This window comes from Dicentrarchus labrax, unplaced genomic scaffold (assembly GCF_905237075.1).
Source record: "Dicentrarchus labrax unplaced genomic scaffold, dlabrax2021, whole genome shotgun sequence".
NCBI classification, from domain to species: Eukaryota; Metazoa; Chordata; class Actinopteri; family Moronidae; genus Dicentrarchus; species Dicentrarchus labrax.
In genome coordinates this window covers 13,784,692-13,924,076 of record NW_026136717.1, presented here as the reverse complement: position 1 = coordinate 13,924,076, position 139,385 = coordinate 13,784,692, and the positions used below count along the sequence as shown (strand labels likewise).

The 139,385-nt window shown below is 40.7% G+C and overlaps 13 protein-coding genes, 1 long non-coding RNA gene and 1 other non-coding gene across 33 annotated transcripts in view; 8 read left to right on the top strand and 7 right to left on the bottom strand.

The window, feature by feature from the left end:
• Window positions 1–5,871, top strand: part of oxa1l (OXA1L mitochondrial inner membrane protein) — a 10,562-nt gene extending 4,691 nt beyond the window's left edge. For 3 of the 5 annotated variants that reach the window (XM_051428639.1, XM_051428644.1, XM_051428643.1), the window contains 3 exons: window positions 1–8; window positions 635–777; window positions 2,411–2,767. The exon at window positions 1–8 is cut by the window's left edge and continues 73 nt beyond it. In XM_051428639.1, the coding sequence (XP_051284599.1) occupies window positions 1–8; window positions 635–753 (127 nt within the window). In that variant the 3' untranslated portion in view covers window positions 754–777; window positions 2,411–2,767. Of the gene's footprint in view, window positions 9–634; window positions 778–1,477; window positions 1,540–2,410; window positions 2,768–5,495 lie in introns of those variants that run through there. The other 2 variants (XM_051428642.1, XM_051428641.1) reach the window with 2 other exon arrangements.
• slc7a7 (solute carrier family 7 member 7) lies at window positions 963–11,592 on the bottom strand. 4 transcript variants are annotated; one of them, XM_051428638.1, is made up of 11 exons: window positions 11,358–11,591; window positions 10,620–10,680; window positions 8,884–9,517; window positions 6,176–6,301; window positions 5,907–6,051; window positions 4,218–4,341; window positions 3,287–3,390; window positions 3,048–3,144; window positions 2,763–2,912; window positions 2,446–2,629; window positions 963–1,672 (listed from the first exon to the last, which is right to left on the bottom strand). In XM_051428638.1, the coding sequence occupies exons 3-11, from the start codon at window positions 9,371–9,373 to the stop codon at window positions 1,602–1,604; spliced, it is 1,491 nt and encodes a 496-aa protein (XP_051284598.1). In that variant the 5' UTR covers window positions 9,374–9,517; window positions 10,620–10,680; window positions 11,358–11,591; the 3' UTR covers window positions 963–1,601. The 4 variants fall into 4 exon arrangements, with proteins under 4 accessions (XP_051284598.1, XP_051284595.1, XP_051284596.1 ...); XM_051428635.1 differs by lacking the exon at window positions 963–1,672 and having other exon boundaries at window positions 1,693–2,629; window positions 11,358–11,592; XM_051428636.1 differs by lacking the exon at window positions 963–1,672 and having other exon boundaries at window positions 1,693–2,629; window positions 11,431–11,592.
• Window positions 11,593–14,437: 2,845 nt separating this feature from the next.
• si:ch211-212k18.5 (sal-like protein 4) lies at window positions 14,438–21,296 on the bottom strand. Its single transcript, XM_051428632.1, has 3 exons — window positions 20,889–21,296; window positions 15,848–19,182; window positions 14,438–15,713 (listed from the first exon to the last, which is right to left on the bottom strand). Exons 1-3 carry the CDS (start codon window positions 20,962–20,964, stop codon window positions 15,483–15,485), a joined length of 3,642 nt encoding a protein of 1,213 aa, XP_051284592.1. The 5' UTR covers window positions 20,965–21,296; the 3' UTR covers window positions 14,438–15,482.
• A 1,520-nt stretch (window positions 21,297–22,816) lies between these two features.
• Window positions 22,817–26,466, top strand: LOC127379380 (E3 ubiquitin-protein ligase CCNB1IP1). The gene is made up of 5 exons (XM_051428882.1): window positions 22,817–22,860; window positions 23,820–24,124; window positions 24,238–24,384; window positions 24,813–24,981; window positions 26,026–26,466. The coding sequence occupies exons 2-5, from the start codon at window positions 23,828–23,830 to the stop codon at window positions 26,190–26,192; spliced, it is 780 nt and encodes a 259-aa protein (XP_051284842.1). The 5' UTR covers window positions 22,817–22,860; window positions 23,820–23,827; the 3' UTR covers window positions 26,193–26,466.
• ttc5 (tetratricopeptide repeat domain 5) lies at window positions 25,786–31,597 on the bottom strand. The gene is made up of 9 exons (XM_051428881.1): window positions 31,352–31,597; window positions 29,897–30,029; window positions 29,583–29,794; window positions 29,077–29,227; window positions 28,665–28,756; window positions 28,374–28,577; window positions 27,888–28,102; window positions 27,659–27,803; window positions 25,786–27,561 (listed from the first exon to the last, which is right to left on the bottom strand). The coding sequence occupies exons 1-9, from the start codon at window positions 31,412–31,414 to the stop codon at window positions 27,442–27,444; spliced, it is 1,335 nt and encodes a 444-aa protein (XP_051284841.1). The 5' UTR covers window positions 31,415–31,597; the 3' UTR covers window positions 25,786–27,441.
• A 123-nt stretch (window positions 31,598–31,720) lies between these two features.
• On the top strand, window positions 31,721–37,373 carry mettl3 (methyltransferase like 3). The gene is made up of 11 exons (XM_051428880.1): window positions 31,721–32,075; window positions 33,276–33,466; window positions 33,565–34,026; window positions 34,161–34,336; window positions 35,190–35,403; window positions 35,494–35,681; window positions 35,991–36,029; window positions 36,124–36,232; window positions 36,494–36,559; window positions 36,664–36,776; window positions 36,860–37,373. Exons 1-11 carry the CDS (start codon window positions 31,973–31,975, stop codon window positions 36,972–36,974), a joined length of 1,776 nt encoding a protein of 591 aa, XP_051284840.1. The 5' UTR covers window positions 31,721–31,972; the 3' UTR covers window positions 36,975–37,373.
• A 14,594-nt stretch (window positions 37,374–51,967) lies between these two features.
• On the bottom strand, window positions 51,968–58,648 carry tm4sf5 (transmembrane 4 L six family member 5). Its single transcript, XM_051429538.1, has 5 exons — window positions 58,293–58,648; window positions 56,845–56,925; window positions 56,038–56,177; window positions 53,859–54,051; window positions 51,968–52,479 (listed from the first exon to the last, which is right to left on the bottom strand). The coding sequence occupies exons 1-5, from the start codon at window positions 58,464–58,466 to the stop codon at window positions 52,462–52,464; spliced, it is 606 nt and encodes a 201-aa protein (XP_051285498.1). The 5' UTR covers window positions 58,467–58,648; the 3' UTR covers window positions 51,968–52,461.
• A 1,214-nt stretch (window positions 58,649–59,862) lies between these two features.
• zgc:103586 lies at window positions 59,863–69,268 on the top strand. 10 transcript variants are annotated; one of them, XM_051429170.1, is made up of 6 exons: window positions 59,863–59,981; window positions 61,235–61,327; window positions 67,083–67,199; window positions 68,043–68,154; window positions 68,243–68,300; window positions 69,030–69,268. In XM_051429170.1, the coding sequence occupies exons 1-6, from the start codon at window positions 59,975–59,977 to the stop codon at window positions 69,141–69,143; spliced, it is 501 nt and encodes a 166-aa protein (XP_051285130.1). In that variant the 5' UTR covers window positions 59,863–59,974; the 3' UTR covers window positions 69,144–69,268. The 10 variants fall into 10 exon arrangements, with proteins under 10 accessions (XP_051285130.1, XP_051285126.1, XP_051285124.1 ...); XM_051429171.1 differs by lacking the exons at window positions 59,863–59,981; window positions 61,235–61,327 and adding exons at window positions 63,135–63,259; window positions 64,379–64,471; XM_051429166.1 differs by lacking the exons at window positions 67,083–67,199; window positions 68,043–68,154; window positions 68,243–68,300; window positions 69,030–69,268 and adding exons at window positions 64,697–64,747; window positions 64,838–65,041; window positions 65,160–65,669.
• LOC127379512 (uncharacterized) lies at window positions 65,925–70,210 on the bottom strand. The gene is made up of 2 exons (XR_007888318.1): window positions 70,064–70,210; window positions 65,925–66,363 (listed from the first exon to the last, which is right to left on the bottom strand). It is a non-coding gene; the product is annotated as an uncharacterized LOC127379512 (long non-coding RNA).
• Window positions 69,647–72,695, top strand: fis1 (fission, mitochondrial 1). The gene is made up of 5 exons (XM_051429174.1): window positions 69,647–69,792; window positions 70,298–70,430; window positions 71,317–71,393; window positions 71,593–71,698; window positions 71,808–72,695. The coding sequence occupies exons 1-5, from the start codon at window positions 69,748–69,750 to the stop codon at window positions 71,909–71,911; spliced, it is 465 nt and encodes a 154-aa protein (XP_051285134.1). The 5' UTR covers window positions 69,647–69,747; the 3' UTR covers window positions 71,912–72,695.
• Window positions 72,696–77,910: 5,215 nt separating this feature from the next.
• cldn15a (claudin 15a) lies at window positions 77,911–81,263 on the top strand. The gene is made up of 5 exons (XM_051428963.1): window positions 77,911–78,311; window positions 78,639–78,803; window positions 79,125–79,206; window positions 79,282–79,389; window positions 80,586–81,263. The coding sequence occupies exons 1-5, from the start codon at window positions 78,095–78,097 to the stop codon at window positions 80,680–80,682; spliced, it is 669 nt and encodes a 222-aa protein (XP_051284923.1). The 5' UTR covers window positions 77,911–78,094; the 3' UTR covers window positions 80,683–81,263.
• A 917-nt stretch (window positions 81,264–82,180) lies between these two features.
• Window positions 82,181–89,567, top strand: dnajc3b (DnaJ (Hsp40) homolog, subfamily C, member 3b). Its single transcript, XM_051428962.1, has 12 exons — window positions 82,181–82,672; window positions 84,045–84,155; window positions 84,369–84,493; window positions 84,613–84,687; window positions 84,812–84,955; window positions 85,131–85,312; window positions 85,480–85,599; window positions 85,709–85,814; window positions 86,005–86,125; window positions 86,797–86,926; window positions 87,051–87,199; window positions 87,819–89,567. The coding sequence occupies exons 1-12, from the start codon at window positions 82,588–82,590 to the stop codon at window positions 87,956–87,958; spliced, it is 1,488 nt and encodes a 495-aa protein (XP_051284922.1). The 5' UTR covers window positions 82,181–82,587; the 3' UTR covers window positions 87,959–89,567.
• A 254-nt stretch (window positions 89,568–89,821) lies between these two features.
• Window positions 89,822–92,424, bottom strand: naa38 (N-alpha-acetyltransferase 38, NatC auxiliary subunit). The gene is made up of 3 exons (XM_051428964.1): window positions 92,252–92,424; window positions 91,652–91,826; window positions 89,822–90,536 (listed from the first exon to the last, which is right to left on the bottom strand). Exons 1-3 carry the CDS (start codon window positions 92,288–92,290, stop codon window positions 90,412–90,414), a joined length of 339 nt encoding a protein of 112 aa, XP_051284924.1. The 5' UTR covers window positions 92,291–92,424; the 3' UTR covers window positions 89,822–90,411.
• A 261-nt stretch (window positions 92,425–92,685) lies between these two features.
• trnan-guu (transfer RNA asparagine (anticodon GUU)) lies at window positions 92,686–92,759 on the bottom strand. The gene has a single exon. It is a non-coding gene; the product is annotated as a tRNA-Asn (tRNA).
• Window positions 92,760–98,193: 5,434 nt separating this feature from the next.
• chd3 (chromodomain helicase DNA binding protein 3) lies at window positions 98,194–137,192 on the top strand. Of its 3 annotated transcripts, none has more exons than XM_051428653.1 (40): window positions 98,194–99,086; window positions 101,711–101,838; window positions 101,925–102,113; window positions 102,200–102,327; window positions 104,015–104,253; window positions 104,368–104,501; window positions 104,632–104,764; window positions 104,960–105,135; window positions 106,315–106,584; window positions 106,735–106,938; window positions 107,390–107,613; window positions 107,727–107,858; window positions 108,036–108,132; window positions 108,217–108,408; window positions 108,498–108,698; window positions 109,198–109,335; window positions 109,557–109,678; window positions 109,958–110,131; window positions 110,898–111,039; window positions 111,290–111,421; window positions 111,666–111,783; window positions 112,644–112,768; window positions 112,854–113,085; window positions 113,402–113,586; window positions 114,107–114,284; window positions 114,662–114,727; window positions 115,103–115,188; window positions 115,690–115,823; window positions 115,913–116,057; window positions 116,712–116,874; window positions 117,084–117,241; window positions 117,978–118,164; window positions 118,260–118,364; window positions 118,459–118,590; window positions 119,680–119,788; window positions 120,732–120,864; window positions 123,231–123,426; window positions 124,318–124,481; window positions 124,859–124,985; window positions 128,466–133,785. In XM_051428653.1, exons 1-40 carry the CDS (start codon window positions 98,924–98,926, stop codon window positions 128,726–128,728), a joined length of 6,324 nt encoding a protein of 2,107 aa, XP_051284613.1. In that variant the 5' UTR covers window positions 98,194–98,923; the 3' UTR covers window positions 128,729–133,785. The 3 variants fall into 3 exon arrangements, with proteins under 3 accessions (XP_051284613.1, XP_051284612.1, XP_051284615.1); XM_051428652.1 differs by having other exon boundaries at window positions 114,641–114,727; XM_051428655.1 differs by lacking the exon at window positions 128,466–133,785 and adding an exon at window positions 135,052–137,192 and having other exon boundaries at window positions 98,196–99,086; window positions 114,641–114,727.
• Window positions 137,193–139,385: the final 2,193 nt, after the last annotated feature.

The following is a 139,385-nucleotide window of genomic DNA, read 5'->3' as shown; positions in this document are numbered from 1 at the left end:
AGATAACGGTCAGTCTCACCACTACATCATCAGCTTCACACAGACCTATTCCTTCTTTGGCTTTATTTCAGCTGTGTGCCACTGAGAAACAGCTGGCTGAGGTTGTTTCTACATGATGGCAAAAACATGTATTAATGTGCACAATAACTCCATGACTTCAGAAAATATTCTCTATTAATACTGACAGACGGGAATAAAGACAAGCTGTTGGATTTATAGTTCTAACAAACTAATGGACTGCTTATTCATAATTTAGGCAATTAAACGCCATTGAGTAATATTCTGGCCATAATGTGCACTGTAAATTTTATCCACAATACATACTTTGTAATGTCTTTATGTAGAAATTGGACATGTGCTCCACCTTGTGGCCAGAGCCAGTAATTGCAATATAAAAAGCTAATTGTAATCAGGTATTTAATGGGGGTTAGAGGGGTTTAGATGAAAAGCTCATCACTAAGCAAGTGGAATAGTACTACACATGCTGAAGGCTAGAGGGAGCCATTATCATGATTATCTCTGTGCGGTCAAGACTTTGATTTCTAATTGTACTGAAACTGTAAATGGGTTCAAAATTAACACTACACGAGATGTATGACTTTCAGTTTAGCACTTCTTTTCATCTTCTTTTCAGGTCCTTCTTCTTTTCAGACTTTTGACCACAATCCTCTCGAGCAGACCCCACCCGTACCGTCAGCTAAAGACAAAGAAGCTGGTGGCAAGGCGAGGCCATGGAAGGACACAATTGGATAGATCAGACTGGCTGACTGCTTGACAGTATGTACTTATTATTAATGTACATATTTATGGGTGGGACAGGGTTGTTATTATGTATTATTCTGTTTAAAATCTGCCTCAAAACAACCACTTTGGTGTATATATTTTAATTTCTGTGCGCACAACACATTAATCCACTTTCCCAGAAAGATCCCTGGAGCATAATGAAAGAAATAATCAATGTATGTTGTCAACAAGTAATTTTATTATAAATACATGTTTGCAGCAAAGTCATTTACTCAGAAACTGCAGAAACAAATTAGTTAAGTTGTGTAAAATAGCCCTTCACTTCACCACACCTTGCACCTGACAGTATAAAACCTTTTTATGAATGAAACTCCTTTACTGCTCGATTTCTATTTGTGCAAATATTAATATTAATAATAATAATACCAAAGTTTCTATGGTCAGCAGTGCTTTTAGTTTCAAAGATATTCTCCTGTCCACTTCAACAATTTAACCATAATAATTTGCCAACTTCCAGTACAATCAGAAAGGTATTACGGTTATGTAATTTCACACGAAATACTTGAAGGATCAATTAAATAATTCTCTACTAATACGTACAGTTCTGTAATAAAAACAGGTGTTCTTCAAGAGTGTATAAAAATGTTCAGCTAGAATGAAATCTTGCCAACAAGCACCCGGGGCGCCATCATTCGCGCATTCATTGACATTGTGACCGGGTGATGATTGACAGGTCTGAGAACTGCGGTCCAGCTCAAGCCCAAATGTTTGGTCCATCGAGGCCTCGTGGTAGCAGCGACTGGCCAGGATGAGTTCAGGTTCTACATTTGTGCATCATCAGTCTCCGGCACAGGGCTCTACTCCTCCTTGTCGTCCATTTCAGTCAGAACAGAGAAGCACACCTTCTGAATCAGCAAGCCGGATTTAGCTGAAAGAAGTGGAGACGGGAGAAACATTAGGGCAATCTGTTCATCTGTTATTGGCCTGAATCCAGCTGCAAACACTGACACCAAATTTAGTTTGAGCCAGTGTTGAGCTCAAGTGAATTGCTCTGTAGTTGTTTACAATCATTGGAAACAAATAATCATTAATTGTAAATGTATGATTTCCTATTAACAATTTACAAAAACTGTGTTGACACAGAATACAAAGTCTGGTTACAAACAGTTATCAGTGTGATAAATCTTTCACAGTATATTTATTGACATACAACATTTCTTTTTTGTTGCTGCCATTTTCAATAAAAAAAATACCCTCTTTAATCAAAAGAAAAAGAGGCTGTTGTTTTAATTTAAATGAATATCTATAATGTTTTCTTAGAAAAACAAACATTACCTTTGATCTTGTACAACGGTTTTCCCATTATAGGGTTCAATATATGACTTCACATTCTTTGCATTACATCCCAATTAAATGCAGTAAAATGCTCAATAATGAATTGATTAATTGATCCCTGTCAGATGGTAAAGCTGGCCTTTAAGTCAATATCATAAGTTCCCAAGCATGTTTAAGTTTATTTTTTTGTTACATCCATCCTGCCAATTATTAGTTTGTGTTATTGTTTTTCCTGTAATTAAAACATTTTATAGCAAGGCTGCAAAATATTAGCGTCAAAGTTGGATCTTTATTTCACAATCTGGTTTAAAACAAAATGTCTTTTCAATAGATGAAAACACTGAAGGATTCCTGGGGCTCTCTTACCGATGAGGCTTCGTAGCCGCAGTGGCCTCTTATGTGCCGGAGTGTAGCAGCAGAGGAAGTAGACGGGCACTCCTGACAGTGCGATGCCAATGCCGATCAGGGAGTTGATGGTGTCACTGTAGAGCGGCACCACCACGAGGAAGACGGTGAGGAGACAGAAAACGATGGGGAAAAAAAGACTGAGCTGAAGAAGAAAGAAAGAAGAGGTTGGATGATGGTTGGAATCAATTATGTAGTTCTATAGCACCTTTCAAAAACAAAATGTAAATAATATTCAGTAAAGTAAATTTTAAAAATGCAGTAAAAAAAAAAGTTACCTTTAGTGGTCTCTTTCTGTCCGGCTGCTTCCAGCGCAGATACAGTTGTCCCAGAATGGATAGACCGACAAAGAACCAGTAGCTGAAGCTGTAGTAGTTGATCAACCTGAACACGTCTTCTACACACAGGTATATGAGAGCCATGATGCCCTGCAGGAGACATGCAAGAAACATAAATCCGACTGCGAAATGTGGTGGTTATGGTTTTCCTAAAGGTGCAACACATAGCAGCTAAATGAAACCATGAGACAACAGGAAAATATAAGATGGCGAGGGTTGACTGACGTTGAAGAGCAGGGCGGGGACGGGAGTGTAGCGGTGGACATGGATCATGCACAGGTAGTCAGGCAGGTGGCCCTCTCTGGAGCCCACGAAGAACAGCCTTTAGAGACACAAAAAAATATGCAACAGAGCGGTGATGAGTGAGGGACACAATGGAGACAATGAATGAGTGAGTGGGTGCTGATAACGCGGGGGAGAAGTGATGGCAAAAAAAAAAAAGAAAATCCAATGTAATCCCTCACCTGGAGGAAGCCAGGATGGAGGCGTTGAGTCCTCCGAAACAGGAAAGAGCCACGGCGAAGGGAATTGTCCAGTTCATTACACCAAACACCTGGTCTGCAAAAGTCTGAAAAGAGGAGATTAAATGCTGTAAAACTGCACGTTATAGATAGCAACAAGTGTTGGGCAGTATGACCAAACTGTACTTTTTAAGATTCTGGTGGACTCACAGTATCTGTTCTCTATATAGGTTTATAGTGGCCTATTCTACTGTCAGGAGTACATAGAATATAAAAACATTTCAATGTCATGTTATATACTGAAGGAAACAATATATGAAGGGAACATTTGCAGAATGTTAATAATGTTACATAGTAAAAGCAGCACTTAAAAATAAAAAAGAAGCCGCCCGGTTAGCTCAGTGGGTAGAGCTGGCGACCCATGTACCGAGGCTGAGTCCTTGCTGCAGCGTCCCAGGGTTCGGGTCCGACTTGCGGACCTTTGCTGCATGTCATTCCCTCTCTCTGCCCCCCTTTCCTGTCTATCTTCAGCTATCTCTATCATAAAGGCAATAAAAACCCCAAAAAATACTTTAAAATAAATTGACAACAACTTCACCATTGCTGCCTTTTCAAAACAAAATACTTTAAAATATATGTATTAACACTATAAACTGACATAAAATACTCAAAGTATGTGAGTATTCATAGAGGTATTTCTCAAATATTCTACTGCACAAGTAAGAAAAATATTGTCACATATTGTGTGCCATTGGCATTTTGCTTTGTTATATAGTAAAAACAATGTTGCTCCCTATTGAAGAGTTACAGCAGTTATTTCAGTTATGCAACAGTGTGGCAGTATATGAAAAATTCCTATCATACAGGAAATTAAGACCAGCAGACAAGTTCATCCAGTACATGAGCCAGGTGATTGAGGATTATATGCACTTACCACAGCTACAGCATCACTGTCTAAGATGGCATTGATGGGGAGGATGGTGTAGTAAGCCACGTTGGTCAGAATGTAGATCACTGTTACTATGGGCATGGAAATAGCGATGGCCAGTGGCAGATTCCTGTAGTACACACAAACAAACAGCAGAGGGAAGCAAAAGAGGTGAGTCTGAAACAAGGTTCATGCTTCCTCAGGAGTCTGTGGGTCAAGAGCAAATCGACCTTCTGGGTGAGGGGAGGATGGGGATTGTGATAATCGGTCACTTAATCTGCCTGGGAACCCTGGGAGAGGCTTGTGATCCAATCACATGTGTAGTCTTCAGTGGTGGAATGTAATTGATTTACTTGAGTACATCTCCAAATTTGGTGATTCTGAATGATTGTGATAGACTGAAGGATTAAATGTTCCTTTATGGGTTGAGGAAATTCTCCCACTTATCAAGCTTAATAAACTCTTTAAAAACTGTCTTGGATTAGCTGGAAACGCATTGTCACGAAGCTGAAAACAGCGCTGTGTTTCTGAGGTCACGAAAAGTTATACGTGGCAGCGATGCTACAATGCATTGCTTTCGATTAAACTACCCAACAGTATATAAAGTAGTTAAAATGAGCTCAACCATAAACATCTACAGCTGTAAAATGCAACATACATTAATGTAGCTGTAATATTAATGCAAAAGCATCATATATACTCTACACTGACAGGAACCATTTTACTGCACAATGAGAATATTACAGGATAAGTCTGCATCTAAAAGCAATACATGCCCATATGTTGAAACACTGAAACAGTTTTTGCTCTTTGTGATCATTCCTCCTGTACACACTGGCCATTAAGAACTCCCCCTTTCTAATGTGCTTCCAGTGTTAGTGTTTGGACAGTTCCCATTCTTTGTAAAATATATATTCCAAAGTTTATCTGCAGCTAATAATATGAGGGTTCAGCAGAGTAGGAATCAAGTAAGTATCATAGATAAGTTATTTTTAGAACAAAATTCTTTCTTTGTTTTCCCAGTTTTTACTCGCTTAGTTACATTGGATACATCTAGAAAGATCATGTGATGTCCAGTATAAACAAGACAAATGATTACAACGAGCTAAAGTGTTCATTTTGGCATCTGCATCATCTTTAACATTTCTTTTAACCATTATTCAGGAGTCTCAACCAAGTTCCTGTGAAAACAATTAAATCTAAAAAAAAGATTTAAATGTTTTCGCTTGCATTATGTGGTTTATCTTATCTTAAAATGTTCTTTGATCTGATATTATGCCCAAGAAAAGAAACGGCTTCCACCATCCCTCGGACGATCCCTTGGAAAGGATGACCTTTACAGCACATCTCTACATTGGAATGCTCTGTCCATCATTGGTGACATTAAACACCCCCTCCATACTGTTTGGAGGTTAAGCTGCTCAACTCAGGGCGACGCTACAGTGTACCTCTGGCAAACAAAAGGATCTGTAAGGGATCTTTTATACCGAGTGCAATAAACTTTATGAACAAACTGCACTAATCTGAACCCAGAAGGTAGGCATTGTGTTTATGTTGTATTCATTGTTGTGATGAGATGAAATCTGCCACAAAGATGTAATGTGATTTATCTTATCTAATGACATTAAAGGTGATTTTCTGGCCTTGACCGGACAATAAATGTGTATTCTGTTTTATTCTACTTGACCTCCTTACCTCTCTGGGTTCTTGATCTCCTCTGTGACAAAGTTGAGGGTGTCCCATCCCGAGTAGGAGAACAGAGCGGAGTACAGAGCCAGAGCAATGTGTCCTGGATCCTGAGAGGAGCCTTCGAACATGTCCTCGAAGTTCTGTGTGTGACCTGGAAATTAATGCAAATGACATGAAGAACCAGTTTCTTTAAACCATCTGACCATAGGCTTTGATAATATTATATGATGTGGTGGTTTAGGATGAAAGAGAGGAGTTAGTGACGCCTTTAGCACCTTGTCCGATCTTCACCAGGCCAGTGATGATGACAGCGATGAGAGCGATGACTTTGGCGTAGGTGAAGAAGTCCTGGACCCTGGTTCCCCACTTTACATAGGCACAGTTCACAAAGGTCAGCAAACCTAAAGGGAGAGCAGCCAAAGCACATGTATAAAAATGTGTATATTACTCACACACACACACACACAAATCAAATCCATGAGCAGCCTCAGTGGGTGAGATTTGCTCTGTAAACTGTGAGTGTGTGCCAGCATGTTTCCGTGTGAGAGTACGGCTGGTTTAAGGAAACGCTGCTGCTGACTCAAGCAGACTGGCCTGTTGTTTTTCAAATGAGGAAACAGCTGAGTGCAGCACATACAACCTCACACAGAGACACACACACACACACACACACACACACACACAGGTACAGTCGTGAAAGTGAGGCAAATTTTAAAAGCTATAAAGGAGTGTTGTGAAATCACCACTGATCTGGTGACTTAAATTTCTGCTCGAGGTTGGTGAGTTGTTACCTGTTTCTACTTATTGACCAACAGTCCGAATGACTGACACTGATCAGTTTTTCCTCATTGCCCTCCTTCACTTTGAGCAGCATTGATGTTATTGGAAAACGTGTTTTCGTCCCTCACTCTGTGACTCATCTCTTAGGCCTCTTATCAGCATATGTTCATAAAAATGGAGATAGTAAGGCACCGTATGTCTGCTCATTTTAAATGATCTAGTAGTAAAGGAGGGTTCAGTGAAACAGTGAGTTTCACACAAATTGTCCTTCCTTTAATCATATCATTCATTATCTTGCTCATTTCAGTCAAAAACCTCTTTCAGATTAAAGCATTCCTTGTTGTGTTGATCTTCCTCCTGACTCTACAAGTCTTGTAAGCACTGATTAAACAAATTCACCTGCAAACCAGCTGAGTGGGCACATTTTATCTACAATAGCATTAAGTTCATTCGAGGCGCCCCCCCCGCTCACAGACTACATTTATCGCTCAACACTGACCTCCACATCACCCAGACATCTAAAGGAGAGGCCAAAACAGTATTACATCACCGCCCTCTCCTCCACATTGACCACGGAAGCGCCTTCAGCCACAGTGAGAGGACGAATCATAACACTATCACCTTCCAGCCCATTGATAGGAAGAGGATCATAACAGGTCCGTTCCCAACAGGGGGCACGATGCCCCGGACGGAGGTGAGCGGCGATGAGCAACGGAGACTTTGCCACACAGAAGTAGAGGCGTGGTGTGTTGACAGTGAAAGGTTAGAAGGGTGGGAGGTGTGAGATCAGGTTCAGGAGGCTGACCGACTGGTAGTGGAGGTCAAATATGGTCCAGATGTGAGGTGAAATGGAGATGTTTAGGACTGTGAACTCACATGCGGGTGGGATGCTTTGACACCCGGGGCTCCAGATGTCGACTGCTTAAAAGCGTTTAACTTACATGTTATTGAGTGAGGAGGTGATGTACAAGTCATAATTATGAGATAATAAACCATGACAAAGTAAATCTAAAGGTTGAGTTATTACATTAAACCTTTGAGATAGTAATTCAGAATTACAGAATTAAAGATTTCCCAAGTCAAAAAGGTTCCTTAGTGAATATTTTGAGATACAAAATTAAATTATAAAAAATAGTAAGTAAAGTTGACTTACTATCTCTTAAGTTCAACTTTTTAAACTTTGACATATTATCTTTGGACTTAATATCTAGTAGCAGTATTTTTATTTTATTTTATAATAGATAACTTTTAATCAATTTTTTTTTCTTTGCATAAATGGGCTTCTTATCATCATCTCCGAGCAGGAGGGGCACAATTTCCCAGTCTCAGTGTCCTAGAGTAAAAGTTTTCACTGACAGGAAGTGTGTTTAGTTTGGGGTTTAAGCTTCAGTCCTGTGCTGAGCTGTCAGTAGCCCGTTAGTCTCTCAGGTCAGAGTCTCACTGCGGGAAGGACTTTACCTCACAGCTATCAGCAGTCTCAGCCCTCCTCCGAGCACGGCTTATCAGAGCATGGCACGAGTGTGTGTGAGCATGCAAGCCTTTCAGGTGGGCGGTTGATGAATGAGTAATATTTATTGCAAAAGAGCACAATGTGTGTATTTTTTATCTTAAATATCAGGGCTTGCCTTTGATATATTACCTTCACCGGACCTCTCTCTGTCTTTATGCTTCTTCTCTCAGTGTCTGGTTGCCTGAGTGTTGGTATTTCTTCGCCTCTCAAGTTGTGCTCGGTTGCCTCGGTGAGCAGTTTTGAAGCGATCTTGTTAGTTTGATTAACTCAGTTTGTCAGCATTGCTCTTTCTCAGTGCCATTGTATTCTAGTTACCTCGGCAATCTGGGCCACATTTATTAACAAAGTTTAGCTCTATGTTTATGAATAATTTCTTGCTGTTGCTGACTCAAGTCCTCATGTGCAAGGATTTCTAAATCAGTGCTTTTTCCCTCTACTCTTCCTGATTGCCGCACACGTTTTAATGGGGTCGTTTAGTTCCTCTTTTGGAAGAGCTGCTGACTGCAGCAATGGTGTCACCATTTTTCACTTCTCTAGTCTACAAAGCTCACGTGATCTCTTTCAGATGGGAGACTAACCGTGGCTATGACAGGCCCTTTATATCGATTACTCACTTGTACACTGACTCACCTCCTCTCCCTCTCTCAATGCCATACTCACACATACTGACACACTCTCCACATGTGTACTTACATATACAAGCAGCAGCCAGCAGCCTGTTAGCCACGTATGGAGCTATACAGGTGGGGAAGATGGGCTGCACCATGTAGTTGGAGAACGTGATGGCTATGACGGCCTGGCTGGTCGGCTCGATGATCAGCAGCGACGTCCACAGGCGGATGAAGGCCATGAAACCCCCAAACGCCTCCAGGATGTAGGCATAGGATGCCCCCGACTTGGTGATGGTGGTCCCCAGCTCGGCGTAGCACAGAGCCCCAAACACGGAGAAGATCCCTCCGACTGTCCACACCACCAGAGAGAGGCCATAGGAGGCACTGTGGATGAGGACGCCCTTGGGCGAGACGAAGATCCCCGAGCCGATCATGTTCCCCACAATCAGGCAGACCCCATTCAGGAGGGAGATCTCCTTCTTCAGTTTCATGGACTCCTCGCTTTTAGACTTTACAGATGGGGGTCCGCCATTGGGTGCCTCTTGCGTCGGGGCAGGGCTATAGGATGCCATTGTTCGTGTTTTTGTGGTTTATTTATTTATTAGCAAAAAGCAAGAAACTGTTTTCTGATCAAGATTTCAGTCACAAATTTTTGCTTTGATGTTACTGAAGATTTAAAACGTTCCTCCCAATTATCTGTGATCATCTCCTGCCATCTGTGGAGAAAACACACAAGGTCATATCAGTGATGCTGTTACCATGGAGACCGATTTGGTCACGGCATACGTACAGCAAATACTTGTGTTGTTTCAATCCTGTCCCAATCTAGTCAAACAAAAACATATTTACATGCCATGGGCGCTAATGTGGGAACAAACATACACACAAAAAAAATCACGTAATACCACAGTAGCGTACACGGTGTCTGATTTCAGAGCAGTTTTGTGGATTGGAGAGCCATTAGGGCGCAAAGCAAATGGCCTTTTAAGGTTGAGTGTATTGACAGAGAGACAGGGAGAGGAGCAAACATGCCACATGTCTGAAAACACAGGCTCATTAGCAACCATACGTATGAGCTGAGGAAGAATTACCAACTGACACACGCATTTTGACTGATAGCTGCCCACCGATCCACCTACACGCACATGTAGTTGATGAGTTTAAGGGTGTCAGCACAGTGGCTGGTCACATGTTTTCCAAAGTTCATCATCCTCAGCATGAATGGAGTTTGATTGTGAGACAGACACTCATTGGGCAGCAATAAAATAATGGCAACTTGCCACAATCTAATGTACATACAAAAACTTAACAAATTAACTTCCTTTAATTGAATTAACTGTTAATGGAGTTTTGAATGAAAAAGGGTAAGCTATGTCAAGGTTTCGTAAAACAAAAAATACAGCCCAGTTTCAACCAAAAACACTGACTTTTTACCTTCACATCACCAACAAAGTCTCTAGGATTGTTCAAGCACTTCTTGATGAGCAGAGTCAGACAGATAAGACAACTAAGAACAGCAACTTAAGACTTTTGGAAAATGGACTCTAGCAGCACAGAATCTTTAGATTTAGAAAGAACAATGAGGTGTACAGATGTAACAATTGATCCAAAGATAGCGAACAGAAGACACTAAAGAAGGTAATTCATCTGAAGAGATATAGAGGAGAGTCAGGCAGAGAAAGGATCATCAGAGTAAGTGAGATAGCTTGATAGCATAAAGACATCATTTACTGCAGACTTAACCAGAGTCTAAGAATAATCATTAAAGACACGGAGCTTGTGAGGAGAAGGTAAGAGTGACCGTAAAAGTTCAGATACCTTGAGGCAGCAGCAGCAGCAGCAGCAGATCAGCAGCACGTGGGTTCCTATGAAGGAGTGACTGCGGAGGGAGAAGGACAGTGGATTGAGTGGCCCTGCATGTGATCAGATGCGTGCCACAGACACTGAGAGGCCAGGCTCTTAGAGGAAAAAGAGAGTGCAAGGTCCAAAAGCAGCTGATAAGTAGTCCTTCATGAGTTACTCAAGGTTACATCCTGGATCTAGAAAAAATCCTCTCAACTCAAGTGTTAGGGGAATTATTCAGCTCCCTTTTTTGGGGGGGGGGATTCATAAAGCAACCTTTTTATTATTGTGATGGTAAGGGTTTTTTTTTATGGGTTATATCAGAAAGATAGGAGGAATCACCTGTTTGCAGGATGTCCGGATCCTATAAAACATAAAACAGCTTACTTTGTTACAGATCTTCCTTTTGACATGATAATAAAATAATAAAATAAAAATAAAATCTAAGAGTCTCACTATAACCCTGAAAAGACTCTTCAGTCACAATATGAGTTTCTCAGAGCACTCACTTGATTTGATTTCAAAGGATGCGGTTTTACACGCAGTGCTGACAGACAACAAGGTACACGTGGAACGACGTTACAGGTTAATAAATGATCAATAGGCTCGAGCCTGACGTTGTAAACTTGACTGTCTTGTATGAGCGGCTCAGGAGGAGCCGTGTTGGTGAGATACAGTCAAGTAGAAGCAGCTGTTTTAGGGGGGGAGACTCACCTTCTCCAGACGGCTCCGTGTCAGCCTTCTCCTGGGTGTGCAAACTGCTCCCAAATAATGTGTTTTTATTCACCTCTCCTCGCCTGCTCGCCCTCTCATTCTCCTTTCCTCTCTAGTCCAGTCAACAAGGAGCCTCTTCGTGCGTCTTCCTCCGCTGTCTCTGCGCGTTTGCTGTGTTTGCTCTTCTTCTGAATGTGCGTCTGCGGTATTTTTCACCTCTGCGCTCCTCAGCTGATGCACTTGTGGCTTTTATATACTTCTGGTTTCCAACGTTTCACTAAGGAAACGAGTCAGAGGAGGGGAGGAGGGAGGGAGGCAGGATGGTGGGGGGGTGGGGGGTTTAATTGCCTCGCATTGTGTCTCCTGAGTGAGTTTCGCTGGGAAGGTATATGGTTTTAATTAAATTATCCCGCTCATCAAACAGGTGTTATCATCACAGGAACTGAACTATTACCGGTGGTCCTTTGATAAATGTGAACAGTGAAAATACTGCAACAGGCAGGGAGTTTAGGAATATATATATATTGATATATATTAATATATATCATAATAAATATAAAATGCGGGTTGTAAACTCACTTTAGGTACCAAAGACACACTTTGGGTCCACTGTTATTTTTAATAGGGTCTAAAAATGTATGAGTGGCTAACTAGACGTGTGGGTAAATTTATATATCTTCATAAAATGCGAACTTGCTTGCAGAAGTTTAATATATCTCTCTATAACCAAAACATTTATAAAGTAACAAAATGTTGATACTACTAATAGGCCTAGAATACATTAAGATTAAATTAAATGTTTATTATTTTTGTGCAGGATAAACAATAATAATGATAAAATAAAGTGAAAAATAATGCAAACTGAATATTATATATAGGCCTATTATATATGTGCAGTCAAATTTTAATTGTTTGATGGATGAGCCAAACTATGGACCATAGCTCCCTCTTGTGGATTTAAACAATACTGAAGGACAAAGAGTGTGTCTCTCAAGTGGAGTTTATTCTGACTCTAGCAGGCCTTTTTTAAGCACCCACTGAGGGTGATGTAACATCCCTACAATGTGGTCAAATTGGATTAAACGTGTAGTTTTAGTTTAGTCTAGTTTTATTTACTCAAGAAGTTTCATTGAGATCAAGCTGGCTTTTATAAGAGAGACCTGACAACAATACATGGACATCACAATAAGAGTTATAGCACACACACAGATTGACTGATAAATAAAACAGTAAACAAATGCTATTATTAACAAGCAGAATAATGTTGAGATGAGTGTTACTTTTGTTGAGATATTTGTGTGTCCCTTTAAAACTCATAATAGGAAAGTCTGGTTTGTCCCACCAGACTCAATACATTTTTTGGACTTATTAAGAAAACAAAATAACAATGTTTTTAAAGATCACCTAAAGCAAATTGAAAGACTTCATTAGCATTTTAAGCGGTATACAAATATATATATTATAACATACTATAATGTAGTTGTACCCAAAAAATGAGGACGTTTATAGGTTTATAAGTTACTAATGTCTCTTATGAAGACACAATGAGTAGCATTACACTTTTTTTTTGTATTTTACTACATTGTAATTAATTATCTGTTCATACAGCAGTTACCACTAATGGGTGCCCACAGGAAGATTTATAGTTGTTGACAAATACATTAATAAACACTACATTGTAAAGTGTTATAAAGCTTATTTATTAAATATTTCTATGCTGCTTATGAATGCTAAATAGGGGGACTAAAGTTAGGGTTTTCCGATACACCCATTTGTATGTTTTACTGATTTTGCTTTATAAACACATATTTAAAAAAGTATCTAATAGGCAAATTGTGGGAAAAATAGACTACAATTAACATGACACTTCTTTGTCTATTGCTGGTCTAGGGGTGGAGTTACATTGTACCTAAATGGCAGCTGTAATTACCAAAATCACCTTAATTAATGGTCATTGTGGGCTAAACCACGTCTTTGTCTCCCAAATAACTGTTGATTCTTTTTAAATTGTAGACCAAATATGCATATTACATGACCTTTAACACTTCGAAAACTTTTGTCCTTCCTGCTGAAGATGATTGATGCTCATTGATGAGTGAGAAATGTGTTACATGCGATTAAAGCCTGCAACCATCACCATCACACCTGTGGACTGTTGTATTCACTGCCACTCCCTGGGTCTTTCTTAAACTGAAAACTATTAAAACGACTTTTCTTTCTTCTTCGTCTTTCTTTTTTTTTTTTGATTGAGACATGTCCCTTGTCGCCCACGAACGCATGTGGACAAACTTCTCACACATGGCTCCTTTCACTTCTTTTGTCCCGCTCCCTGCCCTGAGCATTCTTTTCCTTGGTTACCGGTTGTCATGGTTTCAGGAGCCCCTGTAGGCTAAAAACTGGAGGGATTAAAGGCGGCCATTTTGGGGACAGCTGGGCCAGGTTGGTCCCTGTTGCCCCCTGTCCCGCTCCCAGTCACTCTGGGGGGAAGAGGGGTAGCATTGTGTGAGGATTAGAGCTTCCTGTGTGTCAGCTCATTACACGGGGTGGGAAGAGGAGGGGGGAGTACAGGGGTGAGGGGGTGAGCAGAAAGAGTGAGGGAGAGAAATGAAAGAGAAAATGAAAGAGAGTGCGTATGAAAGAGCGTATGACACAGAGAGGGGAGGGCAAGGCAGTGGGGAGGAGGGAGGGAGGTGGCGGCCTCTACAGCTGCACCCTCAATCACACTCATACAGGGTCTGATTATCCTTTTCACACATACATACGCACACACACACACGCACGGTACTGGGGAACTGAAACATATTAAAAGACACTGAGGGCAAAAAAAGGCAGAATTAGGAGACAGCTAGCCCAGCGCCCCAGACAAAGGACCCCCCGATCCAGACACACAGAGAGCTGGAACAAACAAGTGAAAACTGACCAACAGCGTACATGCAGGCGCACACAGAGTAAAAGCCATGCAAACAGAATACTTAAGCAGATAAATGAATTCACAGAGATGCAGGCTTAAACTGAACCCAGACAAAAAATACAAACCCCCCCTTAGTCTTGAAAAAACACAGACAAGCAACAAACAGGTCTCCTCTTCACATCGCCATTGTTTTATTTATCTTTTATACAACACATGGGAAGCATGGGAACATATTTTGTCATTGCTACAAAAAAGGGTTTACAAATGGTAAAGCAAAGCATACAAATACTAAAACTGGGCTAAGCAGGAATGCAGTGAGTGTAGACAAATTCTGCAGGAGCAGAAAACTCTCAAGTGCTTTGAGAGAGGAGAGCAGGGGGAAGAGGGGGGGAATGAAAGATAAAGGAGGGCGGGGGGGTTATAACGGACAGAGCTCATCCTTGTTGTCGATTTGAACCTGAAGATATCATCAACAGCAAGAAAAAACATTTACAATCATCAATTTGAGGGTAATTAAGGTAATTTGCCAAGTTTACAGCTATAAGTACAAGGACTGTTCACAAAAAAGTACTGATAATCTAACACAATCATCGTCATCATTATTATCAACATCATCATGGTTATCGTCATTGCTAACATGTGTTTATTTAAGTAGATGTTTCGGCAGCACAAGACACAGTGCAACTCACAGTGCAACTCAGCACATCAGAAACATGCTTTCAGCAGCATGGCATTAAAAAAAAGGAAGGAAGAATAAAAGAACAATAAAAAGGCATAAAATGTAACTGCAGCTCATATTTACAAACATTGGCCATTAATAATTTGGCCTGTTTTGGTATGGAGTTCATCTTCTGGAACTTCTGGACCTTCCTCTTATTCAAATCAGCTTATACAGTATGTGCTGAGATAGGTGTCAGCAAAAAAAGCGCAAACAATTAATTCTCATTGTGACAATGCTATGAAGTGTGTACGATAAGGCCTCACTGTGGTCTTTGAAATACAAAAATACATGGCTAAATTACTACATTCACAAATCTCTTGTAATGTTACCACAATGTAACTACAATACAAACTAGCTCTATCTGCCTAATGCAAAAGGTAAACGTGAATTAGAATTAATAACTCTACGAAACAAGTCATTCTATTAAAAAAATACATTCCCTTGTCAGGACCCTTTAAAGGCTGACTGCAGCCATTTAATGATACTAACTCTTCTACACAGAAGTGTCCATAGACTCGTCCGCCACACTAGGAACAACACTGATTGGTAGAGGATCTGTGCTGTCATCTTTCTCAGGGGATTTAGCCAATCCCTGCTTTTCTTCTTGCTGTCCTGGGTTCTTATTGGCTGAGTGTGAACTGCGATCCTCCACAATGTCATTTTCATTGGTTTGAGCCTTGGAGGGGGTATTGGTCAGTGATCCAGGGTGAGTTTTCATATGGCCCTGTCGATGGGAAACACAACACATTTGTAATTTACTCACAAGTCCAGTCCAAGTATTACTTCCTAAATATTTTCATATTACAACATCAAAATACTTGACTTTTAAACAGTGTCCACAACATCTTCAACCCTTACCTTAAGTCCGCTACGGCTGGCATATGCCTTTCCACACTGGGAGCAGCTGTATGGTTTGTCTGGGCGAGGAGGCTGGGTGGGCAGTGCTGGTGCTGGGACAGAGGGCTCTGGGTCCTCTGAAGGCTTTTCTGGGACACCCTCCTCCACTGGAGCGTCCTTCTCCGGCTCTTGATCCAACACTGGCAAAGGCTCTCTCAGTGTGGGAGTCTCACTCTTGCCTTTGCTTTGGGCAGCATCTTTATCTTCTGCCTCCTGTGGCACATTGTCATGTGCCTCATCTGCTTCAGGGATAGCTTTGGGGCTGGCAGGTGGGGTGAGTGCAGGTAAGGGATTTGCAGCTGGTGGTTTGGGGTTAGAATCAGGACTTGTGGTGGGTTTGTCTGTGGAACAGGTTTCATCATTATTAACCTCTTTATGCAACATATCATTTTCTACTCCAGGCTTTGAAACACAGAGGGAAAGAGGGGTGTCATCTGCCTCTTCGTCTCCATTCACTACAGCTGAAAGAGAACTAGCTAAGGGTGCTTTGAAAGGACTGGTGCTGCCCAGGTCAGCATGGGTCTCCTCCTCAGAGTTCATGGGGCTACCACCAGCTAGGGAGTTGTCTCCCAGACGCAGGGGGTCCTCAGCTCCCACTGGTGGGGGATTACGGGTCAGGGGTGGGCTAACACTGGGTGTTGAGCCCTCGGATTCCTCCGTCTTCACAGATGTAGCATCAGCAGCTGTGGATTGCTTAGAAGTGGACCCTGAGTTGAGAGCATCCTTTGTAGATTTGGAGCTTGTTGTTAAGGCCAGAGGAAGGAGTTGTTGGGCTTTAGATGGGGAGTCTATGGAGTCATTCTTGCCATCATCAAAGATGGCATTCTGTGTCTCTGCACCATCTTCAGTAGGCATATCTTCGTCAGGTGGTATTTGCCCTCCTAGATGCAAGCGGATATGATGCTGAAGAACCAAGGCATTGGTGAACTTGCGTGGGCACAACGGGCAGGAGTTCAAGGCACGAGAGTTGGCTGGTCTTGCACGGTGAGTGGCCAGGTGGGCCCTAAGGCTTCCCTTGGTGGAGAAGGAACGACCACACAGCTTACAAGGGAACGGGCGCTCTCCCAGATGTGTGGCCTGGTGCAAACGCAGAGCTCTGGGGCAACTGAGGACACGCAGACACACTCCACACTGATTAGCAGCCTGGCCAGTAGGCAGAGAAGCGGTAGCTGTGTTAGCGCCAGAACCTGAGACTCCCTGGCTGGTCATTAGTCCAGTAGCATTTGCACTTGGGCTCAGGCCGAGAGCAGCCAACATTTCCCTGCGATAGGCACTGGAGGTGGTGGTCAAATCATGGCCATGTGTGTCCCCATTTGCTTCAGCAGAGGTTTGTGAGGAGGAAGAAGAGGCACCTCCATGTGGCTGCTTTTCAAGCTTCTGTACCAAGCGCTGCAACTTGGAGGTGTCTGAGGTCTGGGTAGAGGTGGTGGGAGAGGAAGAAGAGGGGGAGGAGGTTGATGGTTTGGGGAAAGGTGGAAAAGGGAAGGGAAGCTGATGAGGCGAAGTGAGGTGGGAGGTGGATGGGTGGCCTGGGGCCCGGAGAAGTGCAAGGTGGTGAGGGGAGGTGCCTCCAGGGAAGAGAATCTTAGGGAGGTGGGCCAGTTGAGAGTATGGGGAGGTTGAATGGAGGCCAGAGTGAGGAGGTGTGTTTTCATCAAATCGCTGTTGCTTTACTCCTTTGAACTGGCTGCCCATGGAGGAGGAAGACGAGGATGAAGAGGAAGAAGGCAGTACAGTGCTGGATGCGCTGGCAGCAGCTGCAGCTGAGGCTCTGTTCAGCTGTAGCAGTGAATGGGCTGTGGACAGCAACGCCATGTCCACTGAGGGAGGCAGAGGTAGAGAGGAAGGAGAGGCCCGAGTGGATGCCCCAGACAGGAATCCTAAAGCCATGTTCTCTGTCATCCCAGGAATGCTTCCTTTTACTGCATTAAACGGCTCGTCGTCATCAGCCCGCCGTTTTCTTCTTCTCTGGATGGCACTAGGAGCAGGGGTACTCTGCATTTGCTCCGACAGTGCTGGGGGCAACAGGGAAAGGGACAGCTCTGGGTTCTGCTCTCTGTGTCGCAGGAAGTGGGCCTTTAGGTTCCCTCTGGTTGTAAAGCGGCTCAAGCAGACTGGACACTGGTAGGGCCTCTCACCTGTATGTGACCTAAGATGGATCTGGAGAGATGAATCACTGCTCAACACCTTCCCACAGAAACGGCACACATGCTGAGGGCGTCCTGCTGAGGAGGCGGAGCCCAGAGAGGAACTGGGCTGGAGATCCTGGGAATGGCTGACGGTAGGAAGGGGAGGAGTCACGAAACTGATACCATTGTTATGACCAAATGAGGAGGTGTTGGATGATTTCTCATTGAGGTAGCGCGGTGGTAGACCCAATGACAAGGACAAAGGGTGTAGGGAGGCAACAGAGGAGCTAATAGAGGATGAAATAGATGAGGAAGATAAAGAGGAAGAGGTAGAGGAAGATGGAGCTCTGCTGCCATTAACATGTGAAGCACCTGATTTGGAGACAGGTTGGGGGAAGAGGGAAGACGGAAGGCCAGTCAAAAGTGATGAGGCTGTGGTTACTGGCGTGGCCGTGGAGGGGTGTGTTGGTGATAAAGATGCTGCTCCTGTAGATTTCTGGTTGGTGTCAGAACCGATAGCCTGTGTGTTATTATCATGGCCAAAGACAGCCCCACCAAGCCTTAGAACATGCCTACAGATCTCCTCTGTTATCTGCATCTGGTGGATTTGCCTCTGCTGTAAAACCCTGAGCTCCTCTAGTAGTACTGCCAGGGTCGGCGGCACCTGGATCTGTCCCTGCTGCCCTGGAGAGCTGGAGGCCTGCTGCTGACCTGGACTGGAGCTGTCACGGTGAGGCTGCACACACTGAGAAGAGGAGGAGGAGGAAGAGGAGGAGGAGGTAGTGGTGGTGGCTGAGCTGCCCATTGGCGGGGATGTCATTGTGGAATGAGAGTTTCCTTGGTGGGACAGGCTGTGGGAACCTGAGGTTTGACCCAGGGGAGGAGGTGAGTGAGCCTGGGACGACAGTGAGGGATGAGGAAAGTCTGGGGAGAGGGAAGAATGGGTGTTGGGGAGGGAGGTGGTGAAGGGGGCAATGTGGCTGGGCCAGTGAGGAGGAGGCGAGCTCTCGCTGGGCAAGGAGGGCGCGTGGAGCCCACCAGGGGATGGGCGAGGGGCCAAAGGCGGCTGGCAATCTTGGAGAGAGGTGGGGGACGAGGAGGAGGACCCTGATGAGGTCACTTCTGAGCCAAGAGATGTGGACGGTGACTTCATGCCCAGGTGGTCATCTGGAAATTGACAGAAAAAAGGAGAATAAGAACTTTTTAAAAACTTTATTTACTTGTTTGCATTATTATGCAATCTCGTATATGAGCCCAGATATTGTATGTAAATTCATTACAACTTTCTTCAGTTTTGAAAAAGAGTGTTTATTTAGTTATTGTTCACAAGTTTTGTTTGCAAATGTGTGTGCATACCAAAAGATCCTATTACGACTTCAAAAGTAAATGCCTGCTAAGAAATGGCCTTGAACAAAAAAAATAAACAAGTGAAAGAAACTCGGCAGTCTATGAGTCTTTGTAATGTCTTGTCTCAATCTGTGCTCTCCGGAGCAAAACTCCTCAAACATCTTGCACACACAAAAAAGCTTACAGACCACCTTGCTGCTATGGCAACACATTTTAGAGGACAATGGGCATCACCAAGACAACCCATAACCCCTCTTAACCTACCCCCTCCCTACAGCAGTTACGTCTTTCATCTCCCTATTCACCCTTCCCCCCTTACGTCACAGTGGAGGTCAAGGGTCAGGCCACGCTAAGGGTTCTGGGCACTGTCCAGACACTCTGATTGGTCAACTAATCTGACCTCTGCTGCTCAGGGGTCAAATTCTTTCAGAATCTTGAGCACAGAGTGAGAAAGAGTAAAAAGAAAAAGAAGGGGGAGGGTAACAACAATGGAGAGACAAACTAACTATTCCCTCCTGGAGTGATATAGTGATGGCATGAAAGACTGTACCTCTGTGAAATTCCTTCCCAGTGACTTATAAACAAACCTGAACCTGCAGGAAACACTAAAATAACTCCCAGGCTAAACTTCCACTTTCATTTGTGGAAGTTTACCTGCAGAGCCTCGGGTGCATGCACTTGAAGATGTAACCCATTGCAACACAGAACAAGTGTGAGAGCAATGTCTCTATCCCCTCCTGAATCTTTTTTTCTCATCTATCTGAGCCCCCCCCCTCCCCCAAGTGTGTAGGGGTATACAGTCAATAGAGCTGGGGGGGAGAGAAAGAGGGAGAAAGAAAAGGGGAGGGAAGTATTGAGAAGGTGGAAAATGGGGGAAGTGGGGTGCATAAGAGAGAAAAGCATGGACGGAGCGCAAAAGAAGAAGAGAATAGAAGGGTGGAAGATTAATCTTTACCAAAAACACTGCCTTCCCTTCCCCCCACCCATGCACCTTATTGTTAACAAATAAGAGAGTGCTCTATACTAATCAAAGACCTCCAGCAGTCAGCCCTGAGCAGCCTGTTGGTTTCCTAGAGGACGAACAGCACATGAAAATGGCCACAGATGTATGTTAGTTAATCCTACTCTATTCACTTCACAGAGACAAGTTTATTGGCCCCGACCAAAGTGCCTAAGGCCTCCATTTAGTGGGGCCCATTACAGTGAATGACAAAGCAGGAGGGGTTTCTTTAGTTGACAAACTTAGATCTTAAACTTTTTTTTTTTGTCTCTTAAATCAGGTGCGTTTGTTGGAATGTGGCCATGCGTAAATAAACGTGTGAAAATGACAGCAATCATCGAGAAACCACGGAATAAATACACAATTCACATAAATCTAAACCCAAAGTGTTTGCTTTTGTTAAGTCATCTGAAGATTGTAAGACTCTCAGAGTGAATGAGCACCATTAGGGATGCAGAATGGTTGCCATCTTAAAAGAAATGACAAAAAAAAAAACGCATGCACACTCGTAAAGATGTTTTCTCACCGTGAGATAGCAGCCTTGGGCCCCCCGGATCCGCGTTAACGAGATGCTGGGGTCGCTTCTGCTTCCGGCGTGACATGATTCACGGCGAGTCAGACGGAGAGGGGGGCATCAGTCGGTTGAATGGCACTAGGCACGTTTTTGCGCACTTGGAAGCGCTCCTGAAACCATCCAAGCATCCAAAGTTCAAAAGTCGCGCAAAATCCCGCAAAGTCCTGAGATTAAAAGGAAATTTCAAAGGCAATGTGTAAGATCACCTCTAAATGCAAAAAGGAGCGTGTTTTTTTGTTTGGAAGAGTGTCAAAAAATAGGACATAGGTGTTTGGAAATCCGCAGGTCTGCACCGTGTCATAGGAAGCTGCCGCGAGTGCGTGTGTGTGGCTGTTTTCTAAAGTCTCTTCTCCCCCAAAAAACTTGTCCAATTTGCGCCCCTCCTCTCCCACTGCTGCCCCGCTGCATGCACATACAGGGAGCACACACACACACACACACACACACACACACACACACACTATACACACACACAGAACCACTCCTTGTTCTTCAATGATATTTGCATTTCAATGGCGTGTAACACACAGCCTCCCTGGTTCTCTCTTTCTCTTTCTCCACAGCTTTATTTTTTCTTTACACACTCACCCAGCAGCTATAAACTTTCAATAAAACATGACAATTAGGTGTCAAAGCCGTTGGAAGCCTAAAAAACAAATTTAAATAGGCTGCTAGAATTGGCTTTAACCCATTGCTAAAGATAAACGTTTAATCTTTCATGGAGGGAAATTAAATCATCATGGGTCAAATTAAGATACAATAACATGTCTAAAAGAAGTCCGGTGACTCATCAATTAGGTGTCATCTGTTTATGACCCCCCCTAGTGTACTGCGCCTAGTGTGTAGTTCTCAGCAAGGTGGATAAATAATGAAATCATAGCCATAATAAGTGGCTGGCAGGTGGTTTTCCAGAGTCAAAAATCCGTCTTCCCAGTGGTATTATTGTGCCTGATGAGGAGTGAACAGGCGATATTTCTACCCTTTGATTTCCATAGGGCCAATTATCCACAGTGGTGCAGTGAGTGGCTGTTGTGTGCAAGTGGGGCCACACAGCCATTCCACATGCATGCATGTATTTCGTGTGTTATCACCAAAGCGCATAATACCCCCACCCACCCCCCAAAAAAAGCATCTTACACTGGAGCTCTATTTAAAAGGCAGAGAATAGATGGGAATCTTTGACAATGGCGTGCTGGACACAGTTGAGTGAGCATCTCCCCTCTCTCACTATGAACCCCCGGATCCACTGCTGCACAGCACAATGCCCCTCTTTCACCCCCCGCCTTTACTCCTGTACCACGTGGAGAAATGGATAAAAGAGAGAGAGAGAGAGAGAGAGAGAAAAAGTGGGAGGAGGTGGAGGAGTAAAAGGGGGGTGGGGGGGCCATATTTAAGTAGGTGTCTCACATTATACATAAATCCACTCAGAGGCTGTGTAAGAAAAAAGAAGGGCATTATTTGATTTTGGGGGGGGATAGCTGCCATGTTTATCTAAAGGGTTACAGATAGGGCTGCGCAAGTGTAAACAGAACATGTAAAGTCAAAAGGCCAAGTTGCTTTAAGTGTCATATTTTTAGTGGAAGAAGTTCTTATAAAGTGAGTAGCACTAGCACAAAAATAAAATACTCCAGTCAGTAAAAATAGCGAATTTATGATGTATTAGTTTCAGGTAGTTGTAAATATAAAAATACTCACTATGCAGATATGAAGAAAAAATATATTAACTATATTTCTTATTCCTTACACAATAGGCAACATACATTTTGAGATTTTAAGACATGTCGTAGGTTGTTTTTTTATTTATATATTTAAAGTTAAAGTTTTGAGATTACACCGGTGAGATTCGGAGCTGCAGTCAACCAATCAGATTACAGCATTCAACAAGCGTCATCTGCTGCCACCGGCGGAGCGGGCAGACTAACCGGTAGGTTGCGTGTATCTACCGGAATTACCGGGAGAAGTAACGGCATTGTTCCCTTACGGTTGCGGTATAAGCTTAACAGTTTATAGTTGAAGGGAAAAGTCACAGTTGTGTATTTCTAAATCAACTATTGAACAGAAAGAAAGACAGTTTAGGTGCTAGCCTGCTAATGCTAATCTTTAATGGCAGTTGATGTAGCATTGAGCTAGTTATGTAGCTAACCTAAACTTAAGATACTTAACTAGCCTAACTACTATTTAGTAATATTTATATTTATATATTATATTATATTTATATATATATATCTCTTTGATAAAGTTTAGAGGCTACAATTATACAATAAGTTACATGAAATTGTTCTCAAAGTTAGAGGAGGTAGCTACAAATTAGGCTATAATATTACCTAATTGGCTGCCAGTAAACACAATAGAGCATTATTATTATTATTATTATTATTATTATTATTATTAGATGTGAGTTTACTAACTAAAGTATCTTAACTAGTTAACACTTACAGAAAATAAAACCTTCAATGTTTGTGTTTTCCTTATCCAAAAGTTGTTGAAAGTTAACAACAATAGAAGTTAAATGTGTCCAGCTCTCAGTTTTAGTATTAAAGAGGAGTGAAAGGCAGTTTGTCAATAAGTTTCTAATGGTTTCTTTGATAAGATTGGGAGTCAAAATGTTGCCTTTATGATGTCTGACAATGAAACTCTTTCAATGAATTAAATAGGAAAATTCATAAAATACAAAAATATTACAATTTTGAATGCCAAACCTGATTTAAAATCCCCAAATTCCCCACACAGGTTTCTTGAAACCTCTGAAAATGTTATGTCCAAAAGAAATGCTAATTTAAAAGCCTCTTGGTCAAATAGCTTTTTATTTGCCTTGATAGAGTTTCAAACTCAAAGTGATTGCTGTATAGACCCATTACTGAAACATTACTGTACTTTCCACAGTCACAACCATGTCTATCTGCGACGACACACTACTTTGTAACTTCTCAAAGTGTCGGACCAAGCTGAGCGGCTTCGCCTGGGTCACAGCTTGCTCACATGTTTTCTGTGATCAGCACGGGTCCGGTGAGTTCAGCCGCTCCCCCGCCATCTGCCCGGCCTGCTCCTCTGCCCTGTCTGGGAAGCTGGACATTGTGAGGACGGAGCTGTCACCCTCTGAGGAGTACAAAGCCATGGTGCTGGCTGGTCTGCGACCGGACATAGTTTTGGACATCAGTGCCCGTGCTTTGGCCTTCTGGAGCTATCAGGTCAAATATCATTCCTGTCTGTATGTATATGAACATAGTGTGCTGTCTGTGTCAATCTGGTTGTCTTCTCTTTTCCCACAAAACACCCAGCTTGTCGATATCTTTGTAAACAGGTCCACCAGGAGCATATGTATCAAGAGTACAGTCTGTCACGGGCAGAGGCACAGCTGAAGCAGATGGAGAAGGTGTTGACCCAGCAGAACCAGTCCAGAGAACTGGAGCTCACTGGCATGAGGGGGGAAATCGCCTCCCTGAAGAAAGTAAACCACAATTCTTAAACTCAAGTGCAGATTAATGAGCATAAGATTGTTTCCAAATACCAAAATGACTTGGTTTGTCCACTTTGGGTATAAATAGCTTAGGCATACCCTCTGACCTGCTAAGAAATACCGTTGCTGTACTATAATGTGTTACACTTGAGATAAGATTGTACAAAGGGCCCTGGGGGGGGCGACAGAGGAGCAGGTCCATGGTCACTATCTCTCCCTCTTTCTTGACTGTATGTGATGAAGAAATAGAAATAGAAGCTGTTAACCTCAGATATCTACAGTAAGTATGTAAAATTTTATCTGTACTCTCTTTGAAATCTTATCTTTTAGGCACACATGGTGATTCAGGTTAGGGCTTGAGGTAGAACATTAAAGACCTGAGTTTATATCAATATATGGAAATAAATTGTTTCCTTCAGGTGATGGAGGAGTATAAAAGGAAGTACAGCGAGGTGTCCGAGAGGCTGATGGAGAGGAACAGGCAGTACCAGAAACTACAGGGGTTGTACGATTCTCTGAGGCTGCGCAACATGGTGGTGGGTGTCGGGGACACGCTGCCACAACCAGGACATCACGACTTCAACACCGGTAAGAGCAACAGGTTGAAATGAAAGGCTTTACCGCTTTAAAGGTCACACTCTTTAATATACCTTTCATATGGATTTCACAATGAGAGATGTAGATTGTTGGAGTTTATGAATCATCAGGCCACAAATGCCATCCTTCTTTATACACCAACTTTTTGACAGTGTTTGAAACCATAAAAGGAAAATAACGAGTAGTAAGTATTACATACATAATTGTTCCCTGTTATCAATTATTATCGGTTTGAAAATGGGTAGGAAGATTTTCATATTTATTATTTATTTATATTTAATCATTCAATACCTGTCCTGTTTATTAAATAATATATGATTCAAATGTGAAAAACATTAGTCCCGAGACCATTAATAAACAAAAGGTTTAAAGTTCAAGTTTTTCACCAACGATTTTTAATAATCAGTTAATAGTTTAAGTTATTTATTAAGCAGAAATGTCAAATATTTGCTAGGTACTGTAAGTTAAGTACCTTTGGATTTTGGACTGTTGGTCATCGCCACATATCGCTGTAATGTACATTTTTTCACAATTATCTGACATTCTGTCGACTAAATGACAAATCGATACATTGATTAATGAGGCCACAGATTAATCGATAATGGAAGTAATCATTAGTTGCAGTACAAAACAGTATGTTTGCCAAGAAAGAAGTAAACTGTTATATAACACACTGATGGTGACAGGAGATCCGCAGGGCTGCTGGTGTTGGAGAATAGCAGCTTCTCATTAAAAAGCATTAACCTTTAATAAGCAGTTTAAGTTCTATTCAGTACAAACGAGAAAAGATTAATGTGTTTTTCTGTCTGAGAGTTTTATTAAATTAGTTGTACCCACAGTGATTAATGAGAATAGGAAGGAAGCACAGAGAATAATGTTGAATGACACAAAGGAAGACACAGCTGTAGGTGTTTTGTCAAGAAGAAGCGGTCATCAAGGAAGAACAGTAGGTGTAATGAGCTGATTGTCTATGTAAGGGAATTTTACTCCGTATAACAATGAGAGACATCCGACAACCCCCTACATGTCACCCAGGGATGGCTCGGCAGGCGACTCCCCAGAGAAGCCCTCAGTTCCTCTCCATGGGCTACGATGGGGACAGCAGATTCTTCTCCTGCCTTGAGGCTGATGGAGCCAAGACCTTCTTCCAGTTCAGCTCCCCCACCAGGGAGAGAGGCCAGCCCTTCATCAAGAAGCACTGAGACCGGGAACCAGGTGTCATAGTGACTGTTAAAACACTAACTTGACTACATTTATTTATATATGTTAAGAAATTGTTGTGTTGTTTTAGTGTTAATTTAGTTGGCGTGTTTGCCCTGAGTGAATAGTGTTTATAGTCATTTGAACTATAAATGTGTTTTTGGCCAATGTAACTCAAACTAGCAGTGAAACTTTTAGTCCTGGTCTCTACTTAAGCATTCGTTTGTGTGAAGAAGAACTTTGACAATGTAAATACAATTTACTCTTTAATTTACAGACTCCTGCCTCACAGTCTTCTGTTTACTTCTCTGTTTGCAATTAATCCAATTAGGACTCCAGTGTGTTCGTTTAAGTATATTCATGTGTAATAACCTCAGTAAAGACAATGGATTACTTGTTTTAGGCCCCCCAAAAAAACAAAGCACTTAACATTGACTTTTATAGTAAAAAAAAATTAAATTAAATCATACATTTTACTTTACTGATACAGTACACATATATTGCTAAATGAATAACAGTAGGTGGTCCGCTATACACAGTGTAAACAATTTGATTTGTGGTGTTGCACAAAGCAGAAGACTTGGGTTTGTTGAATTTTCAGCAATCTGGGTTAAACCTGAGCAACTGGCTGGTTGTTGACTGGAAGTTTAAGGAGACCTACTGAGGTCCAGACGTCGATACTGAGTGTAATGGGAAGTTTTTTTTACTGCATAACAAACAACCAAGGCAGTTGGTTTTCTACTATGTGAGTGACACCAGACAATGTAGCCCTACTGTGACATTTTGCCATGTCACAGTAGGAAAAGAGGTGTAAATAATCAAATTACTGTCTCATGTGCCTATCAAGTTCAAATGCTGCTGTGAAAAAGGCCTACTGTTAAATTAATGTAATACTACTAGTACGTCCCACCACTTTGAAAACTGCTGTTTTAAGACACCACACAAACAATATGTTTAAGACAAAGGAATTTTTTTTCAGGGTAAACAAATGTCACAATTCTGACATCATATTGTCATTATCACAGGTTCATTCATTTACTAAAAGAACTCCAAGTTGTCCCCACAACAACATAATACAAAAAAAGAAACATTTATAAATATAAACAAACGGGCTCTCTAAAGACAAAGTAACAGGGCGACCTCTATATACAAAAACACATAAAACAGGCACAAACTTTGGAACTTCCTTAATTATCCAAACTCTTCTTCAAAAACCAGAAAAAATTTTGGTCCTCTTGCTTCTTGTTGAGCTCATTCGCTCTGGGGCTTGTAACTAACAGAGGCAGCAATCTGACTTTGGACATTTTGTTTCTTGCCGTTGACAATGAGGAGCAGAGGAGAGTCCACTCGTATACTTCTGAAGTCAAACGACTGCCAGAAAGAGAGTAAATCCAAAAGTCAAACATTTAGAAAGACTTAATAAAAGACTTTTCAAAACATGTTGGAGCTACGTATTTGAAATACTGACCTCATCTTTATGTGTTATACTGTTCCGCTTGACCTGCGGTTCAGGAATGACTACAGTGTCTCCTATGAGGACGCCCCAGCTGTCCGCTGTGTTGTAAACCATCACCACTATACATGTCTCCTCGCTGTCCACCATGCCAAACGTACTGCAGAAAAAAAGAAGATCCAAATTTTCTTTCCATTATCACACCAGCACTGAAGCAAACAAATAATAAATAATCTGCACTTACAAGGCCATGCGACCCTCAGAGGCCAGGCTGAACACCACCTTGCCCAGGGCGGCAACCCCGGCGTTGTGACCATGCGTGAAGGAGGAAAGAGTCCGAGGCTCCAGGCTGCCCACACGGCCTGTCGGGGAACGGAACTGAGGGGACGAGCAGGGACCCATGGCCGACGTGCTGAGGTTAGAGAGCATCGTCCGTAACCGACGCGCCTTTACCTTCCCCTGAACAGAGGGACAGATTGAGGGTTAGGAGCAGAACAGCAGATATGGCTGAGTTTTGCTGCCACCTTGTGGTGAAAAATGTAATCTTTTGTCATCCTTATGACAATGTAAACAAACAAGCTCAAAGATTAGATTTTATAAAACAACTATATTACCTTTTTTTTTTTTTTTTTTTTTTTTTAAACAGACCAATGACAGAAAAAACAAAAAGAGGTGATGCCAAAAGTACAATATAATTAATTACACCAGAATAAGCAACACCTTCTCCTACCTTGTTCTGTATGAGTTCTGTGACTTTCCTCAGATACTCCAGCAGCTGCTTCTCCCTCTCTGGAGGCTCCTCCCAGCCCGGGTCGAGTGCCGCGGCTCGGCTGTAGCCGGCAAGCGCGGACCCGAACATTTCCTCATACTGGAACAGAGTGGATCGGTTGAAATGCAGCTCCGGGTAACAGGAGGCAGCTCTGTCCACTTTCTCCTACAAACGGGGAAGAAAGCAGTAAAATATCAGTACAACAGTGTAGCTAGTGCTGATGGACAAACACGTTAATGGCTCAATACTCACAGATTGTGCATAGGCACTTAGAGCTTGTTGAGACAACTGTGGATTCTGTCCACATGTAAAAAACAGGGACACATAGGCATTTCCCAGGATATCTGTAAAGACAATAACAGAAACGTTTTAAGATATTGAAGCATTGTATATTGACAACAAAAGATTTGACAGAGCACAAAAGGTCTGAGCGCTATTTGAACATGATTTTTAAGGTAACACAGCCACCAAATGCTGCTCTTTGTCTCCATCTGGTGATGGAATTATGCAGTCCAAGCTTTTATTTTGAAAATAGAAGGAAGGGTCACTTCCAGCTCTGCTCTCAGTTTGAGTTTGCACTCAGGTTAGGACAGCACATCATTTATACAATCACTGCTATAACTCTGCATACAAACAAACTGTAGTAACCAGACGCTCTACTCACACCAGGATGTCCCGTCTGTGACATCCAGCTGGACAGCTTGTCGGGCCATGTCCACACTCTCCATCACCTGCTTGCTATGTGCGTCGTTGTCCACTGCTGGCAGCTGTCTCAGCACCATAGACAAGTTACGTAGAGACACTTTGTTCTTGCTCTACGGAGGTGAAAGATAAAGCACAAGACAGATGAGTTAATGTTTGAAACCTTGTATGGAGGGAAGAAAGAAATGGGAGTCTCAGTGACTTAAACAGAAACAACCACAACGTGGTGTTTTAATTAAAAAACGTTTCCACATAAAGTGCCATAAATGTTAAGATACTTCAAAACAAATACGTCACAAAACATTTTAGATATACTTGCACCTAAAAGAAGGGCACTATCACGATTCCTTATACTGAATATCAAGGGAATGTAGTGCTTGAAAGATGGCTTTTTATGTGAGAAGCCGAGGAAAAGAATGCTTCACTGAGTTGAAAACATATCCCTCTCTCTTCCTGCCCTCACTGTACCTGTTGCAAGGCTCCAGTGAAGCAGTTCTTGGCACCAATCAGGTCTCCTTTTTTCCAGTACTGCTCCCCTAATGTGTTCCAGCCCTCGACCAGGCCAGGCTCCAGCTTGACAGCGCGGGAAAGGCACTCTTCTGCTGCGGCGCTGAAGTCGGGAGCTACGTTAAGACACCTGCCCTTCTGCAGCAGAAATTCCACTTTGTGTTTAAAATGATCTGCGGGACATCACAAACACAAAGGTACAAGTGGGTGTGAATGACATTCTGCAAATACAAAACACTTAATTAAAGCGCTGTTGTGTAAACATAAACATTCACCTTCTTTCTCCTCCAGCTTCCTCAAAGTCTTTTCTATCTCCTGTGCGACATCGCTTTGTTTCCTTCCAGCTTCCTCCACACTGTGAGTCTCAAAATAGCAGTCTCTAAAATTATACAGTTCATCCACAAGCTCCTGTAATGGGAATGGAGAAGGAGGGAGAAAGAAAAAAAAACAGATTGTGAATTCTTAGCAGATTTAAAAATAGATCAAAAGGCCCATTTCTGACAGTTAAATCTGCCTGTGGAAGAAAAAAAAACTGGGTCAATAAGAGATGCACCAATATTCAAGCATATTATTGGTATTTAGTGATATCTTCAATTTTGTGATCTTGTTTTTCTTGTTAATTGCTACGGTTGTTTTACTAATAAGAATATTCTTATATTATAAAATACAGGAGCCTTTATCGGGGATTAAACAGAGTCCTGGATTTACTTCCAGCTATGCCCATCATATTTCCACAGTCCACCAACCATTATGAAGATGAGGACAATTGCTCCATGTCTGAAAAAAGAAATATTAGAATGGAAACTAACTAAAAATGTACACTTTGAGATCAAATTCCTCATTGCAAAGAGTACTAATCAGTCTGTTGAAAACAACTGTACAACTGCAGCTCTGGAGAAAGTGAGAAAATAATCCCCAACTATGTCAGCGTAATCTTCTGGTCTTGGAGATTTACATTTTTAATCAGAAGGCCTGTGTACAAGCTGGGAGTGTGGAGTTTTAACTAAGTGCGCATTTACAAAAGAGAGGGGTCTTGAGAAAGAAGCAGTAGAGTTGCATTATGGGAATTGTAGGAACCATCATTTTGGTGGTTTACCCATATTTAGGACCTCATACCAAAGCCTCTGTTGTTTTAATTCTGTGTCAAATAAGTAACAGAATAAATAGACCATTGTTGTTTAAGAAAATAAAATACACACGCATTTAAAACATTATTATTATTATTTTTTTTACCATCTATGCACCTGCATTTGTCCAGCGACATATAATATTGTGTAAGCTTATCGTTTCGGGATGGTTTAGGTACACAAACATATATTTTGGCTTCAGAGAACATGTTAGCACATCCAGTCAGAGCCCACTGCTGATGCATTCAAGTCCCCAGGCAAACTGGTGACTCAGCAAGAAACAACGTTAGGATGGACGCAACCACAACATGCTTATGTTGCAGCCAATTTAATGTGGCACAGTTGAAGGGGAAATAGGTCATCCTACATATAAAACAACGCATAAATATCACACTAACACACACACACCACAAAGGCTGAACACCAAGAAAGAAAGAAAGAAAGGTCTGTGACAGTGACAGCTGCAGACAGTTGTTATAGTAACGAGTCTTTCAGGAGATGACCAAACTGAGACCAAATAAACTCATGAGAAGTGAACAAAACACGAAGCCTCGGACCCTTGGTGGATTTAACTATCCGTGTGAGACAACGGAGAAGAAGTACCTTCATAATTTGCAGCTCGTTTTTGTCTTTCGCAGGCTCGCCGCTCTTCTCGTCTTCCGCCATCTTTGCGTTAGCTTAGAGCGGCCTTAAAGCGAAGAAGAGCAGCAGCCGCTGGGGCGGAGCGAAATGCACCACGTTACTAAACTAATGATAAATAAAGTGTCTAGTGTTAATGTGATGACATAAAACAGTCATTTCTTTTCTAAAATAGCCCCAATGTCGTTGATTTCATCTCACAGGAAACAGGCTTTTAATTTCAGCGACGCCGGAAGTTGGAGTAGTCTGAATCCAAAATGACTCCGACAAAGAACCGCTGCACAAATGAACAGAGATACTTTTATTGTGGCGTTATTTGTCCCCAGAATACCACTTTTAGTACATTCTCAATTAAACTTTAATTATTTATCTATTCAACACAATAAAACCGCCATAATAATTCGTTTATACAGCACATATCAGCCGGAACCTTCAATCTCTCAACCAAGATGCCGGTCCGGCGCTCTTTCGCCGCGCACCATACATCATTGGCTCCTAACAAGCCGGACCGTGTTGAACTTTTGTCCGCACACTGTTCACGGTGAGCGGCGTCTGCGTCCCTACTGCTGTTGAACCCGGCTCGTCATGTCGGACACATGGAGCAACATCCAGGCGCACAAGAAGCAGCTGGACTCTCTGCGGGAGAGGCTGCAGCGGCGGCGGAAGGACCCCGCACAGCTGTCCGCAGGTACGGGGGGACCGGCTGGGACCGGCGGGGACCGGCGGGGCACCGGCTAACGATTGTTGTTGTTCTCTGAGTAATCAGTGGAGTATTTAACCTATTAATTGGTTAATTAATGAGTCAATAAGTTGCCACAGTTGGCTATGTTTTGTTACTCGAGGCCACAGTGTCTTAAATATCCAACTTTTATCAACAAGTTGGGGATGATAACTCCAACATGGCAGCTGTCAAACTTACCCAAACTAGCCAGAAGGTTAAATTATTAATTGGCGACTGATTGCAGAACAAATGTTAACTGTTTTGTTTTCTAGGGAACTGCTAATAATTGTGATCTTCATCTTTTAAATCGCTTGTTTTTGTTTGACTAACTGTGCAAAACACAGAGATATCCAGTTTACTATCACAGAGGACAAAGAAAACCAGCACATATTCATGTTCGTGAAACATTTGAGAAGCTGGAACCTGTGAATTTGTGAATTTGTGAATTTGTGGCTTAAAGAATGACAAACGATTAATCAGGACTGATTTTTTTCCCCCAACGATTGACTTCTGAATGAATCCTTTCAGCTCTTATAATTTGTAGGGCTACAACTGGGCATGATTTACATTATCAATTACTTTTTTCGATTGATTGGTTAACCATTTAGTCTATAAAATATAACTAAAATCAAAAGATATTCAGCTTGCAACAACATTAAAGATCTTGATCTATTTCCCTTTTGCTAAGGAATCGATTATCAGAAATGTTGTTGGTTAATTTTCTGTCGATTGATTAATCGTTACAGCTCTAATAATTAGCTGTGAGGCTGCTACACTGTATGTGCTTTGATAGATCGATTGATGTTTTCATTACTATTAGTATGTAGTTTTTTTTTACATTAATTAAAATTATGTTGCTCAGCCGTGTTCCAGTGAGCCTAGAAAGTCCTGGAAACAAGAGGCAATCTATTAAGAACTTTTTAAAATGAATGGTTGTCCTTGAATGTTTATAATTTGTTGCTTTATTGAAATAAAATACTGTTTACAGCAGGCTTAAATGTTTGTTTTCATGTAATTCTTTAAGTCTAAAATGCCAATGGGACCTGGAATTGTATTAAACAAGACTGTTAGTTTATGAAAACTCTGTTAAACTGATATCTAAATATTCTGGAGGATAGTGTCGAGTTCAAAAACCTCTAAACGCCCCTGTTGTCTCCTCTCGGTCAGACGGTGGAAGCAGCACGGAGGCTTCCACAGCCAGGAGTGACAGCCCGGCTCCATCAGCACCGGCGCCCCCTCAGGAAGAGTCGGAAAAACCACCAGACCCAGAACTAGAGAAGAGGCTGCTGGGATATCTCTCCGATCTGAGTCTTTCTTTGCCAACGGACTCCCTTGCCATCACAAATGAACTCAACAGTGTGAGTCTTGCTCTCTGAGCACATGCTTGTGGCAAATAGTAACGCAGGTTTTATATCATATTAACGACTTTGTATTTCTGTTTTGGAAATTCTCACAGTCTGAAACAGCCGTCAGTCATGGATGCATCCAGAGTCTGCTGCTAAAATTCTCCGCTCAGGAGCTCATCGAAGTCCGGCAGCCCAGTTCCGCCTCCTCCTCTTCCACTTCCTCCCCCTCAGTCGTGGTAGCAGTGGACCACACGAAACTATGGGCCATGATCGGGTCGGGCGGTGGAGCCCAACGGCCCGGAGTCAAGAGAAAAGCAGAAGATCAAACCCACCACAAAAGAGCTCCGGGGTTCTCGCCCTCGCTTCAGAGTGCTGCCTCTCCTCCCCACACCTCCTTCACCTCTCTGACGCCGGCTTCACACACAGCACTGCCACAGCTGGCGGGGCCTTCGGCGTCCGGGAGCGGGGCTGACAAGAAAGGCAGGAGCAGCAAAGGCCAGTCATCCCACATGGACATGGAGATAGAGAGCCTCCTGAACCAACAGTCCACGAAAGAGCAGCAGAGCAAGAAGGTAGGAAGGAGGGCCGGTATCCCCTCTTGTCTCCCACTGCACCCAGAATTATTGCAACCAGTTAAATCTACACATAAGTGAAGCAGGGTAGTTGGGAGGCGTGGTTATTGATACTTGATGTGAATGTTATTTAGGTGAGCAGGGAGATTCTGGAGCTGCTTAACGCCAGCACAGCCAAGGAGCAGTCCATCGTGGAAAAGTTCCGGTCCCGCGGTCGAGCTCAGGTCCAAGAGTTCTGCGACCACGGGACCAAAGAGGAGTGTGTGCGCTCCGGGGACACACCCCAGCCTTGCACTAAGCTACATTTCCGGTGAGTGGTTTCCCCAGCACGCTTTTAAAACTTCTCTTGTTTGTATTTATATCACCCCACCTTGATAAACTCTTTGTATCAGACACTCCACAGCAGAAAAGATCAAACAAACTATTTATATATTACGTATAGACACACCCTAATCCGTATAGATTCCATGAACACAGTAATTTAATTTGTATTGATATATTTCTCTACTGTCCCAGACACTTTATCTTTGTGTATATTCTGACAAAACACTGACTTCCTTAATGCTAATAATGTAAATACAGTTCTAAATTTAAAACATAAAAAGGTCTTATTGCTACATTATCAGTTTCATTTATTCAAATAGAAAAAGGGAAATGTTTTTTTTTATTGTTTTAGTCTCAAAATATATCATTTGTGGAGTTTCTCCTCATCTGAAAAGATGCTCTATGGCAGTGGTTCCATATGACCTACCTGGTGGTCGGGTTTTAAAATAAATCTCAGTGGTCCAAAGATGAAAGAATAATGTATATTAAAAAATTATAAAAACATATTCTGCTACATTATCTTTTGTTCATGTTTTAAACTTTTTAATTTCATATGAAATATTTTAAGTGGGCAAAAAAAGGTTGGGAAACACTGCTCTACAGGTAGAGGGTTCATCTGGGACAAATTTCCAATTTAATAAACTTTAAAAGACTTATGTGCAGGGTCAATATATTTTTATTTGCCTTCCGGTATTTTAACTTTTGTGTTAAAATAGAGGTGTTATGTTTTGGGCTTTAGTTTAGATTTTTATTCAGACATGAAGCTCTTAAAATGACATTACACAAACATTTTTTTACACAGCAAGTTTACCTTTTGTTATACATATTCTCTCATTCAGTCGCATTATCAACAAGCACACGGACGAGAGCCTCGGCGACTGCTCCTTCCTCAACACGTGTTTCCACATGGACACCTGCAAGTACGTCCACTATGAGATCGACAGCCCTCCGGAGGCAGAGGGGAGCATGCTCGGGCCGCAGGCTGGGACTACAGAGCTCGGCCTCTGTCAAGGGGACGCAGACAGCAACGTGGGCAAACTCTTCCCCTCACAGGTAATGAAGATGGGTTAGGATAGCGAGATAAAGATGGTTGATATTTTTGGTCGGCAATAAAATTCAGACTGTGGGTTTTTTTTCTTGCAGTGGATCTGCTGTGATATCCGCTACTTGGACGTGTCCATCCTGGGTAAATTTGCTGTGGTGATGGCTGACCCTCCGTGGGACATCCACATGGAGCTACCCTACGGCACGCTGACTGACGATGAGATGAGAAAGCTCAACATCCCCATTCTGCAAGATGACGGCTTCCTCTTCCTCTGGGTCACCGGCAGGTAACTACAACAATCCGAATCGTCTGAGGAAGTCGTCAGGATAGTTTAGATTCTTTCAGGCCACATATCCATCTACGACGTGTTGTCCTACAATATCAAGATGTCCTTGAACTTAACACCAACAAACAAATGTGAGATAGCCTGATAGAAAACCTGTATTTTATTATATTTTATTACCGTTTTTCCCCAATAAAGTTAAAGCTTACTCAGTTAAATCTGTGGGATTTATCCTATAACAATACATAGTCCACTAACAGCAGGGTCCTTGTCTGCTCATTTTCATCATCTGCCCAACTTCTTGTCTTGCAGGGCTATGGAGCTCGGCAGAGAGTGTCTCAGTCTTTGGGGGTACGTCTTTCCTTGTGTGCATCAACTACCATCAAGACGTAATTTTGTAAAGACACCATTTTATTTAATTAAAATGTTCTCTTTTTCCTCTCAGCTACGAGCGTGTCGATGAAATCATTTGGGTGAAAACCAACCAGCTCCAGAGAATCATCCGCACAGGAAGGACAGGCCATTGGCTGAACCACGGGAAGGAGCACTGTCTGGTAATGTTTGTCTTCCACTGCTCTTATGTATCCTCTTATACATTTTATACTCCCTCTGTCGTATACTCTATGTGTGAGCCTGCTGAGCTCAAAGTTTCAGGAATCTTGCGTTCAGGAGTTTCTACTTTTTTTGCATGTTTGTGCTTGGTAGTTAAGCCCCACGGCTAGAAGCAAGATACTCAGCTAGGACAGACTCAGTCTTTGTCGTGTCAGATTAAAAAAAATTTTTAAAAACATATCGTGTGATTTGTTTCTCATCAGGTGGGTGTGAAGGGAAACCCTCAGGGGTTCAACAGAGGTCTGGACTGCGACGTCATTGTGGCCGAGGTAAATTATTCTATCTCCTGTTGTACTTACTGTATTTACCTTCATATGATTTCTACTAATATGATACAGATTCCGTCTCTTCACTGCATTTCACTCTCTTCCAGGTCCGCTCCACCAGTCACAAACCGGATGAGATCTACGGCATGATAGAGCGACTGTCGCCCGGCACCAGAAAGATCGAGCTTTTCGGTCGACCCCACAACGTCCAACCCAACTGGTAACATACCATCATGCTTTCATTTAGAGGCAGAGTAACTGTTCCACATACGTTACGTGTACTGACTGATCATCTTCTTGTAGGGTAACTCTTGGAAACCAGCTGGATGGAATTCATCTCTTGGATCCTGAGGTTGTGGCTCGATTTAAGAAGCGCTATCCTGACGGCGTCATCTCCAAACCCAAAAACATGCAGTGATGACTTTATCAGTGATCACAGGTTTGGAGAAGTTTGTCTATAGACTGTTTTTTTTTTTTTTTTTTTTATACCAGTGAACTTATTTCTTAAATAAATGTTGTCAACAAGATACATCTGTCTGTGTCTTGGTTAAGGAATGATTGAAACTATGTGAAGAGATAATGTGAATTACTTTTGCAGCAATGTTATCTGTACATGACTGTATGTGACCCCCGCCCCCACCATATATAAGCAAGCAAAACATCACATTCACCACCAATAAAAAAACAAAACACAAGAGACATTTTTAATTTAACGTTTTTGTTATTTTGTTAGTAAAGAATAATGTTAGTTTGTAATGTAGTTTTGAATAGCTGATCATTTTTGCAATAAAAAAAAGGACAAAAGTTTCCAATTTCAGCAGGTTTTTCACAGTTTTTTGGGAACATTTTAGGCAAATGCAGAAACCCTGTTCATCCTAAAGGTCATGGTGTGTTAGAGTAAATACAGTTTTATATTTAATATAACAAGGAGTTTTTTCTTAATTATAAAAATAGTAAAGAAGTTATAATTTAGTGAGCTGAAGCCAAACATAACTTACAAAATGTAAATCATTTTGTTGTGCAGCTCATTACATAACGCTTTCCAAAGAGGAACTAAGCGGGGCAAAAAACAGCAGCTGGGTATCCTCAGACTTGGTCTGCAAATATAATATATATTGTCAACATGACCCATATGCATTTGATCTAGGATAAGGGTTGATGCATTTTATGAAAGAGCAAACCTTCTGTTTTGTAGTGTTTGATTGTCAGTGCACAGGGGTTTTGTCACAAAGCAGGATTCGGTTCAGTTTGGTTTAGAAATATGATTCATTCTCATGATGATGGCTGGTAATTATAAATAATGAATTCTTCATTGTACTCTGTAGTTAACTCTCCCATCCTACTTTGTGAAACATCCCCTAATTCACATGGGACGTTATCTCATCAGCAAATTGAAAAATCAGCGGTTTCTTTCCACAATGGTAATCAAATAAGAATTTGTAAAAAAAAAAAAAAATGTAAAAAAAACATCTTCCAAAAGTAATGCACTTTTTGTTTGTGAATGCTGTAAACAAGTCTCAATGTTGTTTTCTCTCTCATCAGTATCATGTCTGTTTGGGCAGTGGATCCTCTCCATCTAGAGTTCAGTCTTAATGCACACAGATTGAAAACCCAAGTCTCTTTCAGTCTGTCTTGTTGTTGGATCTGATTAATCATCGAGAGTTCTTTGTGGCCAGCAAGCAACGAGGGGGTTAAAATGCAAACAGCGGCTGTGCACAACTACTGCTGATCACGATAGATGCGTTTGCTCAGCTATCTGGCTCCCCAGGTCTGCACCTCAGGTTCCAAGCATGAATGTGCAACAAAAAACTTTGATACAGGAGTCTGTTCATCTCCTCTGCGGCCCTGCTCAGTAGGTGGCGTCCACTGCATTGATGTTGCTGTCTAGCTGGTGTCTAAAAGACAGCCTGGCCTTAGTAGAGAAATATATCTGGGAGCCCCGACTCAGGCTTCCCGCTCCTTCGCTGTCACTACTCCAGGATGTCGTGGAGCAGAGACGGGGCTTCATCTCCTCAATGGGAACTGAGGGAGCAGAAGATGGGGATAGAGAGTCAGGCTTTATCAGGCCATAGTATCAAGAAATGGTTGTTTACTTGGTGTATGTTTGAGGTTTTTTTTAAATATTCAGAGTGTACTTGCTCCTCACCTGCCGCTGGGGGGCACTGCCTGCTTTTGCAGCGCTCTTTACAGCGTCTGTAGAAAGGAAAACACTGCAGCATCTTCACACCCATGGTGGCAGATTTGTCTGTAGAGAGAGGGGAGGGAACAGAGACATAAATATAAGTGACGGGACAGAAAAAGAATACAAATTATGGACAAAATAAAAAATAATAGTCCTTTTCAATGCACAAGATTCTCATTGAGACTTACAAAACAGAAGTAAAGCGCCCTAAACTACAATAGTAACAAACCTTCTCTCAAATATGAAATATATGACATTTTCCCAGGATGCTTACTTCTACAGCTTCCCTTTAAGCTGCCTTTTAGTACAGCATGTCTGAGCTCCCAGGCCTGCTGACAGCTCCTTGTCTCCTCACTAGGTCACAGTTTAATGGAATTATGATCGTGCACTTCAGCAACGTGATAGGCTAATGTGAGCCGACAGTATCACTGAATGGCACAGTGTCCCAGCAACAAGCCAATCAGTCAGTATTTACAGTGCCATCATCATCCTCCACACACCACCTAATCCTAGAAAAGGACGTCAACGGGCTACGGCAACCAGAGGAATTGTTAAGCCCTCCTCTGACAGCCAAACACAGATTACATAGAGGTCGTCTGATGTCTGCAAGTAATGGCTGACAGGAACATATCTAAGCTGATGATGATAAATAAACAAATAAATAAAGCTTTAACTTTAAGAATACGAAAAGCTTCTAGTTCTGCCCTGAATATACGCCCAATCTTTTATCCAAACACTGCAGGCACTGTAGATCAGATTAATTGAGCAACAAGTCAATCAAGTTCTTAATTTCCCTCAAGCATTGTCCCTCTATCTGTGGCACCTCTGAATGATAAGATAAAGCCAGGTCCACATACCAGCACTGAGCTGTATTTACTTAGAATGGAAAAAAAGGTATTTATTTTAGTCTAATCAGGTTAAGAAATAGGTCAGGTGAAATGGAGCAAGGGAGGTGATGGATCTCAATAGTTTCTATTGTAATTGTGCTTTGGGGTAAAAGAGTTGTTTCTGCTCCAAATTAACTACACTTTTATGTGTTATCTTTTCATGATGGTGAACATCAGTAGCCAAGAAAAACAATTAACAGTGAAATTACTCTTCTGCAAAGTGAACAAAGGAATAACACACTAAATATAGACCATTTGCTGCCCTTATAAGGAAACTAAAAACAGCTCTATCGCTTTATGACATGAGGTAATAAATTGTTGTTGGATGACATTTTATAGACATACGTAAAAGCAAGGCTTTCATTACAAACAATCTTTTTATAAAAATGAGACAAAAAGTGACAAAGTGATCTACAGAGCTGCAAAAGACATGCTAAACAACTACAAAAAGATGCAAAAGGACCACAAAGAGACTCAAAATGACTACAATGCTACACAAAATGACCACAGAGAGACTCAAAACCACCACAAAGAGATGCAAAAGGGCCACAAGTAGACTACAAATAAGGGCAAAATGACTACAGAGATGCAAAACGACCACAAAGAGACTCAAAAACTCCCCTAAAGAGATGTAAAATGACCACAAATAGACTCAAAACGACTACAAATGGGGGCAAAATGACACGTCCAAATAAAGCTGCCCATTTCAGTCTGATGAAAAAACCCACTTGTGTGATAAATCACTAAGCCCCATTGTTTGTTAATCACAGACGGAAAGATTTGGATATCTGATGTCAAACAGTAAATGGTGATTGCAACATACAGCGTTTGGTTAACATCTTTTCCTCCTTTTTTTTTTCGCCACTGTTTACTGCTGATCCATCGTGCTGCTTGACTCATTTTCATGGAGACGTGACAGCTCACACATACACACGGAGTCACAGAGCTGCGGTAGCAACATTACAGACAAACCAGAGGGCAGACTTCTGTCCACTTAACTGGAATCTCAGATTTCACAGTCTCTCTCTCTCTCTCTCTCTCTCTCTCTCTCTCTCTCTCTCTCTGGATAAATTCACACAAAAAATGCTCTTTTCTTCTCTCCTCTGTTTCTTAACCATCGAATGCAACTCTCCATCTCATTTTCACACAGGTGTGGCTGTGAAATCCTATCCCGTTTACAGACACAGTGAATCCATTATGGTTAGGTCAATGTAGAGGTTCTGCCTGTGAAATGAGAACTCACAGTATAGCACACATTGTGAAGGAGAGAGAACAGGGACCATGTTTTTCCCCCCCACTTAGTTTCACTATACTTGCACAGAGATGATAAATTCTTTGTGTATTAATAACTCAGTGTATACTTTTTTCTCATAAAAATAAGCGTGCAAGGCATTTCCACGCACACACACACACGCACACACAATATTAGGGCCCTGGGGTCAGTGGTGAGGAATTTTGGGCCCAGATCATGATTGGCTGTGGGGGTCTGGCAGCGCCTGGGAGCCTGGAGGAGAAAAACAACCTCAGATGGCAAACATACCCAGAAAGCACAGACAGTACTCACATTGACCACAGGGAGAGGAGGGGAGGGAAAGTAAAAGTGGAAAAAAAAGAGACAAATATGCTCAAATCAAGGCTGGGGAGGATAAATGACGAAGATCTAAGTGAAGAACTTGTGAAAAAGGGGGGGATATTGGTCTGAAGCTGAGCCTTAACCTAATTTTCTCCTGTGAGCAACATGCAACACCTGAATAATGTGGTTCTACTCGTTCAATCAGTGGTGGCACACTCGCGGAGCTGAACGTTGCGCAATCACTGGAGAGAAACATTAGCAAGTAGCTCACGACTTGAGTTTTCATAATTTTGAGTGCATGTTTGTGCATGTTTACAGGGAGATGTTGGAGAAAGTTGAGCAACCTAAATGTATTTGCCTAGCACAATGCCTACATATTCTCCATTTCTAGACATCAGTCAGACTCTTCTCTCTGCAAAGTCCACGCTGAGCCCCTTATCTGCTTTGTAAACAATGTTAAAGCAAGCAGCAGAGAACATACGTTTACAGTATAGTGATAACGATCCTTCCCACAGCTCCACATTTCCTCTGCACTCCCTCTTTTCCAGTTGGTCCCTGAGGCTTTATGAAAAAAAAAACATGCAGTCCTGTCCTGTGTCACTGCCCTCAACACAAAGCCTCACACAGGCCTGCCAGGCTGGATGACGCACATGCTGCTCTGTGCATGTATACCTGCACAAGTGTGTTTGTGTCCATTAATAGCAGCATACAATCTGCTTTCATTCATATTCATCACAGCCAGTGGATAAATCAGCTTTTATGGTGTTTCTATAGAGCTCTCATGCAACAGACCAATCAAAGAATGGCAATAATGTTAGTTATGTCAGTGGTGAAAAGTACAACCCTCAAGTGCTTAAATACACTTATAAAAAAAGGCATTTATACATCCATTTTATGCTTCTTTATACTTGTGTTTAACTACATTTCAGATGCAAATATTGTACTTTTTACTCCACTATATTTATTTGACAGCTTCAGTCACTTTACTTATAAAGTAAACTTTTTACAAACAAAGCACTCTTACAACATATGATGTGTCCTTTAAGTAGTCAAGTAGTTAAGATTGGCTTCAGTTCAAACAGTTACACCATCAAAATGCAGCTTACTGTACACGCTAATCCAACAACTAACTCTTTAAGGTAAAATTTGGAATACAGGACTTTTAGGAAAGTGATTGGGGTGATGAGGTAGCTTGAAAATTATGTTCCACTTTTTAAAAACAATGCTAGGCACTCGGGGGGACACTCCTCTTAGAAATATGCTACACCGTTTTAGCAGTAGTTCACAACATGCCAAAATGACATAACAGTGTTCAAATGGCACACATCGTTTGAATGGCTCAATTTAAAACCTTAATATCGTAACAGGGCCACTAATGAGTGCCACCACTGCACAGATAAGTAACTTTTGTATTCATTTATGGAACTATATTGCAAAGAAAGCTGAAATAAAATATAGAAAAACTGAAAAATAGCAATATATCCCCCCATTTCTGACCTCCTCTAATAATTTAAAGGGGGAATCAGGTATTTGTGCACTTTTACTGTAATAAAAGACCACAAGTACTTCTTCCACCACTAGTTTTGTGATGTTTGGCTCTTAAAAAAAAAAAGGAGAAAAAAAAGGCCCACACCTTTAGTTCCCAAATGCTACCATCAGATGCGCGTGCATGAAGTGAAAGCCTGTGTGCGCGCGCAGTAGGAAGGTTGAATGAGGGGCTGCTGCCAGACAGGATAATCTGAGCTCTCATCTGGAGCACTGCGCATCCCTTATCTCCTCTCCGTCTCCGTGAATAAGCTACTAAAGACGTGCCTTGTTTACATATCCGATGTGACAGAAGTGGAAACGTTCATTCTCTGCTTATTTAAGCGTGAAGATGACACATTTGAAGGTCTAATTTCCGTTATTCGGCCCCCCAATCAGTGATGGCAATTAAACTGTCTGAGCTGACAGTTAACGAGAATAATAGCTGACCCATTCAGGCGTGCAGAAAAAAGTTTGACAAGTGGTTTTAGCCCACACACACACACACACACACACACACACACACACACACAATACACAAAAAGACCTCAGTACACCAGACAGGCTTTTTTATGATCAGGGAACCATCCCGCTGACACACCTCCTGCTCCAAAACCAAAAAGGCAACCCTTAACACTTAACACTGTTTTGATAAGAAAGGCTTACAAGTCGAGTATTATATTCATCCACCCGATGAACCTTTATTTTTGCCTTCACAGAGCTTTATAGATCCTCAGCTGCAGTCTTATTAACACATTTTCATGTGAGGTTTTAAATTAGGTCATTTACGCACCTTGTGAAATAAAGTTGCAGGCTTGAAGACAGGCGGTGTGGGAGTGGGTATTCTTGATAAGTTCCCAGTTGTAAAAAAAAAAAAAAAAGCGATATATTCTCAGTTCATCTGCGGTTTCTCGTCCCTTTTTCTCATTTAAAATGTGTGTCCTCGGTGCGCTGATGCGTCCTCGTTGGCAGTGTGGAGAGGTTTCTGTGGCGCGCAGCGACTGAACTTTAAATAGCTAATCCCTGCCTGGTGCATGGTGAGTTGACACGCCTGCTTTCTCTCACCCTCCCTCCGTCTTTCCTCCTGCTCTCTCCCTCCCTCTCTCCCTCCCTCATGTGTTGCCTCTTACCCATCCCACACACACACGCGCACACACACACACACACACCCACTTCCTCCTTGTTTTGCCTTCAGCTCAGTGGCATTATTTGTTGATACATATAACACAAAGTTTGATCAGAAATAGCCTCTAGTGTATAAATAGCCGCTCCTCCTTGTAGTGTACAGATCATGAAAGAAGAAGTCATGTGTGCAAACAAGTCAAAATGACTCAATGAGATCAAGAAATTCTGGTGATTTGACCTCTTAAACTATGATGAGGTAATCACATTTTAACAATAGACTTATTATTCCTCGTATTCATCACCTCATTCTGATTCATGTAAAGGACTTTATTCGTCCTGTCGCCTTTAGAGTGGTCAGAGGTCACAATCAGCTGTAAGACTTCCTCCCTGGTAGTGGAAGGGTTTATTTTTAAATTTCTTAACTTTTTATTATTAATTTATTTATTCATATTCCAACTGCTGTTTAAAAAGTGTGCTCCTTTTTTGTTTTGTAAAGACATTTGAGCTGCATTTTGTGTGAAAGATGCTTTTAAAAAAAAGTTTATTACTATTTTTATGACTGAATTTATACTTCTAAAATCTGATCACAAAACAGCTGGATGGTATTTCAGTGAGCAGGCACACATCAATGAAAATGTTATGTGAAGGAAAAGGTTTCAGATAATAATTTGATTCCTAAACTTGATTCATAAGTGACACTCAGCTCCCAACTTGAGTGAGCAAGATTTCTGTACGCTTTTTTTCTTATTTAACCACAAACAAAACTTCAGTATGACCTTCGCCACCATCACCACCACATTTTATACATTTCTTATCAATATTCTTTTACCTTCCATCAATTATGTTTCAGACACTATAGGTCTTTTCATTTTAAAAACAGATACATACTTGCTTTTTATTTTTCCTTTCTCTTATATATTATCACTTAAAGATTATTATCTTTATCATTATGCACCAAGATACCAAGACAAATTCCTTGTATGCAAAAATCTACACTGTTAACAATCACCAGGTTTTCACAATAACTAAATAAATTCTCACAATAAACTACTGTAATAATGATTTTATATGACATATTTGGAATATTACACTCAGCTGCTGTGAATTTGAATTGAAACGGCTTTTGACGTGGCAATAAATCTGATTCTGATTCTGACTGTTCGTCCAAAAACACAATCTAATGGCAGAAATCCAAGAACTGAATCAACGCTAACTATGGTTCTCACTTGTTTCTTGGCTCATGTCCACCACATTTAATGAGATATCATAATGAGAGGCATATAAAGTAACAAAGGGCATACACATAACCTTCTTGGTAAATGCAAATTGTGCTTTCAAGGAATAAAGGTGTTGCTTCCTTGTCACCAGCCCCTATCCATCCACAAATGAGTCACAAAGTGCTGGTCGCAGCTGGCAGGCTGAGGGTGTTTTACCCCCATGACTTTACACAATGTACAGTACGTGCAGCCACAAGGTTTACCATATATTTTACCATATATATACATATATTCACACATACCCTCTCTATGAAGACAGGACAGATGATGAAGGACAGAAGAAATGTTGGTTGATCTTGGCCCATTAGATGGTTTGTTGCTCTTTATTAGCTTTCTGGTCTGGGTTTAAGGCTTATTGAGGCCAGTGGAGGGATTTGTCCTAGTGGAAATTTACCAAGAGGAGTTCTCAGTGAGTCTGCGCCTGCTGGTTAGAAATCACCCAGGAAACAGTCTGTGTGACATCAGGCACATTTCTTCAGCTGATTCTGTACTGTGGACTCCATCAGGGACTTATTCACAAGTAGATTAGTCATTTTTTAACATTGAATTCATATGGGAAAGTCAACTTTCTTCAACAAAATGAAAATGCATCTAGATGAGCTCTGACAAATTGTAACAATACACAAAATACAATTAATGGGTTATTCTTAATTGTGGCTTGTTTGTTGCTCATGGGCCAAAAGCATCTTACCAAGGCCTTTTATTATTACACAGATACTAGGATTTCTATTTCAACATAAACCATTTGTGATGATTATTAGTCCACCTTCTTTTTTTCTACTTCCACGACAAAAATGTGTTTAGTTAGGGTCCCTGAAGTGTTTGATTATGCAGTGAAAGTGAAAAAGAAGTGCTTGTAAGTGTAACATTATAGTGTCCTGTGTGCCATACTGCAAGTGAAAATAAAAACTAAATTATATTGCAAGGGAAACTTGAGCTAGATCTGTTATTTGGATTGAAAATGAGACATGTACTGAAGCCCATCTTTAACAAGCAGTCAGTGTTGAGGAAAGGTTATACCTCCAACTGTTTGGAGTTTTTATGGCAGCTTCAAAATCTGTGTGAAAGTCTGTGCGAGTGTGCATTCTTACCCACAACGACGTGTGTGAATTCTCGTGCAATACGTGCATTTGCTCAATACAGACCTGCACCTGTGGATGTGGGTGAAGGACGGACATATTTTTTGTTCGACATTGTCTCTAATTTTAAATCGACTGTGTGGATGATTAATGGCCGCTGGCTTGAACTATAGCAGTTATAGTTTTGAATTAAACATGAGAAAAACATACATCGAATGGCATCAAGCACAAACTATAGACATATTGTTATTAGTCCTTTATTCTAAGTGACAAACCTAACCTTCTTATTGCTCACTGGTTACTTTTTTTGATGAATAGTTGCATACAATCAGCATTTTTAACTGATTTTACAGAGATTTCAAACTCTTTTCCCCATGACAGATTTAAAGATCCCCTCCAAAAATGTATCCGACATATACAAATATCATTTTCACATTAAAATCCTTAAAAAAGGCATATACTCCTTCTCCCTCTTTAAAAATTCTTGAATCTATGAATATGAACATTTAGTTAATTTCTAATGTTTCCCTGCTGAACACACAATGTCTCCTACTTCACTGTAAAGTCTGTTCTCTGTGTATTTGCACTGGTTGCTTCAAGTTTCTGAGGTTTTAGTATTTGCATACTAGACCAAGATTGACCTCCAAACTATTTATGATGTCACAAATCATGCTTGTAGGCCCCGCCCCTTAAAACCAGATTCTCAATGAGCTCAGAGAAACTTTCCACTTTCAGCAGATGAATGTGAAAATATCCTTCTAGTGTCAAACTCTGCACAGACATCATTCTGCACAATGAAGATCAAACATCCACCTGTAGGAACCAGAAATACAATAGGACTTTAAACTTCCTCAAAGCTCATTTTATAAACATAAACTTGTGAATTATGAAAGCGTATTAAGCAACAGTCCTTTTCTTTTTTGTGCAACAGATTCCAAACTCTTACTGAGGTAATCGTCTGGCCTCCACAGAGAGTCAAGTGGTGCCTCTGCGGTGTCACCTCTGTGCATTTAGACACTTGTTCCTCTCCTTGTAAGGTGACAAGAGTCCCTGCCAGTCTGCCAGTGGCTCGAATACGATTATTAGCTTCCTGGGAGGCTCAGATATCAGGAACTGATCCACTCCCGCTGTCCCATTGGCTTCGAGTGCCACCGTGATATCAGACACTTTCAGCTGGGGGACAAACTGGGTGGCGAGTGGAAAGCGACATTGTCATAATACTGACATCAACCCCTGTGAATTCTTCACCCCCCTGGTAGTTGGATCCCTCAGTGCCACTGCTCTACTGGCCGAGAGACAGGAATAGCAGCGCTGTGAACGTGCAGCAATGACAAAGACAGAAAGAACAAGGGGCAGGAGAGGGTCAAACACGGTCTATCCATAATCTAAAAATACTAGGACTGAAGCATTATGTAAATATAACACGTAATTGCTCCTCATGTATCAGTCAGTGCTTACAATGGGTGTGTATCTTTGGGGGAAAATGTAAGTTGTGTTGGGACTAAAGAGTTAATAAAAAAGTTAATAAAGTCTTACAAAATGGAGGTTTTCAAATTAGGTGTCACAACCTCAAAATTGTACGTAACATAAGTAATTGAGTTTAAAAAAGAGATGCACCAAAGAAATGCTGTTGCATGTTAAGAAAAAGGGTTGAAATCGTCAGAAGGGTACAAAAACAAAGAAAAAAGCTAATAAAAGTATATATTTGTTAAATGGCTCTTACTTCTATATTCTCTATTGGATTTGGATTTATTCTCTATTAAAGTGCCCCAAAGTGTGTGAATAGGTGTCAAATTTTTAAAGCTTTAGATAAAAGTGCTATATAAAAGCAGCCATTTACAATTAACCTTTCATAATGGAATCTGGTTTCACCATTCAGGCCTGGATATATTGTTAGTTTCCTATCTCTTTTGACATGTGACCCTGTAGTCAAGCAATACTTCTTCTTCCCTCACTTACGAATAATTTAAGGACCTTTTTAGAAGTTCACGACCTTAAATTGCATCAGAAAAAGGAGGTTTATTAGTACAGTGTACACGAGTTTATGAGGTGTGGAAATTAGTCTGTGTGAGTAGTCACACCCATCTAATGACATCTAAATACAGGCTAATTTGATATAATTAGCCTCCGAAACAGATGTATTAATAGCTTCTTGACCCTGCAGTCATTTTTAAATGTCTTGCTGAAAAGAAATAAGCGACCAGATGTTAAAATGTCTCTCCAGCCACTAACTCTTCAGGCCTTATTTCAAAATAAGGCATTAAAATCAGCGACGTTTATTTTTATTAAAATACTGTATAAACAAACTAAATTTAAGTCATTGCAGGATCAAACCAGTGGAGTCCACTGTGTGAGTGTTTACTGTTCTCCACCTCATCTCCCTGTTTCTTGTTCCCTCCCTCCTCCCTCAGACGTCCAGACATTCCCACACCCAGAGTCTGTTGATTTTTTGTTGATGTTGGCATGCTTCTGTGGAGCCAGGACTGGGACTGACTGGCTGAAGTCGCTCATGGCCAGTTTCAGCCTGTGTCACCCTCTTTTACTCTCCTCAGCCTGCCCCCCCCCGCAACCCCCTCCTCTGTATAGTATGTCACTTATCTCATGCTACTTTACCATGAACTGTTTTTAGATCATCAAGAGAAATCCTGACACTTTTATTGTTTTCAGTGATCACATCAATCCTGAAGTGCACAGAGGAAGGGGTCTAATCACAATTGTATCCTACATACCATGCAAATCAGTTGATAATCCTGGGTGTAGTAAATAGACAACCTGAGGACAAAGAGCAGACAAATAGAAAGGTTTGTTTAGGATAATAATCTTTATTTTGATTATTTACAGTTCATGTGTCAGATTATTCTGTTTTTCTAGGTGTCTTTTTGTCTGTCTACAAATCAATATCAATAAATCAATATAATTAATTCATTAAGACGTTAATGTACAACTTCGTACATGTAAATGTAGCTTAACCCCACTAAGGCATATGAACTCTAGTAGAGGGAAAAGTTGAGCAGTCAGGAGAGATCTGCTAACACTAACATAGTTACAATAAGCATAAGTTTAACTGCTGCCTCATGTGGAATAACAAACTAAATTACCAAATGTCATTCATAAAAATTGATATTTATATTTATATATTTATTTATATATTTTTTGGTGATATTTCATGATTTCAATGGCCCTTTTTTTCTGAAATCCAAGTAGTCCGAAAAATGTCCCATTGAACGGAAAGCCCATTGTTCCAAAAATACTTATATATACGTGACTTAACTGATGTAACTTATATACTTATTTGAACCCATACCATGATCTTTTTCTAAACCCAAGTAGTTTTGATGTTGAAACATAATCAAGCCATTATACAGTGTTAATCACCTGTAGTTTATCATTGTTACCATGATGATGAAAGTCACCTGACTATGACGACAAAGGTCACTTGAATTCCTTCCTTTCCTGTATGTCCAAATAGACAACATTACACATTATACTACAGGCAAATAACTCCAGGAAGAGCGTACCTTTGGAAAAACAGACCTTCAGAGCAGAAGGGTTTTGTCTCCGTCGTGATTGGATTTAGCTGCTGGCTCATTTAGTTATATGGAATTACCAAGATCATTTGTGCAATACATTTTGTTTTAGCTTTACCTAAAGATATGTGTCAATCTCACCAGCTAGCTAAAGTTATAGTCTTCCTGCTTTAACTGGCTAATTAAAAAAAAACAAAATTTTGACCAAATATTTAGTTTCTGGCTCTTGCCTTTGTAGGGCAGATTTTGAGGGTGCCTTCTTTGTGCGGGACTTCATTTAACCAACTGGACTTAAACCTCTCAGCCCCATGCAGAGCAAAGCTAGTGAACAGCAGTTTGCAGTTTGACAGTTTGTCTTGCTCTTGCTGCTGTTAAGGAATGACGGACACAAGTGACGCGATGTCTTGTTGCTAATGTGTGGTCCAAGTGTAAAATATCATGTTTCAGGGGTGTATGATATTATAGTGCCAGTCACACGGGTGCTGTCAGCATCTTTAAGCAATTGTTACCTTAGCAGAAATTGCTATTAGACCTGACAAAGAAGCTTTGGCGACATACTTTTTGGGCTTTTATTGTGTGATCCTACTATAAAATGTCATTTTAATTTGGCTGAATATCAGTGCAGTGTGCTGAGCGGTTAAATCAAGTCAATTTATCTATAGCGCACATTCAAAAACAACACTAAGATGCTTTTACCAGAGAGGTGTAAAAGTACAATTACATAATTGGAAAGTTAGTTTAAAAAATAATTTGTACAACTCATGACAGAGTTGTAAATAAAATTGCTTGCAGACCTGCTGAGTGTACCTGACTGTGTACTTTGTGGCTGGGCTTGGATCATTCATTGCATGGTTGACATAATTATTGGGTGGTGGACACTGCTGAGCTATCACTTACGTGTGTCACACTTTGTGCCACCGGTTTCAGCATGACTGTTGCTTTTAAATTGAGGCCGCGGTTGTTGGTGTGCTGAGGAGATTTCAAGGTACAGACGGGAAAAGTGAGAACAGGGACAGCCTAGTTCAATTAAAAGCTTTTATCATCAGCAGATTTCATTTTGTACCATGCTCTGTCCAAATTCTGTTTTCGCTAGTCTGGTCCATACTGGCTGCTTCATGTCACCCTGTTTTTCTCTTTGTTATGTCAGTCAAGCCTGAAAAAGATCAAGCAGAGAGAGGAGGGGCTCAATTTTGGGAAATGGGCACATTTCAAAATAATGGCCTCACCACTGGGTCTAACCGAATGCACAAGGCAAATATGACAGAAGAATTTTTTGCTCGAATGACTGCTTTTTGTTGTTATTCCCTCTTGTTCCTCCTCTTTTTTGTATTTTTGGAGGAAGCTCTCTCTGTTGTTCAAGGGTCCCTCATCGCATGCACGCACTTACATCAGTGTTTGTCCGCCATGTCATTAAATTACCCTTTCTTTGCCTCTCTGGTTTCTTTCAGAGGGGCTACGATTTGCATGAGAAGTGGCTGAGAATGGGCCCCCTTCCCGTTTTCCTCCCTTTGTCCAACCATTCTTTTATTCCAAATTCTTCTCACTTATGCTCCTTCCTCGCTTTGTGCTGTGCATTATATAAGAGAGCTGCATAACACAGGCCAGTGAGTTAGCTTGGATGGTCACGGTGTTGTGCACAGGCATTATTTCCACACTAACATCATTTCCCCTCCCTTTCCTGGAAGTTTGTGAACAGTTTGAAACAAAGAAACACTTTTCTAAAATGTGTAAGGAATTGGAACCAGGTTGTTACTGAAAAGGTGTTTAAACACAATAAAACGTGTCAATGTATTCACCTGTAGTGGCAGTGACTTTGGCTTTAGCTTTGAGCAACAGCTTTGGGTTATTTGGTCTCTCTCAAGAGACTTTGTGTGTCTATATTTACCTGGGTGCAGCTCTGCAACAGGCTTTTAACTTTAAAGTTAGGTAACAATTACCACGAAGAAGCTCCATGGCAACAAAAGATTATGAGCTTAACCTGCACCTAACAGGCGCTGCTGGTCCAGATCTTGGACTGTTTATGCAGCTGCAGTGTCTACTGTGTCCACAGGGGGCATTCTGACCTCTGACCTTGTCTCTACGCACAATAATCCTGTTAGATCTGGCTGTCTGGCTGCATGGGCACAGCATGAGGTGAGTAATTGACTAGAGAACATCCACAACTGGAGTTATAGAGTGACAGAGTGGGTGCACAGGTTTCCGTAAATATCAATGCGGGCAAAGTTCACATAAAAAAATTATCAAGAAAACAAGTTTTTAATGTTGCACAGAACTGATATAACTTCTCTGACTTCACAAATTATGCACAAATCCAATCATTAAACATGGCTAAATAGTACATAATCGGTCATGATCTCTTGTTGTGTTGTCACATTCACCTGATGTAGAGGTACATAAAACGAACACATGTAATTATTTACAATTATGCCTTGATCCTTGTATGTCATACCATTTGGAGTTCAATATGGAAATGACTAGATTTTAATGAAGAATTCAATCAAAAATAAGTCAATACACAAAAGCCATCAGCTAGAGTAAAATTCATACAATAATGGAGTAAGGCTTTGATTTTAAAAAGCCATCGAAGACACAGACTTCGTGTGGAACAAAAGCATTAAGTATCAAAATAAAATCTCAACATGTTTCACAGAAAGGAATCCCTGAATATGGACTTTGTGAAACAAAAACTGCCTCCCGACCTGAAGTCACAACGGGGCAATCTTCTTCACTTTCACAATCCGGCGTCATCCTGCAACAGGACAGAAGTCACATGTTTATTTCATGTTTGGGACAGGAAGCGAGCTCTCAGATGACTGACAGAGCTGTTAATATATATGAACATCATGTTAATGTGCAGACATTTGTTGATACAGTACACACAGATGTGTCCTTCCTGAGAAATGTAGTTCAATGATGAATTATTCTTTGGATATGTGTAAATCCTGTCCTTCGAATCAACTTATGTCACTTATTAGTGTGCATATGAAATGTGTCCACATGCACGTCAGCAAAAACCTTATTTTAGCAGTCCTCAATATATGTTCAACCATGTGTGAAATCTGAGCTTAATCTTCAACTTTGGATATTTCTGTTCAAAAGTGCAAAATGATGTCTTGTCTTCAGTTTTCCAAGCTGGCAGTTTATTTACTGTACATTAATGGAGTCATCATATAGCGTGGTTTATTATTTATTTTCAGTGAACCTTAAACACACTGAATAAAAAGAAGTAGGACATTGTTTAAGAAAGTTGTAAGATATGATGGCTAGAGCCCGACCGAAAATTCACCAATTACTGATATGGCAGCAGATTCAGTGAGTTTTTGAACTGAAATGAAAATAGACTGATCTTGACTGCAAAGGTACTCAGAATGGTGCTTTCTTAAACAAATAACTTTATTTAAGAATAAAGTTAAATCCTAATATCTTAAATCTTCAGAAAGTTAAATATTTAACGTGTTAACATATAGGCTATATTATATATATATAGAAATTAACATTGAAAATAAAGAATATTGGCCAATATCGGCTGATAATATTGGGGAATATGGGGGAAAAGTTAATCTGGCTTTATAAAGAGATTTAAAACCATCCTATTCCTTTAAAAGAAAAGTTAAACATTTTGGGAAATAACACATAAGCAAAGCCAGTTACCTTAGATAAGCACAAATACTGGAAACAAGAGGAAACAGCTAACCTGGCCCTGTCCAAAGGTAACAAAATCCACTGACCAACACCTAAAGCTGACTGGTTAATGCATACAAAAGTGTAAAGACGACACAATGTCCCAATGTCAAACTATTCCTTCAAATGAATGGTGATCAATTTTCCTGTTTACTGGCGCAACTCCCAGCCAATCTACCTGCTTCCTTGCACCCATATTATCAACACAGGATCAAAACTACAAAACTTTTTCCCTTTCCTGTTTCCTCCACCAGTAGCAGACCTCATAGCATCCACAATTGCAATCAAAACAGCACTAAAGCAATACTAGGAAACTACAATAGGGCAGAGTCACTCCCCAAGCATCTAAGAATAGTTTGCTCTCTCCCAGTAACCAAACCAGAACATTTTGTTTGTCCATTCTGATAATCGGTTTACTTAAATGATTTTCAGGATTTGTTCACCTACATCTTTGCTGTCGCGACAGTCCCCGCAGAGACATCCCAAGCATCCGTTGACCACCTGGATGCCACACAGCACCAGCTGCACCACGCCCATGGACAGCAGCATGGAGAAGAGGACGACGTGCCACATCACAATGTTCTTAGGGCTCTCGCAGACTGTCCACAGAGTCTGGTTTACAAGGTAGCTGCTATTACCTCTGCAAGGGAGAACAGCAGTAGACCATTAGCAATGTCCAAGACACACACGGCATTAATGAAAAATATGTGTATAGAGGGCCAAGTTTGGGTGCAGGAAGAAAAAGTGTGATGACTGAGTTGAGGAAAAATGTGTCAGTAAGACGGTGAATGGAACAAGTGAGAAGTGGAGAAAGAAAGCACATGGAAAGTAGAGAGGAGAGGAACTGAGAGAGCAGCTTTTTTTTTGGAGGAAAGTGACATTTAACGAAATGATTAATAGTGGAAAATTAGAGGAATGGGTTGACCTTTTGGGAAATACACTTTCTAACTTCCTTGCCAAGAGTTAGATAAGAGGGTTGATACCACTCACATGATGGTTTGTCTAGTACCAGAAGCCATTTAGCTTAGCTTAGCACAGAAACAGTTAGCCTGACTCTGTCCAAAGGTATCTACCTACCGGTGTAAATTTTGGACAGAGTCAGGTCATCTTTTTGCCCCTGTTTCCAGTCTTTGTGCAAAGCTTAGCTAACTGGCTGCTAGCTGTGGCTTTATTTACCATACAGTATGAGTGTGGTATCCATTTTCTTACTCGCTACAAGAAAGTCAATACGCATATGTCCAAAAATGTTAAACTATTCCTTTAAAACAAATCATTGTTACTGAGAAGTCCTGAAACATTTACATTTACGTCAACTGGGAAAACCCCATTGGCTGCTGAAGATCAAACCGCTGATAAATGGACCTTGTGGTGAAATTGTTTAGCCATGTGAATATTTTGAAAGACAAGACAGGGACGAAGTCTAATATTTTGCAATCTGATAACACTGATAAGTTTCTTTATGTGTTGGAGATTAGGGCTTCAAATGATTTTCCATTATCAGTTAATATTTCCATTATTTATTTGATTAGTTGAGTCATAATTTTGTCTTTAATTTTATTTAAACAGGTAAGTCCAACTGAAGTTGAAACCTCTTTTGCAAAGGAGACCTGGAAGTTTGAAAGATAAACTAAAAACACTAAAGACTAAAATAAAGGAGTCATAGAGTTAATACACAGTTTACAATAGTCTAGTAAATTCTCCCAGAGATATTAGTTTCCTCATTTCAAAGTCCTATTGCAGACTACAGCAGAAAACATGAAGCCCTTCTTCCCCATTTTTTCACTTACATTACAGATAGACAGTAGATTGCAGTCCAAAACGGAAAGATATTCAACTAGTAAGGATATAAAAAATAGTATTGTTGGAAACAAACGTTCTGCAGATTGACAAATCTGTTAATCAACTGATCGTTTCGGCACTATTAGACATATTAGGACTAAAGTATGTTCACTGTGTGCAGTAGAATAAGCAATAAACAGGATATCAGAACCCTTCATAGAAAAATAAAAAAGAAAAAGGGGAAATTGAGGTTTGCTGGAGGAAGGTCAATCTGAGGTTGAATATTAATATCCCAACATCCATTGTGTAATTAAACTTGGTTCCCTCCCTGTGAACATTGGTGCCCTTTAAACTGCTGTCATCGTAACATACGTATTAACAACTGCCCCAGTCGCCTGATGGACCTCTATCAGGTGATTCGCCTAACCTCGTAAAATGTTTCAATAGTGCCAGTCGTGTTCTCAACGGAGCATGAGCACTTTGGCCTTATTTTAACTCATATAGTTTTGGGTCCAGCAAGAAGCCAAAGTACAGTAGACTAGACTAGAGCAACTGAACACAAGACAGAGAGTGCTGGTCCAGTCCGCCACCTACTGGATTTTTACAAATGTTGCATTTATTTTATTTATTTTTATACTGAAGAACTGAAACTTTTCTGCAGCTCTAACAAAGACAGTATGGTTGATAGAGATAACAGAGAAGGGATACACTGCCGGCCTAAAAGGAATGAGGAAGGGCTTGCAATATGAGGATGCAAAATACTTGTCAGGCACTATTAGACACTGGGGATATTCTACAGCATCACCAACATGGTCAGAAAAAAACATATTGTGTGAGAAACACTCACGTGCCAAGGTTTTCAAAGGGGTATGTCCATTCACCGTTCACCAGACACTTGGGTCCAATAGCCAGACCGGCTGAGGCCACACTGGTGCAGTAGATCGCTCCAACCAGACCGAAAGCAGACGAGAACACGGAGTTCAGCATCTGAATGAAAGATAAGAAGATAGATTGATGCTGATTCAATTGCAAACCATCACATATATTCGCTTGGAAAAAAAACCCAAATGAAGATCTTTTAAGTGATCACATTAGTAAAGCATAGAACAGAAATATCTACAGGTGGCTTTTTTTAATCAATCTAAATAAATGTATTAAAACGGAGGAAGACTCAATGGATGGAGTTAAGATTTTCAAGGTTGAGGTGGAAGATTGACACTCAACAAAAATGAACATAAAATCAATTTAATTAAAATTTGAATATTAAATAGAGTTTAAACTAATATCAAACTATAAAATTACAAAATAAAATACACAAATTACACAAATTAAAGGCAGATTAGACTGCTTTTCTTTGCTGACCTGCCACAACTAGCCAATTAGCAGTTTGGTTCCTGATAATTAAAGAGAAGTGAAAACTATTGAGGAGATTCATAGCTCTGTAAAGTATATTAAACAAAAATGTACTTTAAATAGTAATTCACAGTGCAGTTAATATAAATAAAGTAATAGTACTGTCCATATTTGGTGACATCCACATTATTCTAGTTTGTCCTTCCATTTTTGGTATGAAATCGCCCGGCGCCTTTGCCTTTTACCACCCATCATTATCAGTGCAGTCCCTACACTGACATGTAAATCTCACTTTACTCACCCGGCAACGGTTGCCACAGCAACCTGTTCCACAGCAACCCTTGCCCCCGGCCCTGATAGCTGAGCAGCTCGGGCACAGCATCTGAAAAGTTGGAAACAGTTTCCTTTTTTATTTATTCATTAAGCATGTGATATCATACTCTAAGTTATTTTAAATGTGAGCCAGAGTTAATATGTTTTCTCTCACATTTAATATACAGGTGTGTGTGTGTGTGTGTGTGTGTGTGTGTGTGTGCGCATAAATGTACACACATTACCTATCTACACATTTGCATTTATGTGTGTGCCTGTGTGTGTGTTCTCTTATCTCCTAAACCAAATATTGGTGAATCCTGAATGGAGTTGTCTTGTTCCAGGAGGCAATGACATCCACATAGGGAAAGGAAAGAATTCAAACTTCCTGGTCACTGTTCCAAACTAATATCACGGTGATTAAGACATGTCTGACAAGACTCAAAGGTCTTCGATTTATGACTTTTGTATTTTTATGAATTATTTATGGCCCTGTCAACCTTTAAAATATCAAGATAGTGTCGGTGGAGACATTGGTAAGGAGGAACAGGGGAACAAACAGAGTTTTAATCTCTTAACGGTCAAAGTTTCCCTCCAAGTTCTTTCTATTAAAAAATTTTTTTCACACTGTCACACATACAGCGGTGGAGGTAATATTTCCTTTACTTAAGTCAAAGTAGCAATACCACAGTGTAAACATTCTCCATTACAAGTACAAAATGTACCAAAAGTATCAGAAGTCAAAGTACTCAATGCTAAAAAATGTCTGGAAAAATTAGTGTTATATATGTAACATAAGTAATGTATATAATCATGTTATAGTAGTAGTTTTAACATTGTATTAAAGTGTAAGTTGCATTTCAACCCTGGATGTGGGTTGACATTGAGCTCATTTTTTGTATATGTTTGGGGAGTTAATCTTTAACAATACATCATTCTGTAAGTTCATCATATGTTTTGTATGTAACATCTTAATTTATACAGTATAGCTGACAAATTGTAGTTCATCGTAAGTATGAAGTAGCATCAAATGGAAATACTAATAAGTACAAGTAGAAGTACCTTAAAATTTTACTTTATACTGCTCATTTCAATGATTGTTAAAGAAAAATCTAATGCTGAATTTAATATTACATTTTTTAGATACCTGACATCCTATTCATTCACTCATGTTTCCCTGTAATTCAACATGAAATATTTTTTATGTTTAAACAGATTATGAATAGAATTTTAGTTAAAGTTTTGGCCGTCTGGACTCCTTTAAAAATAATAACATGAAATTATTGGACAAAATATACTTTAAAAAAGTTTTGTCAATCAATCATACTCAATAAAACTATGAGATTTTACAGGTTTACACAGAGCCGAGTTAATGACTGAAAAACCCAATAAAACAAACAATAAAACATCAAATACAGATCGTAACGCTTTACTCACAAAGAGGCCTCCTCCGATGAGTCCCCCCATGAGCCAGACCTGGAGGGAGATCTGATCATTCTCCAGACTCTTCCCGTCGGGGAAGAACAGCAACAGGTTGGCGATCATGCAGATGAACGCTGTGGGCAACAGGATCAAGCCCACCAGGCGGGCACATTTCCCCATACAACACATGTTTTGTTTTTTTGTTTTGTTTTTTTAATTTAATTTTCTGCTCCTTCTCCTTTTCTCCTCTCACTACGAGTTTGATTTCCTCTCTTTAAGGTAGAAGGAAGTCGGTGAAGTATGGGCGAAACAAAAAAAAGGGAGGCGTATGAGAAGCTAACCCCTCTCACACTGAAAGTCAAACACAGCCAGTGACAGTTCGAGCAGGAAGGAGGGGGCGGTGGGGGAGCAAAGGCCAAGTATTGGTGTGGCCGGCTTGTAATCTGATTTCAGACCTGTGTGTCTTCTCATGTGCCTCAGATAAAAATGAAAATCTTCAGTTTTGAAAGACTCTCCTCTACAAGTTAAAACATTAAACCTAGACAAACTATAGAACACAGACGGGAGGGGGGTACCAGGGTGTGTGTGTGTGTGTGTGTGTGTGTGTGTGTGTATAGGGGGCTCTATATGCAACTGGACGCCCTTTGATACCTGCTCATCATGCTATCAGTGTGTTTTGTTCTATTTATGGCCCACTACAAACACAAGAGAGGGCTTGGCCTACAGTTTGGCTTAATAAAAGCTCTGTCAACCACAGATATAAAATCTAACCAACCGGTACAGAATGAGGTGTAAATTAATGAGCTTGTGTCTGTGCTTAATTTAAAGCATCACAGATATGAGATGAAACGTCACCGCCTTTGGTTAATTAGGAATCAGCTCTACTTAAGTTATCCTTCTACAGATTTCAGTTGTGTTTCTGTAATACCAACCCTGCAGGTATCTGGATTTAAAGAAATGTGGGCTTTTATTTATCAAAAACTGGAGAAAGCAAAAGTGACTATTTACTAAATTGTGCCCTAAAAGAGCCCAGCAAAACTTAACGTGGCCTTATCATACAGCAAACTGCAACAGAACTGAGTGACTTAAACTAATGACACACATAAGGGGCAAGAACCAGAGGGGCGTAAGTGCAATTTGGAGCGAAAATTAGTTATATATATTTATCAAATGCAAGCTATTTCTACTGACAAAAGGGAGGCAGGAAGTCTTTGTAGTACAGGACTGGCTTATTTCTGGGAGCTTTGGGGAAATATAGTGAGGTTGCAATGTGTAGTTTTGCTGTGCGCTGAACTTCTACTGTAGTGTGTACTGTGCTTTTATTCTGAAATCAGGGCTGTAACAATCATCTGAGATGTTCAGGACATGTCCTCAATTTTTTGTTTTATCTTGACATTTTCCACAAAACCGTTCCTTTTGTGAGGAAACGCATCTTTTCTCATACCTATATGTTTCATGCTACTCAGTAGACTCAGTAAATTAAAAAATCCCAGAAGAAGAGTACTTTCACTTTCATTGCATTGTTGCAAGAATGACATGACATGCCATGCCATCCCATAACTGGCTTGTCCTGTTCATTGTTGACCACAGTATCAAAAAGCTGCTTGTAGAAATCCCCAGTTGTTCCTTTAAGTGTCTAGTGCACAAGTTGAGTTGTTTGGCGAAGCATTCAGGGAGCAGAAGCTTTTTCAGCTGCAATGGCAGGCAAGTGTGTTCTTGTTTAGTCCATAAAAAATATACTTAATATGCTGCGACTGTGAGTGCAACCTGTGCCAGATGTATCAGGCGATCTGGGATAAATTTGAGCGACACATACGATTACTTGAAGAATACACTGGTGTCTCAAATAGGGAGTAATACAATGTCAAAGTCAGTGAGTTGGTTTAACAATTGGTCATCTTTTGAGTAGTATTGATCTGTGTGGCATTTATTTCATCTCAGGATTATGTGTGTGTACTTGAGTCTGAAAGAGCTGTGCAACAGTCCTACATTTAATTACATTGAGTTGTGTAAAGCTGTTTGATTGTAAAGTGAATCTATGATTAAAAAAAAAACTAAAAAAAAACATCCAACATGATTCCAATAAATGGTCTTATTGTGTAATATTCACTAACTTCTCTAAAACACACAACAAACAAAGTGTTGTCAGAAACTCGCCATTACTTTCACTTTTGGATTCAGTACCATATGACAACAATAATTATTGTTTGAATTATAAGATGATGTTAATATTATATTTATAATAGTGGTTTAATACCTGCAGCGGAACCACCTAGACATGCATCAGATGAGGTGCTTATTTTCCTTTTACTTTGCATTTTTGCTCACTCATCTTCCTTTCTCCTTCATGTATTTAATGTAAGGATAAATTAAATTATTACATTTTTGATTCCAAACCACATCCTCAATCCAAATTCCAATCCATGGGTGTTTTTAGCTTTTCTAGTGGCCTGGTTCTGGGGATGGAAATGTTGGCCTGTCAGTTTTTTGCCATTTTGTGATCATCTATCTGATGAATTGGCACATTTTCTACAAACAATCATGATCCTTTAAGAATTTATTGTAGTGACTTTGATCCCCTGATTTTTCATCCAGCGCCATCATCAGGTCAAATTCACCTTTTGTCTTTTTGGTTTATGACTAAACACCTGCACAACTGATGACATTCCCATCAGCCTCAGCTGTACTGTTTACCCAGTGTTAATTAGCAAATGTTAGCATACTAGCAGGCTGAACTCAGATGATGAACATGGTAAACATACAGAAACTGTGGGTTTATTTTGTCCCTGCGTGCAGTTTGCTCTTCCTGCCAATACTTTCTGACAACAAAGGGAACTCATCAGTCTGATGTTTTGTATTGAAAGGGGTTCATTAAATATGAAAGATGTGTTCTTTCAGTGATCATATAGTAGAAACTGGGGGAGAATAATGCCGGCTTTATGCTGTTTGCTCTCTAGCCCCACCTACAGATCGCCCTGTGACAATAACTGTGGCTGCATTATGGAGGGCTCAACTGGAACCCCCACCACCGAGACCACCAAGACTATCAGGTAATAAAGACTCTAGATAAAGATAAAGATTTTATTTTTGGTGCTCAAATTTCTCAATGCAATTTAATTCACCAGCAAAAAAAAACAATAAACGACAGCTTCAACAATTTCTATAAAGTTAAATCACTACCTTTAAATCTTGGCTATTTTTTAATGTAAAAAAGTTATTATATGACTCAAAATGAATTTCACATTACCAATTAAAATCTATTTTTATCCAATCTTACCCCTCAAGTTGCAGTCATAGTTGTATGGACTGTCCTAACTCTGGCACAAGTCATCTTTGGTCAGTATCCTCGGTCTTCAGCACGATGCTTGTCTTTCAACAACCCTCAGCTTTGTAACCACACATTGCTCATGTCAACCATTTCCACAGGCGTCGTGTATTTCAATGACTGCCCTCAGCAACCAAACATTCCCAACTACCTGTTAGGGATGGCTCTGTTAACCCTGCTGATGATACCATGTGTGACCCTCCCCTGTGAGAGCGATGCAGCTCAGCCTCGCGGGCACCCCAAAGGTTTCAAAGCGTGTCTGATGTGTTTATTATCCCTGTGTATCTTCATATGGATACTGGCAGGTAAGGATGAAACATATCATGATTTCTAGAAGAGGATTAGTTCTTTTAATTAGAAAATACTGAACATTTTCTTCCAATAGATTACAACTGAATGTTTTTATCCCATGCTGCACCTGCAGGTGATGTGTGGGTCTTCTCAGTCTATCAGCCCAGCTATGATCGATCAGCAGCTGATGGTCTTTACTGTGATAAGACCCTGTACACGTTTGCTTTCTGGAATGCAGTGTGGGAGACTTTTGGTGTTTGGGTCCAACTGGTCAAACTCTGCAAAGGACTGCTGTGTTATGTGTTCATAAGTCCCACACCAGCAAACAGAGACTTTTATGGGAACGTATGAGGCATGGATTGGACATTTATATGCAGCATCTGAGCAGACAGGCTTAGAGTTTCATGTGTGAGAGTGTGTGTGTGTGTGTGTGTGTGTGTGTGTGTGTGTGTGTGTGTGTGTGTGTGTGTGTGTTATGGCAAATAATTATTATTTTCATTATCAGGTTATTTAACTACTTGTTTGGTCTGTAAATAACAACGCCTATCAAAACTTCCAAATACTTGCAGATTAATCAAGCATGGTGGGAAATTAGCACAATTTTAGCCAAATTCTGGTAAAATAGGAAAGTTGCTGATAAATTTCAGACACAAAATAATGATTAACTATTGAGATGCTGATGATTTTTGAATGTGCAATAAACTAATCAATACATTTTCTAATCCTTCCCACTCTAGTTGTTTCCCTCTAAACTTGGTCATTGTTGTTGTATGTGTTGTTTTTCTGTTTTACACTTTGTCATTTTTTTAATGTTACAGAGATATGTAAACTTTTCAGACTTACTTTATGTTTATTTATGTGCTATTTCATCTATTTGTCTTACTTGTTTATGTAATATTCGTTTTTGCTGGAATGTCAGTTTTAAATAAATGTTCCTGGTTTAAGTTTTGTGAAGTCTTTAGTATTTTTAATTTGTTTTTATTTTGTGTGTAAATGTGTAGATTTGCTGTGCGCTGAACTTCTACTGTGCTTTTATTCTGAAATCAAGGCTGTAACAATCATCTGAGATGTTCAGGACATGTTCTCAATTTTCTGTTTTATCTTTTATCTCAAACCTATAGGCTTCAAGCTATTCAGCAGACTCAATAAATAAAAAAACTCCCAGAAGAAGAATACTTTCACTTTCGTTGCATTGTTTATTTTTTATCAAGAATCACATGACATGCCATCCCATAATTGGCTCGCCCTGTTCATTGTTGACCACAGTATCAAAACAGCTGCTTGTATAAATCCCCATTTTTCCCTTTAAGTTGAGTTGTTTGACGAAGCATTCGAGGAGCAGAAGCTTTTTCAGCTGCAATGGCAGGCAAGTGTGTTCTTATTTACTGCAAAAAATATATATACTTAATATGCTGCAACTGTAAGTGCAACCTGTGCCAGGTGTTTGAGGCGATCTGTGGTAAATTTAAGGGACGCATACAATTACTTAAAGAATACACTGGTGTCTCAAATAGGGAATAATACAATGTCAAAGTCAGTGAGTTGGTTTAGTAATTGGTCTTTGTGGCATTATGTGTGTGTACTTGAGTCTGAAAGAGCTGTGCAACAGTCCTACATTTAATTACATTGAGTTGTGTAAAGCTGTTTGATTGTAGAGTGAATCTATGATAGTCTCAGTCTGATTGTGTAATATTCACTAACTTCTCTAAAACACACAACAAACAAAGTGTCGTCAGAAACTCATCATTACTTTCACTTTTGGATTGAATACAATATAAGATAATGTTAATATTATATTTATAATAGTGATTTAATACATGCAGCCCGACCACCTAGACATTCATCAGATGAGGTGCTTATTCACTTTTACTTTCCATTTTTGCTTACTCATACTAATATATTTAACCTAAAGATAAATTAAATTATTATTTTTTTTATTCTAAACCACGTCCTAAATCTAAAATCTAATCCATAGGTGTTTGTAGCCATGCTAGTGGCCTGGTTCTGGGGATGGAACAGTCAGTTTTTTGCCATTTTCTGAAATATCTGGATGTCTATTTGATGCATTGGCATATTTTGTTCAATTTATTGTAGTCACTTTGATCCCCTATTTTTTCATCCAGCGCCATCATCAGGTCAAATTCACCTTTTGTCTTTTTGGTTTATGACTAAACACCTGCACAACTGATGACATTCCCATCAGCCTCAGCTGTACTGTTTACCCAGTGTTAATTAGCAAATGTTAGCATACTAGCAGGCTGAACTCAGATGATGACCATGGTAAACATACAGAAACTGTGGGTTTATTTTGTCCCTGCGTGCAGTTTGCTCTTCCTGCCAATGTTTTCTGACAACAAAGGGAACTCATCAGTCTGATGTTTTGTATTGAAAGGGGTTCATTAAATATGAAAGAAGTGTTCTTTCAGTGATCATATAGTAGAAACTGGGGGAGAATAATGCCGGCTTTATGTTGTTTGCTCTCTAGCCCCACCTACAGATCGCCCTGTGATATTAACCTTGGCTGCATTATGGAGGTCTCAATTGAGACCCCTACCACCGAGACCACCAAGACTATCAGGTAATAAAGACTAATTTTATTTTTGCTGCTCAAATTTCTAAATGCAATATAATTCACCAGCAAAAAAACAATAAACAACAGCTTCAACAATTTCTATAAAGTTAAATCACTGCCTCTTTAAAACTGTTTAAATCTTATAATAACAATTTAAAAAGTTATTATATGACTCAAAATGAATCTCACATTACGAATTAAAATCTATTTCATCCAATCTTACCCCTCAAGTTGCAGCCACAGTAGTACAGACTGCCCTAACTCTGGCACAAGTCATCTTTGGTCAGTATCCTCGGTCTTCAGCACGATGCTTGTCTTTCAACAACCCTCAGCTTTGTAACCACACATTGCTCATGTCAACCATTTCCACAGGCGTCGTGTATTTCAATGACTGCCCTCAGCAACCAAACATTCCCAACTACCTGTTAGGGATGGCTCTGTTAACCCTGCTGATGATACCATGTGTGACCCTCCCCTGTGAGAGCGATGCAGCTCAGCCTCGCGGGCACCCCAAAGGTTTCAAAGCGTGTCTGATGTGTTTATTATCCCTGTGTATCTTCATATGGATACTGGCAGGTAAGGATGAAACATATCATGATTTCTAGAAGAAATTTTGTTCTTTTAATTAGAAAATACTGAACATTTTTTCTAATAGATTACAACTGAATGTTTTTATCCCATGCTGCACCTGCAGGTGATGTGTGGGTCTTCTCAGTCTATCAGCCCAACTATGATCGATCAGCAGCTGATGGTCTTTACTGTGATAAGACCCTGTACACGTTTGCTCTCTGGAATGCAACGTGGGGGACTTTTTTTATTATGGTCCAACTGGTCAAAGTCTGTTATGTGTTGATGAGTCCCACACCAGCAAACAGAGACTTTTATGGGAACGTATGAGGCATGGATTGGACGTTTATATGCAGCATCTGAGCAGATAGGCTTAGAGTTTCGTGTGTGTGTTATGGCAAATAATAATAATCCTTCCCATTCTAGTTGTTTCTTTCTAAATTTGGTCATTGTTGTTGTATGTGTTGTTTTTCTGTTTTACACTTTTTTTCTGTTAGACAGAAATATAAACTTTTCAGACTTACTTTATGTTTATTTATGTGCTATTTCATCTATTTGTCTTATTTATTTATCTTATTTTATTTTGTAATATTGTTTTTGTTGGAATGTCAGTTTTAAATAAATGTTCCTGGTTTAAGTTTTGTGAAGCCTTTAGTATTTTAGTATTTTTCATTAGTTTTTATTTTCATTTAATTCTTATTATTTTCCAGAGAGGGTTTGCTCATTTCAGTTTAGTTTTGTAATTGTTTAAAATGTTTAGTTTTAATCAGTTTCACTATCATTTTTCCATTATAATATGGGGGGTATTTGTCAGTTTATAATAGGTATTACAAGACAAACACATCAACTCATGCCAGTCTCAGTAAACATTAAGCACCAGTGCATCCTCATGCTTGTTGATAATATATTTTTATTTCAGTTTAATTTGTATACAATATCATTTCAGTTAGTTTTCATTAGTTTTTTGTCTTTTTTTCTTTGTTTTCAATCTAGTTCAGTATAGAAACCTTTATTTCAACCCAACTTTGTAGTTTTATGAAGTGCACCAATTAGGTTATGATGCGTTATTCTGGTTGAATTTCAGTTATATGGGCTTTTTTTGGGGTGTTTTTTTTTTTTTTTTGTCATGGTGACCGTTAGTTCAACATCCCCCTTTTTCTTCTCGCCAGAAACTTCACACACAAGTAAGGTTCCCTCTAGTCATGATCATTGACAGTATATATCTCATGACCGTCCAGTCCAATAGGCTGTTTCGGGGTGAACTCCGCCTCGTCTGGACAGTGGACGGATCGAGCAGCAGCAGCAGCAGCAGTCGGACATTTCCCAGCAGCCTTCAAAGAATATACAGGAAGTCACAGAAATGTTTGCATCCTGCAATCCTTAGGCTTCTTGTAGTTTGCGGACCACGCTCAGATATATAAATAAACTTTATTTGTATTAACCACACGAGATATGTTTGTTAACAGATTAAACCTTCATTGCACAACATAAAGCAACAATTTAAACAAGTTAAATATTAAAATCACACAGGAAAAAAATCAGGGAAACGTGGTGTTTGTTGTCAAAACTGAGAGCCAATCAGCTCTTAGATCAGCCAGGCGTTTCCCATCACGCCCCGGGGGTGCCCCTGGGTCTTGCAGTCGATGGAGAGCAACTAACCGGCATGCATTGTGCGGCGATCGCCGGTGATCGATTCTGCGCAGATCTGGTCCCCCCCCCAATAAAAACTGTTGGATGACGCTCGGTTCAACCAGCCAATAACGTCGAGGTAAACAATGCGCGTGCAGCTGTCCTCGCTCCTGTCGTCCAACCTGGTCGGGCTGAAGCCAGAGTACATTTTAAACATTAACACAGCTGTCACCCATGTGAGTTTACCAGCTGTAAAAAGGTGACACAGTCCACAGCTGTCGTCTTCTGCAATGACAGGCAAGTCCACCTCTCTCTGTGTGTCACACTCTAAGCCTTCCCTCACCACCGTCACACTGTACATGTGAATCATTCTGCTGTGCTTTGTTTTTGTTGAACCCTGCTGTTTTTCCGTTGTGTGCAGATACAGTTAAAGAGCTTGTTTCAAAGTGCCTGCAGGCCCGGGACATGGCATACTGTCCGTACAGCCGGTTCCCTGTCGGTGCCGCCGTATTAACGGCAGATGGCGCTATAATCACAGGTAATAATGGTAATAAGCCGTCAAAGTAACTGGACAACTGGGAAGAGCAATGGTGGAAAGAGACTTCTGCTTAATAAATGTTATATACTGCTACTACAGTTAAAGTCAGTACTTACTCTACAGACTTAAATGTTCATTAAATAGTTTGCATTAAATGAAACAATCAACATCAAGTGGTTGAATTAACTAGTTATTTTTTAATTCAGGACTTTGTGTTTTTAGTGGTTTTATTTAATTAAAGTATATGAAAAAGTATTCCACCACTGTATTATACTCTAAACTGGCAATGCAGTGGTGGAAAGTATTCTACTTTTTACATATTTTTTACTTGTTCACTGTTACATATCAATACTTTTTATCTGTTCTTATACTTTTCCTTCTTATCTTATCTTATCTTATCTTATTTTTAATCAGATTCTGATTGTCTTATCTTAGCTCACAGAACAATTCTGAGGTGAAGTATGATTGTATGCTTTATATACAGTGAATTTAATTACTCAAAAGTATATTTAAAAAAGTAAATAAAAGGTTCACCATATATAGAATAGTTAGCTGCATGTACACAAATACATCAGTAATAATACAGTAATATAATATATTAATAATATATTGTGAGGTGCCAATCTGATGCAATAATAAGTGGTTTTTTAGCTCAATTAAACTTAATACAAATAACACTTTTCTGAACAGAAATTATAAAGTGGTTCATGAAGCAAGGTAGAAAAAATATATGAACAAAATATGGAAATAAGGAAAGTCACGTGTACAACTCATAAAGTAAAATGTATGAAATGATTTGATTTAAAGAGTCCAGAGTCTAATTAAGGATTTGTGTATTTTCAGGCTGTAATGTGGAGAACGCCTCCTACGGTCTGACAGTGTGCGCCGAGCGGACGGCCATCCAGAGGGCTGTGGTGGAAGGACACAGACAGTTCACTGCCATCGCTGTCACATGGTGACACTCTCACTATCAATGATACATTAAGAGCTTCAAATAGCACATATTCTCAGACATTCATCCCCTCTCCCTCTATTATCTGTAGTGATATCAAAGACCGCTTCGTTGGGCCGTGTGGAGCATGTCGACAGGTTCTTATGGAGGTGAGGCTTCTCTTTTATGACCAGTACAATCAATCATTATCATGTGATCAGAGAGCGATACACTGCAAAGCTTTCCAGGTTATCAAATTATTTTTGTCTTTAAGTGTTTGTCAGTGTGTATTTGAAACAGGTTGAAATATTTTTACTGCACTTGCAGATTTTGTTACTTTAAAAAAAATGATCTACTGAATTAAAGACAAAAACGAGAGGTCGGTTTTTGCAGTGTATACAAACCAGGAACATTAACTCTTCTTTATCAGACCCATATTTGGGTATTGCAGTAACCTGTGGGTGTATTTTACAGGAACGTTAAACATTGATACTAATAACCTAGCACAGTAAAACGATCCTCATAAAGTATAGAGCAGCATTGTTCTGTTTTTTTCTCTCCAATCACAATAAAACTGTTTTAGCAGGGGTCGAAATTCAGCAGTTTCAATAACAAACAAAAACAGACCATAAAACTATCACTTTTTTTAGATTAAACTTAGTCTTTGTTTGATAAAATATAACAATGCATTTGCATACTGCAGTCGGGGCAATAGCTGTTGGACACTGGGGTATTTTTTAAGGAAATTTGGGAAACTGCAAATCTTTTTTGGTCAACAAAAATAAATAGATAAAGGATTTAGGTGAAATTTTGTTATTTTTGGGTGTTGTGATGCTATCTATACCTTGCATGTTTGCATTTTCTCCTTCCTTACGGTGCATTTATCTCTGTCTCACCAGTTTGGAGCAGACTGGACTGTATACTTGACCAAGCCAGATGGATCTTACAAAGAAACCAGCCTCAGTGAACTGTTGCCTCTAGCCTTTTCCCCAGCCCACCTCGCAAAGAACTAATGAAACCTCAACAGCATCTTTAGACGTCACTGTTTAGTACTTTAATACTTTATAGCTGCATTGTCTGTTTTATTCAATTAACACTGCAAATTAGGAAAACAATAAAAACCTATTCTTCCCGTAAACATGTGTGATTATTATTATGACCGCGATTAGAGGGGTGAGACTTTAGAATTGGTAATGTGGGATAAAGTGCATATTTTGAGTCATGCGCCTCATGTGAGCTGTTACGTCTTTTATTTATGATGTCTTATTTATTCGTCCTGTACAGCACTTTGGTCAACTTTGGTTGTTTTAAAGTGCTTAACAAATAAAGTTGGATTGGATATAATTACTTTTGTGCATAGAAAAATAGCAGAACTGTAATTTCTTTTATTTTTTGTGATAAACTTTATAACTTTGTTTTGAAACATTCTGTACAAATAAATTATTACTATCATTATCATTATTATTATTACTATCATTATCATTATTATTATTATTATTATTATCATTATTATGATTATGCAACAGGGACGTCACCAGAGAGCTCTAAAGATGACGTCTCCAACATTTATGTCATGTGATTCGAAAGTGGGCGTGTCCGAAATCAGTTTCCGGAAACATGGAGGCTGTTCTGAGCGATGTGGTAGCTCCCGAGGACCTTTTAGTAAGTTTTCAAATCATTAAACCTCTTTATTTCGTAAAGAAAACATACATATTAACACAGGCGGGACACACACTGAGGCTCTTACAACATATGTTTGTTTTTAAATGCTAAAACCTTCCGTAAAAAGCGACGTGTAGGAGGATACTTTGTCGCGTCACCTCGCTAGCTAAATGCTAATGATGATGGTGTTTGATCGCTGATCACTGGGTTATCGATTATGTCCGCTTATGGATCAGTCGTGCTAATGTAATAGCTCGGGAATTATACGTACTTTTACGGACTTTAACGTCATCACTGTTGGAGGTGGACTGGTGTTTTCCGCTCTTGTTTACTCGGGAAATGTCGCACAATGAGAGTTTTATCTGCAAACACAGAAACACAATAAGTGACATTTGATATCAACAAAACAAAGTGTTTCTCTGTTCCACTGCCTTCCTGTACTGATGAGTCACTTATACACGTAACGCTCGCTTCATGTGGGTCTGTTTCTGTTTTGTTTTGGCAGAAGTTTGAGAAGAAATACAACAGTGAGCTGTTGAAGGGAGCCGTCTCCAAAGAAACCAAGTTCGAGTATGCTTGGTGTCTGATCAGGAGTAAATACACAGAGGATATCAAGAAGGGAATTGTGCTCTTGGAAGGTGAGTTCATTAATAAATATATATATATATGTTTTATTGCTGTATGTTAAGTTCACAAGTTCAACATGCAAAGCACTAAATCAGCCAGCTTATATTAGGTCAGAGGTCAAATTCTTACTTGACAACTGAATCAGTTTTGTTTGCGAACACACTGAAACATTACCTTGGTGATTATTACAGCATCATCTTTAATCTCTTCTCCATAGCTGTAATTTAAATATATATAAAATGCTGTAATGTATTGAGTTCCCTGCAGTGTAACAGCAATAATTAATAATAATAATAATTAATTAATAATACTCGCTTACTGAATGTTTGACTATTAAATTAATCAGGAATTGAAAATATACGATCTTTTAGTTTCTAATATTATTTAAAAAAACAACTGGTTGATAAGTAGCACTCCCTACAGTACTTTATGTGTTATTATCATGGCTGTATCTTAAGATTATTTTCATTATCAATTATCTTCACGTTGTTTTCTAGATTAATTGTTCTGTAAAATAGACTAAATAATTTCTTCCCAGAGCCCAAAGTGACATCTTCTGTTGTCTTAATGTATCTGAAACTAGAGCTAACAGTCCAAACCCCAAGGTTATTCCATTTACCACCAAAGAGGACTAAATGAAACCCAAAAATATTCACATTTGGGAAGCCGGGACCAGGAAATTTTGGTTAATGGACTATTCAATAAATCCAAAAATATTAATTGTCATGCACTCAACAATATAAACTTAATTTTTAGACAGGATGTTAGTTAAAACCTGTATAACAGACATGGCAGCTTCACTGCAAAGTATTGATTGCTATAACATATGAGCTTGTATTTTTTCACAATTAAATTAAATACATTTTTTAAACAATCACTGTTTTTTTTGTCTTGTAGAGCTTGTTCAGAAATCATCCAAGGACGACTCCCGGGACTTCCTGTTCTACCTTGCAGTGGCCAACTACAGACTCAAAGTGAGTGTAATGTTTCTAAAGTCAAGATAATATTGACATTGTTTAAATGTGGGATTTTCTACCTGAGCGTTTCTTATCATTTCTTTATGGAGTCTCACGCTTTAATGCTAAGTCATTTACCTTACATTTGATTACATCATTTAAAATGTGTACACATCTGAGAGTACTTTCTATTTCCTCTTCCCTGTTCTTCTCCCAGGAATATGAGAAAGCCCTGAAGTACATCCGAACTCTTCTAAAGAACGAGCCGGGCAACAAGCAGGCTCTGGAGCTGGAGAAACTCATCGTCAAGGCTTTGAAGAAAGGTAAGAACCAATCTTTGTCGTATCATAATAACAGACTTTTAGCAATTATTTGACCATGTTGTCGGAGTGAATAAATACAGAATGCCGACACTCACCTGTTGTTGTCCAGATGGCTTGGTTGGCATGGCGATCGTCGGAGGAATCGGCCTTGGCGTGGCCGGTTTAGCGGGACTCATCGGCTTGGCTGTGTCAAAGGGAGCTGCTAAATCCTAAATGGATGTGAGACGACATGTCTTCGTTTTGCTGGACTGATACACTGACCCTTCCCCTGAATAAAAAATAAATAAAAGTCTATGGCGAAAGCTTGAGGGATGTAACATTTTGGAGTTTGGTTTGAAGTTGAATATATATACTACAACACATTAAAGGGTTTGAATAATGAGTGCATAACCTGATTTCACATTTTAACAGGGCTGAGATTCACCATACTCATGACATTACTCTATCACACACCCTTGCATGGCACTTTGTTATTATTTGTGTAAATAAATTAAACTAGTCGAGGTGCAGCTCAATTTTATGTAAATTCTTAGTTAGTATGCGCCTCAGCCTAAAGTTGACATTTACATTTTGTAAAAAAAAATAAAAAATCCATATAAAAGTGCAGTTGTAGGTCTGTAACTGTTGAATTATTTCTGACATGAACGAATGCATTGTTAAGGAAAGTGTTACTAGTGCAGTAGGAAGTGTAGCTTGTAATGCCAAAAGCAACAGTGTGGTTTGTTTGCTGGCGATGTCGCAGTGACTGCCATACTGCTGCTAGAGGGCTGTACGTCCAGCTGCTGTTGTGGAGGCAATGAGGAGATGTTTTCATTTACTTTGGACATGAGGTTTCTTTTCATTTGTTCTGAGTATTTTAAATTAAGGGAGGCAACGCGCTTATTGGAAATGAAATACCTTTTGTCATGTAAAATGCATCCTCTAACATTTATCTGTGCTACATTTAACGGGTTGTGTTATCCATCTTGTTAAATAAAATGATTTTGAACTGAGAGAAGATTTGTGTTCTCTGGAAATTATTGTTGAGCTGTTCACTGACAACTGAGTCTTGGAGTTACATACGCACAGATATGTATCTCTTTTGTAAGAGAGAGCTGAGTACAGGAAAATAAATACTAACAGTCAGAAATGCTGACACACCAACAGCATCAAAAACAATCAGACATCTGCAAACAGGTACAAACCGCCACATTTATACTGCTTGTTTTGTCCAGCCAGTAGTTGGACAAAACATGAAAAACAAGTCTCCAAATAGTTATACGTTCATTTTCTGTAAACTGAGAACCTGACTAATTGTTTCAGCTCTAACTGTATAAGCTGTTGGGTAGTTTAATCTCCGGCTGCTCCTGGTCTAGCACACTACAAAATAAATGAACGGTTACTGTTGGTTGGTTGTTCCGAATAAAGCCAATCTAACCCAATTCCATGGTATTTATATGATTTAACAACTTAATAAGTGAATGAATGTCACGAAATTCTTCATAATAAGACACATTTTTATCAGCATTAAGTTTGAGGCAGCCTGAAATCTAAACATTATTTATGAGCTGAATGCCTACAAAACTGTATCATCTGCATAAAAAAGGACATCATGTCTTGTGTTTTTCACTGTTAAGACCAGGAAAGTGATTTCCATTTATGTAAACCATTTATTATTTCCATAAGGATCTTTTGTTGATGGAACAAAGTCCGCTACACAATTACATTCTTATCACTGTCATTATGTGATTATTAGATTTACAATGAGGTTTTTGGTGGATGCTGTGTAAGAGAGTGCATTATGATCTTTATGTAAGGGTCTTTAGCGCTCTAAGATTGGGCCGTGCATGTTTGAACAGAAACGTGCCTGGCCTAGTTATAACTCGCCGTCGATCCTCCTCTTCATCTTGACCCGCGGGGAGATTGAAGTCGCTGTTTTACGACAGGAAGGCTCATGGAGGCTATCAGTTGTGTGTGGCGTTATCAGCCTGGGATTGTCACTCATTAACCCGCCTGACAGGACCGAAACTCCCCAGGGACATATCCATGAAAGCAATAATGCTCTTTGGTGTGAAAGAGGTGAACAAGTGGGTAAAGGAAAACAGAAAACCAGACATCAGGATGGGTAGACGTTTCTAAGAAAAATTTATCTAATATCCAAACAGAATATACACTTGAAAACGACCCAAAGCTGGATTTGTTTTCAGACTCATCCCACGTGCAGTTTAAACACACTAACATCAATGATTCATTAAAGCCAGTGTAATTCAGATCAGCTTCAGTGAGTTTCAGTTACAAGGGCCAACGTTCATTGCGCATCCCCTGGTTTAAACACATGGCAGAAAGATATTAATGTGTAATCACCATGAAGAAAGGGAATACGACTGGGAACATGGTGTAAGTTACACCCTGTATTCATGTCATCTCACAGTAATTTGAAGTTACTGTATAATCCAGTAGAACAGCAGTTTATTGCGTCGATTTATGGCACACAGACAGAAACATTTGACTTTTGGCATAATTTTATATGCAGTTCCTTCATGGACTGAATTGTATCCTTATATTTTGTTTGCATAGCATCTCAGCCTGAAGAGATAAATAGGAAACACTTTTAGAGATGTTATTGCTGGATACAATCATATTAATTTATTTGTTGTCTCCTAGATTTTGCACCAGCTGCAGACAAAAACAATCTTATAGGGAACACCAACAGTGGAAAAGCAACATTTTGTGGCTTTTAGGAGTGGAAAAAATAGCTTTTAAAGGATTGATATGCTTTAGCAAGAAAGAAATTCTTTCAACAACATGTCACTGTCAGCATGGTAGCGCCATCGCTCTACGGGTGGTCTGTTAGTAGGTCAGTCGGTGCACCACTTGTTCCAGATTGAAATATCTCTGCAACTACTGGATGGATTGCTATTAAACCCGATACACACATTCATGTTTACCCCAGGAGGAATTTGTAGTCCTTTTGGTCTCTTTCTATCATCAATAACCGAATACCTGCAAAACGTTTGATACCATCAGCTAATGGGCGAATTAGCAAACGTTCACATGCTAACAATGTTAAAAATGTTAAAGCCCCATAACACTTGGTTTGAAATCTTAAGTTTTCTACGCAATATTAAATATTCCTGAATAAACAATATTTTTAGTAAACAATATAGAGTTCATGAACCCAGATAATCTGCTGCATCAGGATTGTGAGGGTGTGGTCTTCTCAGATATAATTGAAAGTTGCCTAGCAACATAAGCAACAACCCACCAACAGTGATCACGTTTTGATTTAAATATCGCTACATTCTGATTGGTGCAAAGAAGTGAGTGACATCCCCTTTTTTCTAACAGAGCGCTTCAAACGCATAAAAACAACATCGAAACTGTTCTGGACCCCTATTGCTCGTAACCATAAGCCTATTGAGAAAATATCTAATATAATATAATAATAAATATATATAAAGTACAACAAACTTCTGAACACACTCTGTCCACTTCATGATTATGAAGATATATTACTATTGTTGTAAAATAATAAAATATTTTTTTAATAAAAGACTACATCGCAAGCTAGAAGTTTTCCATCTGTTGTATTAATCTAATTCTGTGCAGTCCTCTGTGTCTCATGCTCATCCCACCTCTGTTTAATGAGTTATTTTCCTGGAAAGCACATGGAAAAGTTATGGGCTTCATTCCAGGAATCACTTTTTAAAAGTCACATAAACTTTGTTTTCACAGACGAAGCCACTGTGACATTTGCATCTAACAACACAAACTCATCAGCAGCCTACGTCCCTGCCAAGTGAGTTGTAAAAATGGGCTTTGCAAACAGCTCGGCCATAAAATCAGACATTTACGGCGAGGCAGGATCCAGTTTTCAGAGGAGCTCAGGTGAAAGTGAAGCAGATGAGCAAGACCAATGACTTTAGATTTACCTGCGGTTTGAATTTCTGCCTTCTGTCATGCATGAGCTCTGCTGAGGAGTATTTTAATCTGATTATCTCTTTTTAATTAATTCTTATTTCCAGCAAAACAGTTGCTCTGTGACTGAGATGAAGGATTTTACGCTTGACGATGTGAAAACAGTGTGAAGAATTATCGCCTGAATCCGCACCTTCTCCCAGCTTTATGGAGCTTTATGCTCACAATGGCAATGTCAATATCCTCATGTTATGTATTATGTTCACCATGTTCACCATCTTAGCATCCTAACATTTGTAAATTAGTGCTGAACTGAGGCTGATGTGAATGACGTTAGTTTTGCAAGGATCAAAGTACTAGGCAGACAACCACCCACCTAGAGCCGAAGGGTCTGTCCGAGGTTTCTGTCTCTTAAAGAGAAGTTTTTCCCTGCAGCCGTCGCCAAGTGCTTGCTTATGGTGGGAACTGTTGGGTGTCTGTAAATAATGTTATAAGGAGTACGGTCTAGACCTACTCTATTTGAAAAGTGTCCTGAGATAACTTCTGTTATGAATTGGCGCTATACAAATAAAATTGAATTGAAATTGAATTGGTCATATTTAGGTTTGTAGAGAATGGCAATCCATCTTATTGACCACAAATATCAACCTCACGGTGGCGTTTGAGGTGATCTCAAGGGTTTACTGATGTCATTATGGTTCATACTCTGGGTAGCATGAACATTTATACAAAGTTTGACTGCAATCCATCCAATAGTTGAGATATTTCACTCTGGAAGTGTTGGATCAACAGATCAACATTACTTTCCACAGAGCCATCTGTTTAATATAAGAAAACACAACAGCTAGTTTCAAATGAATCATTTAATATAATTAAGGATTTGTTCAAATGCATTCATTATCAGTGAAACATCTAAATTGTTAAAATCACAAATGAAGATATTTTTCTCTTAGTTCAAAACAGTGAAGCCTTAAATAACAATTTATGTAAACTCAGTTTTGGAGTTAAATTCACGTTAATATAATTCCTCTGCGACTGAGATTAGGCCCTTCCATAGTGCTACATGTACTAGTCTTTATTGTTATCATGGAAAAATGCTGTCATCTGTAATCAGTTGATTTCAACAGTCGTAACTGCGCGACAATAGCAGCCTCTTAAGCAGTTGGCCTTATTCATGTTTTTCTTACTAGATTAACAATCTCTCTATTGACGAAAAATAGTTACGCAGTTTGGAACATACAGTACTTCAAGACCAAAACATATAATATATTAATCATTAAAAAAAATCTGATAAGCATTGTTTGAAGTTTCTAATCCTGCACTTTAGTTACTTTTTAATCTACAAAATGTGCCACTATTGTCTTGAGTCATTGCTGTCACCTCTTTCAAAATGTTAAAAATAGATTTTGATTAAATTTAGCAATGATTACTGTGTCAGTGCAGATGATTTATAGTGAACAAACTGTCCCTTTACAAACACTTCACCTCTCACTTCCTTCCATAAAAGCGATGAACACTTCGGGTTTATTGTCGATGAACTGCGCGTCTGTTTCTGCAACCTCGTTCTTGACCTCTATACAAATGAGTTTGCTGGTTTACAAATCTCCTCGCCTCTATATACTTGGGGCTTTGTCTGAAATGGTAATATTATCGGTGTGTGAACTGTGTGCCCTGGATTTGGCAACGCTGACCCGGCAGCAATCAGGAGGGTTATTAATGAAGGCACACAAACACAGAAACTACACGATGAACTGGGTAACTTTAGACCTTTGTTATTTCCTGTTAGCTGTGACTTTAGTCCTCAAATACGCCAATTACATGTTGGTACCTTTCCAAAATGTTGCAAAATGCTGGGTGTGACTCTCAGTGACTTTGACCTTGTGTCTCACGGCCTTGAGATTTTGAAACCCAAACAATAAAACGAACAACTCTGGCCTTATTTAGACTACTGTGTGCAGTATAAGGACACTTCAGTGTGACACTTGAGGTATGACGACGCAAATATAAAAATTTAGTAGTAAAAGACTATTAAAAACTTCTAGAAGTCGCCAATACTTTATTTGTCAAATTGTTAGAATCTTCTCATACATCAGGCCAAATATGATCAATTGCATGCATTTTGAAAGAAAGAAAACATGGTTGACAGACAGATGACCATTGGACCCTGAGCGTGAGCCGAAAAACACCTGTTCAGTTTCAGGGGTGTAAAATGCAAAAAAGAAAAAAAGAGAAGAAGACGAAGATTGAGTGTGTGTGTGAAAAGGAAGGGGGGAGGAGAGAAAGCAAGTCATATAAATCATTACACATATCTGTTGAGCTGGTCACACACACTGTGGCACAGTGGCAGACCAGACACACCGCACTCTCAGATACTTACCGACTTTTCTATCACACCCAAATCTGTTCTGATGTTTATTTAAGTATAATAATTTTTTACTGATTTAACTAAACTGAGATCTGGAGATACGTTTTGGTTGACTGCTGGGCCGAGGAGGGGTCATGGATCCAATTGTGGAAGTAGTGGCTTTGCTGCTGGGGTTCATTGGTTGGGTGTTAGTGGGGATCGCCCTGCCGAACCGTTACTGGAAGACGTCCACCGTCGACGGGAACGTCATCACCACCTCCACCATCTATGAAAACCTGTGGATGTCTTGTGCGACCGATTCGACAGGGGTACATAACTGCAGGGAGTTCCCGTCACTGCTCGCTTTGAGTGGTATGTTGACAAAATTAATTTTATTAATACAGTTTAAGGGCCTTTGTGATACACACAACACCAACCACAGATTATTTAATTGTAACACTGTTGCTTTGTCAGGGGGAAAAAATGATTATGCCATAAAAAAAAAAGTGCCTGTAAAAGTTTCAATTTCAAGATTTTATGGCTCTTTGGACACCCTGAACTTTTGCTCTGTTGACCTTTGAATGTTCAGAACAAGGTTTATAGGCCAACATCAAATCATGCCATATTCTCATGACAGATGTAAATAAAAAAAAGGATGAATTCAATGGCTGTTTTTGTTTATTTACACTCTGTGTTCAGGTTACATCCAAGCATCTCGTGCCTTGATGATCACAGCGATAGTGTTGGGCACCTTTGGATTACTGGCGGCCCTGATAGGAGTACAGTGTTCGAAGGCTGGAGGGGAAAACTATCTTCTTAAAGGGAGGATTGCTGGCACCGCTGGGGTTCTTTTCATACTTCAAGGTAACGAATATGACAAAAATGCATTAAAAGTGTATTTTAGGAGAGTAAACCAGTGAGATTGAGTTCAAAGTTAAGAAAAGTTCTGCTTTCTCAACCATTCAGGACAGTAATGACCTCCTAATACACTATAAAACAATAAAGGACCCTTTCCAAAATACTAATAAATTATAATCATGTTTTACTCCATGTTCAAATCAATCATCCATAAATTTTCTCCTAGTTTCCTGCAAGACTTTGAACCTCTATGTAACTATCTAGAAGCTTCCTTGCTGCTTTCTCAATGATTAAAGAATATTTGATTTGTTCTTTTTCTGCCAAAAGGTGTGTGCACAATGGTGTCAGTGTCCTGGTACGCCTTCAACATCACTCAAGAATTCTTTGACCCTTTCTATCCTGGGATAAGGTAAGATGGTGGTGGTGAGTGGAGAGGGGTGACTAAAAGGCCCAACATGAGATAAAACTCTGCTCCGTGTCACAGGTATGAAATAGGAGAAGGACTTTACATCGGCTGGTGCTCCGCTGTGCTCGCCATCGCTGGAGGAGCTTGTCTCACCTGCTCCTGCAAATTGGGGACAGAGGAAAAATAGTGAGTACAGTTTGATCCATCTCCGTCTGCCAACATGTAATAATCATTAATTTATTGATTTATTGTTCTGGGACATAGGAGTGGAGACTGAGAATAGTGCCAATACGTCCCTGTTTATTGTTTACTGTTTATCAGTTGCTTGTCACAGTTAATCCATTGCTTTACAACCATTTGCATTGCTCTCTGTTCCTTCACACACTACATGTAAAAGTTTGAAATCCACTTTTAAACACAAGGTAAAAAACTCCTATCTGAGGTTAAAGAGATGGATTAATGAAAACAATGACACACGTATAAAAGTATCAATATATCAATAAATTGATCAAACTACAAATAATGCAATAAATTAATAAGCTCATGATAATAACCTCGAAAACCTTGAACATCTCTGGAGCCTTCTTGTGGAAGAACTTTATTCATTCACTTTATTAATTTAATTCCAGCTCTCATTGGACATTATCACCTGAACCTGTTGGTAGAAGCCACCCATATAAGCCCACCTTTATTTCTGACATATAGAAAGTTTTACTTGGGCATGGGCTCTGTTCTAATTGTGCAAAATACATCCATTAAGTGTCATTAAGATGAATGAGGTCATAACAAAGTGCGCCTTCAAAAGTGGAGTATAAATCAAAACTGGTGGTAGTGGATTAAACAGGATCCTCTGGCTCAGTCAGATCAGTTACATATGTTTTAAATCGCTGTGACACTCAGAGGCACATTAAAGAAATAGGTTGGGGTGAAAGTGAAAGGGGCCCCCAGTGTAAGGTGTGTTTGGAGTGAGAAATGCCTGACTAGTCCGATTAAAGCCACTGTGTGTAGGATTTGAATGTTGAGTTTGGAGCCACCTAGTGGTTGAATATAAAAGACACTTCTGCCTGAGACTCAAGGACTGAAAACAAAAAAAAGGGACTGAATAACATACACTTCTTATACTTTCATTGAGGAATAGGTCTTTTTCACTGAAGACATTTTGACTGGTGTGAATAATAAAACTAGTGGCGGCTGAATTCCATTTAGCTGCTTCTGTGTCATGACCTACAGGGGCAATTTAATAGAACAAATCCATCATTAATGATATTAGCAGCACCTGTGGTTTTCTGCTATGACAAAATGTGAAATTCTTTCAGTATTGTGGATTTTAAGGCATCCAGCCTCAATGACTGATGTTTTTGTTTGTCCATCTCGTTTTGCAGCCCTTTGCCTTATCAAACCAGGGGAACTGTTTATTCTGGAGCTGCACCGACCAGAAGCGTGGCTGCTAGCACTTATGGACGAAATGCTTACGTCTGAGCAAAGATATGAAAATGTAAAGAAAAAATCTAATCTCTTACAAATGAACTTTTTCCTCACCTCAGTTTTTGTTGACGCATCTGAAATGCTCAGTTTTTACACTTAAGATGGAGCTTTTTTTCCCCCCTCTGCAAGTATGTGGAAAAGGTCCCATCAAATGTATTGTATATATAATCACAATATCAAGTGTGTATTCTGTTAAAAAAATTATAGCATTGTAATGATAGCATTGAAGTTGTAAAAGTTGTAAAAAGCTCTGCTACTTTTCACTTTGTCACCACGCATACTGTATGATTGCAATGATTCTATTTATGTTTCCCCGATGATGTTGACAAAAATATATTTTACATAGTCACTTATTTTCCAAAGGAATCCAATCATTTGCTGATCTGCAGACACACTTCTAGACATTTGTAAGGGGAAGGTCAAAACTGTGATAATCCAGATTTATGTGTGTGTTGTTTTGTACAGTTTTATAGATAGTACATGTGAAAAGAGGGTGGAGGACAAGTTATCTTCATTGTCTTGGTTTCTTGTTTGTTTTTCTACAATAGTGCACAATAAAATGTGTAAACATTTCAGTTTGATTTTGTATTCTTGTAGTCAAGATATGATTGTACTGATCACAAATGAGATAGGCACCAGCACGTTGACATAGCTACCACTGAGGAGACTGAGTTCATGTTCTCATGACCCAGATTTACATTGTACAATTAAGTAAAAGTTAGATAAGTTGTATTTTCTTTAAAGGCAGATTCTGCTGTGTTATAGAAATGGATTTAGGATTCCTCTCCACAAGTATACATACCAAAACATTAACAACAAAAACTGTAATGTTCCAAAAGCTGTGCATTTATGTGATACATTATACGATAATAATATATTCTAAAACACACTCACTACTGAATAAAACTTGTTACACTGAGTTGTTTTTATATAAAGATTTGTTTTAATGAAATATGCTCAATTTAAAGTGCAACTGCAGGAACAGGAAAAAATACACATATTGCTAAGTTTACTTAAAAAAAAGGTTGATTAGAAACATAATAATGATACCTCAACTTACATACTAATAAAAAAATGACAACATAAATAACATATCACTAATGTTAAACATATTGCAGCAGTAATTAAAACACTAAACAAAATAAAATGACCATGCAAACACACATATGCATATAAAACAATAATTACTGTCAAAGAAAAAAACAATGCACACGATACACTGAGTTTCTATTTAACAGAAGCCAAAGAGTTTCAGTTTGTTTGTTTTTTTTCCTCCACACTTTCATTGTCCCTTCAGGGTTTACCAAGTGCAGCACTTATCTACATGAAACGCGCTGCAATTACACGCTGAACAACAGCACATGATGCCGGTCCGACCCATGCAGGGACATGAGATCCGTGTTAAAATAGTCCCTCCAATCGGAGCAGCCCACGTTTCGAGACGAACGCGGAAAAGCGACGTGTGGACCAATCGCGGCGAGGTAGGGCAGAACGACGATACCAGAGGCTGAAAGGTTTCCTGTACTCAGTGGACAGGCCGTCAGCTGTTCAGCTTCTCCATCAACATGCAACGTGAAGGCGTTTTAGGTTCACGTAAAGCTCACTGAGCCCCCGTCAAGTTGGAGGAAAGTGCTGTTAAATCGCTACAGTCTTCAAGTGGAACCTTTGTAGCTGCGCGCCTCTTACTGCCACACGGAACACCCTCACGCCGGGACCGTAAATATACCACCGTCGTAGCTTGTTTCCTGCGGTCCGGGCAGAGGGAAACGATGGAGACTTAACCGGGACTACCTCCGTTTCAATGACACACGTCGGTATTTTAACCTGACGCGAAAGCAGAGCCGTCAAAGTCCGCTGGTTCCGGTGCGAGAGGAAAGAGAAGCGAGAATAATTTCAGGGATGGATTCGTGTCGGCGGACGGGACTCAGCGGGGTCCTGTGCTCCCTGTCACTGCTCTGTGTCATCCTGGACATCCAGCTGGACGGTAAAGGCTCCGTTCACATGTTTACATTCAAAATGAAGTGTTTTAAAAGGCTGCCTCTTAACTTTTTCTAGACGTTTCTAAGCTTTTAAAAGTTCCCCTCTTCCTCCTCCTCTTCCTCCTCTTCCTCACACCGACCACCAACGTTAGCTTACCAACCTGCAGGTTAGGTTACGTCCCGCCCCTCCGAGACTCTGCCACTGCCAAACCTCTAATATCAACCTGATTTAGGCTGTTAAAAGCTACATTTAAGAGTTGTTGTAATAGCTCAGAATAATATGAAATAATAATAATAATAATAATAATAATAATAATAATAGGCTTTATGTTGGGAGCCCCTTTCCCTGTCAACAGGACTCCACACCTGACCTCTGTTGTTACATTTGTGAACTGAAACATGATTGTGTACTTGTTCACTCACTAAATGCAAATGTGAAATGTTAGGTATGAGTGATCTGGATTAAAGTAGGGCTGCATGAGGCTTTTATTGTATGTCGATTGAGCATTTATTTTCTAGACAATGCAGCAGTCCAAAACCCGAATATATATTAGAATTAACATAAAAAACCCTAAAGAGACACGAAACAGAATATTTGCCATGTTTTGTTTGTTTGTTGTGTTGTTTCATGTGTCAACTTGTCAAAATGTAGATGATTCATCTTTATGTCAATTGACTAATCATTTAAAATCCTCTATCGGGATATACAGTATTTATGCTATATTGTGATTTTGATAAAAACAAATTGTATTTTAGGATAAGCCCCTTGACATGCACCATCTTGTTGTAAAGAGTGTCTTCAAAATAACTTGAGAAACTGACGAATACATGAAGAACAAGGAGAAACAGACATACAGATACACACGAATGTCCTTACAAAAGGTAGATTGTAAAGACAGTACTGATCAACTTAGATATGTATACAGATAAAGTAGTGAAATAACATATATAACATATTACTAATAAAACACATAAAGCAGCAATGAAAACATTAAATAAAAAATAGAATAAATAAATACGCAAACAATAATTACTGTTAAAAAAATGAATACACACGATACAATGAGTTTGCATTCCTCCATATCAGAGCCAATTGATTTACATTGATAAAGTTAACTTTCAGTTTCTCTTCAGTAACGATGGAGGATTAACATGTTCAGTAGGCTTCGTGTTTACATTAAACACTGTGTGGTGACTTGTGTGTGGGTTTGTTTTTTGACCTAATGATACGAAACGTCCTTTTAAAAGTGCTGTGACTCTCAACCCTGACGGACAGACAGAATTAGGCTTTAACACCGTCTGCTGTTATAATTTAGTTGCACCCTCTTTATCAGTGATATATTTCCAGTGGGGCTCAAGGACTGTTTTATGTTACAGGGGTCTTGGGGGCGACTCATGTTGAGATCGAGCACCACTTGGAGATGGGCCGCAAACTTTTGGCCGCCGGTCAGCTGGCTGAAGCCTTGTCCCACTACCACTCTGCTGTGGGTAAGGTTACACACACACACACACACACACACACACACACACACACACTGACACACATTTATACTCTCACCACTGGCTTGACATTTTCAGTCTGTCTCTGCTACAGTAATACCTGTCCTCTTCCACACATACACTTAAATACACCCACTTACTTGCCACAAATTCATGTGTTTGAGTACAAAACTGAAATTGGGTGTTCTTGACATTTTACAGAGGGAGACTCTAAGAATTACCTGACCTACTACAAGCGTGCTGCTGTGTTCCTGGCGATGGGAAAATCCAAATCCGCCCTGCCAGACCTGACCAGAGCCATCCAGCTGAAGCCTGACTTCCTAGCTGTAAGTTCACCTGGTCACAACCGGAAATACTCGTAATCTTAAGAAAGTAGTTCTCTTTTCCATGTGTTCATCTTTTCCATGTACCCCCCCCCAATTTCTTTATATTCTATCACTTTCAGGCCAGGTTGCAGAGAGGGAATATCCTTTTAAAGCAGGGCAACACACAAGAAGCCAGAGAGGACTTTGAAGCAGTGGTAAGTTTAAGTCCTAAATCGCCGCTTCTATCCGTTCAATGTTTTACCTGAAACCCCCAGAATAATGCATGTGGTTAAAGGAGGAATCCACCTGTTTTTTGTTGTTGTTGTTGTTGTTTTTTAGCTGCAGCGCTCGTCAGACCACGAAGAAGCTCAGGACCAGCTGATGAGAGCCAACGAGCTGGAAGAGCTGCAGGAGGAGGCCAATGCTGCGTACCACCAAGGGGACTATAGCACTACCATCAGCGTGCTAGAGAGAGTCATTGAGGTGTGTGTCAGCTCTGGGACGGAGAAGGAAGCTGAGATTTGCATTTAAAGCCCTTTGCATGCATGTTGTCTGTTGTTACTGTATGTTCCTAGCTGTGTTGTTGGTTTATCTACCATTATTGCATCTTGCGGTGGAGCTGAATCAGTGTGCACATCTCTGCTCACTCTTTCTTCAGATCTCTCCTTGGGATCCTGAGTCACGGGAGCTTCGTGCAGAATGTTACATACGAATGGGGGATCCACAGAAAGCCATCCAGGATCTGACGCCGACCACGAGGCTACGCAACGACAACCGCGCCGCCTTCCTGAAGCTCAGCATGCTGCACTACAGCCTCGGAGAACACCACGAGTCACTCAAGTGAGCTTTGTTTGCCGGAATAAACAAACTACGTTCATTCAGTCGGCGGAGTCATGCAAATGAAGATGATTTTCATCTCGAAAACATCTGTTTCCCTCTGTTGTTTTGCTGGATTCCAAATGTGCTTCTCACTGTTTATTCTTCACTCCATCTGTTGGTCTGTGCAGTCACATCCGAGAGTGTCTGAAGCTCGACCAGGATGACAAAGAGTGTTTCAGCCACTACAAGCAGGTGAAAAAGCTCAGCAAGCAGCTGGACACGGCAGAAGAGCTAATTCACATGGAGAGGTTGGTACTTTACTGTAGGACTGGTGCACTTCTAATATAATATAAACGCTTGCAACCTAACTAAACTAATTAATTACCCTTACTGATTTTTCTCTGTATCTACAATTAGGTATCAGGAAGCCATCGATAAGTACGAATCAGTGATGAAGACAGAGCCGAATGTTCCATACTACACCAACCTGGCCAAAGAGAGGATCTGCTTCTGCTTTGTCAAGGTGAGACAGAGAATGAGAATCTGTACATTGTTGCCCACATGTAATGGCTCTGTAGACTCTAATAAACAGAACAGAAGATTATATAGAAGTTATAATTAATTATAATAAAATCATATTTTCAGTTGGCATCACACTTGTCAATCCAAAACACTCTGCCAACACTTTATCCCTCTGTCTTGCCCCATTTTAGGTAAAGTTGGCTCATGAGGCGATAGACGTTTGTTCAGAAGCTCACCAGAGGGACCCCCGAAACGCCAACATTCTCCGAGACCGAGCCGAGGCGTACATCATGAACCAGGACTACGAGAGAGGTAAGAGGACTCACCTTCTCAGTGACAATTAACTGCAGTAAACTGGGCTAAATGTTTGTTGTTTGTTATGGTCCTAATCCTTGTTTGGGTAACAAAAGAAAAACTGGGTTAACAGGAAGCAGATTTTTGTGTGCCTTTGATTGACTGTACACACTTACAGTATAAAGGAAGATATTGCATTTGCATGCACATACAAAAATAGACACCCATTAAGCAGGTTCTCTATAGTTTAAAGGACCAGTGCGTAGGATTCGGTGGCATCTAGTGGTGAAGATGCAGATTGCAGACATTTGAATACAGTATATAATACAGTAATGAAAACAACTATAAACTAGAACTCCTAAATGTTACACACTGGACCTTTCTACTACTAATTTGATACTTAAAACATTCAACAAAGCATAGATTCAAAATGAATTAGTAGACTGAAGTCTTTCATGGTTTTTTACATTTCAAAATAAAATTAGGTGCAACTTGTTCAGTCCAAATCGATGTTAGTGACATACAGGATTAATGTATATCATCATGTATTGTATCAGATGGGATTTTATTGTCTTGTGAAAAGAAAACAAATTTTCAAAAAACATATATTTTTTTTGTATTTTTCAGAACCAATCAGAGCAAAAGTATGGTAGAAAAACTTTTATTTTGTAATATGTGTTTTACTTTAGCTGTGGAGGACTACCAAGAAGCAAGAGAGTTTGACGATAACCAGGATATCAGAGAAGGGCTGGAACGAGCACAGAAACTGCTAAAAATCTCTCGCAAGAGGGACTACTACAAGATCCTCGGTGTCAGCAGGTACCCGCTCCAACCGGTGTTATTAGTGTTAACTTCCTCTGGACTGACATCAAACACTAAGTCACTGTAGATTACTCTATCGAGCAGATCTCCAACTAACCCTCACAAACGTTGTTTTCCTCAGGAACGCAAATAAGCAGGAGATCATCAAGGCGTACAGGAAGCTGGCGCAGCAGTGGCACCCGGACAACTTCCAGTCTGAGACTGAGAAGAAAGAAGCGGAAAAGAAGTTTATCGACATTGCGTCGGCTAAAGAGGTCCTAACTGACGCAGGTCAGGAGCTGAGATTGCTATTACTTTGTCACTTTAGGAATTTAGTGGATAGTAATTGAGAGTAAGAAATGAGCAGGTACAGTTTTAGTGTCTCGACTTTGCAGAATTACCAAAAAGTTCTAGTACAGTTCATTTGCAAACTACTGCTATCTAATTTGTGTTAAATATGAAGACCACAGCCAGCAGCTTGTTAGCTTTGCATAAATTCTGATTCTGATAAAGCTGGAAACAGGAGGAAACAGCTAGCCTTCTAAAAGCTCACTAATTATTACAAAAACAAAAGTTTCAAGGTGTTTCGGGGTCTAAGCGGCAAACTATTTCTTTTTTATCTTCTCCTCTACCTCTTTCGGCAAGAGAATCAGAATGTGTGTTTCCCAAAGTGTCGAACTTTTCCTTTAATCAGAGGGGTAACAGGTATCCAGCAACTTGATAGAACAACATAACGCAAAATACTTGAATGCTTTTGAATGAAAACAGGCCGATAAAGTAAGTTATAAAAGCATAAATCTCCACAGGACCAAATACTAAATGTTAGTGCACACTGCTGCTAGAGCTAGAATTACCATTTATCTTTCATTGTCTTAAATTTGTCCCTTCATTCTTTCCATTGTCTTGCCAGAAATGAGGCAGAAGTTTGACGCAGGAGAGGATCCCCTGGACCCGGAAAACCAGCAAGGCGGAGGACAGGGCTGGCCTTTTGGCCACTTCGACCCCTTTCAGTCTGGCGGCAGCTTCCACTTCAAGTTCCACCAAAACTAGAGAGGAGGACTTGAGGGACACAAGTGCTGGGGGGGGGGGACTTTGGGGAAAGATCAATTGCGGATTCATGAAGAAGTCTTCCTCAGAACTTGTGCTTCAGTTTGGACACTGTTTTTTGTCGGTTACTTGAACCTTTGATTTTTTTAATGCAGCGGAGGGCTTGAGCTGTACAGTGAACCACAAAGCCTAAAGTGAAACCGCGGCGGCTATCGAATGAACTCGACGCTGTGGTTGAACAAAATGAAGTCCTGTGTCAACACTTCAGATCCTTTTAAGAACGGAGAGGGTGGTGGTTGAAATTAGTCGATGTGGGACTTTTGGGTTGTCTGTTCTCATTTCTTTCTTTGTGCCATTCTTGGAACCTTTTTATCAAGGAACTATTTTTTTTTTTTTTTAATGCAGTAGCTCCTGTTTGGACCTTACATAGGAGGACTGTCAAGTGTGTTGGGTTTCAGCTCGCAGTATTCTTTTAAAAAAAGGAATTACACGTTTACTGATCTCGGTCTATATTTTTTGACCATGTCAAACTAGAGAACCAAGATTTTTATACACGGCGACATCAGGAGGCATTTTGTCGAGCTTCGACATTAATGGTAAGTAGGTGAGACTTCAGCACTATTAAAGGAAACTTGTGAGTGTTAAAAGTTTTGAAATCCTATGGATCTCAAATCAATGCCAACGCTCTGTGATTGTGTTTGATTTTTGTTTTAACTTTTCATTTTCTACAGCTATAATTGGAAGATGTGTGAATTCTGTATTTGGGTGGAAATATTATATCTTCAACAGGTTATATGTCCAGGTCCAAACATTATGGATGTACTGTAACTTATAAGCCAACTTCGTAAATCTCCCTTAATAACATGGTCGTCTAAAAAAAAAAAAAAAAAGTTAAGAGTAAAGTCAAGAGTTGTAGTATTTCACTCTTTTCCTTTTCACTCCTTTTGAAAACTTGCACTTTTACCCTTTTTGTTTGAAAAACCACTCCACGAGTTCTCTACTCCTGAAACGTTACTGCAGGCTTTTTAAAAGCCTTTCAAAGACTCTTTATGAAACCACGTGTGTCTTCAATGGTAATCTGAGAGCCTCATTTATGAACAGGGTTTACAGGAAAGTGGAGCGGTACAATAGTTACAAGTCGAGGGAACTCTCGCGACATATTGTCTGTAATTTATAAGCAGTATATTTGATCATATTTGTGTAACATGACGCACTGTGACAGTTTGAAAACTACACTATTAAAAAGGTGCAGATAAAATCAAACTGCAGCTTTGTAAATGAGGCCTCAGTTTTACAGCCAGGAAAAAAAAACACACAAGAGTTTTAATCAAACCAAACTTACATTCTTTTGAGGATTTGACTTTTTTGAGCACAAACTTAAGTTATTTGTCAATAACCGCATCAGGATACAGCGACTACAACGGCTTTGAATCCATCTACTGCTCGACTGTGTGAACCCAATGTGACATGCTCTTTGTATTTAAATTGACTGACTGGGACAGTTTTGTTTCTGGGGTTTCTTTTAAGGGTTTTCTGCTGTTTGCGGCTTCAGTTTTACTGTCGCCAAACCGAATCAGCCGACATGCTCAAGTGTATTAAAATATTGAAACAATCCAGTCTTGTTCTGATTTCTTGATGCATACTAATAAATGATACCAGGGGCAGTTAAGAAGCGATTTAGTGGTTTGTTCGAGATGCTAAAGCTGGATAGATGTTTGTCCTCCTGTCCTACAATTTAAGTACATTTTTCCCCAACTTCCCTCCTTTCACCAACCTTAAGAGTACTCCACCTGTGTAACACTGCACTCCTATAACACTCTCATACTCACAATTAACAGTAAAACAAAACAAGCAGATCAAAATCAATGCAGCAAAACCCCCGAAAAATATTTTATTCCACATATTCTTGTCAAGAACTGGCGCCTACGTTACCCACAATGCAAATTGGCTGTAAAATTGGTTCCCCTTTTAATAAACATGTAGCACCTGACACGTCATTATATACAACACTTGGAAAAGGGCCAAAATAGAAGCGATGATTTCAGTCAACTTTCTATTGATTTTTGCCAATGTCAGACATAAAGTCTCAAATACAGCCACAGATTTTTAAAACACGAAACAAAAGGCGTTTGCTGCAACTGAAACAACATTTCCACACTCATCCAGGTAGCTGCTGCTTGCCCACACCTTCTCATACACACATGGCACACTCAGGTAGTTTTACACGCATGCTGTACTGAACAGCTGTCGCCGCAAATGGACACATCTTCAAGCATAGAGGGAATGGCTGAATCCAGAATACCGAGACAGGAGTTCTGCGTCTGTAGAGGTGAACTGATCGAATCCTCCATCAAAGACGTCCGCTCTGCTTTGAGCTCAGCTGCAGCCGTACAGCTGGCTCACCGAGAGACAGTCAGAGTGGCTGCTGGGTGTCGTCCGAACGGGGCAAAGCTTCATCAATGGTTCGCTCCGAATCCCTGTGCGTCTTCCAGACTGTCGGCCTCCACCTCGATGGATACCACGTGGTGCCCGGGGATCATAGCCAGCCCCAGGACTCTTGGTTCGCCCTGGGAGAATGTGTCTGAAGACAAAGAGACAATCATATAAAACACTGTCAAGTTTAATTATCCAGGTAAGACTGGGGTTGTTGTTGGTCACACAAGACAGAAAACTGTTGAGTCACAAGGCCGAAGGACAAATTGTGAATTGTGAGCCCTGAAATATAACTCTCATGCATCCTGCTGTAAACATTTTTATAGTTTTTGGTAAAGATTTTATACGTTTTACACTTTTATATGCCTGAATTTCCTATATAACAGAATACAATTATACATGATTTCTTCTATATTTTGATATTGGCTTTATGTATTGGCCATTACTATCCTCTCTAAATATCGGCATTGGCCAATTGATAAACCCATATCGGGCTCCATGTTACAGAAAGTGTATAGAAATACCATTTATCTGCAAAAACCACGTAATAACCAAAATCCAGTGACTATAAACCTGAAGATTAGAGGACGAGTGATCGGGAGTTGACTTCTGATGGTGATTGCACATTAAGCGCACTGAGCTTATATGGCCGTCATGTGAGGAGTGCCGTCCTATAATTAGAAAAGCTCTTCAGGCAAAATCGTTAATCTGTTCGAAGTATCAGGACATAAACTTTGAAAACAACTTGTTTGTGTTTCAAACTAAACCTTTCCTCTCCGCCCTTAACACCACTTGTTTCCTGTCTGGATATAACTTGGAGGAGGCGAGGAAAGGAGATAAAGAAAGTGAATAAGAGAAGTACATCAGCATCACAGCAATTTAACACGAAGTTATGTTAAAACTAATAAAAATTCATACTCATTTTCTTTGATTGAATTTAGGTTTTTAATCTTTTTTTGGAAATAATACAACATAGCAACTAAAAGTGCAACAAACCAATGTAAAGCATATTGATATATAGGCTGTTAAATGTCTATAAGTATAAGGTAACCTCTGTTTTCTTATCAATGTGGATATTTAGCTTTAAAGAGCACTAGTTCCTAGAAAGAGACCTTTAATTATGTGTTTTTTACAGTGGTGGAACAGCTGGTAAGACATCAGCAAACAGATAGGTACCAGGATGCTTTTACTTTATTCTTATGTAACAGTTTTTATCCTCAATATATATTGTTATATAATAAATGGTCTTCAGTCATCACCCACCTGTGGATTTGAGGAACTCCTGAGCTGATCCGAGGATCACGTTGCAGTCTCGGTCTGTGCAGAGGAAAAGACCCACCAGGGTCCGTCCGTCTGTCATGCGGATCCTCATGTTCTTGTTCAGGAGCCCCTCTAGTTTCTGCCTGGCCTTGGACGATGAGGACACTTCAGACTGCTCCTGGGCGAGGACAGAGAGGCAGCAAGATAAAGTAACGCGGAATTTAACGATGAAGCGATCAGTCACTTTATTGATTAGCTGATAAACACAATTCTGTTTGATTCCAGCACCTTGTTTCTCTAATAAGTTGGTTTGCTGTCTGGTTAGCTTTTAGGAAACTGTATGCTGATATTGCCAATACAAATACATATTAATATAAGGTTAAGTAGCTTAATGTAGAGAAATATTATCAAGTAATTATCGGCTAATGTTTTAACAGGTGACAGATCAGTTATATTAGTTAATGCGTTAGCCATCAGCTAACGTGGAGCTACAACTGAAGCTTTCTTAACGAGGTTTAAAATTAGTTGTTTTCTCTCAGTTACAACGCGTAAAATAACGCGAACAACCGTGTGAGGTATTAAAAACCAAGACAAACACGTTACATGAGTCGAAGGACCATTTTCCTCAATCATTGTTGCCATAACCCTTCTTCTTCTCCTACATTGGTTCACGGAGCAATTTCTCGGACGGACCAGCGAAACCGGAAGCTCGGTATCCAGTTTGTTTGTTTTTTTTAAAGGGAACGACACAATCAAGATATTGATGGGTTATAATGTCATATAACGTTATAATGTTCAGCAAGACAATGTTAAAATAAAACGTAAAACTGGAATCAGTAGGAAAACTTAATATTAAGTTCATTATTTTAATAGACTTTTTGAAATGTAGTCCAAATCTGGAGAGATTATAAAGAGTAGAAATAAGTTTAAGTATGAAGTGTACAGAACGACAGACCCCTGTCAAGTGAAAACATGTTATTGGAGCAAGTTAGGTTAATTATTTACACGTTATAAAGTTAATCAAAGTCAAAATGATCCGTCCCTGGGTGGGCTCGAACCACCAACCTTTCGGTTAACAGCCGAACGCGCTAACCGATTGCGCCACAGAGACAGCTGCACACGCGCGGGCGTGGTTTCGATATGAAGCTCCACCCACCGGTGTCTGCTTAATTTGTGGAAGTTTGGAAACTTTAATCATGGCAGTTTAAATTGAGTATTCATATCCAGTATATTATTACCCAGTAAAATCTGCTCATGTGTCTATAAAATCGCCTGTTATGGATTCTGGACTAAGCATCATCTCTCTACAATCCATACACTGTAGAGATATACTACACACAATTAATACTGACAATGCACATCTAAACATATGTCAGGACAATAGAGACAGAGGAAGTCTGATTTAAAGGTAACAACAATGAGGTTTCTCTGATTCTTTAAATTCTATTTTTAAACCAAAACTTTCTTTTTCTTACTGTATATTTCCATAATTTAGTTACATACAGTTTAAGCATATTTTTTATATTTTAAAAAAAACCATACTTATTTATGTACTTTGTAGCAGCTAATGATGTGGTTTTGTAACCAGATACAAGTTAATAAAATAAAGTTTAAATTATCCTTGACTTCAGAAGTCAGTTATCTTGGATACAAGAACAAACATACTGGTCATATAGATAGATAGATAGATAGATAGATAGATAGATAGATAGATAGATAGATAGATAGATAGATAGATAGATAGATAGATGGATGGATACTTCATTTATCCTGAGGGAAATTCAACCATCCAGTAGCATACGAGACATACATTAAACATACGTTAAACATACATTAGAATAAAATTAAAAAATAAAATTCAAGTTAACTTATAACACAGTAGCTACAGTAAACAGTGAAAACAGTAAGCAGCATATGTCATAGCTATTAATTATTTTACAATCATACTTTTCCTCCTTATTTCTCTTCCCCTTAACTATGATCATGGACACCAGAGCTACTCGTATACATGATTTACTTACTTAAAACCCTACAGCCTTGGTGGGACTCGAACCGACAATCTTTCGGTCAAAGAGCAGCCAAAAACTGCTCTGGTTGGGCTGGATAATATGGTCTTAAATTATGGGATTTTAAATATAAGCAGCAAACTATTAATACATGGATTATCACACACTTCAATGTTGTTGTAGCTGCAAACATTTTTATTTATTTATTTTAATATATTTGTCAACTACAGACAGATAATGACTTATAATATAGAATATTAGTTTGATTCCTATATGTGCTACAGCAGCAGTTAACACTCACTTCAATGCTAAAGGTGTAATTTGCAGAATGTAAAGATAATATAAGGTAAAATAGCGATTGAATTTTATATAGCGCTCTTCTTTTCTCTTCTGGAGCATGAAAGGTATTAAAGCCATTGGTTTGATCTTTAAACCAAAAAGTGTATAAAATGTACACAAAAGAATCAATCAATACTTTTTCACTGTACTTCTGATTCACTCATTTTGACACCTTGTTTCCTCAGGCTCTGACCCACATTGATCCACTGACTGCGCAAAGTGCTTCAGTCAGCACCACTTTCTACCCGGCCCTGGCACTGACTGGGCCAAAGGTGTTGGAATCACTACAGCTGGAGGTGAGAAGCATAAACTGGATTGTGTCCTTTTTTTGTTTTGTGGACTCGTACTAAACATGCAAAAGAACGCAAGTTGTTTTTTTCATTATCATTAATAAAGTGGTTTAAAACCTTTATGGCTTGAGATGCCTTAACAGCAGTTTAACATAGTAAGTTTTAGACCTAAATAGGTGAAAATTATTAAGTGATCTACTGGGAAAAAAACTAAATTAGAGTGAGAAATCATCTCACAACCCTTAAGATTAATCTCAGGACACTTAGTGTGGTCCCAACTATCACATTGTTGTGGCTGTTTTGCTGTAGGCAGATGAGGCGGCTCTTCACTCGGCCCCCCTCTGTGCAGCGAGTGGTGAAATGACTGTACCTTCACCCTGCACTGCATGTTGAAAGTGAAATCGAATATATGGTCCTAAATAATTAATGTGACAAAACAATAGAAAGGCAAACACTTCCAACTACACAGTACAGAAGAAACAAACACAACAACATAAAATTATTCATATTAACAGTTTATTAGCACTGGCATTCTTACAGTATGTTACCCAGTTGGTATCAAGAGAAACAGTTCCCAAGAAAAGTTATAATATCCTCACCAATGCCAAAATTGTATTTTGATCACACATTAGATGATTTTCACAGCGGTCGTTTTGACCTGAAATAACACAGGTGTTATCAATGATACTCCATAAATGCATCTCTCTAATAATAATTCTGGATATACCTTTTTCACAGCAGCCACACTGACGTGAAATAGTAGGGCAAACACAGGTGTTACAAATGCTACTAAATACGGTTTTGTTCTATTCCAGGTCAAACAGAGTCAGGGTGCTGCTACTGTGCATGTTGGCTACACTAAATGGAACAGAACCTTAATTACTGTCACTAGTAACGCCTTTGTTTACCCAACTATTTCATGTCAAAATGGCTGCTGTGAAAAAGGTCTATTTAAATTTAAACCCTGATAAAACTCCAGAAGCTTCAAGTGTAAAAGGGCAAAAGACCCATCATTTGAACCTGTTAACTGGCTTATACCAGACGGGAAATAATCCAAGGCTAACTTTTTCTCCACAGCCCCGTCGCTGCATGAATATTTAAGTATTAACTGCTCTCCGGGTTGCCTCGGTTCAGACAGCTCAGCTCTGAATGGAGCACAGGAGCCCGGTGTCTTCCTCTGTGTGTCACGCTGCATAAAATCTGGGTTAGCTAAAGCGCGGCACACAGGGGAGGCACTTTTCCCTCTCATCCTCGACATGTCTCCCTGCCAAACGGACACGGGTAGGGGGTGGGGGGTAATCACAGCACAGCAGTTCAGTGTGTCAGGGCCTGCAGCGTATGAGTCCTGGCTAGTTTAACCCTTTTTTTTCCTCCTCCCCTTGCAGACGCATAGTGAGACACATACACAGTCATGGCTACAAATATCTCACACACACATGGATGCTGTGGGTGAGGGTATATACAGTACACACACATGCCAGCCACCCAATCTGGTAACAGCAGACACCTCGCTGGCCAGAGGCTTAGTGAGGGGAAGGGGGGGGGGGGGTCCTGTCACTTTCCCTGCACAGATACACACACATCTCCTCCCCCCTGTGTGTCTTGCATTGCACCGGGTTCTCTCCTGGCAGATGTGGCTGTCGGATCAGGCACCAACAAATTCCTCCTCTTCTCATTTGTGGGCACGAGAGGGGGGGAGGAGGGGTGAGTCGGAGTGGTTCAGGCACCTGTTGCAGCAGAGGAGAAGGGTGGGGGGGGGAGTGTGCATGGCAGACGAAGGCGTAATTGAAATGCTTGTTTACATGATACCCAGTTGTTGGTGTAAAAGCCACAGATGACAGAGTAACGTAGCCTACGCAGACAGAATGCAGAAAGCAAACAAACAATGACGCTTCACGCGCCGTTGTGGCAGAGGAGAGGAAGGCCGGGCTGCCGGCCATGTGCTCAGGATGCCATGGGTTCAATTCAAATTTGCATATTCGTTATATAACTCCAAATTTGTAGGGGGAAAGCTACATTAAGAGCCAAATTGTCTCGTTTAAGGGCTTATTCTTAGTTTAATGCCAAATTAAGAAATCTTCAAAATGAGGATATGTTAAAATATTTAAATTTCAGTCTCGTTAAGTCGCTCCTTAAGTGTTTCTCCATGAGCAGCTGTGTCCAATTAGCTGATTGTGTCACTGATTGATGCTGTGATCATGCTGTAAAAAGTAGTTTAGTCTCACACACATATTCTGTGTCCATATTGAGCAAAGACCTTTCATTTTAGTTGCAGTGGATTCTAAACATCTTATTTTTCTGAGGGAATATGGAGTACTCTTCAATCGGTCATCAGCATCCTTTAACAGTGCACCTCTTCCACAGCAGACATTTTGACCGACTGTATGGTAATAAAAGCACAACTGTTACTAATATCAGTAACAATGGCTTTGTTCTATTGTCATGACTGTGCCAGCACAACACCGCGATCCTGAAACTGAAGCGGCATTTACACCTTTTCCCACACGTCAAATTGTCTTCTGTGAGAAAGACTGACCTCGTGCTGACCTCTGCGTTCACACTACAGTCACCGGTGACCCAAATCAGATCCCCCCCACCCCCCCGATTATGTGACTGCTTTTTAATGACAGTGTCAACAGCTCAGATCACAAAGAATCTGATCTTTTCACTTCTGATTTTTGGCCACTTTCATATGTGGTCCAAATTTAGATACAAGTCTGATTTGTTTTTTGCAATGTAACCTGAGTGTGAACTCAGTCATATGAGAATTCAAGTGACTTTTGCGGCAGTCTAGATTGACATTTGTCATGCGGGTCGCTTCAGGACTGTGACCTGTTCTGATATGATATGGGGCCACATTTTAAAAATAAAGTGAACAACCAAACCAACAAAAACCAATCTGAGCAATAAATCAGAATCGAATATCAAATGTGACAAAAAATCTTAACACAAGGTTTTCTTCGAGGTTTCATCTAATAGCTCTTGTGATTTGCTCTGAAGGCTGTTAGATGCCATGAAAAGCTCCAGAAGCACCAACTAAGTGGACCTTTTGTTAAGTGTTTTTTATTGTATTCAACCACTATACCCAAGGTCAAGTGAACGACAATATTAAAGAAGTAAAGACCTTATTACCGACTGTGACCAAAGATGTTGAGGCATTCAAGTGATTCATGGGATTAAAGGGCTCTTACTATAATAAATGCACCCTTTTCTGCATCTAAGAAATAAATTCAGTCATTATGAGAAATGTGGTTATTGCTCAAACAGACTCTTTGTTGTTGCTTTTTTGTCTTCAAGTGAATAAACCCAATAGAATGAGCTGAATGCAATGAAACCTTGTGCAGGCCTTGTGAATTGTTAACCATGTATTTCCAACACATGGCTTTTCTTTTTTTGCATAAAATGTCCCAGATGCTCACCAGGATGCAGACCTTCCAATCCAGCAATCCAATCTTTTCACATTTGATTTATTATGCACAGTTTCTCCTGCTTGACCCTTTTCGCTGTGTTTTTTTTTTTTTTTTAAATGTGAAAGGCAAATCAAAATTCCTTTTTTGTCAAAACAAAAGTGCCCCCGAAGCAGCCTACTGAGGGCTGGATGGGATGCAGGGATTCCCATGGCCTTACTGCCATCCAGTCGACACAGCCTGCTGCCTGTGATTTTACAGTAAGTGCTCATAAAATCGCCTGTGTTTCGTTTCAAACCTCTGTATCATCGCTGGATTATGCGCTCCGAGCTGTTTAATATGATGGTTTATGAAGGGGGGGTAGTTTGCATATTCTGAATTGTTTTCATCCCCACCACAAGTAGTTAATTTTTAAGCAATACAATCTGATGTAAGTCTGGGCATGGCTGCGGCAGATTTTCCCAACCCCCCTCTCTCTCAATCCCTCCCCAGCACTCACACACACACACACACACACACACACACACACACACACACACACACACACACACACACACACACACGCCTGCTGCTGCTGCTCCAAAATACTTTTTTTATACAACGGTGGGGGCTCCGGGAGAATATAAGGTGGCCATATTTGATAGATTTGTGTCGGGCTCTGCAATGCAGAAAGCGAGAGTTGTTGCGTGTGATCTTGCAAGTGACAGTGACACCAGGCAAGTGTGTCGGATTCGTGACTGATCCGGACTTGGGGAGAGGGAGAGAGAGAGAGAGAGAGAGAGAGAGAAAGAGAAAGAGAGAGAGAGAGAGGGAGAAAAGAGAGGAGGGGTGTGGGGGGGCCACAGACAAGAAAAGAAACAAACAAGTAACAATGTAACTTACATGCAGTCACACACCCCTTTTTTTCTTGTAACAATGTGTACGTTTTTAAGGAGGGAGGGGGCGCGCGGAGGGAGAAAGAGAGACGGGGAGAGATAGAGAAAGGAGGAGGGGGGTGCGTTCTGAAATAATATAGTCAGCCATTTTTTATGTAAGGGGATTTTTTCTTATTGGGGGGGTTGTTAAAAAATAAATATAAGAGGGCGGCCATCTTTGTTGCTCTGCCTAGTGTAAAATATTTCAAAACGCCCCCCACTTTTTTCTGTGCCGATTTGAATATTAAATAAATATCACACATTCGCGCAAGAATACGCTTTTTTTGAATACAAGGACGGAGCCAATGACAGGGATATAATGTCCTCTCCTCTCCGGTCCTGTGAGGAAGACGAGGGCATGGTGGTTAATTCCGAGGGAGGAGATTTTGATGAAGAAGACGACGACGGAGACCTAGACGAGAACGCAAGCGACATAAACTCGCCGGCGGCGCCTCGGGAAACTGCAACACCAGCCGCGCCAGGTACAGTAAAAAACAGAAGAACTGGCGGACAAGTCGGGAGCGCGCACACCAAATAAAAACACACACTTACTAGCTGGTGTAAAAAAAAAAAAAAAATTGGGGGAGAAATGTTGGAAGTGGCCGAAACCCGCAGTTAGTGCCCCCCCTTAAAATCTGTGCTTCTCCAGCTCGGTAGGGACCAGCGAGGACTCGGGTGCGCGCTTATAAAATATAACTTACTAGTCCAAATTGTTTATTTAAAAAAAAGAAAAAGAAAAGAGGCACCTAGAAAACCGCTATATGTCCCGCAGTTATCGCACCCATATGTTGTCGTATAGGTGCCATGTTTGTAGCTCCAATAGAGGCTTATAAAAAAGACGAGAGCGCTTTGGAAACACAAACACAACTCCGGTTTGCAACAAAAAAAAAAAAAAAAAGCCGAGCAGCCGGTAAGATGTGTTTCTGTGTGGTTGTGGGCTATATTTTCCTCCCGCTTCACACTTCCTCTTCATCTCGAGCTCATCCCAACAAAAGTTTAAAAGCAACTTGCCGCCGCCGCTTGTCGTCGCGAGCTCACTTCTCTCCCCAACGCCATCAAAAGTTGTTTGTCCCTTAAATCCCCTTTTTGTGACAGGCGCCAGACATGACATGACATGTAAACGAGCTCAAGTCTGCGGGGTAATAAGGTCGCCCTGAAGGGTAATTCTCTCGGCAAAGAAAGAAGGCTGGCATTAAACATGGACTCCCCCCTGGCCGGAGGCTATATAAATATATACATATATTTGATACCCATCTCGGGAGGAATGATACGGTTTTTTTTTTTTTTTTTTGTGCTGTGTAGACATGAAAGCTCGTGGTGCGAGGCAGAAACTTGCCCCCCTACCCCATTGTCTCCATGACAGGTCAAAATAGGACACTGCTGCTGCTGCGTGCTGCTCACTCACAGGCCAGGAAGGTGCGACTGTTTTAGCTCCCTCTGGTAGCTTAGCATACTAATTACCCCAAGAACATATTTATGAAATGTATATTCAAATGTTGTTGTTGTTGTTGTTGTGATTGTTTTATTCTAAGAGTGATTTTTTGTGCTTTTTTTTTTTGCTGCATGAGTTGCTCCTCTCTGCAGCAGTATTGCAGTATTGATCTTGTCAAAAGGTGATTGACTGAGTGCATATGACATACTGGAAGTTTCTGTGACAGTGGAGCTGCATATGAGGGTTGCAGTGAAAGTAAAGGGTGCAGAAAGAAGTGGTTGGTTAACCACACTGCAACAGTACAAGTCAAAAATAGCAGTGCAGCAGTCTTAAGGTTGCAGTTTATTCATAAGAGGCTTATAATAACTATGATAATTTGTTTTGGGGTTGAATGCAGACGTGAGAGAAACACTTCAAAGTGACAGTGCAGTTGTCATTGGGGAGAAAATATGAGATGAATAAAGATAAAAGTGTCATTTCCTATATGAAAATCACAGGCATCCATTGCATTGTCTTTAGACTTCATTAGCTCGGCTCCGGACCCGCCGCCATGCCGTGCCAGACAGATAAATTAGTGTCAGGGCTCCCCGACGAGGACCTTAACCCCCTCACGACCTCTGCCAGCGGTGGTCGGGGTCCCGGTGTGGGAATTGCACGGCGGGGGGGAAAAAAAGAAGTCGTTCCAGTTCACCGCACCGTCCCGCTGGCGGCCTCTGAATCACCGAGCCCTGCGTGCGTGCTGCCGCCGCCCCCGGCGTGTCTTCGGCGGCTGCGCGCTGCACGGATACGCGCGGGAAGCGAAGGGGTTTGCTTGTTTGGACGGGGTGGGAGTGAGGAGGAGGAGGAGGAGGAGGAGGGGGGGCATTGCTGCTGCTGCTGCTGCTGCGAGCACTCACCAACAAAGGCAGGCAGACAATAAAAAAACGACAAAATGCAGCCTATCAAACAGGCCGCAGCCCATATTTTGGTCATGCTTTAACGCTTTGCTGCATTTTGTCCTTTGAAGCGGGAGGATGCTGCTGTTCCCTGTGTCTTTCTGTACTTCTCCCTTTCTGCTCAAAGCCAGGTCAGGTTGCAGGTTAAATTGTTTTCCCCCTGTGGATGTGATATTAGACAGGAACCATGGGGGAATAACTGGCCTCATATTTTCACATAATTTGCTGCCTGAATGCAGAGATACAGTCGTGTGTATTAGAGGCACTGTGGCTGAAAGCTTTTTATTAAACTGTTTGTATTTCTGCTACTTTTGTTATCTTAAATCAAAAGTTTTTCAAGTATAATCATATATTTTTTGATTATGTTTTTACACATTTATGGATGCTTTGCAGAAGAAAAACTCCCCCCACCAGAGATAGTTTGTTTACCAAGGTGCTGGTCACACTTATGCTTACCATAAACCAATTATCCTCATGCTATGGAACCACCAACACCAGCTGTCAAATCTACTTACAGCCCTCAGACAAACTGTATCTAATTTACCATGTGTCACAATTCAGATGAGGTCAGAGGTCGCAGAAGCCACCGCGGCCACCACGCAGCTTCTGTTGTGTGTAATTATGTTCGCCGGGGATTAGTGGGGATGTTGGGAAGCGTTTGAGAAGATTATTGTTCATCTGATCCTGATAGCTGTCTTTCTTTCACGCTTCAATCTCCCCCCTCTGCTTCTCCTCCCAGACGAAGAGCCGGAGATATCAGACAGAGAGGTCCCCTGCAGGAAGAAAGGCCGGCCGAAGAAAAAGAAGGACACAAAGAAGAAAGACAAGGAGGGGAAACCTGTAAAAGCGAAGAAACGCAAGAAGATTGTAAGTTGTTTTTTTTTTACTTTCCTGACTACGTTGCAGCGTCTTCAATTATTTCTCAACTCTCCCCTCTGTCGTCTCCTCTTCAGGACAGCGATGTAGACAGGGACTCAGACAGAGAGAGAGACTACGGCGAGAACTCGGACAGCGTAGCCAGCGACTATGGATCCGGAGAGAAGAAGAAAAAGAAGAAACATAAAGAAAGGAAGGAGAAGAAGACCAAGAAGAAGAAAAAAGACGATGGGGACCGAGACAGCAGTCAGGAGGAAACGACAAAGGTAAAGCGCCTGAGTCTGTCTTTGGCAAGTCCATCCCTGTCTCCGATCCGTTTTCTCTCCGTTCTGATTGGTGGTCTCTTCCTCAGCAACCGATAGAGCAGAAGACCTCGGCCCAGCTGGCGAAGGAGTGGGGTCTGGAGGATGTTGATCATACCTTCACGGAGGAGGACTACAGGGAACTCACCAACTACAAAGCCTTCAGCCAGTTCATGAGGTGCAGTGTTTCTCTCTTGATTCCGTGTGGTGTGGATGTAGACAGATATCACAGACACGAACAGCGTGTTTCAACTCTCTGAATCTTTTTATTTTCAAAGGAGCTTGTTTATGTTTGAGTGCCAGTTTTAATGTAGCATGATGTGGTGTTATATGTTACATATTATCTGGTTTTCATGATTTTATTGTTAAATATGCCGCTCAGGACAGGGTTAAGAGATAGCGCAGGGCTTTTTTTTTAAAGTGGGGTTGTATGAGATACTTATCCATAGTCGGTGTGTTAACTACAGCAGACGACGGTCAGTGCGCCTTCAGTTTGGAGAAGCAAAGAGGAGTCCCGGCAGAGCAATACTCTACTGTGGACGGGGTCTGCAGAAAGACTTTTTTTAGCCCAAAAGAAAATCAATACTTGTTTAAAGCTGCAGTAGATAACTTTTATAAAAATAAGTTTTTTATCTTATTTGCTTAAACTTTCACTATATTCTGACTGTTGTACATGAGACGGATCTGTATCCTCCTGGTGCTCACCAGGAACCCAAAGTGTCTGTATTCAACAACCTGGGAATGAGACTTAAAGATCAACTATCTTTCACGGGTGTGATTGATTGTTTTTGTTCAAGTGCATCTTGCCAGTGCCATTAGGAGCATTGCAGGATATAGTTAAAGTTTTAAGCAAATATAAGTGAACGCTATATTAAGAATATTTTCGCCACTTTACCTGGTTATACCACAGATCAGCCATCTATCCTAACTAACGAACTACTAGCTATTAACTATCCTTTTAGGCCAGTTGAGTTGCTGAGTGGAGACAATTGTGTATTGAAACTTTATTCAAACTGATTGGAGGGAATAAGAGGAAAGTGATCTCTATAGTCTAACAGAACTATTCATAATAACAAATTGGTCCCTCAGTTCCTACATTTACTTTAATGTACTGGGTGCAGAGTTCCTGTCAGTGTCAACTCACTCAACTCTACAGCACTAATGTTCAGGTCCGCCCATTGGAAGCATGTATTTCAGAATCAGAAACAGCTTTAATGGCCAAGAGTGTGTATACATACAAAGAGTTCCCAGGACAGTTTTCAGGTAGATCGATATAAATATACAGATACAAAAAGGACAACAAAGCTGAACAAAGACAAATGGACACAGAATGAAATTTCTTTACAAGTCAAACTTCTGTAAATTGTAAACAAGAATACAAGAGTACAGTTTCAAGCCCCTCGGTGTCACAACAAGAGCACAAATACTATTACTGCCTGTGTCGTCCTCTGGCAGCTGTGACTTTATCATGCCAGCTAGTTGTGCTTCCCAGGCAAGCAGTGCTGTCAGCGTGTCAGTGGCAGCCTGAGCCTCGGCCTCTGTGGCTGACTCATACCTGCTTTGACTCAGATAACATGAAGTAATCCATTATGTCCGCTGCATGTGTATGTTGGGAAGTTACTGGACTGAGCTTGTAGCGGAAAACTAAACTCTCCTCAGCCACATTAAGCCTGTGGTTCTTTTGCCAAATTACTACAGCTGCAGATACTGCAGATTTTATATACAAACCATTCCTGTGACTAATACACATAAATATATTTGACAGTCAGCAAAAAATAAAACCTTGGGAGCTCTGCGAATTAAGTGAAAGTCTATGCAGATTTCTGCTGGTCTTTTTAACAATCCTAAACGTCTCGCCCCGCAAGGCCGATGATAGCCAAGAAGAATCCTAAGATCCCCATGTCGAAGATGATGACCATCCTGGGGGCCAAGTGGAGGGAGTTCAGCTCTAATAACCCCTTCAAGGGCAATGCTGCTGCCGTCGCGGCGGCTGCTGCAGCTGCCGCGATTGCTGTTGCCGAGCAGGTCTCCGCAGCGACCGCCTCGCCTGAGCCGCCGCTGCAGCCGCCACCGATCAGAAAGGCTAAGACGAAAGAGGGCAAAGGTCGGTGGTCAGACATAAATCACATAAAAAGTTTATCTTGTGGTTAGATACAGTATACACATTACTTTGCCCTTCTTTTATGTCAAATGTTGCACGTGATGTTAATCCGTCCAGGCCCTGGCTATAAGAAGCGCAGTAAAAGTCCTCGAGTCCCAGACAAGAAAAAGGCTGCAGCGAAGGCTAAAAAGATGGCACCCATTCGGATCAAACTATCGCCTATTGGTGCCAAGAGGAAGAAGAGTTGCTCAGTGAGTATGAAGTGTCTGAGTGCACCCTACTCTGTCTTCATTCCACTTTACTTTCCCTGTTTCTCTAACATGTTTATTCCTTTTCCCATAACTTCTCCCACTTCCTCGACTCTTCCTTCTTCTCCTTCAGAGCGACGATATGGATGAGGATGAGTCCGAGCAGGAGGACTCCAGCGTCCACAGCTCCTCGGTTCGCTCTGACAGCTCCGGCCGCGTCAAGAAGAACAAGCGAGGACGACCCGCCAAGAAGAAGAAGAAAAGTAGTAAGCATAACCTGCTTGTTATATGCACATTATATTATTAGAAATTAAATGATGAACACATCTGTCTTGAGACTCCTGTGTCAGGTCAACAAGAACAAGAAAGTGTGCATCCTTTGGGGGTTATATTTCAGACACATTTTCAGACGTGTTTCAGACGTTTCTGTCTTTCTGTGTTTGTCGTCTGGTGCCCTCCAGTCCCAGGTGAAGAGGAGGGGGACGGCTATGAGACGGATCATCAGGACTACTGCGAGGTGTGTCAGCAGGGCGGAGAGATCATCCTGTGCGACACCTGTCCTCGAGCTTACCACCTGGTCTGCCTCGAGCCCGAGCTGGACAAGGCCCCCGAGGGCAAGTGGAGCTGCCCGCACTGCGTGAGTACAGACTCCACAAGAATACGTCTGTTAATGCTTTCTATTTATGATTCCTCAATTTGCGTATTTATCTCCATTCTGCAAACCTGAGTGAAAAAAAAAAACAGTTAAAAGTGGTTTGGTTTTTACTTGCTTGGAGCAGCAGATGAATAGAGGCTTTGTAGTTGCATTGCAATCTCAGCAGAACGCTGGCATTCAGACATAGACATACACAGTCCTGCCCAGACAAAGACAGATACCTGAAGTGGTGCTGTGGGTGTAGATCTATTCAGTAATGTCACAAATAAAAACCAATGCATATTTTTTATTTTTTGGTTGCCATGACACAGTGAACTGTTTCATCACGTCAAAAAGCCAACCATTGACCAACGTTTAAAAGCCACTATGTGTAGATCTTCGTGATTGCATCTTTAAGTTTATTCTAAAGGCACAACTTTTTATGTGTTGAAAAATGAGCCAATCCCAGTGAAACTTGGTACCGTCTATGTGTTGTTCTGTGTGTTGCTTTTGAGCCTTTTTCCATCAGGGTCCCCAGGTTGAATCTGTGACTGCCAAGGAGTCATGTGCTAGCAAAATAGAAGGAAACAAGAGCTTTTCTTTTTGCATTTTACAAAATGCTAGTGATACTGTTAAAACAAATAAATCACAGTTGTGATCTTTGTGAAACTGACTCACTGCCAGCTGCCTGTTATCAGTTGTTTTTGTTGTCGCTGTGTTGCTGTATCGTCCTGTATGGTGGCGTGTGATGCACAGGGGCGTTTCACCAAAGCTGATTTGGAATAATTCACAAATCCAAACAATCTGCATGTTTACAAGCAAGAACCAAAGAGAAATTGCAAATTTCAGTTTCAACAACCATTTGTGAAACTGCTGCCGTTTTCGATTTGTGTGTAAGTGATTGATCGAGTTTGTGAAACGGGCACCAGAAGTTCAATAAATGATTCACATCCACCTTTATTCTGCACACAGGAAAAGTCTTTTAGCTGCTTCTTCCTTTCCTCCAGACTATTAGATTTCTATCTTCTAAGTAGCCAGTGTCAGACTTAGAATTGAACTCCAGTTTCTACCAGACACTTAGGTTATTCTTTAAATCAGATTTGTTCTTCGTTGATTAAGGTGGCCACGTTGTTACACCCAAATATGCTTAGATGTCAATCAATCAAATGTTTCCTTTCCCAGGAAAAAGAGGGAATCCAGTGGGAAGCTAAGGACGAGGACTTTGAGGATTTTGAGGAGGATAGTGAGGACAGAGTGATATCAGAGGTCGGCGCGGGGATCCCCACCGGGGTGGAGGAGGAGGATGACGACCACATGGAGTTCTGTCGGGTGTGTAAAGACGGAGGTGAACTGTTGTGCTGCGACACCTGCACCTCCTCCTACCACATCCACTGTCTGAACCCGCCGCTGCCAGAGATCCCCAACGGAGAGTGGCTGTGTCCACGATGCACGGTGAGCTACTTTTGTTTTACTTCATTTCTGTTTATATCTGATTTTAAACAATCAGCGTGAGTCCAAATAACTGTAATTGATCCTGTTGTTATAACCACTGAGTGTGTGGTACACACTGAGGATTCATTAATAAATGTATTCCCACCCTAGTGTCCGCAAATCAAGGGACGTGTCCAGAAGATCCTCCACTGGCGATGGGGTGAACCTCCGCCTCCCATCCCCGTTCCCCCAGCTCCTGACGCCCCACCAGACGCCCCCCTGCCGCCACCCATGAAGGGCAGAGCCGAGAGGGAGTTCTTTGTCAAGTTGACTGGGCAGTCCTACTGGCACTGTACCTGGATCACTGAGCTACAGGTGAGAGAGAAAAGACCAACAGAGGGGTGATGCTCAAATCAAAGAGCCAATCCTACTTTAGATTTGAGGGTTTTACGATGTCTGAACTTAATAGAAGAATTATAATGACAAGCTAGATTTGTGAGTTTTTTTCTTGTGAAATACTGGATAGTTTATCGCCTCAGGCGAGTAAAAGGGGAAAAAAAGGAAAATAATAAAGTGCTCATGACTCATGTTCACGTGAGTTCACAAGAAAATATTTTACTTAATTTGAATGGGTCACAAGCCAAAAAGTTAGAAAGATACAATATATCAGCCATTGAATGTTGCATGTATACACTATAGAGGTCATCAAAAAGAATAGAGAGAGTATATGTATATGAGGAGCAAGGGAGAATTACTAAAAATGCTGGCACTGCTTCCAACTGACTTAAAGAAAAGTCATTATTTTCATCTTCCTTCTTCCTTCCAGCTGGAGATCTTCCACTCGGTGATGTACAGAAACTACCAGAGGAAGACGGATATGGACGAGCCCCCCAGCCTAGATTACGGGTCGGGCGGAGAGGACGAGAACGGAGTGGGAAAGAGCGAGAAGAGGAGAGCCAAGGACCCTCAGTACGCCATCATGGAAGACAAGTACTACAGATATGGCATCAAGCCTGAGTGGATGATGATCCATCGCATCATCAACCACAGGTGAAATAGTCTGTCTGTGTGTGAGCCCATATGTTTGTGAAGAATCTGTGCGATGGCTGTCGCAATTTTTAGCAGTCCTTTACTCACTTTACTGTGTGTTGTCTCCCTGCCAGTGTGGATAAGAAGGGGACCTACCACTACCTGGTCAAATGGAGAGACCTGACCTATGACCAGTGTACCTGGGAGAGAGATGACATGGAAATCCCAGATTTTGGTATTTATAAGGCCAACTACTGGAGACACAGGTAGGACGTGTTGGAAATATATTTCACCCACACTGACTGAAAAAAACCCAAACCAGTTTTGATTGTAGTAATTCAGTTGACACATTTATTACTTACATTTATACATCCTGTTGATTTCTTGCTTGCCTGATTGATTTATTGACTCAGTGATAATTGTGATAACTTGCCATCCAACAGAGATGCAATAATGAAGGAGGACCCAGACAAACCCAGGAGGATGAGGAGCAAGAACCAGGAGGGTGAAGAGGAGTCTCCTGCCTCACCGGTCACTGATGTGAGTTAACCGTAGCTTTAGTTAACTGCAAATAAAAATACAATTGACTGTGTCCCAATCAGTTTTTTCCTTTTGTCCTGTCAGCCTACGATAAAATACGAGGAGCAGCCAGACTTTGTCACATCGACGGGCGGGACGCTGCACCTGTACCAGCTGGAGGGTCTGAACTGGCTCCGGTTTTCTTGGGCTCAGGGCACAGACACAATCCTGGCGGACGAGATGGGCCTTGGCAAGACCATCCAGACCATTGTCTTCCTCTACTCACTCTTCAAAGAGGTACTGGAGGCCCCTCGCTCTATGTTTTATTGTGAAGGCTGACACTGACAGATTGTATGAATTCTTCCTCCTCTTCCGCTATCCCTCAGGGTCACACTAAGGGTCCGTTCCTGGTCAGCGCTCCGCTCTCCACCATCATCAACTGGGAGAGGGAGTTTGAGATGTGGGCGCCAGACTTCTACGTGGTGACGTACACGGGAGACAAGGACAGCCGAGCCATCATCAGAGAGAACGAGTTCTCTTTTGACGATACGGCTGTCAAAGGAGGGAAGAAGGCCTTCAAACTGAGGGTGAGGAGGGAAGGTGTGGAGAGGGGCGGAGTGAATAGGAGGTTGTGGATGATAGAAAATAGATGTTTTTTAATGTTCAGTGGAATTATTTGATCGTATATTGTTATTGTTTTGAAAAATTCTATATAATTCCTAGCAAAATGTAACTCAAAACTAAGAATTATTGGTTTAAATGATGTGAAGATCTTATGTAATGCCTTGTAACAGCGGAAAACCATGGAAACTGTGTTTGAATATTTGCCATAACCTGATATATGTTAATAATAGAAAGCTATTCTTATGAATATTGGGATATATATTGATTTTCATCGCCTCCCACAGAAACCCTGAAGGGATATTTGACCTCTTTCTCAGTGCATTTGCCAAATTGAATCCTCGTCCCACAAAACCAGTTGCAAAATTATTTTTACACAAACATAGCACTGAATATTAACTATCATGATGGTGATATATAATATCTATAAATATGGTATATTGATTCCCTCTTATCTTCCTCCAGAGAGAGGCTCCCATCAAATTCCATGTGCTGCTGACCTCCTACGAGCTGGTGACCATCGACCAGACGGCGCTCAAGTCCATCGACTGGGCCTGTCTGGTGGTGGACGAGGCTCACCGGCTGAAGAACAACCAGTCCAAGGTACTGTAGCTAGTGTGTCTGTTAATATACAGCAATGCAACATAAAGCCCAATTGGTATTTTGAGACAGATATTTGAGTTAGAAAAAAAACCATTACATAATTCAATATGTTACATTTTTATTAAAGAATCCTTACATTTGTTTTTTAAAGAATAACCTTATTGGATATAAAAATAATTGCCCATGTATGATATGGAGTTGAACTTTTCTCGTCTTTGCAGTTTTTCAGGCGTTTGAACGACTATAAAATCGATCACAAGCTGCTGCTGACAGGAACTCCTCTACAGAACAACCTGGAGGAGCTGTTTCACCTGCTCAACTTCCTCACACCCAACCGCTTCAAGTAGGACTTCTCACACACACATACACATGTATACATACACTTCATGTTGAAGTCTGTAACATTAATGTCTCTTTTTCCTTGCCAGGTTTGGTCAACTTTGCATACCAAGATGTTTGTTGCTGGCCAAAATCATAATATGTATTTTTCTACAGAATTCTGTATTTTGTACCCTTTTCAGTGATAATTCACTGATGGAGATAATAAGTGCTAATCTGAACCAGTAACTTACCAGTATTACAAGTATTACCAGCCCTTCACCCAATCCATCTTTCTGTACAGTAACCTTGAGGGCTTTCTGGAAGAGTTTGCTGACATCTCTAAGGAGGACCAGATCAAGAAGCTCCACGACCTGCTGGGGCCTCACATGCTGCGGAGGCTGAAGGCCGACGTCTTCAAGAACATGCCCGCCAAGACCGAGCTGATTGTCCGAGTGGAGCTGAGCCCTATGCAGAAGTACGACATGCGGGAGGGTTTTAGGGGGAAATGTGGATACAGGCTGGTGATGGGGGGAAAACTAGGGAACATTCCCCTCTAGTTACAACGTTGACCGCTTAGGCTAAAGGCGTTGTGAGGATGCTCAGTAGTCAACAGATTCAACAAATTCCCCATAAGCATGTTTTTCTTTATAGGACAACTAGGTTAAAACTAGGCTAAAAGTTATTTTTTTCTTAGTAATCTAGGTCACATTTAACCATTGTTTCATCACCTCTTCAGTGACTATATTTCACTGTGAATCAGACATATTATAGGGCTTGCTTCATGTTGAAATAGTTGTTGAAATACTGTTGTAATAATCTCAACCGAAACATTTTTAAATAACTTTTTAATGTCAAATTAGGCCAGTTTAAACTACTCCTGACATGTTTTTACCTGCAGATGCCATTGACCGTTATTGATTAGCTGTGAGTATTTCAATTTTGCCACTGATTAATGTGGTTTAAATGTATTTATAGCAATCTTTGTACTAGCTGGACAAACTATAATGGTTGGTCCCTTTAATGTCTTTATATTATAAATTGTAAATCTAATATGTAATTTTAAAGTAGAAAACAAGACCATTCTTCAGGGTATTTTTTTTTTCATTAAAAAAATTAACAATGGAGGGTAGCAAGGAGACAAAGGAAGGAAATTTATCTTAGTCTCTCAATAATATGTTAATATGTGTTTTACATATAATATGTACCGCACTGATCATTTATCTTTACCTTTTTAAATACAGGAAATACTACAAGCTCATTTTGACCAAGAACTTCGAGGCTCTGAACTCGAAAGGCGGAGGAAACCAGGTCTCCCTGCTCAACATCATGATGGACCTAAAGAAGTGCTGCAACCACCCCTACCTCTTCCCTGTCGCCTCGATGGTGAGAACAGACAAACACACACCCTCTTGTCCTTGACAACAGCCCCTCTAGTAGTTGGAATATGAAGCTTTAGATGGAAGAATTGATTTTTCTTCATTATTTGCTAGTATTTGACTTATTTTCTATCCATTTGCTTTGAATTACTCCTGCAAAACAGAACAGTGACACCTTGTGGTGATGTTCAGCAGTGCTTTTGTATCATATTTCTACTTGCGGTGTACTGTTATTTACCTTTTGGCATGTTCTGTAGGAAGCCCAAAAAACCCCCAATGGTGCTTACGAAGGATCGGCCCTCACTAAGGCCTCTGGGAAGCTGATGCTGTTGCAGAAGATGCTGAGGAAACTGAAAGAGCAGGGGCACCGAGTACTGGTCTTCTCGCAGGTATGCACGCACAGACTGAATGAATGAATGAATGAATAAGCACAGGCAAGTATACATGCACACACACACAAACACACACACACACACACACACCAGATGGACACCTCTATTCACAGATGTTAAGTCAGTCCCATGACACCTCCAGAAGGCTCAGCAGACGACTGATTCCAGCTGTGCGTGGGCAATTGAGTATTAATGAAAGCTTACTCGCATAACCAGCGTTCCTTCTCTCCTCCTTGTTTAGATGACTAAAATGTTGGACTTACTAGAAGATTTCTTGGACCATGAAGGTTATAAGTATGAAAGAATTGATGGAGGCATCACAGGAGCGCTGAGACAGGAGGCCATTGACCGCTTCAATGGTGAGATACTGGATGATGCGCAGTCATTAAAGGTGCAGTAAGTTCTCCATCACCTCTACTGGTCACCAGTAGGATTTACATCATTATCACTGGCACAAGGTGTTCTCTCCTCCTGTTCCCTTGAGTAGTTCCCAGAAATTCTCAGAGTCTTGCCCGACACCTAATATGAGTAAAAATGCTTATAAGTACTTTCATATAAGGAAAAATGGAAGTAAACCAGAAATTGTAAAGGGTGAAATGATTCAGACTGCTTCAGTTTAGATATCTTGGAATTCTTATTGACTCACAGCCGTTCTTTAAGAAACGCATGCAGCAGGTGTGTAACACCATAAAAATAAATCTAAAAAACCCTTTGATGCAGCAAAACTATTCATGCACTAAATTTTTGTTTTTGCTTATCCCATACTGTATCACAAGCTGGAAAAACAACACTTGCTCCACTGCCAACACTTTACAAACAAACACTCAAGGCACTGGGCAAAAAGCCATCAAGTTACCATCATTGTAACATTGTTAAGAGGTGGAAAACAAAAAGGCAATCCAGGCACTCCCAAAAACAACATTAATAATAAATAAAGCAATAGCAAAAAAGCAAAAGCAAAAATAGTAAATTGAACATGAAAAACTATTATAAAGACGATAAAACAAGAGACATTATGAACAATATGAGTGTTATTTTGAATGACAGTGGTACTGGAATGTGCAAAATATTCATATCCAGATCCCAGTATTAAGCATAAGTATTATTTTCAATGGTAACTTGTCTACGTAATGTTAATGTAATGTGCAGAGGGTGGGGTGGAGATATAAGAGTCAGTGTCAGTGGGAGTCTCTCACACTCTCTCCGTCTCTGCTTACAGCTCCCGGTGCCTGTCAGTTTTGTTTCTTGCTCTCCACCAGAGCTGGAGGTTTAGGCATCAACTTGGCCACAGCGGACACAGTCGTCATCTTCGACTCTGACTGGAACCCTCACAATGACATACAGGTACAGCAGACTGGCAGCCGCTGAGGAAGGAAACGATTTAGTACGACATAAACTTCACCTGTCTGCTTTCTCCCTATCCGCCCAGGCGTTCAGTCGAGCCCACCGAATCGGGCAGGCCAACAAAGTGATGATCTACCGCTTTGTGACGCGAGCCAGCGTGGAGGAGCGAATCACGCAGGTGGCCAAGAGGAAGATGATGCTGACCCACCTGGTGGTCCGGCCAGGCCTGGGATCCAAAGCTGGCTCCATGTCCAAACAGGAACTGGACGACATCCTTAAGTTTGGAACAGAAGAGCTCTTCAAGGATGAAGGAGAAGGTGAGGTTTATTTGCACTATGCGTGATTTTTGTCAAGGGAAGTTAGTAAATAGAGTAATCTGACGCTTTATTGTTGGGTCAGAGTTGGTGTGGGGTTGATTTTAATAGAGAAGAGTTGGCAGGCTTCCTCTACTGCATGAAATTATTTTGTCAAACACACTCACTTTAATGTCCTTTCATCCTGACACATTTGGCCAGAGGACATCACTTCAGCTCATTCAGATTTTATTGGTTGACAAGAACAATTTAATTTACAAAACTCGTCGGGAAAAACAAGACCAATCGTCTCCGCTTTTTTAACCCCAACGCGTGGCAGGTATGAAGAACAGTTCGAGGGATAAAGCTGAGGACGAGGGCAGCGTGATCCACTACGACAGCACTGCCATCGAGAGGCTGCTGGACCGAAGCCAAGACGCCACGGATGACTCGGACGTCCAGAACATGAACGAGTACCTCAGCTCCTTCAAAGTGGCCCAGTACATGGTCCGAGAGGAGGATAAGGTGAACAGGATGTTACAGATATTACCGCAGAGTGTACTGTGGTGTATGTGTGGCTGTGGTCTTGGGCTCCCGATGGTATGTTTTGGATAGAAGTACTTTATAAATACAGCTGTTTTTTATCCTCCCAACACACAAATAAGTCCTGATACAAGTTAGGAAATAACAGAAAGAGAAAAGTGTTTATTTGGTCTGTGTTTTATTATTGTTACTCATAAAATTAAGAATTACACCCAGACCTCTCAGAGGCACTCGGGTAGCATCTTCACACAGATTTCATATATTGTTGTGTAGAAGATTTTTTACCTAAAAAAGACCAGTAATTCACTGGTTTCAGCTTCTGAAATGTGAAGTTTGGCTGCTTTTCTTCGTCTTCTGTGATACAGAACTAAATATTTTGGTCTTTTCGACCTTTTTTTGTTGGACAAAACAAGCATTTTGTAGATATCAAGTTGGGCTTTGGGAAAGTTTAGTAAAAACAAGTGGTCACGTTTTGTCAACTGTACTTTTTTTGATGCTACAGATCGAGGAGATCGAGCGGGAGATCATCAAACAGGAGGAGAACGTGGATCCGGATTACTGGGAGAAACTGTTGCGGCATCACTACGAGCAGCAACAAGAGGACCTGGCGAGCAAACTGGGTAAAGGCAAGAGGAACCGCAAGCCTGTCAACTACAACGATGCCGCGCAGGAAGACCAAGGTAGGCACTGAGCTTGGACCTGGCAGCCCTAAAAAGCTTGAGTAAGCCGAGTAAAGACCTGTAAGTTGTTTTATATCAATCACACCTTAGTGTTAGGATCATGTTAGCAGTACGAGAGGGGCTAAGATTCTTTTGGGAAGCCCTGGATTTAAAAATGAATCCTCTTCCACATAATGCTGAGTGATTTCTAGCCTGAAAGTAAGATTTTTATTTATTGTTAAGATTTACTATTGTAATCTTACGATCTTAGTAGAAATATTAGGATTTTAGATGATACCTCTTCTGTTTGAGTTATTGCTTGCACGATGGAAGTGAATGGGCCTGGCCTATTGACAGACCACCATGTGCTGTTTCAGAGTGGCATGCTGACATTTCAGATAACCAGTCCGAGTATTCAGTGGGCTCCGAGGAGGAGGACGAGGACTTTGATGATCGGCCAGAAGGTAAGGAGCGATGATAAAAAAGAGACGTCAGACTGAGCAGTGCTGCTCATGAACAATGAAAGTTGTTGTAACACACACACACACTCGTCGGGTCTGTGTTGAATTACAGGTTGAAATTGATTTAGTTGTTACAGACGCCTGGCAGAGTTGAACCAGTTAGATTGCCAAAAAATGCGAACCTCCATCCACCTCCTCCCCCCGTACTTCAGACAGTCAGAGGAAAATGCTTGAAGCATTCCAGAAGTTTTTGATTCTTGGTTGGATGCTCTAATGATCTACCAACATTAAATTTCAAGGAAAATGTAAGACCCTCCCTCTCCTCACATCTCTTGTGTGTATTTTACCATCCTTTATGTTGCCTCCTGTTACCTGCAGGTCGAAGGCAGTCGCGTCGCCAGTTGAGAAATGAGAAGGATAAACCTCTGCCTCCTCTTCTGGCTAGAGTGGGAGGTAACCTTGAGGTTTGTACAACTCTGGAACCAGTTGTGCTTTCATTTTGTGTGAGGTTCTTTTTTAATATTATGATATTACTGGAATCTGTCAGATTTGTTTCAGTTTGAACTTGCACACTTCGATATTTTTCTAACAATCTTACAATTTTGAATTGGAGGTGGCAGCGAAGCTTTTACATCTCCAACGACTCCGAACTTTCCAAGCTCATTTATCATCCTGTATAATAGTATATGTGGTTATAATGGCCTGCATTGTTCAATTGATTCAAAGTTTATTTTAGCATTATTAGGCAGTCAGAGCTATTTAAAAAGGGCCATGGGAAGTTTGAAAAATACACAGACGTCTTTTACTGAAATTTTCATTTAAGGTCTTTAGGAATAATACCAATACACAGACACTTTGAACAGACTGGCACTATTTCCGATGTCCAGACAGTGCCAGCTTCACTCATAAGAATATGAAATATATATATAAAATATGTAAAATATACCGTCCATTTCCATCAATAGGTGCTGGGATTTAACACACGCCAGCGAAAGGCTTTCCTGAACGCAGTGATGCGCTGGGGGATGCCATCTCAGGACGCTTTCTCCTCACAGTGGCTGGTCAGAGATCTCAGGGGCAAGACTGAGAAAGAATTCAAGTAAGGAAAAACTGTGTTGATTAAAATGGACGCAGTCTTTCTCCAATCTACTTTAAGCATACATTTCTCCTTCTCTTCTCCTTTGCCAGAGCTTACGTGTCTCTCTTTATGCGTCACCTATGTGAGCCCGTGGCTGACGGCGCCGAGACGTTCGCAGATGGCGTGCCGAGGGAGGGCTTGTGTCGGCAGCCGGTCCTCACCCGAATCGGCGTCATGTCTCTTGTCAAGAAGAAGGTCAGACCAAAGCCGTCCACCTTGTGTTTGCATTAGCAGTAACTTCATACAGCCCCGAAATGACGTTAAGAGAACGGAAATCAAACAGTGAGGCTGATATTAATGAGAAGAAATTAAAAACATGCAGGTAGGAAATTAGAATCCAGGGATGGCGGACTCCACCACTAACAATGAAAACTGCAATATACAGAGATAATTACTGCAAATACATTGAATGGCTCTAAAATGCTCACCATAAATAGTATCAAAAACAGTATTATAACTTTAATAGGGTGCCTCCATATCAGCATGGTGTCTACAGGCCTATATGAAGTTGTAAATTCTCTTTAATTCAGCAAACTGCAAAGAGAATATAGTCTTTAGGTCATAAATAAAAATATCTGAGGTCTTTTTCTAGTGAAGAAATCCACCATGACATCTTGAAAGATGTTCTGATTATCCAGTTTACTTAAATTTATCCAAACATCTTCAATCCGGTTTTCAGTCCAACTTGTTGAAACCTGCTCACATCCTGATCTGCTATCTATGCCAGTGGAAATGTATGATATACTGCCAGGCGAACAGGGCATGTGGGTGGTGAGTTTAAATAAGGTGGTATTAGGTAAAGTAAGTGTGTGCCAAGCTTTTTTATTTTGCTGAGTATTTTGTGTCCAGATCCAGGAGTTTGAGCACATCAATGGGCGGTGGAGTCTTCCAGAGCTCAAGCCTGAGGTCAGCCTAGACAAAACCTCCTCCAGGGCCTCCTCTCCCGCCGTGAAGACCGCCACACCCACCCCGGATGCCAGCTATAACAACACACCTTGCACCTCCAAGCCAGGTAACCAAACATACGCTCACCAGATCCAGCAGGGGGCACTCCATGTAAAGGGCACCAGATAAAGTTGGAGATGAATATGACTTACACTAGTGTCTGTGTGTGTGTGTGTGTGTGTGTGTGTGTGTGTGTGTGTGTGTTGTGTGTGTGTGTGTGTGTGTGTGTGTGTGTGTGTGTGTGTGTGTGTGTCTATTTGTCCGAAACATATGCAGCAACCCCTGCTCCAGTAGACAAGCTAGAAAAGAACGGAAAAGAGGTAGAAAAGGAGGAGGACAAAGAGGAAGGCGAAGCTCCATCTGACAAAGACAAAGTGAAAGAGAAGGATGAGGGGAAAGAGGTGGAGAGCAACAGGACGGCAGACCCTGAGGAGGTGGGACACTGTCCTCAAAACAGCTGAAATATATATGTTCTGTGGTTTTCAGAGGCTAATTACAGTGTGTTCTTAATCAGCTCATTAATGCATTTTTATACATATGCCTGGGCTTTGGTCCATTTTATGAAATATTAATTTTATCAAGAGAAGCGGATGGAGTTTAAAACCTTTACACCTCCTTGGTCACATTCCTGAGTTACTTGTGTTTTACCACACATCCCATATACTTGACATCACTTTCAACAACTTTCCAAGGCACGCCATCGTATTTGTCTGGTTTCTTTTTTTCTTCCTTCACGTCAGGTTTTTCTGCTCACTTTCATACAGCTTGAAGATAAAAATAAACCTTGTTATTGCGTGGCAAACAGACTGAAATGATTTGTGCTTTCAAGGGAATTATAGTGGCATTTTCATATCGTGAAAATCAAAGTGGCTGCCTGTCAGGTAGAAAAACACAAACAAAAACCACTGCAGCATGCTCTGAGAAATAGTCGTCTAAAATGTTATGTTTATTAAATGAATAGCAAAAAGGCTACAACACAGAAAGAGACTTGTGTGGTCTGTTTAACTACAAATTGAAAAAGCTGTAAATTGAATAAACTGACTAAACTGAATCAAGAGTAATAATTTAATTCCATAGTTTTTCTCTGTTACGTAAAAGCCATATCATGCAACAACAAAATAGTCTACTATAATATAAGTGAGTGATAGCATTTTGTGCTACTTTCCCCAGCTTTCCTCTTCGACAAAAGAGACATCACAAAACGCGTCCCCTAGTCAGAAAACCGAAGGCAAAGAAGACAGCGACCTGAAAGAGGAGGAGAAGAAAGAAACTGACACTCTGACAGAGGAGAAAAAAGCACAGGATGAGAGTAAGGAAGAAACAAAGCAAGACACAGAGGTCAAAGAAGAAAAATCAGGTAAAAAGAAAAACATAGAAAATAAACTTGATAAGCTGACAAGTGTGTGGAGAAATGCAGGAAGTCCTTGCTAACTGTAATGTTTTGCCCTGCAGAAGGAGAAAAGGCGGCGGAGGAGAAGGAAAAAGACAAAGAGGCTCTCACAGCAACGGAAGCGTCAGATGGCAAGGATAAGCCCGAGGTGGCTGACGTTAAGAAAGGTACGTCTCACACTGTCTGTGATACTACTCTCCCCGTAAATACATAGGCACATTTTTTTTTTTCCTAAATGATACCTCTCCGGTTTTGTAACAGAGGAAGTCAAAGGTGAAAAGGATCCTGGGAAAGAAGTCAAAGCAGCGAAGGAGGAGGCGCCCAAGGGGAACGGGAAGCCTCCCATTGAGCGACCTCGCTTTATGTTCAACATCGCAGATGGCGGCTTCACTGGTCAGTTCTGATTTACCTGCAGCAGTTGTGGAATAGATTCAAATGATCTATGTGGAAGTGTGCATGCAGCAGTGCATTGTAGGGGTTATCGGTTGTGTAAGTTATGTTTTTTAAACTGGGACACCCGAAGCACACAGCTGGGAGTAAAACAAAAAAGGTGTTTATGACACATCTCATCACAGGACTCAAGATGGTTGCATTAGGGTTAAAAATACAGAACTGTGCATTGACAATGGAGCTGGAAAGAAAAATGCGGCTTCAACTAAATATTTGATGATTTTGGGTAATCAAATGTGAGAGTCTGTCGCACAAGACATAGTATGTTGACAATACTTTGGGACGTTTTTTTATGTCCTAAAGACAAAAACAATAATTAAAAGAAGTGTTAGTTGCTGCCCTAATTGACAACATAGCACTCCATTAAATTCAGGGAATTATCTTAAATGACAAACCTGCAGGAAAGTCTTCCTGTCACAATTTTTCACTAAAGTTGGAAACCAGTAATTATGGTAATTCAGATATTACATGAACACAAGTGGAAGTGATCACGACCTGGAGAGTGTGCTTTGTTTTCAGGCCTGGATGCTCCTCCCTGCCTGAGGTGTGGTCAGGTGACCCTTCTGGTGGGGACAGTGTCAGTCCTGCAAAGAAGATCTAAGATCTCAGGATAGGACAGCCAAAGACGATCCCTGACGGATCAAAATAATGTCAGCTAATACAGATTCTAGTTGCAAGAACTAAATTGTTTTATTTAAATATTTTAAGCATCAATCATATCCCTTGTCATTAGATATACAAAGAGATAAAAGAGAAGAGAAAGGTGAAAAGGTGAAAATAACTTCTTGAGTCGTCCAAACAAGTCACTAAGCAGTCCAAACAACACGGAATTCACGACTAATACAAAAAACATTACCCTTGCTTCCCAGAGCTTCTGCACAAAAGCAGCAGTGAGCCAAAATGATCTCCATCTTGATCACCAACCCATAAAAAAGCTCTTTGTGCTGTGGAAACACCTGCAGCCAGGTTTCAGCTAGCTAAGCACTTTGAGACCCGCTTCGTTTTTTACTTTGTGTTGGCTTCACCCTGCAGAGCTGCACACTCTCTGGCAGAATGAGGAGCGGGCTGCCATCTCCTCGGGGAAGATGAACGAGATCTGGCACCGCCGACACGACTTCTGGCTGCTGGCGGGAATCGTGATGTATCCTTGACAGCAGTTGCCCGGGCGATGACCCCGGTGCGTTTATTTTTCTATCAGCCAGCAGAAGCCCGGTGTAATAAGTCAACAAGCCAGCCAGAGCTCAGTAAACAGCAAACTGTGTCTGCTGGAAGCTGATGTAGTGGCTCATTTAGTTCATGTTGTTCTCTCTATTATGGTAATTAAGGCCATGCAGCATTCACATAAAACTCTGTTTTCATTATTCAGCAAGTAAATGCTGAGGCCTAGTTAGGCTGAAATAAAAGGAGAGAAATGCTCTGTTTCAGAAGCTGACTGAAACCTATTTTGTGCGAAAATAACTGCAATTTTGTATTTTAAGGATGAATAATGGCATAAATCCCCATCCAAAACCAATGTTAAGCTCAAAGTAATGGCTCAAGACTTTGGGAAATTAACTTTCATGCTTTCTTCCAGAGAGTTAGAAGTACGGTTGCCACCTTCAGTGTGGAAAAATAAGGGACACCTTGCCAGCGGCCCCATGCCCGGAGGATGTAAATCAAGCGGGGTGTCTGAGGGTCTTCCCCCATTAGATTTTTAGGGTCAGACTTAATTTCCTGCATTCTGGTGAATTTTTATGCTCCAACTTTTATTTCAAAATCCTCAGCTACTCTCAACATGAATGTCAAAGGAATAAAGAACCAATAAGAGTAAGGCACAGTTGCATGTTATATTATACATTTCTGGTTGTCTATGAATTAAAAAAACAAGATTGTGAGCTTTAGATGTGCTGGGAGGCATATTTTTAAAGGCAGATTAACATATTTTCCAAAATACTGAACTCTAATTCTTCTTATGTGGTTGATACCCTGTTTGGCATCACTGTGATGTTACTTGTACAATGTTGGGCACGGAAGATGATGGCCCACACGGTGGCCACACTATCTCTTACCAAATGAGTTACATGACCCCTTGACCCCTGCACCAGTCACGGCTACGCCCGGTGGCAGGACATCCAGAACGATCCCCAGTTCGCCATCGTCAACGAGCCTTTCAAATCGCAGGCGAATAAAGGAAACTTCCTGGAGATGAAGAACAAGTTCCTGGCTCGACGCTTTAAGGTAAGACGTGGCTACAGCTGCAGCTTGACTTCCAGAAGAAGAGACACATTAGATTTTAGTCATTTTTTATTTGATAAATAATATTTCTTCCAAAAAATAACACATTTCTCTATAAAACCTTTCAAAATGTCTATTTAAAGCAGCAACAAAGAACATTTTGTTAATTCTGGCGGCCCCTGTGGACAAAAGCGGTACTGCTTCCACTGCCTCGTTCAGTTGATTTCAAGGGTAATCAACATTAAGAGCGACTATATAGAAATAGCTAATCTTCCCACTGATGGTCTGGTGTGCTTATGTAGGTCATACACAGGAATCAATATTAAATTGAGACTGTTTCATAACCAGTTAAAAACTTGTGGTAGGTTCAAATCTATGACAAACCAGACACGTTTTGGTTTCCATCAGAAAAGTCTCGTGGTTTAAAACCCAGCATTTACTTTTATGCAAACACACTATTTTAGTAACATTTCACAGAGTCTTCGATCACCTGACTTGTTCGATGGTCGGATGGCGGATGCCCCTAGACCCACATATTGGCTGGATGGTATTGCTGACCGCTGCATTTCTGGAACAGCTCTCATCCTGTTTTTGACCGGCTCACATGTTTCAGATCCTGCCCTCAACATCCTCATTTACTGTATCTCTGTCTCTTTTACTTTCTTCATTTCTCGTTATCTCTCTTTCCAAATTATCTGAGGTTTCCTGTGTAAGTCGTCAATAATGCACAAGGCAAAGCAAATTACGTTATTTTTTTCCCCCCACACCAATTCCGCTTATCATGTTTTAAGTTGTAAGTGGTTGTGTAACACGATAAATAACTCCTTTTTGCGTGACTAGCACCCGAAACTGTATGTAACCTCAGTTCCCTTGAAATTCTTGCGTTACTGTTGCTATGCCAACCAAGACACAGATACATTGCTTAAAAGTGTCAGAAAGAGACAATGAGTGACGACTGGAGCAGTTTACAGACAGGCTATAATAAGAGTGGGGTGGAACAGAGGGAGGAATCAAACTTATAAAAGCTTTTTAAGCCTGGTTTGATCTTTTTGTCCCTGTATCCGTGTTCAAATGTATCAGCTTTCCTTACATTACATTTGTGATTTCCATCTAAAAAATTAGTAGTAACATGAATGAACTTAGTTTATGTATACTGTATGGATTTTTATCTTGTTCTTATTCTCTCATTCAGGGCATGTGTGATGTCTTAATACTTCTCAGTGACTGTGCTGGGCAGGATTTATAAGTTATATAGACTCTCTACAACTCTTTCTCTGAGGAGACTGAAATCTGGAGCAGTGTGCTGGAAGACACTGAACTGCATAAGAAATAATAGGTGTCTCTTTTCCTGATCTTCTGTAATTGTTGTGTCTCACATCTTTATTTCTCATTCTCTTGCTGTTTTTTTATTTTTTCTCAGCCAGATAGAACTTATATAGAGGTATATTAGTATAAATCACAAATTGGGACAACAGTGAATAATGCTTCATAAATTAACCCTATTTGCCAAAATGAAACACCAATGTTTGGTCCCAGTTCCATATTTGATACTAGGGATGTGAATCAAACACAAAACACTGCATATTGCCTTTTGAGAAGTGAAACTCATCTTTGCGCTTTAATACCACGATCGATGTCTCCATTCATTTTTTATCTCACCATTTGAATCTTCACATATTTGTATTGCAGTTTAACTGACTTAACACTAAAAAAAACACTGTGCTGTTGATGGAAACTAGTATCCCACAATGCACTGTATAACGGAAATTCTCACAGCTGTAAAACATTAAAACTAATTGTTGATAGTGGCGAGATGGTTGAGGTTGATCTCAGACCAAAAAAACAAGTTTAAAATCTTTGGTAAAACATTTTGGTTTCTGTCTTTTAAAAAAAATCTTATTTAAATTTTACATTCATCATAAAAAAATTGTTTAAAACGGTAGAGATGGGAAGTGCAATCATAGTTTATGCATCAAAATAAATGTATTTACATTATACACCGGAACCTTCAGTTCACTTGGTGATGGAGGGCGATGACTTTCCTTGTTTTGTTTTTATTTATTTATATACTTTTAAAGGGTTTAGCAAACGTAAGGAATGTCTTGGAGGATGATATACGAAACAAGGTTATTCTTTTTATAAATCGACCATTGTGACGTAACATCTACAATGAAAATAATCCCTTGGTCTTTATATTAAAAATATAACATCTTTAACACATTAAATAAAATGGACTTGGTTGGAAAAGATGCATCAAATATGTCCAAAATGTCACAGTGAAATTGCACTACAAGTGACATTGGACATTTTCTTTCTCTTCTTTCCACCTTCTGTGACTCCAAACCTCCCGACCATCCTTTGTCCTCCAGCTGTTGGAGCAGGCGCTGGTGATAGAGGAGCAGTTGCGACGGGCGGCCTACCTGAACATGACCCAGGACCCCAGCCACCCGGCCATGGCGCTCAACGCACGCTTTGCAGAGGTGGAATGCCTCGCGGAGTCACACCAGCACCTCAGCAAGGAGTCACTGGCGGGCAACAAGCCAGCCAACGCTGTCCTGCACAAAGGTCAGGGATGATGCCAATAATTATTTACAAAGTCTGTCTGTAGAGTTAATAAAAAAAAGCTCATTCAGTGTGTGCGAACGAAGCAAACAGAGAAAAGTGAGGAGAGATTGGCAGACTGATAATCCAATGCGTTTAACAAAAATAGAGATACACATCAACACATCTCCCAGCTCTGTTGTGCAATCAGTCTTTTCCTGCTGCAGCGACCGAATCGCTCTGCCTAGAGCTGACTTTAGTAAAGCCAGGCAGATAAGCTTACACCATGTTAAGTGATAGCTCCAAACATTTCCTCACTGACTTCCTGGCAAGTCTGTCCATGTTTATGTCGTTCTGTCGAAAGGATAACATGCTCAGTACGCCATTGCACTACTGTTCTTGTTTCTTGTCTTGTATTTCTGCACTTAATGAGTTCTCATAAACATTTTTTTTTATCAAATTGTCTCCAGTCAGTGATTGAGTCCATGTACGGATGTGATGACAGAGTGGAGAGATAATAAAGGATGGGAACAGAAATTAAAAATTTGCTTTTTTTGGAATTAAAAAGCCCCAAAAGTAAAGTTATCTGTAAAGTTTAGACGTTTAAAACAAACTATTTATAGAGTTCAGACCCTAAATCATAATAAGCCACATAGTTATCATCATAATAACTTTTAAACTTTTCTTTTTTTACTTTTTAGTGCAAAAGACGTCAACTTCTCAAACGGCTTGTAGAGTTGAAGTGACTGGACATTAAATTAAATAATATTACCTGTTTTTACTTTCTAATGTTCTAACCTTCAGGAAACAACACAGATTAATCTTTCTGCATTAATCAACAAAGTCTCAAAATAAAGCATCAAATGATAGATAAAAAGGGTAAAAAAAAAAAAGCATTTGTTGTTGTTATTGCAGTGTTGAACCAGTTGGAGGAGCTGTTGAGTGACATGAAGGCTGACGTGACCCGGCTACCGGCCACGCTGTCCAGAGTCCCGCCCATCGCCGCCCGCCTGCAAATGTCCGAGAGGAGCATCCTCAGCCGACTGGCCAGCAAGGGCGCTGAGACGCACACACCCCCGGTCAGCAACCTGCCTTTTCTCACACACACACACACACACACACACACACACACACACACACACACACACACACACACACACACACACATTTAAACACACGCACCAAAAAACAGCCACACTCACAAGTCGAAACCTGCCCGAGCTGCCTGCAGTGGAAAAATAATAGATGGAGGACGGCCAATAAAAACACAGAGCCCATTATCTCTGTCACTTACCTGTGATTTTTCACTCAACAGTTTAGCCAGCAGATTTCTTTTGTCATCCTATGGAACCTAAAAAGTGCCTTATTTCTCTTATTGTTATATTTTGTCTTTCTATGAATAACTTCCTACATGCACATAATATTCCTGACAAAGAACTTCTCTTCCTCTGTGCAGCCCATACCTCCGGGACCCTATGCGACTCCTCAGAACTACGGAGCCCCCTTCACCCCCGCCCCCCCGAGCGCACTACACATGGGAGGGGCCAACTATAGTCAGATGCCGCCAGGATCCTTCATATCAGGTCAGTGTTTGAAGCTCCATTGATCAGCATTGCCAATTTTTGCTAATTTTAACTGATGCCCTAGAAATGTGGCATTTTGGCATCTATACACTTTCTTTTGAGTTTTAATATCTAAGTCGATACACTTTAGATTTTAAAAGCTGCCACAGGCAGGTTAAAATATACACATTTTGTGTGCGGAAAAATGTTTCATCTTACTTTGAAACTACTTCATGGATCAGTTAAAAGGGAGCATTAGGCTTCATCTGCCAGCACGAGTGCTCCATCTATGAATCTGTGAGTGTGTGTGTGTGTGTGTGTGTGTGAGAGAGAGAGAGAGGTGAATGCGTAACAATCAGGAACATCAAACATCAAGGCATCCATAATTATAGTATTCAGGGTAATTTACACAAGAATACCAGCACGTTTGATCTGTTTGACACTGGCAATTTAAGCCAGATTTATGCTTCTTTGCGGAGGTGTTCTTGCAGTTTCACTGTAGCTGCCTCTGGCGTGAGAACCGATTTATAGCTCTGCAGAGAATTGAACCTGTTGATTGATGTAGCAGCACAGCAACAGTAGAATTAGTTCCTTATTATTGTTGTGCATTTATTATACACCTGATGGATTTACTTAGTGATAGAGGATGATTATGGAATGATTTTGGACCAGAAGTCGCTTTGCTAGCTCAAGTTAAAAATGTGAATTTGTCAAAGTAATTGTTTTAAAGGGGCACTCCATCAATTTTACACATGAAGTTATTTTTTACTTGTCGTAAGGAGTAATAGCGTGTGAGCTGTTGTATGATGTCAAAGAATAACCCTGATGATGCTATCAGAGTTATCGCTGCCTGCATTACAAATAGGGGTCTTGTGCACGCATTTACCAGGCGAGGAGAGTCTAACAAAAGACTCGGTTGCATTATGGGAAATGTAGGAACCAGTGTTTTTGTATCTTGACCCACTCTAGGTACTAAAAGACAGGATATTATGGCGTGTGCTCTGCTCGATTTTCACCGTTCTTTTTTAATGCATCTCTTGCAAGGCTCACAACTTTGTGGAAGGGCAATACTAAATAGCTATAGCGCTCCTTTAAGTCATAGAGAGTAACAATTTCAGCAAGGAGGTTTGCACCCAAAAATCTTTACGAGATCTCAAAATATGAATTTGTCAAACATTACCGAAAAGGAGACTTACTGAGGTTTTGAGCAGCATCAGAAATCTGAAAGGACACAAGCAGACCACCAATCACCGTTCTGGTGGCCTCTGTAGCCGCGATGTAGTCAGAGTTTTGAGGGGGTGCACATCAGCTCCAGCAGAGCTACAGCGCCTCTACGATACCCTGACAGAGAAGCTCAAACCGGGCTTTAGAGTTCTGGACTTGATTACTTGGCAACTTTCACTGATGATGGGCAAGACCAGTCCAAAATGTTGCTTCTATTTAAAGATATCATCTGAGGAATCCCAGCTTTATATGGTTATGTTGTTGTGGAAAAACATTTAGCAAAGAAAATTAAAAAAAAGATTCCAGGCATCCATCAAAATTTCTGTCTCTGGGAATTGTGTATTTCAGGAAAATGTCTATGCACTATAGTCATGTGATCAGTACAGTGTTATTTAACTCTTAAATTTCAGTATAATCCCCAAATATGTGGAGTAAAGAACTACCTGATGGCTTCTGAAGCAGCACTGTTTTAAGCACTTTGAATAGACACTTTATCTCTCTGAGCAGCTTAAGTTGTGAAACCTTCGAAATCCAGAAAGGAGTCCATATTGGAAAAAAAACCATCTGTAGCAGAGTTTCTGATGTGGCTGCCAGATAGACACCTGAAATAGACATTACCAAAATCAAACACAAACGTGCTGCACTGCTATATTAAGGCATTTTCATCTATTAACATGTCCGACCTCAAAACCTCAATACTCGGCTCAGCAGTACATTGTGCAACAATAAAGCACAGTCTGGAGTGCTATCAAACCTGTCCGAGAAGTATTTTCTTTTTCAAGCATGTTTATTTTCTCTTTTGAAGTCCTATTGTGGCTCTCATTACTTATTGATTTAAAAGCCTTAGAATTAAAATCATAAAAAATAAAAAAAAATCTCTTTTGGGTTGTCGTCCAACTCCCCTTGCCTGCAGTCTGTCAGAGCACACTGGCAGTTTGTGAATTTATTTTCTCATTATTACTTTGGTAACAGCATATGCTCAGCAGACACAACTCTCTGCTCTGCGTGTGTATTCGTGTTCGGAGATGTTTAGATAGCGGAGATGTGGCAGAGATAACTGGTAAAACCTGATATTCCCCAATAGCTTTGCCCTAAAAAACCACAACACCCAGCTCTCTCTCAGTGCTGTGCCTGCCTCTCATTCGGTGTATCTTGATTTATGTAATTGTAGACTGAGACATCTGTCAAAGGCATTGCATTTTAGAGAGCCAGAGCCTATCTCTGAAAATGTCATTATGCTCAGCCTGTCTGAATCTGGCCATGCCAAGAAAACATTCGGACTTTGTACCAAGGTATTTTGAGAGGACAGAAACCACAGAAGGAGTTTGGTTGTGTAAACGTCGTGTTGTGACTTGTGAACCGGCGGAGGGCTGGGCCCCGGCACTGGCTGTTCAGAAATAGTTGCGCGCGAGTTGTGTTACTCTGTGGGTTTTTGCTTTGCGGGGGCCTCGCGGCGAGCAGCTGAGCTTGAGCATAGGCCGAGCTGAGCCGAGTGCAGTCTGAACATCCTGAACTCTGGCAGGGCACAGGCACGCGGCAAATGAGGCCACATTTATGGTCTTGATTGGGGTCACGCTGGTTCCTGACCATTTTAGACTCAGCCAGGGAGGAAAAAAGTGAGCAGGAGGAATGGACGGAGTTAAAACAACAACAATTCTCTGATTTTGTGACCTCCTAGCTTCCCTCCATTAATAGCCATCTCCTGAGAGAAGCTCCCTCACTTGTATACACAAAACATGTCCAGAAATATGCATGTCTGCCGTGGCACTTTTTAACTTCACATCTACCACTTTAGCTGCACTCTGTGAACTTTGCTACACGATGTAATGATACACCATATGCTCCAATGAAGGATTGTTTTGTGCTGTCTCACACATGGCAATATCTCAGCGTTTGCTCAATATCTTGAATTGCATTTTGGAAAACCTGTTTCAGCCATCAGTACTGCCATGAGGAAGCTACTCATCTGCACTAAAAGGAGTCCCACATTCTAGACAAAACTTCATCTTTTAGGGACGTATAAATTAGGGAGATTGCCCTTCAAGTGGAGCACACTGGTTCAAGCCCTCATGACTGCAAGCACCCGCCCTGCTGAAGTGTCCTTGAGCTGGACATTGAACCCCCGCCAGCTGCAGTAGCTCCCCTGACCTCTGACCTCCCTGCTGAGCGGGGAAGCAAACTAAAAGACAATTCCCTACGGGGACCAGTAAAGTGTCACATTATCCTGCTCCCCTCTCCGAGTCTCCACTACAGTCTGCCGCTTGTCTGCCCCCACAGAAGCCGCCGCCGCTGCTGGGGCCACCGGGGGAGCTGCATGGGGAGCCGCTGGAGGGCCATCCGCTGCTTGCCAGAAGACCAAGGAGCACGATGTGGTGCAGCGGCAGCGAGTGGTGGACCTCTGGAAAGACGGCAAGTCGGAGGGGGCCATCGGGCAGGAGCTGAGGATGCCCAAGTCCACAGTGCACAGCATCATCGTCAAGTACCGGCTCAGCAACACGGTAGAGAACCTGCCGCGCAACGGGCGACCAAAGAAACCCTGAGGGGGGGAGGAGTCTCACCGAGGGGAAAGAAGAGAGGGCATTTGGATAAAAAAAATCCTGGAATGTAACAAAAATGGAGACTGAAAAAGAGAGTGGAAGCTGAAAAGGAGAGACGAAAACCTGAACGCATGAAGAGGAAGTCCAAAAAGGGACCGAAGGACAGAGCACTTTGACACTGCTGGAATGTGTGGAATATAAAGGGAGAGGTAAAGCACATGGGATGAATCGCATAAGGAAGGGAGGCGAAGAGAGGAGAGGACATGAAAAGTGAAAAGAAGTGGCGGCACTTTGATGCAAGAAAACAAGCAATCTACTGCAGAGAGAGAGGGGGAGAGACTTTAAAAATAAGAATGGAGAGGTGAAAAGCTGGCCCCAAGATCAAGCACTAATGATGCGTTGGGGGGGGGGAATGAGGCTGAGAGAAAAAAGAGAGATGACCTGTCTGGAACAAACAAATTCTCGAGTAAAAGACAAAAGGTGCTACTGAAAAAAGAAAAAGCCCAAAAATCTGACTTTGAGGAGAAAGATGTCTGGACTAAAGAGAGGAGGGGAAAAAAAAGACAGTATGTTAATGTAATCACAGGTTTTCAGGAATTCAGATATGAAGGCCGGAATGGAGAGAAATGCAACAAAGGAAGATTTTTTTTTTAGTTTTTATAACTCTTCAGACGGATTTCTCGAGACTTTTTTTTTCTGTTTCTCCCTCTGCGGCGAAAGAGATTTCCCCCCGGATCAATTCTTCATCCGCTGGCTGACGGAACAAGCCTGTCCCCTCGCTCTGACCCTGTACTCCCTCATTCCTCCACAGTCCTCCACTCCTCCGTCTCTCTTTCTCAGTCTCTCACACACACACACACACAACACACATATACAGTATATATACACTGTGGACCTCACACACAACCTAGAAACCTGCAAAGAACTTAATTTATCTGCTGAGTACAGATAGATGAAACATAAACTCAGAATAGGAAGGGACAAACTGGACCCAGATTAATTTGCAAAAACGAAAAGAGGGGGGGGAGAGTTTTCTAAGTATAAAACACTACTTCCCATGGACTCTTTTGCCCTAGCATTCCTGAGTCCAACCAAGCATAGAAGCAAGAACCATAGATATTAAAAAAAAAACTTGGACATTGCCTTCGTCCAACAATCAGTAGCAACATTGCTCTGACTGATTCTGATGGACTGGTATTGAGATATGTACTGTATTACAAAGCATATTTACTATTGCACCTTTTTCGTAGGGGTCACTTAAAGGGAAATATCACTACATTTCCTGTTTTTAAGCCTCATCACAGTAAAAATCAGTATTTATGAGCCGCTCTTCCCCAAAGCTGAAGACTGTAATCCGTCATTGAAAGAAAAAGGGAGACTCACTTTGAAGCCCAAAGAGACATTTTTTTTTTTTGTTCTTTAAGCTTCTTTATTGTGACAGTGTGATGGATTCCACGCTGGAAAATGTCCCCCGATCCCTGAGAAAATAAAACACTCTGGACTGTGTCATCGTTTTTCCAGCTCGGTGTGTGTGCAGTAGAGCTGTACATCAGTGTGACATCCCAGACTAAAAGAGCGGGACAAATTCCTCTGCCTCGTTTCTGGAAGGAAGAGAGGTGAACAGTTACACAGTCCCAACTGTTCTGCAACATAGTAGGAGTATTTTTAAGCTAAAATTGAGTGGTATTTCCCTTTAAGCTAAGGACTCAAAAAGACCAGAGGAGTGTGGCAGTGGTGCGGCCTACAATGAGAACTCTACTGTACGTGTGGAGGTTGAGCAATGCTGTATGTGTGTGCATGGTAGCACTGCCATTTTTATCAAAACTAGGTATTTTTTTTCAAAATATGTGCAAATATGATACCTGAGTTTATTCACTAATTCCAAAACAACACGGTTTTGGATAACTTACTTTCAGGAAGGTATGAATGTTTTTATACCAAACCCCGAAGTTTTTTGTATTTCTCAGTAAGCTAAATGTCTCAAATGTTAAATATTGTCTTGTCCAAGCAAACGTCCAAGAATTTTTAAATATGTTAGCAAAAGTATAACTTAAAGCTGCACTAATCAATACTTTTATATTAACAATGGATGAATTTACTTTGTGGACCGTGAAAGGAGTCACTCATGGTGACAGACTCTGCAGTTCCTCTCAGCTCGACTGAACGTTTCAGCATATTTCAGATCACAACTTTACTGTTTTGCTTCAGTCTCAACGCTCTCTTCAACATCATTTCCAGCTGCAGGCAGCTGTTTTCAGTGAGAAAGCTCTGATAAACCCACTGTACACTACTTGCCCAGCACCAAACAAAGATAGCGACTAGCTGGTGAGCATAGTGGAACATTTAGAAGCTGAAGAGCCAGATAATTCCTTCAGGAGTTGGTGGAGGCCAAAACAGAACTAAAAGGACTCGTAAGGTGGTCGGAAACACTCCAAATGGATTCTAATGTTGCTCTGCTGAGTCTGTAAAGAGGCAACTATTTGCTTACTTTAATAAGGTGACTTTATAAATGTTGGGCTGCCCCCAAGAGCTCAAAAAATCTATTAATGCAGGTTTAAATCCAGAAATATGAAAAGAATAAGTAACCAGGACAAATCTGACCAAGCATTTTTTGCCAATTTTCAACACTTCACTTTTAAATCTGTATTCAAGAAAGTATTGATGTGTGCACACAAACAGAGGAGCATAAACATGCATGCAAATGACTTTTTTAGCAGTGTAATCTTTGATGTTGCATCCAAACTCTTGCAACACATGGGTTTATGGAACTCTTTTCAAGTCTCAGTTGGACCGACTCTTATTTCTAAAATCAAGCCTGTGCTTAGTTCCTGAACAGTTGACAGTTCAGAGACAGAAGGTTGTTTCTAATGAAAGGTTTTGGCATAGATACACTCACGCAAAGCTTTTCAGCAAGCAAAAATGCTGCGTTTCCTGCCAAGATGGCAGCGTTCACTTCTATCAGATAGTAGGCAGGACCTACAGGGGAGAGACACAGGCTGTCATGTCGGCCAGGAATGTTTTTTATTGCCTCTCTGGACTCAAGACGCTCCATCCAGTGCACTCCCAGACTTTTAGCCCTCGTAGACAAATAAAACGGTTTTAAGTTTTACGAATTCTTAGAGATATGTGTTTATCACATTTTTACTGTAACTACAAATATCACTGCCAGACTAAGTTGGGATGCAAAGATGTTTATCTTTAACAATGTCTGCTGCTACTGTGAAGCTGCAGGCAGGCTTTAGAGAGCGAGGGATTTAAATGAAGAAAGAGGAGGATGGAGGGAGGTGAAGGATTGCGGACTGAAATGTACGATGTTGGACGTCGCAGAGGGAATCTGTTATCTGGTGTGATACAAGTGCTTCATTGAATTCCTCCTTCTGTTTTATCTTAACAGCTTCTTTACCTTATATGCCCAACTCGTGCTGGATTTTTGTGAGGCCAATGCCGATATCGATATTGTTATATATATATATATATATATGTTATACTCCTTAATAGCCTGCTATACCCCTTGTTACTGGTGATAACACCAAGTGTGGTTTAACACTACGGCAAACCCTCCCACTTAGTCAGAAATTCCACAGAAAGCAACTGGTATTTCTGTTTACAGTGCAGCCTAACAAACTTCCGTTTTTTAATAACTATAACAGTTGCAGTCAGCACTATCCTCTGTGACAAATGCACTGTGTTTCATGTGACTGCTCCACAATAAAAGCCAACCCTGTGTTCACTAGTGGAACGCTTTTAATGTGAAACAGCAGCAGTAGGAAATATTGGATTATAGTTGGGGGTAAGAGAGTAAACAGTAAACAGTGAGGCTCATATCAGTGAGATTAAATTAAAAACAGTCACACTGGATTACGTGCTACATCGCTTCCTGTGAATCCCTCATGTAATTTCAATTCAGCCTGGGAATGGCGGACTCCGCCATCGAATACATTGAAGGGCAATTACTGAAAGAAACGCGGATCAAAAATCCTAAGAATTTAAATTTTAAGACGTTTAAAGTATATTTCTTTTTTTTTGATAAAGGCATAACAAAAACCTTCAATAAGGATCCTTTAACTTAGAACAATTATGAAATAGATATGTCCTGAGCGAGACTTTTTACACTTGACAAATATACTTGTGAGTGCTCTCTGGTGGACAAAGGGTTACTAACATGTTCAGCATTTCTATACTGCAGTTTCTTGCTGTATCGGTCTGGATCTATTTTGTTGTTCTTTTTCCTTTCAGAACAATCTACTGTTTTTTTTTTAATTCATCTTTCTTTTCCACGTCTCTGTCTCCTGCTCCTGCATCTCTTTTTCTCTATGCACCAGTAATTCCTCTTGCTCTTTCACCCAGTCTTTACCTCGATTTGTTTTGCTTCTTATCAGATTTTGTCTGCCCCCCCTTGCACTCGCACACACACACTCTAACTCACTCTTTCTCTTCTTTCTCTTTCTCTCCATCCCCTCTTTTGGCCTCCACTGGCGAAATGCCATACGTTTTCCCATAAGTGGTCCCCCTCTCGTTCTATACACACACACACACACAGTTACACCCCCCTCCCCCCCCCAACACACACACACACACACACACAAACGTCTTCAACTCAGTTCACTCTTTATCGCATCTTTGATCTGCACCAGGGGTGTTATGACAGTTTATCTTTCCCGGTGGCGCGAGTGAGAGAAGTGCGCTGTTAGTCTATTCCTGGCTGTGTTTTGAAAGGAGCGCTAAACTTGCTGTTCCACTCCCTGAGCAGATTCATGATAGCGCACAAATGTGGGAAGCACAGATCCCTTTGCTGGCCAGCTGTGCAGTCTTGTAGAAAGAAAGTTAATTTCCGTGCATGTGTGCGTTTGCGTGCCTGTGACCTCATTTGCCTGTGTGTGCCTGTGTGTGTGAATGTGTGTGTGTTTACTCATTGCTGGCCTCACTTTCTCCTGGTTAACAGTTATGCATTCTGGGGTTTTATCAATATTGTAAACATGATACTGTATATGTAATATGATAGACTGACGTACTGTATTATGCAAGTTTGCTCATTAAAAAGATTATCAAAATATTATCAAGCAAGCCTGCATGGAGTTTGTTTGCTTATGCCTCAAAACAGTTATTTTAAAGGTGTTGCTAATACTGTAAAGTAATTAATTGTGATACCTTGGTTGGATTATTATACATAAACAAGAGCAAGATGATTGGCAGGTTTCCTCTCAGCACCAGAGATGTTTTTAGTGCAGAGGCCAAAAGAAAATGAAGGCCATATTGACCATAAATTTTGCTTTATGTTGCAAAAGAGGATGTTACAGCTTGTCACCCTTATCAACTCCTCCGCAAAAGATTTCTCTCTTGATTTCTTGAAGAGAATAGAACAACATCAACTCTCTCAGTTTTTCCATTGACTATACACAAGGCTGATGTTTTTTTATTGGTTTTAACCAAAAAACACTTTTCACATTTTTAAAAGGAGTAGATAGGTATAAAGACATTTAGTCCTAGAATCTTTCCAGAGAAATTATACGTCAGTCATCCTTAAGTGCAAAAGAAGAGTTGAGTTGTTTTTTAATATACACATTCAACGTAGATACTCAGGTAAAGAAATAAAATAAAGATAAGAGTGAGAACATGGAGAAAGAACTTTTAATTTCTCTGTGATGGCCTTGATTTACTGTAATCACACTATTGCCTCAGAATTACCACATTATTAATGTTAAAATGCTAAAACATACTGCAGCACCTTTAAAACTTTGAATAACGGGGTGCCCCAGTAGCTCACCTGGTTGTGCATACACCCCATATACTAAGTCTGAGTCCTTACCTCCGCAACCTGGGTTTGATTCCAGCCTGTGGCCCTTTGCTGCATGTCATCTCCTATCTCTCTCCCCCTTTCCTGTCTTCCTACGGCTGTCACTACCCATTAAAGCAGTGGTTCTCAAACTGTGGCTGCACTGGCGGGGGCATAGAGGCTGGAAATAGAGCCATTGCAGGTGGAGTGGAACGGAGTTGAATGAATATGCAGGGTAAACAAACAGCAGTTTGCCGAAGCTGTTGTGTCGCTACAATGTCGGACTGTGTCCATAGAAATCACTGTACATCCATAGATATCCAAAAGAGGTCCCGACAAGTTTGTAACAACTTCTAAACTAAACATACAGAACAGGATCCGGCCCAGCGGTCTCTCCAACATTGGCTATTAGTCTTAAAAATGTGTCTTAATTTTTGTATTTGTGTTTGTGTGTTCCTGTGTGTGTAAGAACGGAGAGCAGAAGAGAAAGTTTTGCTTTCAGAACAAAGACGAGTTGAACTGAAATTCTGGCGTCTCTCTTTCTCCCCTGCAGTGTTGAATGGGCCTCCAATGTCTGTGAAGAAGGAGCGGGAAGCAGAGCTGCTAGTCAACCGGCGGGAGCAGCGCAGCGGAGAGGTCATCTGTATCGACGACTAGACTACACACACACGTACACACTCACACATACACACACACACTCACACTGAAACCCACCTGCTGCAAAGATATCTTCAATTTCTCTCCAAGAAGTTTTCTAAAACTTAACTCTGCTGACTGGTACTCCCCGAAAAACTACAATCACAGACACATACACTACACATGTGCACTTACTGTCCACGGACACACACATGCACACACACAAATACGCACACACCTGAAGTACAGTCCATATTGTCTCATAACTTCTTGTGACCTTTTCTTGTCTGCCTCAAACCATGATACTCCTCATAAGCGGCCTCTTCACACAGGCCTCCTCCTCCTCCTCCTCCTCTTGGGATGCTTCTAACCTCATCTACACACACACACACACACACACACACACACACACACACACACACACACACACAACGCTCAACCCACCTCAATCCTAGAAACCTTTAGATCTCTCAATAGACCATGTAACCTTCCTCCTCCTCCTCCTCGCCTGGTCTCTAAACTCTCGACAGGAAGCTGCATGTGAAAATCATTTCTACCACCGCACTCCATCCCCTGAAGCATGCTCTAATCACAATAATGCTGTCTCGTGGAAAGGAAAAAAAAAATGGTGTCAAGCTGTGCCTACAGTGGTTTTAATACTGTTTCTAATTCTCCCAGAGAGGCTGAACCTCTTTGTTTCTCAGTCCGAGCAGCTCCAAGCACAGCTCCAGCTTTTTTTTTTCAGCCTATGGTTTTGCTTTTTCTTTCTTTTTCAATGGTACATGTTCAGATAAACACACGCAGCAAGATATGATAATGATAGTTATATTCAGGACTCGTTTGACCATGTTTAGTATTTGCTGCCATCCCATCCCGCTTCCCTGGTTCTAGTTTATGTACAGAGCTTTGAGGATTTTTTTGGGAAAAAGGCCTCGCGACAACGCTATTTTTCAGAAAACCCCCTATGAATGTTTATAACCTTTCATAAGCAAGTCAGTGTTATTAAATGCTATCGATCACCCTGAACACTCCTCTTGACGCCTTCCCTCTCCTCCCTTCCCCTCTTCGTCTTTTTTTTTCCCAAGTTTCTATTTCTTTCTACAAAAATCCTGTGATATACTTTGCATATTTAAACAGCTCATTCGTGTTCTCTTGTGTTTCTACTCTCGCGATTATGAGTATTGTTGTCGTCAATGTTGCTGTTGTTCTCGCTGTTGCTATTTGAGAAAGAGCTTCTACCAAAAGAGACATTTTTTTGTAACTATGGAAGAAAAAAAAACGATACAGTATGTGCGACACACAATGCACCTCTTTGCCATGTTTGTCCTATAACTACAAGAGAACGCAAACGAAGAAGTTGAGCTAACTTCAGAGGTAGATATATTACAAGAAAACTAATTTTTTCTTGCTTACGTTTTAGATTTGGGGCTTGCAAATGACATATGCATATATAGAAAATAGGCCATATGTAACCCTAAATGCTTCTCTGAGCAAAAAAAGAAAATGTATACTCTCTAATCCGAGTAAAAATACACGGTTATCTTTATCTGGAAAATCGGAGGCTGGAAATCCATTTTATATAATGCATCATTAAAAAACGCCTTAATAAACATAGCTGAACAAATGTAAAGTCATCAAACTGAATAAAGAACCTGATGTCAACCTGTAAATCTTAGTCAGAGTCAGATTTAAGTTAAAAATAAAATGATAGCTACTGTAGGAGTTAATTTATCCCATAGTTCCCGGACATTTTGCACCGATCTTCCCAGGAAATAGTCCAGTTTTCAAATTATGTTTCATACAAAGGTTTTGCAACCCCTGAACTAAAACGATGTGTCAAAAACAAGCACTTAGTTCTCTTTTTTTTTCACTTTTACTTTGTCCTCTCTCCAGAGTTTTCTGTTCATTTCTGGGTATCTTGTGTCACTGTGTATGTAGTGGTGCCGATCAAATGATGAGTGGCAGTGAAACATGTCAATAATGACGCATCTCCTTTTTTTTTCTCTTTCTTTATTTTTTTTTTTGTTTGTAATAAAACTGAATGAAATGATAAAAAAAGTACAGTGTGGATTTTTTGAGATGGTGTTTGTATTACACACACACACACACACACACACACACACACACACACACATTGTTTTTAGCCCACTAGTGGTGTGGCTCAAAGGATGGCAGTGTCACTTGGTCATCCATGATGTTCCAGACTGAAATATCTCAGCAACTACTGGATGGATTGATGTAAAATTTTGACATTCATGGTCCCCAGATGATAAATCCCGCCCCTTTCTCCCCATTCCTATCACCCAGCTGTTGCTATCGATTAAAGGTAATAAAAGCCAAATATTTATATGTACATATATATATATATATATATAAATTAAATGTCTCAACAACTTTTGGATGGATTGCGATGAAGATATTCAAATTCCCTTGAGGATAAATTCTAATAACTTTGGCGATCGCCTGACTTTTTGTGTATCGCCATCTCCAGGTCAAAATTTATTTGAAATTGTAATTTGTCCAACACTTTGGTTTACATTCACAGCTGTACTTTGTATTTAATGTTACTTAGCTATTAGTAGCACACTGACATTATACCCGTTAAACAGCAGCATGTCAGCATTGTCTTTGTGCGCACGTTAGTATGCTGACCTTAGCATTTAGCTCAAAGCACTGGCAATGGTAAATGCTGTCAATTATATTATATATTGAATTTTGGGTCTGTGTGTGTGTGTGTAAAACATAGAGTATATCTTCTTAACATTAACCATCCTCAGCTACTATACCCGTCCAAATAGGGCTGTGCTGGTGCCGCAAAACCCCCGGAGTGCAGTGAACTGAACAAGGTTGCATTTTACTGCTTATGAAGGTTGTTGTTACATCTGCCCCTGGGCCATCAGCTTCAACTGCCTGACTACCAGCTCTCCCTGTGTGTCTGTGTGATTGTCTGCGGGTGCAGCTGGAGTGAGGGCAGAACCTCCAGCTGCAGCTCATCTCCATAATGAATCCTCTTCAAATACTCAGCCTTCTCCACGCTGTCGGTCTGCAGATTCAGCTACCACCTCTCCAGGCCCGACTCTGGTCTCTGCTCCTTCCACCTCCCTTTGACCAGTCTGCAAATCTGCCCACTCACTGCTCCTCTCCGGTTACCAGCTCACTCAGATTCCCCCTTGGATCAGCTCATTCTGCCCTGCTCAGCCCTGACACCCCTACTTCAGCTCCACTTCAACTCCTCTCAACCATATTCTGACAGAGTTTTTGTCATAAATACCCTTAAACTTCACGACTGTCGCCATCTGTGTCTGCCTCTGAATTAACAGTTGTCTTATTTGTTTCTTTCAAATGTTACGTAGTCTTACTTTAAAATAGATTTTAAAATACTGTAATCATCTTAATTGCCTGCCCTTATTTTTAAGGCTCCACTTTGGTCTAAAAATCATAAAATTAAATGTTTTCTCTCCTATTTCCTGTGCGTATGTATCAACTTAATATGAAAAATGTAACAGCTTTTAATCTAAATGATTCATCTCCCGAGTGTAAATAAAAGCCTGTGGGTTGAAAAAGGCTTTAAAATGTAGCATTTGTAAAGCTAAAAAAAAAACCAGTTTGAATCATTTGCTGAAAAGTGTGCTCTATTTAGCTTTCTATGATAAATATATACATATATAAATAAAACTTAACCTCTAACTTAACAAATAGAGAGCAGTCAGTCTGCTCTGATGGCTGTGGATGCTGGCTAGAAGCAGGAAGTGGCTGTGAGAACGATGCAGTGATTCAGTGTCTCCTTTTCACAGGCCTTTATCACACTTTCTTGTCTCCCACACACACACGCGCGCACACACACACACTACAGAAACCTTGAAGAGCAGATGGTTAGTGATTCATGATGACTAAAGGGCAGGAGTCATTCCGCTCTGTTATTCAGAACAGATTGATGCCACACAGTTCACTATTTACTGTTATCTCAGCTTTATGATTCGCAGTGCGAGGGTTTGGAGATTAGGTCAACTCCCATTAAGTGCATTCTGACAGACTCATTATAGATAATATATTGACTGTCTTGGGTGAATGCTCCTCTGTACTGTACATTCATTTTTACATTTTATGTTTATGGCATGTAGCTGATGTTTTTATGTGGAAAAATGTTCAGGCAGTGCTTTAGTTTCTTACTTCAGGGGACTGTAGAATGTATGATATTGTTGAAAATGTAATTAAACCAGTTCACAAAGGACACATAAATTCACCCAAATT

Coding starts and splice junctions, on each gene's coding strand:
- LOC127379380 (XM_051428882.1), top strand. CDS start 23,828: ATGTCTATCTGCGACGACACACTACTTTGTAACTTCTCAAAGTGTCGG. Junction 24,125..24,237: donor TGGCCTTCTGGAGCTATCAG/GTCAAATATCAT, acceptor CTTTGTAAACAG/GTCCACCAGGAGCATATGTA. Junction 24,385..24,812: donor AAATCGCCTCCCTGAAGAAA/GTAAACCACAAT, acceptor TGTTTCCTTCAG/GTGATGGAGGAGTATAAAAG.
- naa38 (XM_051428964.1), bottom strand. CDS start 92,290: ATGGCAACAATGATTGAGGAAAATGGTCCTTCGACTCAT. Junction 91,827..92,251: donor AAAATGGTCCTTCGACTCAT/GTAACGTGTTTG, acceptor GTCCTCGCCCAG/GAGCAGTCTGAAGTGTCCTC. Junction 90,537..91,651: donor GGAGTTCCTCAAATCCACAG/GTGGGTGATGAC, acceptor CTTTGTCTTCAG/ACACATTCTCCCAGGGCGAA.
- dnajc3b (XM_051428962.1), top strand. CDS start 82,588: ATGGATTCGTGTCGGCGGACGGGACTCAGCGGGGTCCTGTGCTCCCTG. Junction 84,156..84,368: donor CCACTACCACTCTGCTGTGG/GTAAGGTTACAC, acceptor GACATTTTACAG/AGGGAGACTCTAAGAATTAC. Junction 87,200..87,818: donor AGAGGTCCTAACTGACGCAG/GTCAGGAGCTGA, acceptor TTGTCTTGCCAG/AAATGAGGCAGAAGTTTGAC.
- chd3 (XM_051428652.1), top strand. CDS start 98,924: ATGTCCTCTCCTCTCCGGTCCTGTGAGGAAGACGAGGGCATGGTGGTT. Junction 108,133..108,216: donor CTGCCTCACCGGTCACTGAT/GTGAGTTAACCG, acceptor TTGTCCTGTCAG/CCTACGATAAAATACGAGGA. Junction 110,132..110,897: donor GAGCTGAGCCCTATGCAGAA/GTACGACATGCG, acceptor TTTTAAATACAG/GAAATACTACAAGCTCATTT.
- fis1 (XM_051429174.1), top strand. CDS start 69,748: ATGGAGGCTGTTCTGAGCGATGTGGTAGCTCCCGAGGACCTTTTA. Junction 71,394..71,592: donor TGGCCAACTACAGACTCAAA/GTGAGTGTAATG, acceptor TTCTTCTCCCAG/GAATATGAGAAAGCCCTGAA. Junction 71,699..71,807: donor CGTCAAGGCTTTGAAGAAAG/GTAAGAACCAAT, acceptor GTTGTTGTCCAG/ATGGCTTGGTTGGCATGGCG.
- mettl3 (XM_051428880.1), top strand. CDS start 31,973: ATGTCGGACACATGGAGCAACATCCAGGCGCACAAGAAGCAGCTGGAC. Junction 33,467..33,564: donor TCACAAATGAACTCAACAGT/GTGAGTCTTGCT, acceptor AAATTCTCACAG/TCTGAAACAGCCGTCAGTCA. Junction 36,777..36,859: donor CACAACGTCCAACCCAACTG/GTAACATACCAT, acceptor ATCTTCTTGTAG/GGTAACTCTTGGAAACCAGC.
- tm4sf5 (XM_051429538.1), bottom strand. CDS start 58,466: ATGTGTTGTATGGGGAAATGTGCCCGCCTGGTGGGCTTGATCCTGTTG. Junction 56,178..56,844: donor GCTGTGGCAACCGTTGCCGG/GTGAGTAAAGTG, acceptor TCTTTCATTCAG/ATGCTGAACTCCGTGTTCTC. Junction 54,052..56,037: donor CCCTTTGAAAACCTTGGCAC/GTGAGTGTTTCT, acceptor TCTCCCTTGCAG/AGGTAATAGCAGCTACCTTG.
- ttc5 (XM_051428881.1), bottom strand. CDS start 31,414: ATGGCGGAAGACGAGAAGAGCGGCGAGCCTGCGAAAGACAAAAACGAG. Junction 29,228..29,582: donor TCACTGGAGCCTTGCAACAG/GTACAGTGAGGG, acceptor TCACCTCCGTAG/AGCAAGAACAAAGTGTCTCT. Junction 28,757..29,076: donor CACAGACGGGACATCCTGGT/GTGAGTAGAGCG, acceptor TTGTCTTTACAG/ATATCCTGGGAAATGCCTAT.
- si:ch211-212k18.5 (XM_051428632.1), bottom strand. CDS start 20,964: ATGTCACGCCGGAAGCAGAAGCGACCCCAGCATCTCGTTAACGCGGAT. Junction 19,183..20,888: donor CCCAAGGCTGCTATCTCACG/GTGAGAAAACAT, acceptor GTCAATTTCCAG/ATGACCACCTGGGCATGAAG. Junction 15,714..15,847: donor CCAGCCGTAGCGGACTTAAG/GTAAGGGTTGAA, acceptor TCCCATCGACAG/GGCCATATGAAAACTCACCC.
- zgc:103586 (XM_051429163.1), top strand. Junction 61,328..61,562: donor GAGACCACCAAGACTATCAG/GTAATAAAGACT, acceptor TTACCCCTCAAG/TTGCAGTCATAGTTGTATGG. Junction 61,614..61,703: donor TCTGGCACAAGTCATCTTTG/GTCAGTATCCTC, acceptor CCATTTCCACAG/GCGTCGTGTATTTCAATGAC.
- slc7a7 (XM_051428635.1), bottom strand. CDS start 9,373: ATGGCATCCTATAGCCCTGCCCCGACGCAAGAGGCACCCAATGGCGGA. Junction 6,302..8,883: donor GCTGGCTGCTGCTTGTATAT/GTAAGTACACAT, acceptor CTCTCCCTTTAG/GTTTGCTGACCTTTGTGAAC. Junction 2,630..2,762: donor ACAGAAAGAGACCACTAAAG/GTAACTTTTTTT, acceptor TTTCTTCTTCAG/CTCAGTCTTTTTTTCCCCAT.
- cldn15a (XM_051428963.1), top strand. CDS start 78,095: ATGGATCCAATTGTGGAAGTAGTGGCTTTGCTGCTGGGGTTCATTGGT. Junction 78,312..78,638: donor GTCACTGCTCGCTTTGAGTG/GTATGTTGACAA, acceptor CTCTGTGTTCAG/GTTACATCCAAGCATCTCGT. Junction 79,390..80,585: donor TTGGGGACAGAGGAAAAATA/GTGAGTACAGTT, acceptor CTCGTTTTGCAG/CCCTTTGCCTTATCAAACCA.